Here is a 116439-nt window from a genome sequence, read left to right on the forward strand (position 1 = left end):
CTCCATGGCTTAAGGTAATTAACTGGTAAGCACAGATCATGAATTCAAATCCCCATGCAGCCTTGGCACTAAAGCAATCCTGAAGAATCCAGAAGATGTTCAACAACTTAGAAAGCACAAAGGGCAGTTATGAGGTCCTGAGCATAACCCCATGTACGTTGCACTCACCAAGATGGTTTGGGCTTCTTGTCAGAGGAAGAAAAATAAGGGGGACATGAAAGATGCCCTTTTATTCCCACATGACTTCACTGTGTCCTGCCAGGCCTTCCACGGGCCTCCCAGGAAGTATGCTGTTTTGATAAGAGCTTTGAGAAAGTAAAAGAATGGAAAAGTCACTGTTGTATATTCCAATGGTTGGAATCTACCAAAATGTGTGTGGGCTCTGTGGCAGGTGGTGGGGGGAGGGGCGTGCGGAAGGGCCTGTAGGTAAGATAGAGAAGGGACCAGTATGACAACAATAGTTGGAAGTGATCACACTGGATAAGAACTGAACATTAAAAGTAGGCAAAGGGATATATATATGATAACTTTTAAATATCTGTATTGCAAACCACAATGACCAAAAGGTGAGGGAGATGTCACGGGGGGGTGGGGGAAGTACTAGCCGTAAAGGCAGCTGTGGTTGAGGGGGAAGTTGAGGGGGAGAAAAACTGGGAATTTTTGTGGTGAGAAATGTACACTGGTGGAGATGTGGGTGTAGGAACATTATATGACTGAAACCCAATCATAAACAACTTTGTAATCACCTATCTTATGGTGATTCAATTAAAAAATTAATAAAATATTGCATAAACAAGAAAGAAAGAAAGAAAGAAAGAAAGAAAGAAAGAAAGAAAGAAAGAAAGAGGGAGGGAGGGAGGGAGGGAGGGAGGGAGGGAGAAAGGAAGGGAGGGAAGGAGGAAGAAAGAGAGGGAGGAAGGAAGGAGGGAAGGAAGGAAGTAAGGGAGGGAGGGAGGGAGGAAGGAAGGAAGGGAGAGAGGAAGGAAGGAAGGGAGAGAGGAAGGAAGGAAGGGAGAGAGGAAGGAAGGAAAGAAGGAAGGAAGGAAGGAAGGAAGGAAGGAAGGAAGGAAGGAAGGAAGGAAGGAAGGAAAGAAAGAGGGAGGGAGGGAGGGAGGGAGGGAGGGAGGGAGGGAGGGAGGGAGGGAGGGAAGAGCGAGGAAGGGACGGAGGGAGGGAGGAAGGAAGGAAGGGAGGAAGGAAGGAAGGAAGGAAGGAAGGAAGGAAGGAAAGAAGGAGGGAGGGAGGGAGGGAGGAAGGGAGGGAGGGAGGGAGGGAGGAAGGAAGGGAAGGGAGGGAGGGAGGGAGGGAGGGAGGGAGGGAGGGAGGAAGGAAGGGAGAGAGGAAGGAAGGAAGGAAGGAAGGAAGGAAGGAAGGAAGGAAGGGAGGGAGGGAGGGAGGGAGGGAGGAAGGAAGAAGGGAGGGAGGGAGGGAGGGAGGGAGGGAGGGAGAAAGGAAGGGAGGGAAGGAAGGAAGGAAGGAAGGAAGGAAGGAAGGAAGGAAGGAAGGAAGGAAGGAAGGAAGGAAGATTTCACTGTCAGGGGACAGTTCAGGGCCAGAGCAGTAAACAATTCTCCTGAGTAGCCATTGTCTGAAGTGTTAAGATCTAGTGAGGTCAGCGACCATAAACTCCCAGGGTGTGGGTCAAGCACAAAGCCACCTGCCACCCAGGATTCACAGTGCACCTTCCCTTACAGCCAACAGAGCACTGGGTGCAGACTAGCCTGCATGAGAAGGAAAAGCAGCAGCCAACAGAACGACTGAGCTGCTTTTGCAAACCTATTTCCTTAAATGAGCTTTAAGCACTTTGTTTCTCTCTTGGAGTATACTAGAAATATACTGGAAATACATATTTCTAGTATTCTACCCTATACTAGGTCTAATGTGGGGGATCACCCCAATAAATCCAGTCAAATTGGCACCTTCAACTCTGCCCAGGAGGGTCAGTGACAAAGAAGGAGACAGACACTGTGGCTTGTCCAGAGAGCAAACTAGCCTCCACAGCCCTGAACAAAGGGCACCATGGCCTTTCATTAGGTATAATCTCCATTTTCCTCCTCCCTCTCATCACGCATACTATGCGTAATGCATTAGGACATAGACCATAACATAAACTGTTAACTTGAGGCATAGGGGGCACGAGGGTGGACAAGCCTTGAGACAAAGGGAATTTTCTGCTCTTCTGGGTAGGACTCTCCTGCCCCATTGAGTGTGTTGTGGCCCCCATCAGTCTATATAAGCTTCTACTCTCCCTGCCTTTAAGACATTTTAAGACATTTAAGACACCAAAGAAGACACTTCCCGGGGCCTGGAGCAATAGCACAGCAGGTAGGGTGTTTGCCTTGCACGCGGCCAACCTGGTTTCGATTCCCAGCATCCCCCAAGCACCACCAAGAATAATTCCTGAGTGTAGAGCCAGGAGTAACTCCTGTGCAACGCTCGGTGTGACCCAAAAAGAAAAAAAAAAGACATTTCCTGCTTATACTTGAACTTTCTCTATAACTACCTACACCTAAACTTTTCCTAGCAGGACTGAGATGAACATTGCAAGGTCCCCTGAGCACCACTAGGTGTCACCCTGGTGACTTCTGCAACACTGGGCCTGGGAACTACAGCACCAGGCTGGAGCACAGAACCATTAGGCCCACATCATGGGGACACAATCACTGGGACTTGTCCCTATAAATAACAATTATTATCATTAGAGAAGCTAACTCTTAGACTCATCAGTGAAAACTCCGGTGGTTACTAATGGGCTGGTTGGGGGCTGAGTGGGAGATAGAGGGTCTCTCTGGTGACAGCATGGCACTGACTTTAATGGCAAGTGCAGTGACCCCTATAACAAATAGAGGTGGTAAACTGTAACCCCAAATTCCAAAATGTTGTAACTGATGATAAATTAATAAACAAGATCAAAATTAAGCAAGCTTTTTAATCTAATAAATACTTGGGGGAAAAATAAAAGCTCACTAATCAAAACAAATTGAAATGCCTTTTACCTTTATGGTTGGAAGACCATGTTTACTTTAGTCAGCTCCATATGGAGATGAAGTTTAGTTTCCATGAAAAGGCAGCATGATAAGGAAGTATGTGACTGGGAAAACTTTCTTTGAGAAAAGACATAAAAATCTGGAATTTGGTGATGCCGTACTCACAGCCACTTACAAACGGGCAAAAGCCAGTTGCTTTGAAGGGCAAATGAGAAGATAACATAGAAGTTGAAATCTGCAATAAAGCTGGATTTAGGAGGCTTACTCTAACTTAAGTGAAGGGTTCTTTGGATGCCATAGTATAATAATACAGTTACTGAAAATATGAAGTTTCAAAGAATCTATTTAAACATGTGTATAGTTTTATGCATATTTACTTTTATATGATTTGGTGGACTTATGATTTTTTAAGAACAAGTACAGATCAACTGTTAAATCCAAAATAAACCGCAGAATTATTTTTTCCCCATTCTGTTAAGGAATATTCAACAGGTAGGTTTAGGTCAGAAGAATATTTGAGTCCAATTAATGCTATAAGATTTTTGCTTGTGAACTTATTTTCCTCTTAGGTTTTGTTTCCTTCCTAAATACACATTTCCCTAATTTTTTATACAACTTTTATACAATACTGTATAAACATAAGAACATATTTATTAAATATGTTCTTGTGAATAAAATCCACAAACAATACTCACTGATACATTTTTAGTAAAAAGAGGTGTTATGTTGAGTCATGTAAGCTACAGGTTTCAAAACTAAATATATTATGGTCACATCCATATAAAAATACTCACAGGAAAAAATCTAGAATGGATATACATCTGTTATCAGGGGTCAAGAAGGAGGTGAAATTTAAGCTGACATTTTTCTTCTTTATGTTTTTAACTTCAATATTTTAATTATATTAAGATAACTTTTTTTAATTTACATATGAGGAAATGATGAACCAAGGTAAGTTGGTACATGTGTGGTACATGTAACATAACCCTAAAATTCTCACTGATTAACATTAGTTTTAGTGACTTGCATAGTAAATTTTTTCTTGTTCACACACTGTCCAAAATGAGTGTCCCTGTTGAGTCAGACCCCTCCTAGCATTCCCAAGTGTCCTGGATCCATGGGTCTGTATTTACATGGTGGGCCCATAATTAAGGGACCCAAGGATCAGTCCCCTAAAGACTGAAGGGTTCTCAGGTTATGCTGCATCAAACCTTGAACGGGAGGGGGCTTTCCAGCAGGTCAGACACAGGATTTTGCTGGGCATCAGATCTGAATCAGAAGGAAAGTTTCTGCCAAAATTCTCTGGGTTCTTTGAGGGTTTTTCCAAATCTTTATCTGCACCTCCCTTTATTCCACTACTTGGATGGGAAGGTTTTGTGAAGATCCCAGAGAATTGCCTTCAGTAAGTCATGTACCTAAGAGGTTTTTCAGAAGGTGATTCTTTGCTGAAGAAAGGGAAAATGATCATGAAGCCAGTTCAGCAAGAAAATGCCTCATTCTGGCAGACACCTGGGGCAGGAAGCCCAGCTTTCTCTCTGCCATGATACACAGAAAGATTACCAACAACTCACAGAATAATATTCACATGAAACCTCCAGGGAGCTCCCAAAATCCTACTGATAGATGCTATAACAGCCCTGCAATGTCACCATACCTCGGTGACACCCTGGGCTCCTACAAAGCCCAGAACAACCAGACTGTTTACCAGAACAGAACCAAAGGGAGAGAGCAGGAAGTGACCCAGCAATATCTAGCAACGGCCTGTCCAACAGCCTTGCATGGCTAGTGGGGTCTGGGTCCAGGGAGGACATGGAAAGTGTCCTATTTTAATGTCCCAATATCCCTGAGGAGAAATAAACTAACTGACGGAAATGTAACAAAACAGTCAAAAGCAGATGAAACAGCTATGGAGATTGTGAAACAGGTCCCAATTTATTTGTTCAACTACCCCAACTTTTCTTTAAAATTGAAAATAAAAGTAGGCTTGCCCCCATTACTCTTATTCCCCGCCCCCCACTTCTTCCAAATGTTCTTTCCAATTCCACCCTCTGGGAGGGGGAAAAATGGTTTTTGTTGCAGATAGAACTTTTAAAGGCTAAAAGGCACTCCAAAACAAATGCACCAGAAAAGTGTGCAAAACATGAATGTACAGTGTGCCAAAGCATTATAATGCAAGTACTATAATTTATGTCAATAAACAGAGCATGGAGTATGGTACCCCATTTGTCAAGGGCGTGTGTGTGAAAGAGAGACAGAGAGAGAGAGAGAGAGAGAGAGAGAGAGAGAGAGAGAGAGAGAGACCTGGCTGTACTCAAGGCTTATTCTTGGCTCTGTGCCCAGAGGTCACTTCTGATGGTGCTCAGGAGACCATACAGGGCTCCAGGGGTCCATCATGTGCAAGGCAAGTGCCCTACCCACTGCCCTATCTCACCAGAACAACTCCCCCTCCACCATTTTTCTCTTTCTGGCCATAAGGCTTTCTCTGCCCTCCTAGCCCAATAACTACTTGTTCTTGTGACTTTTGTGAGAACAGCATTCTTGCTGTTCTCATAGTTTCACCACCTAGTTATAAGTATTTCTATCCGATATAAGGGTGTTCCCCCAACTCTGCTCCCTTCCCTTGGTGGTTGCTGTGGGCGTATCCAGAGCTCACACATTTGATTGCTGCAGTGCTCACACACTCGGTTGTGGCATTTGAGAACAACATCAATACCAGGCCTCATGCCTGTAAGGCACACATGGCCACTGAACCACAGCCCCTTATCCAGTAGTTGCATTTGGCTTTAAACTGCATGTAAGAGAATTAAGCTGAATGCAGTCTTCTTGAGTTCCTTGCTTCAACATTTTGTTTGTAAGATCCATTTGTATAGAGGCATGTGACTCCTTCATGCATTTTCAGTGATATACAATGTTTCATTAAGGAGTGTAACCTAATTGATTGTTTCTGCTGGTGATGAGAAGCCCTCCAAATTTTCCTAGTCTGGAGAAGTTTGAATGAGGTTTTAATGACCTTCCTGGGCATGCACTTGGTGAACATTTACATGTATTTTGCTAAACCCTCATGTGGAGAAGGGCCAAGTTGGTGGTTACAACAAGAATCTCACGTTATTTGGGAGTTCTCTTGTAGCCAGGGAGAGCAGCACCTTTTCACACATTATTGGCCACTTGGATTTCCTCTTCCGAGTTGATGCTGTTCATCTTTGACCATTACTCCATGGAGCTGACTATCTTTTTCATAGAAATTTATAGTTCTTTATATAATTTGAATCTAACTTCTTCACTGTATGCATTACAAGTATCTTCGCTCCCTCTATAAATTGCCTTTTATTTCTCTCACATATCAAATTCATCAATCCTTTGCAATTGGTGGCTTTTATACAAAGTATTTATATGTTATCACTTGTGAAGATATTGTCACATTATTTTTAAATTTTAATCTGTACTTGGATCCAAAAATCTGTTTATGGTGTGAGTTAGAGGGAAAGTCTTTTTGTCACTAAAATACGTCATTTTAGGACTCCATAAAGTCACCTGTGGTCCTAACACTACCAGAGGGAGTCTTTCCCTAGATTCTGGCATACAGCTGCTCTCATAAGTCGTGCTGTATGCATTAGTGTTCATCTGTGTGTGGAATCTCTGTAGTCCATCCCTTTGTCTGTGAGTCTGGGCTCTCTCACTTCAGTATATGGCTTTATCTGCTACAGCCAGACCTCCCCTCCTATTCTTTCTCTTTAAGAGTATTCTAGTTATTGTTGACATTTATTTTTCACTTGGATTCAGAATAGAATGCTATAATCTTAATAGAGTTAAATTCTGTATAGTATTTCTTAAAAGCCAGGGAGAGGACCCAACTGGTAAAGCAAATGCTGAGCAGGTGCAAAGCTCTGAGTTAGTGTTCTAGCACCCCAATCCCCCCAACACTGTGAGGTATGACTCTGGTGGCCTCCTAGAACCAAACAGACAAGAATTCTATAAATTTTATATAATACATAAAATAATATTTGGTATTTGTTCATTTATTTTTTCCAAACCATAAACTTGTAACATTTCTATTCTTCGTCATCTAAAGTATTTCTTAATATAATTTTATAATTTTCACCAAAGAGGCTCCATGCATCTTTTTTATATTTAGTTATTTGATCATTTTATGCCATTTAAATATTACATTTTCCAAAGTTTTTTCTCAGTATTTCCAAATATTAGAAATAAGATTAAAAGATGGACTCGAGGTGACCTAGGGATAGGGACCTAGGGACAGGGTATTGGGTACTTTGGTGATGGTGAGGCAAAGTTACTTGTACATCAAAGTCATAAACATTAACATTATTGTAACCGTGTTACCTAAACTACAATAAAAACTTTTAAGGAAATATAATTGATTTTTAATTGTTCTCATGTCTAGTTGTTTGTGTGTCTAGTAAGTCTGTTAAAATTCTATTATAGATATATATGCACACCCATTACCTAGATTCTTTCTAATTCCTATATACCATCATCTTTCAATAATGACAGTCTTGTTTCCTCCTTTCCTGTCCTTCTTCCACTCGCCTTACTCCTTCCTGATTGCAGTTGCCCAAATCTCTGGTGCAGTATTGAATACAAAAGTGATCATTATAGGTATCCAGATATGCTTTTCTTAATCTTTCTTGAGGTATTGTGATTTGCAGTATTGTTAATGATAGTTCATGCAGGCATCATTTAATACTACACTCATTACCAAGGTCCCAAATTCTCCTCCCATTCCACCCCCTCAACACCCACCCTTCATAAGATAAGTTTTGTTGGCCATTTGTTTCTCCTTACTTTGCACTTTTAAATCCCACATATGAGAGAGATCATTCTGTGTCTCCCCTTCCCTTCTGATTGACTTCACTCAGCATGATACCCTCTAGTTCCATTAATGTCGTGGAAAATTTCAAGATTTCATCCTTTCTTAGAGCTTGAAGTTTATTTTTTAAACTCTAACTACATGTTCTTCATCATTTGGGGGGTGGGAGTTAACCACTGTATTTTCTCCTTTTCTCTTTCTCTCTCTCTTCTAGAACTCCAACAAAACATATGTTCACCTACTGTTCCCCACATTTTGTCTTTATGCCTCTCTAAACTCCAACCTGTCCTGAGCTTTTTCAGGTAAGAAGTTATCTTTTCAAGTAGATAAAGGATCAAACATGATAGCCACTCAGTATCTGTATTGCAAACCATAATGCCCAAAAGTAGAAAGACTATGGGGGAAATTGTCTAACATAGAGGCAGGGGGAGAATTGGGATGGGGGGTGATACTGAGGACATTGGTGGTGGAAAATGTACACCCGTGAAGGGATGGGTATTTGATCTTTGTATGACTGAAACTCAAACATGAAAGATTTATAACTTTATCTCACGATGATTCAATTAAAAAATTAATTTTAAAAATTTTTAATTTTTAAAAATTCTCTTTTCAGTCTTGCCAAATCTGTTCTTAACTTTGTCCACTGTGACTTTAACTCCAGTTATTTTCCTTTTCACTTTGGGAAGTTACTTATAGTCCTTATTCAAATTCTTTGTCACTTTTTCAAATTTAGGCACCATGGTTTATTGTCCTAATATTAATGTTTCAAGAAGACTGCTACACCACACCCAGAACCGGAATATGTAGTCCCACCATTCCTCTACCAGACTCCGGGAAACTTCTCATCTCTCCAACTGACCCCTCTTAGCAAATTCAGCTCTCTAAACAGACTATCATTTAAAATTTAAAAAATCATTGACCATCTTTATTCTTTTACATTCCATATGTGAAACAAATTATTTCCTTATATTCCACACATGGGACAATCGTCTCATATTTGTTCTCCCTTTAACTAATTCCGTTTGACATGAAACCAGCCCCCACTCTTCACCCCCATTCCCCATTCCAGGTTGTGCAAACTGAAGGATTTCACCCTTTCTTCTTCCCTGCAGCTTTTTAAAGCTGGAATTTCAAAACCACAAAAGATGGAAGGTTCTGCCAGCCTCAGGACTTCAGGCATTATGAAATGTGATTGAAGTTGGTGGTTTTAGGGTTAGGGTTAGAACCCAGAGTACCTCCTATTTCCCTGTATCTGGACTCCTGCAGTCAGCACTGACTCAGCAGTTGTGTGGGGCACCGCGGCGTTGGCTAGACTCTCTTCCTCCTGATCAATGGCAGTTGTTGGGCAAGTCTCCTGGAAGCCTTGAGTGATGAAATTCATCACCCCAGTAGGAGAAAGGGTCTGTGAATTCTCAGGTCCTCACTCCATCCCACTTCCTTCCTCTCTTGAAAAGCTAAAAGGTCTGGCAGGAGGAAGCAGCAGCTCAATGGGCAGCCTCCCCGAGAAGATGCAGACCCTCCTGCTCCTGGTGGCCTTTCTCCTACCCGCTGGAGCTGGAGCAGGTGAGTGACCAGCCCCCTTGCTGAGACACCCAACCGCACCCACAGACTCTGCAGCCAGACTCCTAGGCACATCTTAACTAGAGCACTGGACAATGTTTCCTCCAGTTCTTTATATAATGAGAGACTCTTAATGCCTAAGTCATAGATTTACTATGGGAGCTGTACTGATATACACAAAACCTTCAGAGTAGGCCCTGGCACACAGTACCTGCTATATAAACACATTGTCTCAATTTACCCTGCAGGGCCAGAGCAATAGTTCAGCGGATAGGGTGTTTGCCTTGCACATGACCTACCCAGATTCAATCCCTAGCATTTCACTTGGCCCCCCAAATATTGCCAAGAGTAGTTCCTGGGTGCAGAGCCAAGAATAACTCCTGAACATCACCGGTGTGACCCCAAAAAGGAAAGTATCAATGCACCCCAAAGCTCTTGTGTCAGACCCAGAAGATAAGGATAAATCATCAACTGTGCTATCAGCTTATCTGTAGATTCTTAGAAGCAACTCCTTGTCAGTCACAAGCCATCTGGGCTGCTCCCTGGGGAAGTATCAGGGAACTTCCAGGCACTTCAGAGGGCTCTGAATTTGCCCTCTGAGGGCAGAGCTCCTCTTCTCAGTATGGGACACTGGCACTGCCTGGCCTAAGCAGGGATTACTCCTTTGGGGAGACAGGCAGGAGCTGAGGTCTGGGATGGAGAGTGGATTTCCCTGCAAGCCGGCCACGCTTCCTGCAGATCCTCCTCCCCAAGGACAGTGCCCTGCAGATTCCAGTTCTCACCCTGCCCCCTCCTCCCCTTCTTCCCTCTCCTTTTGCCCTATCCTCTGGTCCTCCTGAAGCCCCACAGGGCCCAGGGAGTGGGTGCGGAGAGCACAGAGGTTACAACTGCTTCCTTCCAGGGGAGATCATCGGAGGACAGGAGGCCAGGCCCCACTCCCACCCCTACATGGCATATCTCCATATCGACACCCCTGCGGGGGGAATCACTTGTGGAGGGTTCCTGGTGCGGGAAGACTTTGTGATGACGGCAGCTCACTGCAGGGGAAGGTGAGGATGAAGGCGCCTCCTGTAAAAGGTCCCGAGTTGCTCCAGAGAAGATCCATGGGAAAACAGGGTTCTATCATGAATACGAGGGAATAAGAGACCCAGAGGGGTTGAGGGACAAGGAAGGATCGAGAGCAAGAGGAGAAAAGGAGGCTGTGGCCAACAGAGCAAAAAGAGTGATGGAGGCACACAGTGGGGCTGAAAAGACAAATTCAACCATAGTTTCTCATGATTCGAGGGCAAACAGGACTTACAGTCACTGTGTCCACCTGGACCCCTCTCAGGACTGTGACGAATCAGACCGCACGGACCGCTCGGCCCCAGAGCTCTCTGGCCCCAGGGGTGGGTGGGCTATGCTCTTGCCCTGTTACCTGGATGTTTCTTCTACAGCTCCATCCTCGTTACCCTGGGAGCCCACAACATCGGGAGGCAGGAAAGTTCCCAGCAGCAGATCCCCGCGCGCAGAATCATCCCCCACCCTGGTTATGATACTCAGGACAATCGCAACGACATCATGTTACTGCAGGTACCACCTGCCACAGCCTCTGTTCTGCCGCTTACCCCACCTCTCCTCAGTCCCAATCCCCACCCAGCGAGGGGGCTTCTCAGAAGATAGTGGGGCGGACTGGGGGGACCCTGGGGGGAGTGAGAGGTGTGCCAGCCCCTGAGTGGACCCACTTCCTTCCAGCTGGAGAGCAGAGCCAGTCTAAACCGCTTCGTCCAGCCTCTACGCCTGCCACACTCCAGAAGCAGGCTGCCTCCGGGCACCACATGCACCGCCGCGGGCTGGGGTCTGATCGGCCTGAACCGGAGAACCCAGAACCTCCAGGAGGTGCGGCTGAGAGTGCAGAGGGATGAGCCGTGCAACCGGCGCTTCCGCTTCTTCAATGGCCTGACGCAGATTTGCGTGGGGGACCCAAGGGAGAGGAAGTCCGCGTTCAAAGTAAGGATGCAGGCGCACCGTCCGACTGCGCAGGGGCCTGGGCACGCTTTGGGTTTGAGCCAGACAGCTGCCCCGCGGTCACAGTTGAGGTTTCCCATTTCTGCCCCAGTGAATGCATCTCACTTCACCCCTGTGATGTGAGAGCAGGGAACAGCAAGTACAGATGTGCTTCCTGGGGAAGGTGAGGTACCTTGATGGCTGGGTTATGCTGGAGAGAGTGAGCATAGTGAAACCCAGAGACAGAATGGAATGGCAGTTTGACTCTGAAACCTAGTCTCCTATCACACAAACATCATACACACACACACACACACACACACACACACACACACACACACACAGAGGAAAGGGCCCACCCACCTCTGCCTTTTCTGGAGATTAGGCCTTAGGGGCAGAAAGAGCCTGCTGGAGGTCTGACTCAGTGTCCCCTTCTTGATCATTCACAGGGAGACTCCGGGGGTCCCTTGGTGTGCAACAATGTGGCCCAGGGAATCGTGTCCTATGGAGACAACGTGGGAACACCGCCGGCCGTCTTCACCAGAATCAAAAGCTTCATGCCCTGGGTCAGGGAAACAATGGGATACTTGGATCAGTCTGAGGCCCTACCATGACTTCTAGGGCCGGGGGAATTTGCCAACCTTAGCCAATGTCCATATCTAGAATGGAAACCATCGAGTATATTAAACACCTGCTCATTAAACATTCAGTACATAACAGGTTTGTCAGCAGTGAGTCTGAGTTCTCTGATGCAGAGTACCAAGATGAGCATCTTCCCACCTCCAAGTTTTTACCATGCTGATCCCCCCAACTGCCTGAGGACGGCGACATGGGCTGTACCCAGGCAAGGCACTACCAGACTCCCCTCCAAAGAGCAGGAATACCTCAAGAACCATATGCCACAGACTCAAGAAACAGAATCCTGCTTTCCTGCAAGGCCTAATGTGATATAAGTTAGGGGGTGGGGGAGGGCACCTCAAGTCACTGGGAAAAAATTAACTTCCAATGCATAATATCAGAAGAACTAGACAAACTTTTGTATTACTAATCCTGTATTGAAAGTAGTAAGAGTTTCCATGGCACCAAATGAACCATTTCTGAGGTTTTCCCCAAAATAAAGTTTAACAGCTCCAGCTTCTTGCGTGTTTATCAAAATACAAAAGAAAAAAGTAGAGGTCATTGTTCTTGATGGCAAATCTGACCCTTGTAGGCTGAGGGCGGGAAAGCTCCTTAACGTGTGCTCCAAGGGGTGTGACTCTAAGGTAATCAGCGCTGCCTGCCCACTCACACTCCTGCTGGTGAGACCCAGACAGCCCAGATTGAGCATGGGGATGACAGCATTTTCCAGCTACACTGACCTGAGGTACATAACAGGTTTGCCACCACTAAGTCTGGGTCCCTGTGACAGGTCCAAGAGCAGCTAGCTGCATAACCACAGTCCATCTATCTCCCGGATAGTGATTTAAACACAAATACAAACACAAATGCTATGGATATGGGACCAGCAGCAAATCTGAGGGATCCTATTGTGACCACGTAGGATGTTCGCAACATGTTCGCAACAGGAAACAGAACCAAAGAAAACAGGCCTTTACTGTAGAATCTACACTAGATGCATTCTCCTTTCTGTGTTTATGTGTTCTCCTTATCTCGTATTTTAATTATTTACAACTAAACAGATATTTGAAGACAAAAGATAAAATTGAATCCATTCCTCTCAATAAAATTAAAAATTGACCTCAAGTGGGTCAGAGAACAGAAAGTTAACAAATTAAGTGCTGGGTAAATAATACCTCGGATAGGGCAAGAGGATGACCTGGGTTCAATCTTGGTACCACAGAGGGTTCCTCAAGCCTTACCAGGAATGATCCTTGAGTACCAAGAGCAAGCCCTGAACACTGCCAAATGTGGCCTCCCAAAAGAAGAAACCAAAAAAATGTCAAAAATTAAGCAATAAAGAAACTTGAAGAGAGCTATTTAAGTTAGGGATTTAGGTGCATGCTTTGTTTATAGCAGTCAACCAGGCTGCCATGTGAAAGGGACCGTTGGTGCCCTGTTGGCCTTTTCCAGCAGCCCATCGGATAGGAGCTGATCACCACAGAGAGATCTGGGTGAAAGATGCACAGAACTATCCGTTGCTGGCCTGGCCACAGCTGATTGCTGATAGAGACACTGGCTGCATCACGAGATTAATGAAAAAAACATCCCAGATTTAAGGAACTTAATCAAAGGCATAGGAAAGGGGGCTTGACAAGTGTCCCTCATGACTACTAATCAAACTCAGGCTGCTGGGGAGAATGAGAGAGCAGAGAAGAAAACAAAGCCAGCTGTTCTTGGGGCTACAATAAGCTACACCAAAAATCGGAGCCGAAACCCCCAACTCTTTTTCTGCAATTCCCCACAGAAAGAGTTCTGCCCTAAGATCTCAAAATCCACTTCTTCTCAAACCTACAGTTCCCTGACTTTTTGGCTCCCTCACACATCAAGCACGAGCACAATTAAAACATACTAAGAAGGAACCAGAGAGATAGTACAACAGGAGACTGAACCTGGTGGCTGACAGGGGGACATGAGAGTAACAAAGCCATGCTCTGAGGGAGGTGAAGCTGTGACTCATGAAGGCCAAGAGTGAACGCTTTCTGTTTTACAACTACAGTTTCCACACAGTGGGGATGATCCAAGGAGGAGAAGAGCATCACCCACAACAACCACACCTCCCTCCCCTCCATGCAGTCCTGCTTCCTCCTGCAGGGGGAAGTCAGGGAGCTGCAAGCAGTCTCCAGGGTCTGAGTCTGGTATCTGGTATGGTAGGAACTGGAATCCTTCTTCTGGGCTCCCTCCTACCATCCCCAAGACATGTCTTTTCATCCAAGTAGCACGGTACTGTAGCACTGTGCTCCTATTGTTCATCAATTTGCTCGAATGGGCACCAAGTATAAAATAAAATTAAATGTAATATACTTTAGATTCCAGACTTGAAAACTTATATACATAAATGAGAATACACATTTTATTATATAGTATTAAATGGTTTTGTTTTCTTATTTACATAGGTCAAAATCATATAGTAATCACCAATTGGCTCTTACTGATTTATTTTTTTTCTGTAGGAGTACTGCTATTTATTCAGCCACTGATTAGCTGATTGAATTGGGCATGAACTCCACCTTACTTTTTTTTCCTTTCATAATTTAATTTTGTTCTTATATTTATTTATTGAATCACTGTGGGAAAAGTTGAAAAGCTTTCAGATTTAAGTCTCAGTCATACAATGATCAAACATCTTTCCCTTCACCAGTTCTCATTTTCCACCACCAAGAACCCCAATATACCCCCATCCTACCCATCCCAATGCCTGTGAGGCAGATGATTTCTACTTAACTCTTCTCTACATTGATTACATTCATTATTTTGACAAAAGATGCGCCATTATTGTTTAGAATTTCCCCCCCAACAATCAGAATTGCTGAAAAGTCATTGTAAAATACTTTGTTTTCTATAGTTGGTTATGAGAATCATATAATGTCACGGGGCCGCAATAGCGGTCGCACGATTTTGGATTTCTGCAAAGAGCCAGATAATTACGAGATTGGTTTCTGTGCATCTGGTGTTATGGCTGTGCCAGAGAGCCGCTCATAGGGGACAATTTGTGACCTCAGTAGGGTGTGAAGGATGAGCCAGTACTGCCCCCCTTCCCATGAGACTGCAGTTGCCCCATCACCGCCGGCTCATACCTGGCTTTCCAATAAGCTCTGAGGCAGCAGCCACCTTGCTTCCGGGGGGGGGGGGGGGGGGGGGGGAGAAGGGAGCAACACCCTTTCCCTCCCAGGGAGGCATGACACCATAGTTTAACACATGGTCCATTCACTTTTCTACCTCAAGCTGCCAGGCTCTGGATTAAGTTCTTTTGCCTCTAGAGTCATGGCCATGCCGGAGAGCCACTCGCAGGGGGCAACTCGTGACCTCGGTAGGGCATGAAGGATGAGCCGCTACCGCCCCCACTTCCCATGAGACTGCAGTTGCCCCTTCACCACCGGCTCATACCTGGCTTTCCAATAAGCTCTGAGGCAGCATCCACCTTGTATGCAGTCCAGATGCATTTCTGCCAAAAGCCGCTGGGCTTCGAGATTTGTTTCTGAGTCTCTGGGATCATGGCCATTAAGCAGCTTTATCAGGAGCCAGAGAGGCCGTTTGTAGGCAGCGACTCAGGGTCTCGTGGGGATGGGGAGGAAAGGGCCGGTTCCATCCCCATTCCATGAGGCCCTGCGTGTTTCATCACTGCAGGCCCAAACCTGACTGGCAAGTGGCCTCTGGAGGATGGTGGTCACCAGGCCGCCAGGGGGAACAAGCCAAGGCATGAAACCTATTCCCACCTGGAGTGGCCCAGAGCCAGTAACCTACTGCAGCAACAGGACACATTTCTGCCAAAAGCCTTTGGGTTCCAAGATTCGTTTCTGAGTCTCTGGGATCATGGCCGTTAAGCAATTCAATCAGAAATCAAAGAGGCCATGCCTCCAATTATATAGCTGAGCCTGAGGTGGTTTGTGGGTGTGTCTCCCACATACCTAACTTTTGGCCGTTTACTTTCTTGGTAAACTTTGTCCCTAGTTTTTGGGGTCTGCCCGAAGGCACAGCAGCAATTTTGGGGTATCTGAAAGTCTGACGGTGCCATCAGGCTGCTGATGCACTTGCCTCACAGGTACAGATAGACCTGCTGGTGGCACCATACCCCCACTTACTGATTTATTTTCTGATCATTCTACCTGCCATTTCTTTCAGTGTGTTGGAATAAACAATATAAAGTAAGTTTGTTATGTGCGTACAAGGGCAGTTTGGGGTAAGAGGAAAACTGGGGATATTGGTGGAGGGAAGGTCACACTGGTGGTGTTGAAACACTAAATACTTGAAATAACTGTATAATGAACAATTTTGTAAATCACAGTGCTTACAATTAAAAATTAATTTTTAAAAATATGTGTCTCTACCCAAGGATAGCTGAGATAAGTACCAGGAGGTTCACTCCATGGTCTGGAGGCCAGCCGCACATGCTAGGGGGAAAGGTAGCTCAGATAGAGAAGGGAGCACCAAATAAAGGGTGTTGGGAGGATCCTCCCAGGATGAGAGATGCATGCTGAAAGTAGACTATAGACTGAACATGATAGCCACTCAATGTCTCTTTTGCAAACCACAGCACCCAAAAGGAGAGAGAGAACAAAAGGGAGTGCCCTGCCACAGAGGCAGGGTGGGATGGGGGGGATGGGGGTGGGAGGGATACTGGGATTGGTGGGGGTGGAGAATGGGCACTGGTAGTGGGATGGGTATTTGATCATTGTATAACTGAAACTCAAGCACAAAAACTTGTAAGTCTACAACTGTACCTCATGGTGTTTCACTAATAAAAAAAAAAGAATTTAAAAAAATATCGCTCCAAGGGGCTGGAGTGATAGCACAGCGGGTAGGGCGTTTGCCTTGCATGCAGCCAATATGGCCGACCCAAGTTCAATTCCTCCGCCCCTCTCGGAGAGCCTGGCAAGCTACCAAGAGTACCTCACCTGCATAGCAAAGCCTGGCAAGCTACCCGTGGCGTATTCGATATGCCAAACACAGTAACAAGTCTCACAATGTTACTGGGCCCACTCGAGCAAATCGATGAATGATGGGAGGACAGAGATAGTGACAGTGATGTGTCTCTAGAAGAACTGCACTCATTTGTGGAGTATAAAAAAACATAACATGAGGCTGACACCCAAGGACAGTAGATACACGGGACAGATAGATTGCTCCACAGCTGGAAGCCTGCCTCATGAGCAAAGGGGAGAAGGTAGCTGGAATAGAGAAGGGATCACTAAGAAAAAGGTGACTGGAGGAATCAGTCGGGATGGGAGATGTGTGCAGAAAGTAGATAAAGGACCAAACATGATAACCTCTCAGGGTCTGTATTGCAAACCATAGTGCTCAAAAGTAGAGAGAGATTATGGGGAATCATGTCTGCCATGGAGGCAGAGGGAGGGTGGGAAAGGGGGGTTATACCGGGGATATTGGTGGTGGGGAATGTGTACTGGTGGAGGGATGGGTGTTTGATCATTGTGTGATTGTAACGCAAACATGAAAGCTTATAACTAAAAATAATAATAATAAATAAATAAATAAAATATGTATCTCTTTGGGCTGGAGTGATAGCACAGCGGATAGGGCATTTGCCTTGCATGTGGCCGACCAGGGTTCAGTTCCTCCTCCCCTCTCAGAGAGCCCAGCAAGCCTCCTAGAGTATCCCACCAACACAGTAGAGCCTGGCAAGCTCCTCATGGTGTATATGATAAGCAAAAACAGTAACAATAAGTCTCACAATGGAGACGCTACTGGTGCCCGCTTTAGCAAATCTATGAACAATGGAAGGACAGTGCTACAGTGCTATTTGTCTCTTCATACTCCCATCTGGTCTGTCCTGCCTGGCTCCAGGAGAGAAGGAAAAAAAACACAGGGGCTCTGGATCTCAAGTTCTGAGTTCTGTGCCAGAGAGCAAAGAAAGCACCATATCCCTAACTCAGGACTTCCTGAGGAACCAGATTTCCTGGCCTGATTCTAGATTGCTTGGGCCTAGCTAGGTGCTGGCAGAATTGAGATGGGCTATGGAAGGGAGAGAAAGGGAATTCCTGCTCATGATCAGCTTTCTCTAACCCACAGGGAGATTGGGGTGGGGGCCTTTCTGTGTGCTAGGATGACCCACGGCACTCTATCTTACACACACAGAATACGAAGCCTTCTGCTTAGTTCACTTAAATCATCCCTCATACACTCGGATTTACATGTGCTAAAGGGGGACCAGAACTACAATACAGCAGGTAGGGTATTACCCTTGCATGCAGCTGATTAGGGTTTGATACCTGGCATCCTATATGGTCCTCTGAGCACCACCAGGAGTAATTCCTGAATGCAGATCCAGGAGTAATCCCTGAGTATCGCTGGTTGTGGCCCAAAAAGCAGAAGGAAGGAAGGAAGGAAGGAAGGAAGGAAGGAAGGAAGGAAGGAAGGAAGGAAGGAGGGAGGGAAGGAGGGAGGGAGGGAGGGAGGGAAGGAACGAAGGAAGGAAGGAAGGAAGGAAGGAAGGAAGGAAGGAAGGAAGGAAAAATAAAAAGTGCTAAAGGGTCAGTAGTCTCAAAAGTCTGGTGAGCCGTCAGCTGACTCCCAGAGTGCCACCTGAAGAGCACCTGGCTCCCGGGGAGCCTGGACCCAACATGAGTCTTTGAAGGCTCTTAAGGTATATACAAACTTTATTGGTTGTATACCAAATAAACCCCAATGAAAAGGATGTGTGTGTGCCTGTGTCTGTGTGTGTGTCTGTGGCTGTGTCTGTGTGTGTGTTTTCTCTCTGAACTCCATTCCCCTGAGTTGGTCTGCCATGCAGGGAGTCCAGAGCACCCTCCCCCCACTCTCCCTGAATGAAGAAGGGCCCTGCTACTCTGTTCTGCAGGATGAGACACCCACCTTTCCATTTCCCTAGGCAGAGAGCAGCATTAGAGATTGGTTAAAAAAAAAAAACCTACAGGGCTGGGCATAACAGGTTTTAATATCCACAGTAATGCTAGCACTCACTCTTCTTCTTTGTCCTCTGGCCCCTCCTTCCTTTGCTGCTTTTTCCCCTCACACTCCACAAATCCCAGGCTGCAGCCCATATGATTCAGAACATAGACACACCTCATCAAGCTCCCCATCAGAGATGGCCTCGGGCCTGGGCTGCCGCTAACTTTGTCCTCACACCCGTCCTTGTCTGTCATCTCTGTCCCTCTCAGTGCTGTGCCTGTAGCCAGAAAAGTGTTGGCCAGGTGAGAAGTTCCCCAGCACAAGACCTCAAATGGAGAATGAGACACCCCTGAAAGTCCTCAGGAAGGATCTGAGAACTTCTGGTTTCTGAGCTACGTGACAGGAACCCAAATTCAACTGTCATGTTTTGTTGGTTTTGCCACACCCAGCTTTGCTCAGGACTAACTCCTGAGCCTCTACATTCAGGAATTATTCCTGGTGGTGCTCAGGGAACCCTATGGGGTGTCAAGGATCAAACTTTGGTCAACCACATGAAAATGCCCTGCCCACTATACTATCTCTCTGTCAACTGTTATCTTGCTTAAAATAACAGAATCTCCTGATCTCGCAGAAAGGAAGTGCCTGAGTTCCACCAAGTTCTCCAGGATGTCCCCCTCCTCATCTGTGCACAACAGCATCTGAGCTGGATGAATGTGCTCACAGCCATACACCGACACCCACACCCCAGTACAGAAACAGAAACGCAGGTGCCTCTCAGAAGTCTGAGATTCAAGTAGGTCATGCTTTATGCAAGGAAAAGGGACCCAACAGGGGCTGGAGCAATAGCACAGTGGGTAGAGCGTTTGCCTCGCACGCAGCCGACGCAGGTTTGATTTCCAGCATCCCATATGGTCCCCTGGCACTGCCAGGAGTAATTCCTGAGTGCAGAGCCAGGAGTAATCCCGGTGCATCACTGGGTGTGACTCAAAAAAAGGGGGGGACCCAGAAACCTCACTCTGTACTACTGTCACCCACAGAAGTGGGTCTCTGGCCTTGCCTTTAGTGGGTATAAGGTAAAAAATTTCAAAAACATAATATACAAGACATGTAAGAAACTCCAATTTTTCATTAAAAATTAAAATACTCTTATGTGGAAAAAGCAAGAAACATGGGAGGTCCTCAAAAACAATAAAGCTCAAAAAAATAATAATAAAGCTCTGCTAGAATATACAAAAATAATGAGCATGGGTGGGGGGCAGGGGGTTGCCTAACTCTTGCTTTTTCTTGGCATAATGAAATCATTGCATTAAGATGAGCCATGCAGAAATTCTCTGAAATGCTGACTTAAGAGAGCCACACATAGAGTTGCAGAAAACATTCCATCCATTCACAATCCCCCAGAACCTAGGGATAACACTCCCCCCACACCCTTCTTCCCAGAAACTGAGCAACTGGAAATGTGAGGAGAGTGGTGGGATGGGGGGGGGGGGTCTTCCCTCATGCCTGGTCCCCAGGAAAGAGCAGGTGGGTGGTGATTAGCGGGAGCAGGGCTGAGCTCCTGGTTAAACTGCCCTCTGTGGTTTGACAGGCACTGACTCCACATGGCCCCTCAGCAAGCATCACATGGTTTCCTTGTGGAAACTGTTGGTGGCCCAGTCACTTCCAGAAGATAAGCATGTCATCATTGTTCCAGTGTTCATTCTGTAGTGCAGGGGTTAGGCCTCAAGAGGGGGTCTGCTAATGCCTCAACATCACAAGGTCAACAAAAGAAACTGCCCCGATAAAATGGCTTTATCTGCAGAGACTATCCAGATAACTTTGTCCAAACTCACCCAAAGAGGCCTCTGGAGAGCCAAAGGAGGCACAGAGGGAAATACTAAAACACCTGTTCCTCCTGGGGTCAATAGCTTTGGGGTCCAAGTTTTTCAAAAAATTCCAATAGGTAAATATCTGTTTCTACCACCATAAACCATTGTTAGAATCTCTCCTAGTGGGGAGACAACTTAGAGGTTGTCTCTCCTGCACCCACAATTCCTCTGGCAGCTTTTGCCCTCACATAGTCATGCACTGAGTAGTGGCTTGATAAGTGGATACACAGAAGGAGTTATTATGGGTTGCACAGTGTCTCTCAAAAAAATCTATCTATCTAAAATTTCTATCTCCCAGTGACTCAGACTGTATAATTGTTTTTAAATAAGGTGATTGCAGATGCAATTAATTAAGAGGATATGATACTGTAGTATAGCTGAGCACTTATCCAATACGTTGGGTCAACGTCGCTATAAGAAGAGAAGAGGGGACTGGAGAGATAGCAGGGTTAGGGGTGCATACTTTGCATGCATCTGAATCCAGTTCAGTCTCTGGCACTGCATAATCCTCCAAGCACTGCCAGATATCCCTGTTGGTTCCCTGCACCACAGGACCTGAACTCACACTAGATTGCCAGCCTAGTTAGATAAGTATGACTGGAAGAGGTTCCTGGGCCCCAAAGAAATTTTTGGGAAGTTCTTTCAATACCTCCCACCCCACCTCCAACCAAAAAAAGAGAAGAACCAGAGAGATAGTCACACTGGGTAGGATACTGGCCTTGCACACAGCCAACCCCGTTCGATTCCCAGCACCCTATATGGTGCCTTGAGTCCTGCCAGAAGTGATACTTGAACACAGAGCCAGGAGTATCCCTGAATATAGCCAGGTGTGACCCAAAAACCAAATAAAAGAAAAAAGAAAAACAGAAGAGGAGAGATACATATAGGGCATGGTCATGTGAAGACACAGCAAAGATTAATGCAGTTATTAGCTAAGCTGGCACGAAAGCTAGAAGCTAGGGGAGAGGACATAGGCTAGAGTAGAGGATGTGCGTGAGGTTCTTCCACTAGCTATCAGAAGGAGCACTCCCTACCCAGGCACCCACCCCACCCCCCAGACTTCTAGTCTCCAGAACTGTGAGGAATCAGTGGCCTTCCTGTAAGCACTTAGCTTTTTGTTGTTGTCGTTTTGTCTTTGTTGGGGGGGTCATACTCAGCTGTGCTCAGGGCTTATGCCTGACTCTGTGATCAAGAGTCACTCCTGGAGGGCTCAGAGAACTTCATGATGGTGAGGAAACTGCAGCCCTGCAGGAAACTCACCTCAGAGGAGTTTCCTGAAGCAACATTTCAGGGGACCTGCAGAGAGACTCTTACTTAAGGCTGCTCAGAATGAGCAGCTGTGCATCACCTTACCCTAGCCCCACCCCAGCACATCTGTGAGTAGTTGTGGATTATATCTGGCCTCAGGAAATTATGCAGTCTAGGGATCAAACCAGAGTCAGGCAGCATGTAAGCAACAGCCGCAGGCCTGTACTATCTCTGGCCTTGGTGTAATCTCATTTGTTGACATTTGTTTTCCTTTGTTTTTGTTATTGTTAGGCATTTTATACTACTTTGCTTTTATTCTCATGCCATTTTTAAAAAACCCAGATTATAAATTTAATTTTAAGACTATAAAATGCTTAATTTAAAATCTAGAGGAGCAAGAGAAATACTATAGGGAGTTAAGGCACTTTCCTCACAAAAGGCTGATCCTGGTTTTAACCCTGGCACCACATATAGTCCCCTGAGCACCTCCAGAAGTGATCCTGAGCACAGAATCAAGAGTTAACCGTGAGTACATCAGGTATGGTCTAACATCTACCCCTTCCAAGTAAAACAAAATCTTCAGAACCTGGAGTTAGGTAAGAAGTTCTTAAATATTACACTAAACGCATAATTTATTTTTTAAAAGTTTGGTTAAGTTGAACTTATCAAAATTTAATTCTAGTTAAGAGAATGAAAGGACAAGCCACAATGAGACTCGGGGTCTCATTGGGGTGGGGAGGAAAGGGCTGGCTCCCCACCTATCCTGTGAGGCCCTGCGTGTCTCATCACTGCAGGCCCAAACCTGACTGTCCAATGGCCTCTGGTGGATGGTGGCCACTGAGCTGCCAATGGGGAGCAGGTGGAGAGACAGCACCCTTTCCCCCCTGGTGTGGCCCGGCAATAGTAACCTACTGCATGGTCTGGAGGCATTTCTGCCAAAAGCTGCTGGGTTTCGAGATTTGTTTCTGAGTCTCTGGGATCATGGCTGTTAAGTAGTTTGATCAGGAGCCAGAGAGGCCGTTCGTGGGCAGTGACTCGGGGTCTCATTGGGGTGGGGAGGAAAGGGCTGGCTCCACCCCCATCCCGTGAGGCCCCGCGTGTCTTGTCACTGTGGGCCCAAACCTGATTGTCCTGGCCTCTGAAGGATGGCTGCCACCGGGCTGCCAGGGAAACGGCCAAGGCACAAAACCTATTCCCACTTGGGGTGGCCCAGCGCCTGTAACTTACTGCAGGGACTAGACGCATTTCTGCCAAAAGCCCTTGGGTTTTGAAATTTGTTTCTGAGTGTCTGGAATTATGGCCATTAAACAGCTTGATCAGGAGCCGGGGGGGGGGGGGGGGGGAAAGGGTGCTGTCCCTCTGCCTGCTCCCCCTTGGTGGCTCAGTGGCCACCATCTGCCAGAGGCCATTGGACAGTCAGGTTTGGGCCCACAGTGACAGACACGTGGGGCCTCACGGGATCGGGGTGGAGCCGGCCCTTTCCTCCCCACCCCAATGAGACCCCGAGTCGCCACCCACGAACGGCCTCTCTGGCTCCTGATCAAGCTGCTTAATGGCCATGCTCCCAGACACTCAGAAACAAATCAGGCTGCTAATGCACTCGTCTCACAGGTACAGATTGACCTGCTGGTGGCACCATAACCCCAATTTTGCCAATTTAAAGTACAAGTAGCTACCACTATACACTTACTAGAGGGGCTAAAATTAAAATACTGAAAATAAAGAATGTTCTGAAGAGATGGCTCAAAGAGCATAAGCACATGTTTTGCATACAGTATATTTAATTCCTTGGTCCCCTGAGCAATGTCAAGAATAGCCCCTAAGCATCACCAAACGTGGCTCAAAAACAAATACATATAAACCAATGACCTGAAAGGGTACGAACAAACTATGATTCTCATATATTTCTGGAGGTACTAAATGGTACAATTAGTTTTAGAAAACAGTGTAACCGTTTCTTATTAAATCAAATATGCAGCTATTATATTACCCATAATCCTCTTCAAAGTTAGCCTTACAAAAATGAAAACTTAAGTTCATGTAAAAACCTATACATAACATTTATAATAGTTCTTTCATAATTACCAAATATTGAAAATAACCTAAAGGTCTTCCAACAGGTGAGTTTTTAAAGTCAGCCTGAAGGATTATTGGATGTATTCAATTACATCCTTATATGTGTGAGACATGGGTTCAATTCTTGGCACAATAAAAAAAAAAAAAATTAGGGGTATGGTGCCGCCAGCAGGCCAATCTGTACCTGTGAGGCAAGTGCATCAGCAGCCTGATGGCGCCTTCAGACTTCCAGATACCCCAAAATTGCTGCTGTGCCTTTGGCCAGACCCCAAAAACTTGGGGCAAAGTTTACCACGAAAGTAAACAGCCAAAAGTTAGATATGTGGGACACACACCCACGAACCACCTCCGGCTCAGCTATATAATTGGAGTCATGACCTCTCTGGTTCCTGATCAAACTGCTTACTGGCCATGATCCCAGAGACTCAGAAACGAATCTCAGAACCCAAAGGCTTTTGGCAGAAATGTGTCCGGTCCCTGCAGTAGGTTACTGGCGCTAGGCCACCCCAGGTGGGAATAAGTTTCATGCCTTGGCCTGTTCCCTCTGGTGACCCGGTGACCGCCATCCTCCAGAGGCCACTGGACAGTCAGGTTTGGGCCTGCAGTGACAAGACACGCAGGGCCTCACAGGATGGGGGTGGAGCCGGCCCTTTCCTCCCCACCCCAATGAGACCCCGAGTCTCATTGATCCACAAATGACCTCTCTGGCTCCTGATCAAGCTGCTTAACGGCCATGATCCCAGAGACTCAGAAACAAATCTCGAAATCCAGTCATCTTTGGCAGAAATGCATCCGGTCTCTGCAGTAGGTTATCAGCGCTGGGCCAACCCAGGTGGAAATAGGTTTCGTGCCTTGGCCTGTTTCCCCTGGCAGCCTGGTGGCCACCATCCTCCAGAGGCCACTGGACAGTCTGGGTCCACAGTGATGAGACACGCGGGGCCTCACGGGATGGGAGTAGAGCTGGCCCTTTCCTCCCCACCCCAATGAGACTCTACATCACTGCTCACAAACGGCTTCTATGGCTCCTGATCAAGCTGCTTAACGGCCATGATCCCAAAGACTCAGAAACAAATCTCGAAACCCAGCGGTTTTTGGCAGAAATACATCTGGACCCCACAGGAGGTTACCATTGCCGGGCAACCCCAGGGGGGAAAGGGTGTTGTCCCTCTGCCTGCTCCCTCTTGGCAGATGAGTGGCTGCCATCCTCCAGAGGCCATTGGACAGTCAGATTTGGGCCCGCAGTGACGAGACATATTGGGCCTCACGGGATAGGGTTGGATCTGGTCCTTTCTTCCCCACCCCAACGAGACCCCCAAACAGCCTCTGGCTCCTGATCAAGCTGCTTAACGGCCATGATCCAAGAGACTCAGAAACAAATCTCGGAAGCCAGCAGCTTTTGGCAGAAATGCGTCCGGACCCCACAGTACATTACCATTGCCAGGCCACCCCGTGGGGGAAAAGGTGTTGTCCCTCCGCCTGCTCCCCCTAGGCCACTGGAAAGTCAGGATTGAACCCTCAGTGACGAGACATGCAGGGCCTCATGGGACGGGGTGGAGCCGGCCTTTTCCTCCCCACCCCAACGAGACCCCGAGTCACCGCCCATGAACAGCCTTACTGACTCCTGTTCAAGCTGCTTAGCAGCCATGATCCCAGAGACTCCGGAACAAATCTTGGATCCCAGCAGGTTTGGACAGAAATTCCTCCAGATTTAAGTGTTAACGTTTCAGAATTTCAAAATTGCATGGCCACTACTGCAGCCACGTGACATCTTATGTTATTCATAACCAGCAGAAGAAAACAAATTGTCTACTATTGCCTTTTCAGCAGATCTGGGTGTTGGGGTAAAATCTCAAATAATAATGGTGGTCTGTTGTCAAAATATTGAATGTGATCAAAGTAGAGAGAGTAATGTGGAAATCATCTGCCCCACAGGTAGAGGGAGGGTGAGGAATGGGGGTACACTGGGGTTGTTGGGGGAGGAGAAGGTGAAGGTATGGGTGTTTCATTGTATGACCGAGACTTAGACCCAAAAGCTTTGTAACTGCTCTCATGGTGATTCAATAAATAAAATTATAAAAAATGAAAAAAAAGCAAGGTGGAGTTCATGCCCAATTCAATCAGCTAATCAGTGGCTGAATAAATAGCAGTACTCCTACATAAAAATAAGTCATTCTCAATAAGTCACACATTGTGTAATGGTGAACTCACCATTAACAAGGAGAGAATTATAATTCTCAAAAAGAGAATTATATAAACAAGTCTATCAATTTAGCTATAAGGAATAGTTTTCATGAGTTTTCAATTCTTTCTAATCAAATCCCATTTGTGCTATCTCTTTACCTTATTAATTTTTCAAATAAATGTTTCAAATACAAAAAGAGAATTATAATAATAACAGCATATCTTATCCTTATTGTGTAGGTTATTTATTTGAACACTCAAGGCATGTAGCAAATTAGAGTGGAAATAATTTGAAGTTCACAATAAGATTGGTCTACACTTGAATCTCAGCTCTCCAATTTGCTGAAGTTGTGCCTCAATGAGCCCATTTCATCATAATAAACATGTAGTGACTATTATATGAACATTTTATTTCTTAATCATTATGATCTTTGGTATATAAATTTAATACTTGTAAGGATTCATGTATCTGCCACTATTTGGGATACCCAAATAGTCTCATTGCATCCCCCAATTCCCTTGTACTATGCTTTCATATATTTTCACTTTCTAATCCCTGGGGTGGGGGAATTCAGGTTTGATGATGGAGGAAGGGAAAAGAGATCAGAAAAAGGGATGAGCTGAGGAGAAGTAGGGGTGGACAGAGGAGAGGAACAATAGAAAGGAAAGAGAGGAATCTAACAAATTTACATAGTTGAGATACGAGGGTTTTTATACACCTCTCTCTGACTTCTTGAAATGCACTTCCATCTCCATCCCTCCCCAGATACTAACCCATTTGTGCTCTCTGAACAAAGGGGTCTTTAGCCCCTAAAGGAAATGGAACCCCCTGGGAGCTATCCGTGGTTCTGATATTCTCCTCCGCTCCTCTCTCATCAGTAGTTGAACAGAATCCCCGTGGAATTCCCAAATGATACCCGGAGATTTCGTCTTCCTCTGAGAGTGTTTATATTGTGAATTTTCCATCTTATTTGTTTTATGACTTTCCCTTTCACAATATAACAAATGTATACATCTGAAAGCGTTTGCCATTCAAAATACAGAGGAACCTCCTTGCAACCTAGAATGTAAGGTATGAATAAAGGTTAAACTGAAAAACCCTGGTAAGACCTTAACAATTCATAATATAAGGTGATTATCAAGTCATCCTTGCACTATATAATAGACAAGTCACTCCCATTTCAGGAGCTATATGACAGTTTAATCTACATTAAGCAGAAGTGAAGACTGAGAAGCAGAACATAGTCTGCAAGCTGTGAACTCACCATTAACAACAATCACAACAACAACAAAGATTAAACAAGCATCATGTGGACTCCAGGAATGAAAACCACAGCAGTTGCTTCCCCAATCTCTCCTGCAGCCCATTTAAAGAAGTCAAGTTCATAAAAGTTCCATGTTAATTCTGGGGCACAAAAGATTATGTATCAAGGCATGGTTCTTCCGAAATGATGTTGAGAGTGATGGTGGCACTTGCAAGTGTCAAGTGCCTTCTATAACATCAAGTGTATAGAAGAACCTTCCTAGATAAAATAGAATTGTTTCAATTCATAAGAAACACCCTAGAACTTTTCCTCCTAAAATATGGTCTATTATTGCTCAAAGGCACAGTACTGAAAAATAAAACATCAGGAATAATCCTCAAAGAGCTAGAATTAGGTAGGGCGTCTTGCAAAAAACAGGAACAGAAACTAGGACTCATGACACATCTTCCCCCCAGTTCAAAATTTGAAGCCAGTTCCCAGGATTTATCCATTCATGGTTCTTGCAAAAACTACTGAAATATTGTGCAGTGTGCAGTCACTCAAAAAGGAACCAAAATATTAAGTAGTAAGGCAAGCAGTCCGTTGATATCCATAAAATCCATAAACTTTTGGACCATAAACTAATAAGACTTAGACTTGATGGATGGATCCATAGTATAGTGGGGAGGGCATTTGCCTTGAATGTGGCCAACCCAGGTTCAATCCCCAGCACCTATATGGTCCCCTAAGCACCACCAGGAGTAATTCCTGAGTTCAGAACCATGAACAACCCCTGATCATTGCCGAGTTTGGGCCCAAAACTAATATATATATATATATATATATATATATATATATATATATATTTGGAATAATCATCCATTATAGAATTATGTAGTTTATTATAAAGGAAAGCACAAAATGAATTCCAATCTGCATTGGGAAAATGTAGTCATATGAGAACAAAGCTAATAGTTTTAAGGACAAGCCATATTGCATCTTACATTCAGCATTATACTTAATTCTCAAAGACCCTGTTCCAGTGTCCAGGAAATAGCTCAAAGGCACAAGCCTACATGCCATAATATATTCTAGGCTCTGAATCCAATCCCTAGATGTCCCCCTTGAAAATTCTAGGTGCCCTGGTGACCGTTAAGTCCCTCTAGGATGGCCCTGGTGACTTCCCAGATCCACTGGGCCCAAGCAGCACCAAGCACTGTGTCACTAGTAACAAGAGTTTTCCTAGGGTGTCCCCAAGCCCCTTAATCCCTGCTAAGGAGACCTCCAAAAATTAAAGCCAAAGCAATTTAAAACCCAATCCAAGACTTTCTTCCTACTTTACAGGTGCAGTGACCAAGGCTGAGGACTTAAAGAACTTTCCTTAGTGTCAGAAGTAGAATTAAACTTCATCTAACTTCAAAACCAACCCTCTACCTTAAATGTCAAAGTGAATAGTAACTCCCACAGATAATATATGATAATACATGATCCCTCTGCCTTAAAATGGCTAAAGAGTCACTGCCATCCTTAAAATACCATGTTATTTTTTTTCCATTTTCCACAATTACTACGTCATATCTGATGGGGTTCGGAAAGAGGGCAACAAATCATAGTGAAAAATATATAAATATATGCCTCTTGGAGAGCCCAACAAGCTACCAATTGCGCCCACACGGGCAGAGCCTGGCAAGCTCCCCGTGGTGTATTCAATATGCCAAATACAGTAATAACAACAGATCTCATTCTCCCTGACCCCAAAAGAGCCTCCAATCGTTGGGGAAAGACGAGTAAGGAAAGGCTGCTAAAATCTCAGGGCTGGGAGGAATAGAGACGTTACTGGCACCTGTTCGAGTAATTCAACAATAGATGGGATGACAGTGATTACAGTGATTTCTTTTTGATGGCAAAGCAGTCAGGGCCTTTGATTTGAAACAGGAACATCCATTTGTGAATAAGCCCTGATAGTCAAACCATAAGACCAAAATAGTAACTCCTATTTCAAAGTTCTATGGGGCAAGAGGGCACAAACACAGAGTTGTTCAGTGCTTACTCCTTGCTCTGTGCTCAGGGATCACTCCCAGTAAGACTCAGTGGACTATATGAGGTGCTGGGGATCAAATCGGCATAGGCCGCTGGCAAGGCAAGCAACCTACCTGCAGTACTATCACTCCAATCTTACTACCTCACAGTTTTATGAGAATAGTAATGTATCTGAAAGTTGTGGCCCAAAAAATGATATAAGAGAGGATTTCCAAAAATACTAATTTGAATCCCTCTTGTTCTTGGTATAAAATGGGTGTAAAATTGTGTCATAGAATACGTTCCTGTCCCCATCTTCTCTCCTTGGATCACTTCCAAACAGAGATCCAGATCAACTCTTAGCAAAAAGCAGGTGATCAACTTTAAGTGTTCACATGCAATGGGGGAAATGGAATGAAGCTTATTGGTAAGCATTGCACATGAGGATAAATATGCATCCCTGAAACTTTTGTTTCATTTGTTTATATTGGGCTCATGTACACTGTATCATTTGCAAAATGCATTTCCTGCTGCGACCATAACCATAAAAATGCAGTTGGGAGCCAGAGCAATAGTATAGGGGTCAAGGCACTGGCTTTTTATATTGCCAACTCTGATTCAATCCTCAGCAGTACATAAGGACCCCCTAGCACCACCAAGGTTACTCCTGAAAACAAAACCCATGAGTAGCCCCTGAGCTCCGTTGGGTGTGACCCAAATGCAGGGAGAGAGAGAGAGAGAGAGAGAGAGAGAGAGAGAGAGAGAGAGAGAGAGAGAGAGAGAGAGAAATTCATTTGCTCTGAGTACTCAGGCTTAGGACCCTCCCTCACCCACAGACCTTACAGATGACTCTTTGGAGAAATCCCTGATTAGGAAAGGCATGATCCTTCTACCTTCTGACCAGGTAATCCCCAGGGCTGGCTGAGCTCACCCTGGAAGTAACATCTTGGGTATTCAGACTCCAATTTACCTCTAGTAAAACAGAGGCCAACTCTGGGAGAGTATGATTCAAAAGAAAACCAGCTAAGAAGAGATAATGGTCTGACCACACAGTTCCTGTGGTCACCAGCCCTGCCCTGCCCTCACTGGCCGGCAGCTATAAAACCCCCAATGGAAAAGAGAAGTAGAACCTGCCAGGGGAAGCCTCGCTGGGAAGATGCAGCCTCACCCTCTCTCCCTGCTCTTCTTTCTCCTATGCACCCGAGTTGAAGCTGGTGAGTCTCTGGGCATCCCCTCTAGAGAAAGAAGGCTCTTCTCCAAAACAATGCATAGTCAGAATATAGTTGATGCTCAAACCAGGTTCTGGGGTGCCTTTTTTGGAGCCAGGGTAAAGTGTTCACTCAGATGTGCCCACCTTTTCTCTGCAACCTTGGTAGTTCCTGGGAACATGGAATCCCATGACCCAGGCAGAGTGCCAAGCAGGCAGAAGAGGAATTCGTATCTTCTCAGACATAATAGACATGATGTAGGATGATGTCTGTAGAGCCCTGTAAGCTCCCACATCCTGAGCCTCGGGTATTCTCTAGTCATTGGACCCTCTATGACCCTGCTCATGGGCTGTGAGAAGGGAGAGTCCTGCTCGGGAGGAGAGTGGAGGCAGACCCAGGGATGGGGCAATGAGTCCCAGGGGATGCAATGTTTATAAAGCATCTGAGGCCGATTGGTTATTGTGCCTGGAAAGAGAAATGAAAAATTATGGGGAGCAAATATCAGGGACAACTGAGGGACAGAGCCCAGTAAGGAGGAATCTTAAAAGAAGCCTCTCCCTTGGGCTGAAGCAATAGTACAGCAAACAGGGTGCTTGCCTTGCATGCAACCTATCAGCTTCCATCCATGGCACCACATACGGCCTTCTGAGACCCACCAGGAGTGCTCCTTTAGGGAAGATCCAGGAGTAAGCCCTAAATATCTCTGGGCCAGCCCCAAAACAAATGGAAGAAGATGTCGGGGCCAGAGAGATGGCACAGCAGGTAGTGCACTTGCCTTGCAAGTGAGTGACCCAGGTTCAATCCTTGGCACCACATATATTCCCCCAAGCCCAGCTTGGAGTGATCCCTGAGCACAGGGCTAGGAATAAGTCCAGAGCACTGCCATGTGTGCCCTCACACAGCTTTCCCCAGCACAATGCTTCAGGCCCTGGACCCTCTCTTCCAGGGGAGATCATCGGGGGCACAGAGAGCAGGCCACACTCCCGCCCCTACATGGCCTTCCTGGATATTCTCACCAAAGAGGGCTTCAGGGCATTTTGTGGTGGCTTCCTGATAAGACGGAGCTTCGTACTGACGGCTGCACACTGCTCTGGGAGGTATGACAGAGGGTTTGTCCCTCTCCACATGGAGATAAACAGCCAGGCGAGCAACCAGGGACACCCTCTTTATGGAGTCTGAAGGAGGACCTGAACCCCTTGCAGGGGGTGGGGGAGGAGATGTAAATCTTGGGGTAAGATGGCTGGTCTTGCATTGAGTAGGTGCCCCCCCATCCTGTCACTGGCAGCCCTGCTCCCCTCGAAGAAAAAGTATCCCATCCCAGTGTCCCTCTTAAAGGAACCTCTGTTTCTGACGCCCACCATAAGACGAGGGACTCATTTTTCAGGGTTCTACCCAGTTGTCTGGGCCCTTTGCAAGGACACTGGCCTAAGTTTAATTCTCAGGAACTTGAGCCTTCCTTCCAAAAGGGTCAAAAGACAGGGTCCACCAGTGACCTCAACACTTACCCCTTGCTTCTGCTCTCTCTTACTGGAAATGGGCTCCGGGGATCAGGATCTAAGGAGGCCTATCCTTGGGTCCTCCCTGACTTATGCTCAATCCCCAAAAATTGCCTAATTAGGCCTGCCCCTGGGTCCTCCCTGATTTATGCTCAATCCCCAAAAATTGCTACATGCACTCTTTTCTGAGAAAGTCCTTCCCTGAGCAAAACCTGAGCCCCTATCACCACCAAGTGCCTCAAATAACCTGAGAAGGAGAAGGAAAGCATACAGTGACTCTGAGAAAAGGGGCATGTCTAAGGAAAAATTGGCTCTTTCACCTTCTTTATCCCTCACAACAGCTCCATTACCGTCATCCTGGGAGCCCATAATTTACAAAAGGAAGAAGACACACAGCAGAAAATTGAGGTTGAAAAGCAATTCGTCCACCCCAAATATAGCAACATTACTACTCCCAATGACATCATGCTACTAAAGGTGACAACTCTCCCTCCACTTTCCCCACTTCCGGTTCCCTTGGGCTGCTTCTGCAAGTTCATTTTGCCCTGAAACTTTCCCAGCCCACTACCCAGTGTCTTCCCGATGTCCTCCCACTTCTCCCCATTCGTTTCTAATGTAAACAGCCTCTCATTCCCTTCACAGCTGAAGGAAAAAGCCAACCTGACTCTGGCTGTGGGGACACTTCCCCTTCCATCCCAGCCCAACTTCGTCCCTCCAGGGAAGACATGCCGTGTGGCTGGCTGGGGAAGAACAGCAATAAACTCGCCTGGCTCCAACACTCTGCAAGAGGTGAAGCAGAGGCTCATGGAGCCCCAGGCCTGTAAACACTACCATCATTTCAACCACAAATCCCAGCTGTGCGTGGGCAACCCCCACAAAACCAAGTCGGCATATAAGGTGATCTTCAGTTTGGGCTCCTCTACACACATCACTTGGGGTACCCCACATCTCCTCTTGGGAGGAGACGGAATAGGAAGAAGGGACATAGGTGACAGGTATGAGCCCATAGGACTGAGGACACTAGCCTGGTCCCTCTGTGGCTCCTTCTCCCATGGCCTCATGGTGCCATCCCTGACCACTACACAGGGCACAGGGGGTGACAGTAAGCAAAGGGAATAAGGAGCATTAGACAATGGACACAGAGCTCTTATAGCCGATGGACAACTCTGAAAGTCTTCCGTGACACTCCTCTTTCTCTCTCTCTCTCTCTCTCTCTCTCTCTCTCTCTCTCTCTCTCTCTCTCCCCCCCATATACAGGGAGATTCGGGGGGGCCTCTTCTGTGTGCTGGTGTGGCCCAAGGCATTGTGTCCTATGGACAGTTTAACGCCAAGCCTCCTGCAGTCTTCACCCGGATCTCCCATTTCCGGCCCTGGATTGATAAAATCCTGAAGGAGAATTGAGCGTGGTGCCTGGGCCTGCCAGAGAGGAAATCCGGAACCAGACCTGGGAAGGCTCTCTGTGTTGGCAGTATTCAAGTTGTATCCAGTTCCTGACGAACTTATAGCCCATCCCAATGCCTCAGAGAGTCGGATCACAGACTCTCCATAAACCTCAATAAAGACCAAACTTCCATATTTGAGTGGTTGTCTCCTCTCTAATCCCTCCCAGCCCAGGCACAACCTATCAGCCTTGAAATAATGAAGAAAATTGATTGGAATAAGGAGAGAAAAATATTCAGAAATTAGTTTTTGTGGTTGATGATTTTATTTGGGGGTTTTAGGCAACATCTGGGTAGTTGGATATTGAACTCAGATCTTCCACATGTGCAGCATATACTCCAACTCTTTGAGCCTCTGTCCTGGCTCTAGAGAGTTCTACAATGAGCCCCTTCACTGCACAGACCAGGAGTCCTACCAGCCCCACTAGATAGCCATCAATACACATCTGATATCTACTTGTCCTTCTTGGCACAGGAGTTATTATCCACCACCCTATTTCTGGGTAGCCATGAATTCAAGCTGGAGTGAGGACTTGCAGGAAAAGAAAAGTCTTACCCGGGCCTGTTTTGTCCCTGTATTTCTCACAGAAAAGAATTTCAGGAGTAGAAAAGCAGTGAATTAAAAACAGATTTTGGGGAGGCTTTTTGAGGAATGGAAGGGGAGGAGAGAAAGAAAGAATTGAAGTGCTCAAGAGAGAACATGAGCTTCTCCAAAGATGGAGCTAGCCCAAATACATATCTCAAGAGGGAAGATTCGGGCGGCAAATGTGCTCTGGAGCCACATGTGCTTAGCCAAGTGTTCACAAGCAGCACATAGGCTCGGGCAGCATATGCACACATTTCCTTTGTTCAAGTTGGCTTTTATATGTTTTTTTCCCAAGCTGCTTCACATAGGGATTTCTAGCTAGGTAAAAGTCTATTGCTAACAGGATAGAGTTGAGAGTTATTGATGGTCTTCTTTGACATTCCTTTTCTTGGCCTTTGTTCCTGCTGGAGTTTCTCTCAGAGTGGGGGATCCAGCATTTTCTGGGTCTGTAGATGCCAGGTAAGAATTTTATCAAGCCTTAGTTCCTGAGCTCACAAGGTGGGATTTTGCAGCCTTAGGGCTATTGGTTTTATTACTTCCTAGAGATTCCACTGCCATGGGGGCCTTTCATATCTACATCAACTGCACTTCCACGTTCACCAAATCCAGAAGGTATTTGGGAAGGCAGAGCCTCCAGGGTGTTCCTGGGACCAGTGCACAGTCTTGGTGGTAGATACCACTTTTTAATTAGTGCCCTGTATGGGAGAATTTGGAGCTATAGCAAAGATAATGGTGACCAGGGATTTATAACCATGGGAATAGTGAGAGCTAGGAAATATAAATGTGATTGAGCTAGAGCAGTTTAGTTGAAATGTTACTTAAAATATGGAGTTGACTTCCTCTCTTCCTTCCTTCATTCTGTTATATACTTTGTGCCCTCCACAGTTAAGCATGATATAAAGAATCAGTCGTTTGGGGAAATTAAGTTTCCCTATATGTTGTGCATTATTTTTAAGTGATTTTATAATAAATTATTACCAGTAAAAATGTTTTTTAATGGGAAAAAAATGTTTACTCTAAAACAAGATTATATAGCAGGCATAGCTCCAGCTGCTCAGGAAAATCTGTTTCTTTGAAGTATTATACTCTGATTGCTCCATTATACTAAATTCAGTTCTCCTAGCAGTACTCATACTCTGACGGTTCCATGGTACTCCTCTCTCACTACCCTCCACATTTTAATCCACCTCAGCAGTTACCCCTTTCCTAAGAAATGATAAAAAAAATTCTTTATGGAATAAAGAAAATTTTTCACATTTGAAAGCAAGATTTTTAAGGAGAGAATATTTAGGTATTCCTGGGGCTGGAGCAATAGCACAGTGGGTAGGGTGTTTGCCTTGCCAATGCCGGGTTCAATTCCCAGCATCCCATATGGTCCCCTAAGCACCTCCAGGAGTAATTCCTGAGTGCATGAGCCAGGAATAACCCCTGTGCAATGCCGGGTGTGACCCAAAAAGCAAAAAAAAAAAAGAATATTTAAGTATTCCAAGTAGATCTTGGAAGACTGAGTACAGAAATTAGAGTAGAAAAGAATAAAAGTAGAAAAGAAAAAAATCAGAGTAGAAAGAGAAGTCTGATATTTTATCAGAGCAGCTTGAGCTGTGGGAGGAAGGAGATCTGAAGAGAACAAAAGGAAATTATAAATGCTTCAAAGGTTTTCTGAGAAAGTACCAGTTAGGGAGGTAGGAAGATTCCCAACCTGTGCTAGTAGCACAAGTGTGCCAGGCATGGTCCAGAGACTCTCACAGAGGCTCTCATCACAACATAAAACTTGTGTTGCTTTTAAAATATGTTCACAGGGACTGGAGTGGGTAGGGAGTTTGCCTTGCACGAGGCCGACCCAGGTTCAATTCCCAGCAGCCCATATGGTCCCCTGAGCACCGTCAGGAGTAATTCCTGAGTGCAGAGCCAGAAGTAACCTCTAAACATCACTGGGGTGACCCAAAAAGCCAAAACAATTGTCCACAATCTTTTGACATTCCTCTCTTCAAAAGTTGAAGAAAGAAATAGATGAATCTGAAAATGATTTAACAAACACAATCAACGGGGTTTCAAATAACCAAGAAGAAGTGTCTAGCTTTTTTACATGAGCCAGGAGCAGGCGGGGGGGGGGGGGGGGGGGCATGGGGAGGAGCCTCAAAGTTCAGGGACACTGGATAAATTTTGTTTTTAATAAAAACAAAAGCAAACAAGGGGTAACTGTATTCACCCAGAGATGCTGGGAGGAAAAATATAGCATGGCAAGAGATGGTAGTTCTAGGGCCCAAATTTGAGAAATACCAACATTTCAGGACCTTAAGTGAAAAGGAAACACCGACAAAGAAAAAAAAAAACAGAAAAAAGACCCCCAAGAGGGAGGGAGTCAGCAAGGATCCAATGATACAGAGGTAAGAAGAATGAAAACTGGACATTATATTAGTGATGGTCAGACTTCTTCCATCAAGATCATGAACGATCGGTTTGAGGCTCTTCATGTTCCCAGAGCGAACAGATGCCATTGGGCTACACTAGCACGCGACAGGGACAAATGGAGACGTTACTGGCACCCGCACGAGCAAATCGACGACTAACGGGAAGTTAAGTGATAAGTGATATTAATGACACAAGGAAATCAGTGCTCTGGGTAACTAATACAAGGAGATTAAGACAAAAGACCAGGAGAAGCAAATGCCAGCACTCTCTTGGGTCATTCAGTTGTGGAAGAGAAGAGGAAATCCTCAGCAAAAGAAGACTAAAACAAGACTAAAATGGGGTGATTTAAGACAGGAGGAATTTTAGAATGTTTTCATGCTAGTTAGCATGAAACCAGAACAAGCAGCATTTGGGATATTGTTTGAGTAGCTTGGGTTTGGAATGTTGTTTGAATAGCCTGGGTTTTGAATGTTTGAGTAGCTTGGGTTTGAGATGTCATTTCTTGTGTCTGGGAGTCAGACATTCTAAGGCTGGGGGGGGGGGGGCGGGGGGGAGTCAGACATTCTAAGGCTGGGGGGCGGGGGGGGGGGGCGATGTCCATGCTGTGCCAAAACTTGCTCCAACCCTTTTTTTATAACTTGGGTTTTTTTTTAATTGAATATCCATGAGATAGACCATTACAAAGCTGTTCATAACTGGGTTTCAGTCATCCAGCTCCCATCCCTCCACTAGTGTGCATTTCCTACCACCAATGTCCCGTTTCCCCCCGTCCCTCCCCCAACAGCTCCCCCCACCCCTAGACCCCCTCTGTGGGATACACTTTCCTTCTTGCTCATGCTCTCCTTTTCTTTTTGTGCATCATTGTTTGCAATACAGGTACTTAGAGGTCATGGTGCTTGTTCAGGGCATTCAGTATTTTATCAGGAAGATAAAGCTGGAGTAGTTTTTTAACTGGGTGGCAGCTTTGGGGTGTGGATGTGACTGCTGAGGCTTCTCGTAGTCCAGGGAAGTGGGGGGAGGTAGCCCATCTCGACCCCCGAGATAGCCTGCGTACCAGAATTTTCAGCAGCGATAGCACAGTGGGTAAGGCGTTTGCCTTGCAAGCGGCCAATATGGTCGACCCGAGTTCGATTCCTCCGCCCCTCTCGGAGAGCCCGGCAAGCTACCGAGAGTATCTCGCCCGCACGGCAAAGCCTGGCAAGCTACCCGTGATGTATTGGATATGCCAAACACAGTAACAACAAGTCTCACGATGGAGATGTTACTGGGCCCCCTCAGCAAATCGATGAACGGGAGGACCGTGATGTCTCACTGAAAACGTTCTGAGACCGTTTTCGCTCTATTCCTTTGAGTCACGCCTGCACTACAGGCCCCCACCACCACAGTTTCAAACTTCAGAGCTTTATATTTCCGCAGCTAAACCCATACTTCCTTCATCTCCTTCCTCTCTTCCCCGCCTGCCTAGAACCCGCAGTTCCACCCACCAACCCGCTTCACTCCACCCACAGTCAGAACCGGAAGCAGGTGGCCTCCTCTAGGAATTCTTCCGGGTCTCGAGGCAGGGCCACGCCCAGTTCCAGTTCGCCCCGCCCCACCGCTGGAGCCCTTGGCCAGAAGGACGCATGCGCGGGACGGTGGGCGTGTCTGCTAAAAGTGGAGGGCGGGGCTGGTGGCGGCAGCGGTCGGGAAACCCTCGCGCAGGCGCGTCAGGTTCTGGTCGCTATGCGGGTGCTTGTGGGTGAGGGAGGCTGGAGCGGAGGGCGGAGGGCGGGTTCTTGGGAAGCTTGAGGCTGAGAACTGGGAAGTGGTTCGGACGCGAGGCTCTATCTCGTGCACAGGCCGCCTGCTCTCGCCCTCCTGGCTGTAGGAGCCGAATGCCCTCCATCCCTGTGACCCGGGTCACCTCTGCGCGCGACGAGTGTGCAGTCGCATGGGATGGCACCGGAGCAGAAGAGCCCGGAGGATAAACACCCCCTATTTTCCCACCAGGTGGCGGCACCGGTTTCGTGGGGACAGCCCTCACGCAGCTCCTGAAAGCCCGGGGCCACGAAGTGACGCTGGTCTCCCGAAAACCGGGGCCGGGACGCGTCACTTGGGTAAGTGGGACACCCTCCCGACCCACACACACACAAAGACACACACACATACACATACACACACATACACATACACACACATACACATACACACACATACACATACACACGCATACACACACACACACATCCCTGGGAGCTGAAGGTCGGAGGGAGCCTCCATCCGATGGGGCGTCGCGAGCACTGTGTTCTGTCCTGCAGAAAGAGCTCTCCGCGTCGGGACTGCCCCCCTGTGATGCCGCCGTCAACCTGGCCGGGGAGAACATCCTCAACCCCCTGCGGAGGTCAGCCGGGCTCCAGCGCCCGTGTCCCCGGGTGGCGGGCGACAGGGGGAGTCCACGGAGAAGCTGCTGCGAGCCAGTCCCTGGATCATGTCCTACCAGTGACCCCAACTCCTTCCACGCGGCCCGCCCCACTGCTGACCTCGAGAGGCCCCAGAAGGCCCAGCCCTTGTCCTTGGGCCGGAGCAATGCCACAAAGCAGTTTTATATACTTGCATGGGGAAAGGGGGGGGGGGGGGGAGAGGACTGGAGAGATAGCACAGCGGGTAGGGTGTTTGCCGACCGGGGTTCGATTCCCAGCATCCCATATGGTCCCCTGAGCACCGCCAGGAGTAACTCCTGAGTGTAGAGCCAAGTATGACCCAAAAAGAAAAAAAAAAGAGAGAGAGAGAGGAGTGGGAAGTGCTCGATAATGTGATCAGTGAGTGAGCGTTATGCCCCCATTTCTCCGGCAGGTGGAATGAAGCCTTCCAAAAAGAGGTGCTCAACAGCCGCCTGGAGACCACCCAGATTCTGGCTGGGGCCATTGCCAAGGCCCCACAACCACCCAAGGCCTGGGTCTTGGTGACAGGTGTAGGTATGCCTTATATCACAGAAGCCCCAGTAATGCTCAGGGGTAGGGCAGTGCCTGCTGAGGGGTAATTCAGGCTTTTTTTTTTGCCCCCTCTACGACACCTCTGGGGGTCTCCAAGTATAGGGGCATCTTGGGGTTGCCCACACTGGTTTCTACTGGGTTTTGTGGACTTTCACCCAGAAAGGGAGGCCCATGGAGAAGAGGATGAGGTTGGAAGGGCACTGCCCAGCAAAATTTACCCATCCCAAGTATCCGGCTTTCCACAGCACAGCTCTGTAGCAAACAGGATTCCTGGTTCTCCTGTTTCACTCTGAGAGCCAAATAATTACCAACCACCTATAGTCCATACACCTGCTGCAATTGTAAGCCTTCCTCATTGCTCATTATTAAATCCAATGAGGTGGATACCACTATTGTTCCCATCCTAATGAGGTGGAGATTTTTACAGAAAGGTTTCATAGTCTGCCAAAATCCAAATCTGAATGAATGAATGAATGACAGAACTGAGGTAGCCTGGCACCCAAGTCTTTGAACTAAACCATGATTCTCCTAGCCTAGGCCCCCACCTAAGTGCTCCCCCAGGACAGGAAGATCAGCTCACCAGGAACCATCACTGGCACAGTTTTCCCATGGGGAGGGGGAGGCCGGACCCAGGACAGCTGGACAAGGCTGTCCCTCTCCCACCCCCCCCACACCCCCAGCTTTCTACAAGCCCAGCCTGACTGCGGAGTATGATGAAGACAGCCCGGGAGGGGATTTTGACTTTTTCTCCAACCTCGTTACCAAATGGGAAGCTGCAGCCAGGCTTCCTGGAGATTCTACACGGCAGGTCGTGGTGCGCTCTGGTGAGAACCAGTGATCTGGGAGTTAAACCAGCAGGGGGTGGTAAACCGTCTTCTCTGGCTAGGGGCTGAAGGATCAGAGCAGCTGAGCTTACAGGAAGTAGGAGGTGCCACTACATCTGGCCAGATGGGAGATGGGACTTGGCCTGAGAGCACCCCTGAGCTGTGCTCCAGTTCACATTGCTTGGGGGAAGGGTGAGGAAGGAAAGGGATCTTAGCAGGGCTGGCTGCAGGCTGAAGGACTGCCCCCTTCCATCTCTCTTCCCCACCCTAGGGGTTGTACTGGGCCGCGGAGGTGGTGCTATTGGTCACATGCTGCTACCCTTCCGCCTGGGCCTGGGAGGCCCTCTCGGCTCTGGCCAGCAGTTCTTCCCCTGGATTCACATCGGAGACTTGGCCGGAATCCTGACCCTGGCCGTGGAAGCAAACCATGTGCAAGGCGTCCTGAACGGGGTGTCCCCAGCCGCCACCACAACCAATGCTCAGTTTGCCCGGGCCTTGGGAGACGCGCTAGGACGCCCAGCCTTCATCCCTGTCCCCAGCCCCATAGTCCAGGCCTTCTTTGGGAGAGAGAGGGCCATCATGCTGCTGGAGGGCCAGAAGGTGGTCCCGAGGCGAACACTGGCTGCAGGCTATAAGTATTCCTTCCCAGAGCTCAGAGCTGCCTTGCAGGAAATTGTAACCTAAGCGGGAAACTCTGCACGAGTCCCAAGGCCCATCCATCAGCAGAGGCCTCCCAGTTAGAGCCAGAATAGGCTCTGGTACTCTCACACTAAGAGACCCGAAAGCCTCAGTTTCTTAGGAACTTCTTTACTCTATACCCCTTTCTCATGGTCCTGTTGCTCCCCATACCACCGCCTCCAGGTCACACTGATGAGTGGAAGCCTTAACCTCTTCCACTCATAAAAGCATGTCTGGGTTTGGTTTCCCACCATGTCCACTCCTGCCCCCTTCCCCTCGGTGCGCTGTGGAGAATGCCCTGCCCTTCGGTTGGGGAAATAAAAGTCAGTTCCTCGCCGGCTTCTGGCTCATCTCTTTGGCTGAGATCCTCCAGGATTTATCTCGAGGAATGTCGCCTGCCATAACTTTTCCCTACATGGGGTTTGGAAAGTTACGCTGGGCAACATCTCTCTTCTTCTGTTCATCCTCCATCACCTTAAAAGTTGGTAACAAATGGGGGGTGGAGGGTGTGAAGTTCTGATGGAAGCAAAGACTGGGAGATGAGGGAGTGATGTCCTGTGGCCACCCTGCATCCTTGCTCACCCGGGGCCATCAAGAGGAAGACAGACAGGTGGCAGGTCCTGGTGACTCTGTCTACCAGGGTCCTACATCCCAGGGCAGAACTTCTGACCTACTGTGTAGCTACCAGCCTTGAGAGCAAAAGCAGCAAGGAATGGGCCAGAAACTACAAACCTCCCCATCGGGGTAAAAACATCCCAAGTGTTCTTCCAGGACCTTCTTCCTATTTGTCTATCCTGCTGTGTGCCCCCAAAGTGACCAGAAGTAGTTTCCTTAGCGCACCCCTGCCCCCATCCTCAATTTGGGCTGTATTATGTATTTCCTTCAGGAGGTGGGTTGAGTCTGAATCCATCCTTCCCTTGACTGGCCTGTCCCCAGCCCGAGCTCAGTTTGGCAAACTGCTCGAAGCCACAAAAGAGAAGGCCCCTCTGCTCCTGCTTGCCGTGCCAGCGGCTGGACCTAGGAGTTGGAGCAACCATGTCTGACCGCCCGTGCTGCCAAGGGCACAGCCGCCAGAGCCTGCAGAGGGTGAAGTGCCCCCGCACCTAGCTCTCTCCATCAGGGCTCAGTGCCTGAAAGTGAGCTGGCGCTGGGCTTACCATTAGAGAGTGACAGCCCCCAAAGACAGAAGTCAAAGCACATTTGGAGCTGCCTCAAACAAAGGCCTTCTAATACTGCCTGTGGGTGGGGTATGCATTAGGAGCTAACAAACTCCCCGACACAGCTCTCCATGCAGATGAGGGGCCTGCAGGAGTCAGGGCACTGGCAGTGTCCTGATGTGACAGTCTGGTGGTCAGCCGACCAATGACTTGTACGCCTGAGTTTTTATTTTTCCAGATAACTGGCTCATTATGGTACAACCTTTCTCAACCCTCCCATCCCCACTCACACACATACACACAGCAGAAGAGGGTCTCACTTTATGCGTCAGCAGAGTTCAGTGGAGGAAACACAAAAGTTAGGTCACATTGGCATTGTCACCACAGACAGAGCACGGCCTTGAAGGTTTGGCGAGGGCTCAGCACGCACTCCAGCAAGCACATCTAAGTGGGGACTTTCGGACCCTTAATCTGTAAACACGCATGAGTGCAAGAGGAAAGCTGCCGTTTGTAAGAACCCTGAGAGTATTTTGGTAATGCAAACAGTCACCCCTAACTGACTATTTCATAAATGTGGATCTGGTAGGAGGGGCGGGGGGCCCAAAGGGCCGCAGCCATGACAGGGCACACATTAAACTGAGGATTATACTGAGGATATACGCAGCCATGACAGGGCATGTTAGACTGAGGATGCAGCGTTAAGATCTCAGCACAGGCCCTGGAGACTGAGTCCCCTTGGCTCTCTGGAAGTGAGGACTGGGTTCAGGAGCCTGTGCAGTGACAGAGAGACACACCTGAGACTGGTCCAAGTGCCTTTCCTCCAAGGATCTTGGTCTTGTTTCTCCTCCAGATGGGTGAATATACCCCTGATCCTAATGCAGAAGTAAAGGCCAAGTTGTTCAGTCAAGGTCTCAGACAGGGAGGTAGAGCAAATACCAGAAGCCAAGTACTCTGTCTTCTCCACCAGCACCAGCAACCCCAGGCCCAGGATACCAGCCTTCCAGCACCCAAGCCTTCCCATCCTAGAACCCTGGCTAAGCCTGAGAAGCAGCCGAGGAAAGGGTCAACTCACCCTCACCTGTCCATTCTCCACTGCCCACCTCGCCTCCATCCCGCTCAGCAGGGGGAACACCCAGTCCCAATCCCCAGCGCCACCCGCCCCCACCCCCAACCCCCGAAAATCCTGTGCAGAGAGGCCAGGTGGGGAATTAAGGCTGAACAGCCTTAATTCCTTGAGAGCCAGGAGAGATCCTGCATAAAGAGGACTTCAGGACGCCAGGGCCCAGTCTTGAGCACCACACACATGTGCATGCTCCTGTGTAGTGGGGGGGGGGGGGGGGGGGCTTCAGGACCAGGCAAGGCGCTTAGCGAGGACTGGAGCGCCTCCCTCGGGCAAAGCACCAAGTCAGGACCAGTGTGGGTCTGAGCAGCACGAGGGAGGCCAGGCGCGGCAGCACTCAGAAGTTCAGGCTGAGCAGTGCCTCTGAGAGCTGGTTGATGTCCCGGCAGTATGGCTCCCGCTGGAGGACAAAGTCCACCTTGTGGTCTTGGCCCAAAAACACCTCGAGCAGTTGCCTCCGAAGCCGCTCCGTCTCCCGGTTCTTCCGGATGCCACTGACTTTTTCCTCTTCTTTCCCCGGCCGTGGAGGGCCATGTTCTGGGAGGCCCCTGGCCGGATTTTGAGCTTTAGCAGACCCCTGTGTCCTGGGAAGAAGCAAGGAGAATGAGAGAAGCCGATGAGCACCTGGAGAGAGGCTAGAAGGGAAGGCAGCCATCGTGCCATCCCCCACAATGACCTCTGGGTGGCAGTGTCGACCCATTGTTGAAGGGTAAAGGCCAAGGTTCCCAAGGAAGAAAGAGGGTCCCTGTCAATCTGCATCTGGCTCTAGTTGAATAAATGAATCAGGTGCAGCAGAGGGTGTCCTGCCAACAACAGGCTGTAGGTAAAAGTAACAACCCTCCCTGTGATTCCATCCAGCAGTTGGATGAGGGGAAACAGGAGGCGCTCCCCTAGCCACCAGCAGGCCCTATCAGGACTTGCTGGGCAGCAGTTAAAGATCAAGCCCAAGGCAACTGCACGTAGGGAATGAAGCTGACCTGGTCTGGTCACCCTTTCCGCAAGCCTCCAGGTCCGCAGGGCTCCTGGGGAGAGAGAGCCAGGACGAGGTGCTGCCTAAGTGCTGGAACTATAGTACCGTAGGTAGGTGTTTGCTTTACACACAGCCAACCCGGGTTCAACCCCCGACATCCCATATGGTCTCCCGAGCACCACCCAGAGTAATTTCTGAGAGCAGACCTAGGAGTAACCCCTGAATATCGCTGGATGAGCTCCCCAAGGAAAGGTCTGGGTCATTACCTGACTGGTTTCTTCAGAAAATCCTCCAGTGTGGGGCCGTTTCGCCCTAACGGGTCATCCGGGACCATGAAGAGATTGCCCACAAAGGTGAAGGGAAGCAGACTAGAGGGCACAGAGAATGTGGGGTCACGGATGGGGCCACCGCCCTCCTCCCAGGCCACTGACGACACCACCACCACCAGTTGCCATGGCTACCATCCCTCAGGGTCATGTCAACTCCCTTCCCAGGGTCCTGGAGCCCAGAGCAAGGCAGAGCCGGGCTTGGATAAGGACGGGCAAGGACGCCCTCACCGCTCTCTGATGATGGCCATCCACTTGTCAGACTCCTCTGCCAGGTCCCGGAACTGGTCATTGGAGACAATGATGCCGTCCGTTTCTTCAGCCAGCTTCACCATGAACCTGTCTCAAACCCATGGCAGCCATACTAGGATGTGCGAGACCCCACCCCCAGGGGGTGCTGATGAAGATTGGGAGTTGAGGAGGAGGAGGGTGGGGGGAAGGTGGGAAACTCCTGGATGCCACCAGGTGAGTGACTGGATTCAGATGTCACCAATGAGAGAACAAAGATGAAATCCACATGGTCTCCCACATCATCCCCTGATCCACCGCCCTGCTCCACCTAATGCTTCACAATTTATCTACAAAAGAGGAAGATCTAGCTCTGGCTCTGTCCTCTTCCACACTGTCCCACCAGTCACAAATCTACTACATTCTTCCTTCAGGGGCTGGAGCAACAGTACAGCAGATAGGGCGTTTGCCTTGCATGCGGCTGACCAAGTTTGATTCCCAGCATCCCATATGGTCGCCAGAGCACCGCCAGGAGTAATTCCTGAGTGCAAACCAGAAGTAACCCCTGAGCATCGCTGGGTGTGACCCAAAAAGAAAAAAAAAGCCTTCCATGTGGCCCCCTTTCTTTCCACTCCATGCATTGCTACCTTAATTATTCGGATACTGCAACTGCACTGCCTCCTACTAAGGAAGTGCCCTGGCCCCAGCCATCTACCACTCTTCTGCAAGAGAACTGCTCTCCCCTACACTCTTCCACTCTTGCCCTATATCTACTGAATAAAGTCCACGTGCCCCACCCTGGCAGCGGAGACCTTCCAGCACCCAGCTTAAGCCATCCTAATAACCTTATTTCTCCCCAAAATCCCTAATGAACTCTCCTCAGCTCCCGCCAAAATCAACAATCTGCTGACATCATTGTCTAAACAGGCCCTGCACTTCCTGGCTGCCACATTCCTCAAACTGTCCCTTGAGCTGGACGTGGCTGCCACACCCCCAGTGGACAAAGTCACCAGGAAAACTTATGAAAGGAATGTCTGGGTCCCGTTTTGGTCATTCTGTTTCCACAAGACAGGGCAAGGGCTCATGAGCAGTTGAGCATTTTTTTAAAAAGAGATTTAGAAACTAAAAGATCCACCCTGGCCTATGTCCCACTCAGTCACCAAGAATCTGATGAATATCTCCCTTCCTACGACACCCCAATCAGAAGTGGAGGCTCCCTTCCTCTGAGTTCCTGAAGTGTTTTGTTTGATTTATAGGTTCTTTTGCTCATTTAAGTAAATAATCAGGTACTCCCTGATTTCCAGCATTCCTGCATCTGCTCAGACATACTAAGAAGGCAGCCAGCATGTGCAAGCCAGCAAGGTATCTGGTGTCAGAGGGAACAGGTATTCAGCATTAGGTGTGCCAGATTCTGTGGGAAACAAATTGAGGTAGTGTGTGTGTGTGTGTGTGTGTGTGTGTGTGTGTGTGTCTGTGTGTGTGTGTATGCAAAAGGTATTTTTAGGTAGAGCATGTTTTACTGCTATCACATTCCATCACATGCTATTCTGCAGTGTTCACTAGACCTATGCTTACTCATTAAGTGAAACTATGTGAAAGTTAAAATGCTGGGCTGTCTGCTTATCAGGACCTACATAACCACACAGACACATGCTTTGAATATTCACTACAGGAGCCAGAGATAGAATTCAAAGGGTTGAGGACAGGGTTTGCTTGTGGGAGACATCTCTTACGCAGAACCAGGGTTCAATCCCAAGCACAAAGCCAGGAGTTGGCCCCAAGCACCAATGGGTGGGGCTCCAAAAATTAATTAATAAACAAAATAAATTCACTACGAATAACTTGATCTTTAGTTCCAATCACGTTAGTGCTGTTGTGGAAACAAGGTTCCATCATAACCTGAAATCTAGATAGAAAGAAAAATACTATGTAGGGTTGGGGAAGAGGATGAATTGCCTTTACTTCTTGAAGAATAAAGTATTTGAAAAATCAAAATATATCATCACTGAGGTTTGGAAACTCATCTTTTTATTTAGGAGTAAAATCCTAGTGAAGAATCAAGAGTTGTAAAATTGGTGGGGTGGCGCAGGGTCAGAGGAAAATAAACCTTGAAAAGCTGCTGATTGGGGCTGGGGTGATAACACAGTGGGTAGGGCATTTGCTTTGCATGCGGCTGACCTGGGTTCGATTCCCAGCATCCCATATGGTCCCCTGAACACCACCAGGGGTAATTCCTGAGTGCAGAGCCAGGAGTAACCCCTGTGCATCACTAGGTGTGACCAAAAAAGCCGAAAAAAGGGGGAAAGAAAAGCTGCTCATTTCCACTCCATGTGTGCACCCCTTCGAGGGGATGGGCCTTCACTGAAACCATCTGGCAACTCTAAGTTCTCATTTTCCCCCTCTGCCATTTAGCCACCTTCGCCAAGAGAATTCATCACTCTGCCTTTCAGTCTCAGTATCTGTCTTCTGCAGTATCTAATGGGATCCAGGAAAGTTAAGCCATGCCACCACCGTCCTGCCTGGCACCCCTGTGAGGCAGGCACATCCCTCACCTCCTTTTGATATTCACCAGGAGGGTGAATGAAAGGAAGAGAAACCTGGATCTGAGACATCACTAAGAGAAGATCCAGGGACAGAGCCAATAAGGCTCAGAGACCATCTTTAAATTCTGAATCCAGGGACCTTTCTACAGTATCACATGGTGTGCAGTCCCATTGTGCATGAATTATGTCACTTCATCTGGCTTTTATTCGCCACATCCAGTGGTGTTCAGAGCTTACTCCTGGCTCTGTGCTCAAGGATCACTCTGGAAGGGCTCAGGGAATCATATGGGATGAATCTGACCTGATGAAATTCAGGTCAGCCTCATGTAAGGTAAGTGCGCGCTCGCGCTCTCTCTCTCTCTCTCTCTCTCTCTCTCTCTCTCTCTCTCTCTCTCTCTCTCCCTCCCTTCCTTTCTCTCTCCCTCTCCCTCTCCCTCCCCACCTCCCTCTCTTTCTCTCTCTTGCCCCATCTGACTTATTTTGAACTTTTACTGTGGTTTCCCCAGAATGTAGGAGCAATTTCTCTACATATTTGGACACAGATTTTACGGAGGCACTTGTCAGCTCTTTCTGTCATCGGCTCTCCCATCTTTCCATTAAACCAGTATTGTCTAGACAGTAAGGCCCTACATAAATACAAGGCATCATTTTATTTGATGAATGATTAATGAACAAGCAGTTGTCCAGTCTGTATTATCGGCCCACAGGGCAAGTTTACCTACTCCATCACAGAGGCCTCTGAATGAGGGAAGGGAAGGGAGGGGACACTGGCTCTCCCCTCAGCCCTGCCAGGTGGAGGAGAATGCCAAGGAGGGAGGCAGGTAGGTACCTGTCGTCATAGGAGGAGATCCTCTTGCCTTCCACAACCCGGGAGGGAGTGAGAGAGAGCAAGCTGAGGGAGTACAGCTTTTGCAGAAAGTGTCCCTCTGGAGAAAGGAAAAAACAAGGGTATACATAACTTCAGAAGTAAGCAGAACCTGTCCCAGTGCCGGGGAGGGGGAGGGGGGGAGGGGGAGGGGGAGGGAGAGGAGGGGGAGGAGGAGGAGGAGGAGGAAGAGGGGGAGGGGAGGGGGAGGGGAGGGGAGGGGAGGGGGAGGGGGAGGGGGAGGGGGAGGAGGCCTGTCTCACCTCTGACTTTGGAGTCCTTACTGAAGCGCCACTGAGGCACAAACACGGTAATGTCCCGATGGCCCCGGTCCCAGAAGTACTGCACAGCAATGGCGATGCCCCGGCTGGAGAAGTAGTGCTGGAGGCCATGGCTGCAGCGGGGAAGAAGTAGGGGGATGGGGAGGAGGGCATGTCAGCTGTCAGCCGCACCCCTGACATCGACTGCACAGGGGAGCCTGGCAGCCTCCTGTCCCAGCAAGTACCCCAGGGTGAACAAAAACACCCCTCTCTCCCCTCCCTTCTCCCCAAGGACAGCCCCGCACTCACACCATGGCCACGTTGCTGCCATCAATGACAATATGGCGGAGGTCTGGCTGGCCGGGCACATTGGCAAGGCACAGGGTGAAGGGGTTCTGCAGAGCCTCTTGGAAACGCTGAGTGCCGGTCACCAAGTTGCCCCCTCGCGTACCTTTCCAGGCAGATCCCCGACCTCGAGACCCGCCCTGCTGCCTGTCTCCCCGGTCCCCTTGGTCCCCTCGGTCCGCAGTGTGCCACAGAGGCTCAGGGGTTGGCAGGGGGCTGGGCACTCTGGGCGGTGCGGCTTTCCCGTTGTGCAGACGCTGGTGGAGGGAGGCTCCCCGGGACTGAGCTGTCCGCAGACCGGGCCCTGGGACACCAGGGGGCTCAGCCTGGACACACACCACACCCCCCTCCGGAAGAGCCCCCTTCTTCCCCAGGGCCTTCCCTTTCGGGGGCTGTGCCGACTGGGGCCTCAAGGCCGTTTGCTTCCACTGGACCTCATCCCAATGCAGCTCCGTCCAGCCTTCCCCGGGGCCACTCTGCTTCCCCTGGTCCCCCACAGCCCATCCTTCTGCGCACGCATCTCGCTGCCCTGGAGGCCCAGTGTCTCGGGGCTCCCCAGCTGCTTCCCAGGGAGCTCTGACTCCCAGAGACTGAGCATCCAGCACTTCTGGGCTCCCCAGCTCCCAGGAGGGAGAGCCCTGTGGTCCCCGCCCCCGGGATGCCTCGTGAGCCAGGCTCAGCAGTTCCTCCTGGACAGCCAGAGGCAGCTGCAACAAAGCCTCTCTATGGACATCAGCCCGTGACTGGATCAGTGCAGAGAAGTCCCTCAGCACTGCAGCACACTGAGGCGTGCCAGGGGGTGGCCCCGGCCAAAGGTCCCAGCTCAGCCGCTCCACCAGGCCCTCCACTCGGCTCTGAGCCATGACGAAGGCCTCGGTCAGGCCGCTGACCCTCAGTGTTCCAGGCACACCAGGCACCAGATGGGCAGCTGTGCTCCAGGCGAGGCACTCAAGGAAGAAGCCCTGGGCTCCCACGAAGATACAGTGCAGTTCTGGGGGATAGTGGAGTTCGTTCTGCAGCTCTGGACTGCAGAGACCCTTGAGAAATTCCTGGAAAGGGGCAGGAAGAAAGGAAACCACTGGGATCCTACGTGGCTTGGGACCGTCTCCCTACTCACTGCTCTTCCTGGGGCAAAGCCATCAGGGCCCCTCACCCCCATCCCCCTGCCTGGGAAAGAAAGTAAGAAACTCACTTTCCCTTCCCAACTGCAGCAGGGGACTGGAGTCTCCATGTACTACTTGGTTCTGTTTAAGATACTATTCTAAGCAACTGGTTACAAACCTGACTCTAAGTATACAATCAATCCTTGAGCAACAGGGGTATGGGTGTGGCTGGCACCTGATGGTTCATTTCCCAGCATAGGTTGCAAGTTCCTGAATTCAACCACCAGTGAAAGAGTCTGGTTGAATTCCTGGATATAAAAGGCCAACTCTAAGGGACTTGCATATGCTCAGGGTCCTTGGGTCCATTTCCCCTCAAATAGCAAGGGACACTATATTTAAATTTAAGGTGGGATGGTGTCAACATTAGATGTAGACTCCCCATGCTGTGAGGACTGATGCCCTAACCCCCCCCACTTTGTTCAGGGGGCTGTGCGTGCACTGAGTTGTCACTTTCCATCCTGTATCACTGTCACTGTATCACTTTCATCCCACTGAACATTGAACGTCAAATTACTCGAGCGGGCACCAGTAATGTCTCTATTCCTCCCAGCCCTGAGATTTTAGCAGTCTCTTCTTACTGGTCTTTTTCCAACATCTGGAGGCCCTTTCAGGGTCAGGGGAATGAGACCTACTGTCAATACTGCATTTGGCATATGACCCTGATCACCCTCATTTACTGAATGCGGCTCCACATTCCTTATCTCATCTATATAAACCCAAGGCAGTGGACATTGTTACTGTTGGCTCTGTACAGATCGGGAAATTGAAACCCAGGTCATAATGAGCACAGGAAGTGGCACTGTCCCAGACTTAAGCCAGAGGAAATGATGTGGTTCCACTGCCCACACCCAAATAGTCTCCGCACAGCCCCCCAAAGAGCACGAGGGGTGCTGGTGATATGGAATCAGTCTCAGAGCCCTGACAGATCTGTGTGTGTATGTGTGTCTGTGTGTGTGTGTGTCTGTGTGTCTGTCTGTCTGTGTGTCTGTGTTCCTTCCGGGTCCTTACACGGGAAATGAAACCAAAACTCCAAATACAAAGTCAAGAAGATCGTCAAAGTTGGGAGGACCACCCTCTCTCCCCACTCCTCTGCCCCCGGCCCTTCTCCACCGCAGATTCCAGGAAGGGTCTGAGAGGGGAGGGGCGGGAAGGCGCGTTCACCTTGGCCCTGCAGACGTTCTCCTTGGGCCCCTCGAGCTGCAGCCAGATATGAGGGTTCTCGAGACAGTCCTTCGGGAGGACGCTCACGCTCACGCGGAAGATGCGCTGCACGTGGGGCTGCTGCTCCCACACCGTCGCCTCGGCTTCCGCAGACACGGCAAAGCGGTCGGGGGCCTCAGGAGCCGCCCCGCAGGTCGGCATGGCTGCGGGGCCGCCAGGGCCTGCAAGGAGGAAAGGTAGCTCGGGCCCGGCCATGCGCCCCTACTCACGACAGCGGCGCGGGGCCGACGCCGGCGATCCAGAGGTCCCGGCCCCCCCAGTCGCGGGTGCGGTCAGCAAGCCCGCCGGCCACCCGCATCTCGGCCCGTGTGGGAGAACTGGCCGGACAGGGCGGGGACCTCCGGGCCTCGCCTCCGGAGTCGTCTCTCCGGAACGGCCATCGGGCCTTTAGAAAACGAAGACCCAGCGCAGAAAGTTGGGGTGGAGCGGGAGGCCCCCTCCCAGCCCGGAGGGACGGCCCGGGCGCACGCGCACGCGCGTCTCCTCGGCGGACTCTGCCTCCTCCGGGGACAGGACGGCGCCTGGGGTAATCCCCACCGGGGCTGGCCCTGGGCCGTGGTTCCACGTCCCGGGACTGCCATTTCCCGGCTCGGGTCCCTCCCCGTGGGCACCTCCTATCCTCCCCACCCCCGCGCTCTAGCCGCGCGCCCCACCCACCCCGGGACCCCCGCGCGCGCGCGCACAGGGGTGCCTACCCGGCCTCGGTGCAGCCCGCGGGACGCCCAGCTCGGCTCGGGGCCAGGCGGGTGCACGATCCGGGCGGGGCTGTCGGGTTCCTAGCCCAACAGGACTCCACAAGCCCAACTACGTGATAGAGCGTGCGCGTCTGTGTATGTTTTGTTGGTTTTTTTTTTTTTTAGTCACTTCCTGGCCCGGGACGGGGCGGAGTCGACCGGGCCCCTCCCCAGACTGCGGGTCCTAGGAGGCCTCGATATCTCCTCGACGGGGCTTTTGGCAAGGGAATAGTGAAAGGGCTCTCAAAGGCCGAATGCAGCCCCTTCGTGGAAGAAATGGAAGACCCAGTAAGGACAGAAGGTGACATTGTTGGCCCAAACACTTTTTAACCCCCAAAACGATGGCGAGGAAAAGAGCAGGGTACCCCCTTTCTTGCAGCACTACAGAGATACCCCTTTCCTTTAGAAGCGGGGAGGCCGGGGCAGTAGTGGTATCTCACAAGCACATAGCCAGTTCTTTCTCTGTGCTCCCCAGTTCTAGCTTTCCCCACCCCACCCATCCCCCGCCAGAGGAACTGCACTGGGGTTCTGGCTGGAACCCTCCTAGCTGGCTGTCTCATCCCTCCTCTCTCTCTCTCTCTCCCAGAATCCACCTGCTGTCACTGCCCTGCCAAGGAGGCGGGGGCTGTGGTGACCGCAGGTGGCAAGAGGTAGGACAGCCACAGGGCACAGAGCCGTATGGAGAAGGAGACCAGGAGCGAGTGTCAGTGAGCTGCAGAAAGAGGGCTGAGGAGCGGGCAGAGGGGTCTTAAAGTTTGGGGAGAGGAGCTGGAAGAGGGGACCAGACCCCACAGCCGCTCAGCCATGCTGGGACCAAAGCAGCCCCAGGTAGTGCCCACGGCGCTGATGCTCCTGGCCCTGGGGGCTGGGTGGGCCCAGGAGGGCACAGAGCCCGTCCTTCTGGAGGGTGAGTGCCTGGTGGTCTGTGAGCCTGGACGAGCTGTGGCGGGGGGGCCAGGAGGGGCAGCCCTGGGAGAGGCACCCCCCGGAAGAGTAGCATTTGCCGCGGTCCGAAGCCACCACCATGAGCCGGCAGGGGATGCTGGCAACGGCACCATCGGGGCCATCTACTTCGACCAGGTAACGCCAGCCCTGCAGGACCTGCAGCCGGCCACTTGAGTCCCCTGACCTGAAGGACGTGTCTCCCCAAGGCAGTCTGCTGGCCTTCAACCCCACTGCCTGACCCCCTCCCACACTCGGCCTACACCCCTCCCTTCTGTCCTCCAGTCCCTGCTTGCACCTCTTCCTCCCCCTCCCTCTCAGCCCCCTTCCTGAGCCCCCATCAGCAGGCTCTGCTCCCCCAGGTCCTGGTGAATGAGGGCGGCGCCTTTGACCGGACCTCAGGCTCCTTCGTGGCCCCTGTCCGGGGCGTCTACAGCTTCCGTTTCCACGTGGTGAAGGTGTACAACCGCCAGACTGTCCAGGTGACTACGCCCCATCCCCCTCTCAGTCCAGAAAGGAGGGCTTGTGGTTCAGTGGGGAGCGCCTGCCTTCTGTGTGAGCACCTAGGCTCAAAAACCAGCACCATCACTGTATCACTGTATCACTGTCATGTTGTTCGTCAATTTACTCCCGAGGGCAACAGTAACATCTCTATTCCTCTCAGCCCTGAGATTTTAGCAGCCTCTTCTTACTAGTCTTTTCCCAATGATTGGAGGCTCTTTCAGGGTCAGGGGAATGAGACTTGTTGTCGTTACTGGTTTTGGCATATCGAATACGCCACGGGGAGCTTGCCAGGCTCTGCCCATGAGGGCGGGATACTCTCGGTAGCTTGCCGAGAGGCATATATTTATATATTTCTCTCTATGATTTGTTGCCTACTGTCTGAAGCTCATCAAATATGGTGTGGCAATTATGGACAATAGGTAGAAAGTGTCCTATAATGTGTCCAGAAAGCAGCCTGGAGCATGGCGGTGGTTGCGTAATGCAGGTCGGCTGCCAGGGCTGGGTCCCTTGGGACGGGGAAGGCTCTCACCTGCCCTACTCTGGGGCACCCCAAGTAAAAACAGACTGGCACGGAGTCTGGTGGCATGGTTATGGGGGCCTCATTTTATACTCCTGTCTGGAAGGAGCAGAGTTCTGGAGGGTGGCCCATGAGGAGATTATCTGGTGCTGACAGGGTGTGGCTTATGGGTGTGATCCCTGAGTCACCAGAGACTGCCTTATTCCAAGAAGGAAACTGGAGGAAAAGGAAGGTGAGCTAGCAGAGGGCGGGTGATACAATGTATGCTCGGCTTGTGCCAGACCCAGACTAAATTCTCGAAGTTTGATCCAGAACACCCCCGCACACTGCCCGGTGTACCCTGAGCACTGCTGGGTGTGGCCCTGGAGGTCCCCAGCGTTACTGGGGTCGCCTAGGTAACCCTGAGAGTGAAGGGCCCGATCAGCATTGCATCCTTGGGTCCTTACATTGAATTGCCAACCTAGTTGGTCAAGAATTTTGGGGAGGGGACCCCAGATCTCAGCACCATATAGAAGGAAAAGAGGAAGGGATCAGGGCTGGAGCAATAGCCCAGCATGTAGGGCGTTTGCCGCACATGCAGCTGACCCAGGTTCGATTCCCAGCATCCCATATGGTCCCCTGAGCACCGCTCAGGGGTAATTTCTGGCTGCAGAGCCAGGAGTGGCCCCTAGGGCATCGCTAGGTGTGACCCAAAAAGGAAAAAAAGAGGAAGGGATCTAAGACTTGCCCAGCAGACCTGGTTCCTGTGGAGACAGTGTCTCTCTTGGTCTACGTTTTGGGTAACTAGGAGGAAAAGGGCTCACCTAGCGAGTCTGGGGTGTGTCACACCAGCTACCCCAACCCTCCCAGCAGAGTCCCTTGCACGCCTGAATCCCTGAGTGTCCATCTAGGGCTAGAAGGAAAAGGGAAGCCTTGGGGAAAGTGGCAGTCCTCAGGCACAGCCTGGGAAGGTGCTAACTGGGCTCCCCTCCCCAGGTGAGCCTGATGCTGAACACCTGGCCCGTCATCTCAGCCTTCGCCAACGACCCCGATGTGACCCGGGAGGCAGCTACCAGCTCTGTCCTCCTGCCCTTGGACCCCGGGGATCGAGTGTCCCTGCGCCTTCGGCGGGGAAATCTTCTGGGGGGCTGGAAATACTCCAGCTTCTCTGGCTTCCTCATCTTCCCCCTCTGAAGGCTCTGGCCAATCGAGGACAGAACTCAAGGCCCTAACCTTCACTTTCTGCCTGCCCTCTCCTGCCCCAGAAGCAGGATCTTTGCGACAGGAGAGAGCCTCCCCCACTGCCTGTGTTCCACCGCCTTGCATGGGACCCTGTGCCAAGTGCCCAAGATGAAGAGGAGAGTTGTAGCAGGATCTGGTTCTGCTTCACCCAACCCTACCCTTCACCCCACCCCTACACAACACACACACACACACACACACGCACGCACATGCACACACACACACACACACACACACACACACACACACACACACACCACTTCCCTCCCAGCTTCCATTTCTTTGTACCTGCAGCCCCAGGGTGGGGCAGGGTGGGATGTATGGCTTTGCAGGGTCTGCTTCTCCAGCTCCCTCCCCACCCCCCAGCTTTCTGTGCAGTGCTATTTGGGGACAGATGGCACAGGTGAGCCTGATGGGGCCCCCCCACCGTTGCCCAGATGGATCAGCCTCAGCGGACCCGGCAGGCCCCTTCCAGTGAGGAGTGCCAGCGTCAGGATCTCTGCCAGCAGATCCCTGAGCTGGAACAGCACCACAGGGGTGTGGCAGGAGGCCCAACCACCAGCAGACAGCCCACAGAGCCCCGAGAAGATGCTGGCTTGCTGGGAGGGGTTGGGGAAGGAAGGGGGTAAGGAGGCTGGCACCCAGCCTGAGCAGGAGCTACAGTTTTCAGGTGTTTGGAGCACCTGGCTGGCAGGAAGCTCGGGTGTTCATCTGTGCCAGGTCCCAGATGGATGCTAGCATTCACCTGCTTGCCCGTGAAATGAGGTGTGCGCTCTAGCCAAGAACAGGTGAACTGAACTTAGTTCAGAAGATGGAAGGTCCCACATGGGCAAGTATAACTCTCCACTCATGCAACACGGCCACCTAACACTGCTCTGCTTCCTAAGCTTTAACCTTCACGCCCCAATGTCCACTTTCTCCCCACTCTCTTGTCTTCACTGTTCCTCTTCCAGACCATCCCTCAACCTCTCTTCTCTTTCCTGATTTGTACCATCTTATTTGCTCTTAAACTCCCTATTCCTTTGAATTCCCTCCATCATCCCTCAGCCAGTATTGTAAAGTTTTTTCTCTCTCTCCCCACCTTCTTGACCCCCCCCCATCTGTCTGTCTCAACTCCCTCACTGTTCCCATAAACCAGCATGGATAAATCTATTAATAAAGTAACTAGAGAATGATGGTCGCTGAGGCACTAGATCATTGGAGAAAAATGCCATTACAGCTGGATCAGAGGTTACAATACAAGCAGGTAGGTTGTAGAGAAGACTAATGTGAAATATATATTAGAGTGAAAGTTTCAAACATAGGTTTGGAACAGGAGAGATAGTGTAGAATTAAGGTGATTTCCTTATATGCAGCTGACCCTGGTTTGATGTCCCTGCATCATATATGGTCCCCCAAGCACCACCAGGGGTCACTCTTGAGCACAGAGCCAGGAATAACCCCTGAGCTCAGCCAGTTGTAGACGCAGTACAAGAAAAAAACAAAACAGATTTGAGTTCAGTAGGAAATACCTATGTTAAATTTGTGGTTTTCAAAAGAATTTAACTTTTTCAAACATTATTAAATATTAAATAAGGTAAAATAAATAACACACACACTGTCCTCCCATTGTTCATCAATTCGCTCAATACCTCACCGGTAGCTGGCCAGGCTTTGCCGTGCAGGCGAGATACAGGTAGCTTGCCGGGCTCTCCAGAGAGACGGAGGAATCTAACCCAGGTCCGCCGTGTGCAGGGCAAGTGTCCTACTTAATCTCCTCAATTTAAGGCCCACCACCTGAATCATATATTTATTAAAAAACACTCCACATAGGGGCTGGAGCGACATTATAGTGGGTAAAGTGCTTGTCTTTTATGAAGCTAACCCGGGTTTGATCCCATATGGTCCTCTGAGGCTGCCAGGAGCGATTCCTGAATGCAGACCAGAAAGTACCCCTGAGCACTGCCAGGTGTACCCACCATTCTCCGCAATAAATAAATAAATAATTCATTTTAAAAAATTTTAAAGGTAACCAATCACACACTGGACCAGATATATGGAAAATGTGTGAGTTCAAAAAGTTCCTCAATAGACCAGCTAAGCACTGACTCCAATTTTAACCACCTTAGTAGATAAACCAGTTCCCAGATCCCAACCAAGAACTCATAATTCACAACTTGTCTAAGTCAAGATAATGCTCTTCGAGATCTCCAAGTGCAGAAATCTGAACCCAAACAGGGCCCACCTCAAATGGAAAAACTCTGTGGGGGCCAGGGCTGTAGCTGAGCAGCAGAGCCCTTGCCTTCCACATATAGGTTTGATCCCTGGCACCAAAAATAAATTGGTTTGATCCTTGGCATCCAAAATAAAATTTAAAATTTTTTTTCAAATAAGAATTAAACCCCATTATTGGGGCTGGAGCAATAGCACAGCGGCTAGAGCGTTTGCCTTGCATGCAACTGACCTGGGTTCAATTCCCAGCATCCCATATGGTCCCTAGAGCACCGCCAGGAGTAATTCCTGAGTGCATGAGCCAGGAGAAACCCCTATCCATCACCAAGTGTGACCCAAAAAGAAAAAAAAAATAAGCCCCATTATTAATAATTGGTTTAAGTGCGGACATAATACATCTCATCATCCTTGTGTGTGTGCCTTACTAAAATGTAAGATGCTTTCAGAAAAGCTGACATAGTAGCAACTCTCTTGAAGTATACATAAGAGAACTTAAGTTTGGAATGAATGCTTTTCTCCATCGATGTTCATGAGCTACTCCTTGTTCTGTGCTGGTGGTGGGTAGTGGGTTGGGGGTCTGCTCCCAACAGTGCTGGGGGACCATGTGGTGCCAGGATTTAACAGGGTCTCCTGTGTGCAATGCATGTGATCAGCCTTTGAAACTATCTACCTAGCCTTGAGCAGTTCTGTAGTTTCATTCACCAACATCTTCCCTCATCTTCTGGAACTCACTGAAACCTTCCCTTCCCTTCTCTCCTCTACCACCTGTGTGAGCACAGTCAGCCTGGCCTTCTGCCTCACTAAAAAGCAGAGGCCCTAGCGGGATCTCTTCCCACCCCCAGAGCTACAAACTCACCTTTCTTCTCATGTCCACTTCCTCTCATCTCATTCAGTAGAACGCTCACACCTTCCTCTGCAAAAGCGGCTATCTTCGCCCACAAACCAGGGACCCCACTTCCTCCCAGCATCCTCTTCTCTCTTCCTTGCTCAGGTCTGTACATCCAGCTTCTCCCTCTGCCTTTCACCGTCCCTTCCACAGTTAAATAGACTCCAGATTCTTAAATCTAAAAACCAAAGAGGACAGGTGTCCTCAGCTCTCCATCCCCCCACTGAAAGTCTGAGTCAACTCCAAATATCTGCGGAACTAAATCTCTGTGCTCCCCAGAACCCGCCTCTTAAGTCTACCATGACCTCCACCTAAGGTGCCCTTGGCTAGTGGCTCACCACTGCTGTATCCCTAAATCAACAGCACTGCCTAGATAAGGATTCGTCAGTTTCTTGGCTCTCCCTCTCATATAGTTTTGTGGCCACAGAGAAGCACTCTCTGGATTTTACCTCCACTTTTTTTTTTCTGCTTTGATTAGATTCATTGTTTCAATAAAAGATTCACCACTATTATTTAGAGTTTACCCCCCCCCCCAAATCAGACATGCTGAAAAAGCATTGTGAAGTGATTTGCTTTCTACAGCTGGGTTCAAGAATTAAATGTTGGTTTTGGATTTCTGCTATTTTACCTATTGACCCTGGAAGTATTTCTACTGAAAGTCAGATAGTTAAGAACTTGGTTTCTGTGTTCTGGAGTCGTGGCCATGCTGGGGAGCCGCTCGCGGGGGGCAACCGGTGGCCTCGGTAGGGCGTGAAGGGCGGAGCGAAACGCCCCCCTTCCCATGAGGTTTTAGTCGCCCCCACACTCCCGGCTCATACCTGCTGTCCACAAGGCTCCCATGTGGCCGCCATCTTTCTTTCCAGAGAGGAGAGGGCAAATGGGGCAACACCCTTTCCCCTCCGGCAGACTTGATGGGCTGGATCAACGCATAGTCCATTCACTTTTCTGCTCCAAGCTGCTGGGTTCTGCATTAAGTCCTTGTGCTTCTGGGGCCATGGCCGTGCTGGAGAGCCGCTCGCGGGGTTACCTCCACTTCTTGATCAGCTTTTTTTTTAGGTTCCTCGACCTTTGTCCCACTGTAAAATATTGGCTTTCCTCGAGATTCCACCCAGGCTGCCTCAGAGGCCTGATTTCCATTCTTGTGCCAATTATGTCCATATTCGCCTGTATTCCTTCTCGCTCCTACCTTCCAAAAATTCAGACACAGTATAATACCATCTGAAACCAAGCCTGATGGAGCTAGTCTTCCCTCTCTAAGTGTATTCTCTAGTCCCATACTCCATGCTGTAATCAGGCCCTCCCTTCTGCCCCAGACATGCACCAGTCATTGTATTTGTCTCTTCTCCTCAACCTCATTTTTCAATGTGAGTGATACTTACTCTCACATCCATGGACCTGAGGACAAAGGTGGGTTTGTTGCTTTGGCAGTGGGAAGGGTTCCTGCTGGGGCTTTTGCCTTTCAGTGAGACAGATTCGAGTAGCAATTTTCAGTGAGTGATGCGAGTGGTATTCACTCACATCCCTGGATTCCATACATAGTTCTCCATACATCCTGAATGACCCCTTTGGCACCCTCTTCTTTCTCATACTCACCCATATTTATTAATTTAGTGTGTGAGGTTCCAATTCAATGGGGTTTTACAATCCAGCTGCAACTGATGCACTTTTTACCATCTACTTTGAATATGGAAACTCAAATGAAATTGTACCATTTATTAGCTGAGGGAGAATGACACCCTTCAAGGAAGAAAAGGGCATAACATTTATGTCAAAACTTAGATTGAGGACTGGAGCTTTAGTATAGTGGGTAGGGCATTTGCCTTGCACTTGACTGACCTGGCTTCCATCCCTGGCATCCCATATGGTCCCCTGAGCACTGCCAGGAGTGATTCTTGAGTGCAGAGCCAGGAGTAACCCTTGAGCGTAACCAGGTGTGACTCAAAAAGAAAAAAATAGATAAGATAGTTTTTTTAAAAAAAAAAAAAACTTATATTGAGGGGGCCACAGTGTTAGTACAGCAATTAAGGCACTTGCCTTGCATGAAGCAGACCTGGGTTGTGAACCCTGGCATCCCATATGTTCCTCTAAGTTCCTTCAGGAGTGATCCTGGGGAATAGAGCCAGGAACAAGTCCCAAGCATCCCCAGGTGTGACAAAACAACAACAACAACAACAACAACAACAACAACACAACCTTATAAAGAGTTCAGGGAAAAACAACATGTTGCTGAACAACATGAGGGGAGAGCCCAGGCATTTTAGCCCCTTAGGCTGTGTTTGCTTGTTGAATTGTCACCTGCTTCAACCATCCACCCCAAAGCTAGGCAAGGATGGCAACTCAGAGGCTTCCTGCCATACCCCAGATGAGGCATTGTACCCGCAGGGTGGTGGGCTGGTGGGTTCTCTGTGCACTGTCTGGCATTCCTACGTGCCCTCAGGTATTGCAAATTCCGTCCAGATCCCAATCACCATGGAAACTTTAAAGTTTTTTTTCTTGCCCCATTGCTTCCACCTTTCCCTTGAATTAATAAATGTTTCTATAAACTGTGTTCCATGATAAACGGGGAGCCAGTCAGGAAAAGAACAAACAACAGACATCTGATTCACCAAAGGTTGACGTCACCCTGATTGCAGAGTTATCTTCAGTTTTATAAGCAACAGGTCAGCCTGCCCCACAGACTTCACCAAGCCACTGATATGGGCTCCCTCACCAGCCCCTGCCTGTTTGCTCTGCCAGCCTGAGAACAAGGTTTCCAGAGGGGAGACACCAGACCCATCAACTTTGCAGGTAGTAGCACTGTAACACTGTAGCACTGTCCAACTTTGCAGGTGGTAGCACTGTAATACTGTAGCACTGTCCTCCCTGTTGGGGGCCCAGTAACATCTCCATCTGGAGACTTGTTGTTACTGTTTGGCATATTGAATATGTCCTGGGTAGCTTGCCAGGCTCTGCCATGTGGGCGGGATATTCTCGGTAGCTTACTGGGCTCTCCTAGAGGGGCAGAGGAATCAAACCCGGGTCAGCCGCGTGCAAAGCAAACGCCCTACCCACTGTGCTATCGCTCCGCCTGTTTCTCTCATCCCAGTTCTTGTCTTGCTAGTGTTGGCCTTGGTGTGGAAGCAAACATACCTTGGCTTGTCTGATACTACTGCTCCCACAATCCTGCCCCTTGGCACCTGTTCGGGTGAGAAAGGCCGCGCGAGAAGCAGAGGCACCATGTTGGGAAGTTGCCAGCACGCAGGTTTCTGGACCCACGGGGCGTTGATGGCAAGAGGATCAGAGGTGGCCAGAATGATAGTACAGTGGGTAGGGAGTTAGGCATGCACGCAGTGATCCCAGGTTCAATCCCTGGCATCCCATATAGTCCCCGGAATATCACCAGGAGTAATTCCTGAGCTCAGAGTCAGAAGTAAGCCTTGAGTATTTCCAAGAGTGGCCCAAAAACAAAGGGGGGGGGGGCAGAGGTACAAGGAGCAGCTCACAGTCTTCTAGGGTAATTTAGGCTGCTCCAAGAAAAACAAAAACACCCCTGACAGAAAGACTTCAACACAGATTCATTTCCCTACATTCAGGAGGTGGATATTCAAGATCAAGGTGCCAGAGGTCCAGACCCAGCGGCAGACAGCTGTCTCCTCACTCCTGACATGGTGGAGAGAGCAGACTTCGCTTCTTTCTCCTGCAAGGGGGCTCTACCTCAACTCACCTCCTGTAGCCCTCATCACCTCATCACCTCCCAAAGGTCTCATTCCCTAATGCCATACCACAAGGGGTAAGGATTTGAAGGTCACACGAGCAAGTGCTTAATAGAGATGAATGTCAACTCCACATGGCAGCAGGGACCTCTTCCACGAGACTTCATGTAACACCTGCACCATTGCATTATCTGGGAATTTTTATCCCACCAGAGTTTCAGGAGACCAGATGAACAGGTAGCAGGTAGAAAGTCAGTATCCAAATCTCCTTATTTTTCACTCTTTCGTGTGTCTGGTGCCGGGGAGGGAGCCTCAGGCCTCAGTCACTCCCAGCATGTTCTTTCTCTGAGCCACATCCCCAGGCAGAGATTTCTCTGAGGTAGCCAGCGCAACTAACTAGGCTGGACCACACTGAACTGCTCTCTCCTGCCAGTCCTTACCGATCTACTGATCTTCACTACCACCCTGTCTGCTTACAAACAAGACATAAACTATGTTTGTTCTTTTTTTTTTTTTTTTTTTAGCTTTTTGGGTCACACCCGGCAATGCTCAGGGATTACTCCTGGCTCTGTACTCAGGAATCACTCCTGGCGGTGCTGGGTAACCATATGGGACGCTGGGAATCGAATCCAGGTCAGCCGCATGCAAGGCAAATGCCCTACCCACTGTGCTATCTCTCCATTCCCAAACTGTGTTTGTTCTTAAAAAATAATAAAATTAAATAACAAGGGGAGAGGAGAAAAGAAGGGGAAGAAAAGGAGGAGAAATTTTTTTTTTCTCTCAGCTGAAGGCTTGGGATAGAGTCCAGTGGCAGAACACCTGCCTTGCATATGTGACAAACTGGATTCAATCCCCAGCCTGGCAAATAATAACCATCTCCTAGGTTGAGTTTTGCTTTTTCCACAACCAAGAAGAGCACTAGCATAGGAGCCTGTGTAACTGGCTCTCTCCCAGACTGACAAAAACCCTGCCTGGAACCTTATAGCACATCAGTGGCCTGGAGACTGGCCACCTCTATATCACCAGAGCTTGGATCAGCTCAACTTGGAAGGCTCTTCACATCTTCCTGGAGTCCTGGGGGACACCCGGCAGCCCTGACCCCACCCTTCCCACCCTCATAACCGAGCAGTAACTAAAAAATGAACAGGCCACTTGTTCTGTTTGGATCCATTTATTGACAAATCAAATGGGGTAAAAAGGTCACACAAAAGAGGTATCTGAGTATAAATGTGACTAATGGGAATGAGTGTGTCAGGAAGAGAACTTGAGGCTGAACGCTGTATTCAAGGCAGGAGCAGGAGAAGGGAAAGAAGCGAAGGAGGAAAGCGTGTCTCCTCTATACGACCACCTTTCTTTCCTCAGCTGTCACCCAATCACTTTCCTGGACAGAGTTGATAGCTGGAAATAATAATAATTAAAAAAAAGGGCAACATCTAAGTAGTTTATGTACAAGATTCAGGAAATGAGGTGCTGTTGGAATGTATATATGGCTGGTTTGAGGGATTTTAGTTTTTCTTTGGGGTCACAATGGTGATGCTCAGGGGTTATCCTGACTCTACACTCAGGAATCACACCTGGCGGTGCTCAGGAGACCATATGGGATGCAGGAGACTGAACCCAGATTGGCCATGTGCAAGGCAAACGCCCTATCTGTTGTACTATCGCTCCAGCCCATTGAAGGGTTTCTTGAACAACCTGTCCTCAGACTATATCATGGGACCAAATCAGAAACTTAATCCTAGTCCCAGGTCTGCCACAGATTAGCCAGGTGCCTTTCAGCAATCACTCCCCCTCTGGTCTCTTCCCTCAACTGTAGCATGCACACAGGCACATGTGCATGCGTGTGCACACACACACATACACACACACACAACACTAGCCATCTAAGTTCCACTCTGGCTCTAGCAATGCCAAGTTCTTTGGCAGCCTGAGTGTGCTAGGCCAGGAGATGGGCTCAGCCTGGGAGAACACAAATGACTCCAAGGCCCAGCCAGAGTGTCGTGGTGTCGGCTGTCTCCTGAGTCCACCCTGAGGGGCAGGAGCGATGCAGGGGTAAGCAGAAGTACACACCCCAGTCTGACTCACACTCCGTGACAGAGGGGCTCAGGATTTCATGCCACATTAGGTGGGGAAGGGGCAAGCCATTCAAAGCAGTCACACATGGTACGGTTTGGGGGTGTAAGTCATGTGGGGGTGAAAGGAGAGGACTTTGGGCAAGTTGGGAGGTAGAGCCTCATTTCAGAACCACCCCCCAAAAAAAATCAAAAACAGAGGCCTAGGCCCCTCCATCTAGTTGAAGCAGCTCTTCAGGTAGAGATGCCGTATGTGGCATCAAGACTCTTGTTTCCCGTGGGCTTGACCCCAGGAAGCAGGGGTGGGGGTCAGGGTTTCAGGGCTGTCTCCATCTGCTGGAGTCAGATGAGGTAGACTGACTCAGTCTTCTATACCCTTCCCAGCTGACAAACAGGGCAGGGGACATGATGGTCCCATTTAGCATGACCAGCTGGGGACGGCTGCAAGCTGTCTCTATGGTCTGCATGAGTGGGTCAGCGGTGACACCATCAAGGGCAAAGGGGTCCCAAGAGAGCGGAACAGGGCGGGAGCCCACATTCACGGTTTCTCTTTGAGAGGGGAATGTGGCTCGGAGTCATGGGTCCAGGACTATCATTTTCCATGGTTCTGACAGGAGAGTGTGTTCTGTGTGTATGTGTGTGTGCTGTTGTTAGGGCATTTGGGGTGTGTATGCAGTGTGTGCGTGTGACAGAGTATGTACTGTGTAGGAGGTGCTGTCTCGGGGTGTGTTTGTGACAAGCTGTGTGGTGTGTGTGCTTGTTGCTGGGACGTGTTGTGTAGGTGTAGCATGTGTCGGGTGTATAGGTGTGTGGTATGTGTGTAGAGTTGCACACACTTGTGTCAGAACAAAGAAGATATTTGAGAAAGCCATTGAGCCTGGCCTGGCTTAGTAAGAGGACGTTAGTCCCCGGGGTAAAACTGCTGGGGGGGGGGGGGCACACCTGACAGCTTTGGGAAGTTTCCCAAAGCCCCAAATGGGGAGGACAGCATCTCTTTGGAGTTCAAGGCAACTCAGCAAAGCTTAAGTGCTCTACAAAAGGCACAACTGAGGACCCCCCCGCGCCCACTCGGCCCAGGGTCCGGGAGGCTGGGGTGTGGGCAGTGTGCAGAGAAGTCTAGCAGCAGACCCCTGGACCCAGGGGCAGACCCCTGCTCACTGCTCTAGGACGTTGAGGGGCAACAGGGTGGCACAATTGGCAAAGGCCTTCATCAGACTGCTGGGGTAGATGCAGCCCAGCTTCTCGGGGGTGGGGAAGCCCCAAACCCTGTAGAGGGACAGACTCAGCCGGTCCCCAATGTAGAAGGGCCCCACCCACTTGGCCCCACTGCCATTCCTGGGGAGGGACAGCAGCAACACCTGGTCGCCCACCTTCCACTCCCTCTCCTGGCTCTCCCGCAGGAAGCGCCGGTTCTCGGCCTTCTCACTGGCCTTGTCGGCCTCCCTCCAGTGCAGCTCCAGCAGCTCGGGGGTCAGCTGCCGCAGGAAATTGTCCATGTGCAGGCCCTGGATGTTAGCCCCGCTCATCTCCCACCACAGGGGCCCGGACAGCCTGCCCTCGGCCCCCATGAGGATCTGCACGGGCGTGTCCTGCAGGGAGGAGGCCCTGAAGGCCAGGTGCAGCAGGGGCAGGCAGGAGGCCCAGTGGCGGCCGTACAGGAGGATGAACTCCCTGAGGGCCCGCTTGAACTCCCAGTAGGCGCCTGAGCTGCTTAGGCTGGGCAGCTGGAGGTCTCGGCTGGCGGAGGCCACCTGGGCGCCCAGGGCCAGCCCGCAGCTCACCAAGACGTGGCGGGCAAACTGGGTGCCCTGGGCCGCCTCCAGGCGGACGGGCACACCCCAGCGGGCAAACACGTGCTGCAGCAGCAGCTGCGCCACGGCCGCATGCGAGTAGGGCTTCAGGGGGAACGCCTCCACCCAGCGGGTGTTGGGGTCGGCCACGATCAGCACGTGTTTGTGGCCCTCCTCACTGGCCGTCACCGGGCCCACCACCTCGATCTGCAGGTTGGCCCAGGGCGCGGTGGATCTGAGTGGCCACAGGGACTCGATGACCTTCAGCTCCCCGCCCCCGGGGCTCTGGGGGGTGCAGAAGAGGCAGCTCCGGCAGTAAGTGCGCACGTACTCCTGCATCCCCGGCCACCAGCCCAGCAACCGCACCTTCTTGTAGGTCTCCTCGGGCTTCTGGTGGGCCCCCACGGGCAGGTCATGCACGGAGAAAATCAGATCCCGCCGCAACTGCCTCGGGACCACCCAGACCCGGGGCCTCTTCTCCCCCTTGAACATGAGCAGGCCGCTCTCGCGGTCGAGGCTGAGCGAGCTGTAGACGGAGCCGAAAGGGGACGAGCCCGGCGGCCGCTGGCCGCTCTGCAGCTTGGCGATGGTGTCGGCCAGGGTGCTGTCCCGCAGCTGCAAGGCCAGCAAGTCGGGCCGCTTGCCTGCCGCCCGGGGAGACACCACGGGGCTGGGCACGTCCTTTGGTAAGTCCCACCGCGGCCCCTCGCCCTGTGCACCCCGCTTGGCCAGAGTGTCCACCGTCACAGCAAACAGGGAGCCCCGGTAGGAGGTTCGGTAGATGAACGGGAGGGCCGAGAGGCCGGAAGTGAGGGCGATGATGTAGGAGAGCAGGTCAGGGTGAGGTAGCGGCGCCCCGTCGGAGGAGAGGAAGCCCCGGGCCTGCCAGAGGGGCAGCAGCTCCCACAAGATGCTGAAGATCCAGCTGCAGTGGGTGAGGAAGACCACAGGGTGCTGGGACTGGCCAAAGCGCTCCAGGCCACAGGCCACAGCGGCCAGGTGGGCGTAGGTGGGTGTGGAAGGGGCACAGGAGAAGGAAAGGGACACCGGGGGGCTGGAGGGCGACAAGACGTAGAGCCCGAAGCCCGAGCACCACTCGTCGTCATCCTGGGAGAAGCAATAGCCGGACATGTGGATGCAGACGAAGGTGGACAGGTCCGAGAGGGGAGGCAGCGCCTGGAAACAGCGCGGGAGGGCGGCCGCGGGCATCAACCGCCGGTTCTCTCCCAGGAGGCCTTGCAGCAGGGTCAGCTCCAGAGTCCGCTTGCCTTTGTCCTGGACCAAGAGCTTCCACCGGATCAGCCATGCGTTGTCGGGGCTCTGGCAGGCCTCCAGCCCCCCGGCGCCCCCCGAAGGCCGGGCCGCATAGGAGAGGTCCAGGATCACAGGGCTGTCCCCGATGCAACGGGAAAAATGCTTGAGGGCCCAGGCCACTGCATAGGGGCTGTCCCCCCCAGACTGGGGACCCTGGCCCTGCTCGTCGGGGAGCAGGGGTTTCGAGGTATAGGCGACCGGATGCCTCCTCCCCGAGTGCTCCTGGTAGACGACGGCAGTCAGCGCCACCTGGCTCACCAGCACCTCCAGGCGGAAGGGCAGCTGGGCATCGGGGGCCGAGAGGCAGAGGGCGGACACCAGGCTGCGCTTCAGGGCCAGGAAGGCGAGCTCGTGCTCACGCTCCCACCGCCAGTCGGGCTTCAACCGGAGGAGACTGTGCAGGGGGCCCACCAAAGCTTCATAGTCCGGGATGACGTCCCGGTGCGAGTCCATGAACCCCAGGAAGAAGGAGAGGGCAGTGAAGTTGCTGGGGAGGGTCAGCCGGGCCAGGTGGGCGAGAACCTGCTGACAGGGGGGCTTCCCGTCCCAGGGGACCCCCAGGGAGGGAGAAGGTAGCCCCGGCAGGAGATCGATGTCCAGGACCCCGTGGGGGGCCTCCGGGAGACTGAGACACCGGAGGAGTTCCTCTGAGAGCACAGGGCACTCGAGTCTGAACACGGACGCCAGCAGAGAGCCCTCGTCGTCATCTTCCTCGGCCAGTTCCTGCACTTCTGGCTCCTTCTCCCCTGGCTCCTGCACCTCCAGCCCCTCTCCCTGCACCCCCGGCTCCTGCCCCCCTGGCTCTTGTACCTCCAGCCCCTCCTCCTGGTGCTCCTGCCGCCTCTCCTCCTCCCTGATTTCCTTCACCAACTCCTGTGGGTTCTCCTGGGGCTCCAGGGTATCCTCCTCACTGAGCTCAGTGAGACGGGCCGGGCGGGGAGGAAGAGTCTTCCACACCTTCAGGAAGTTGCCGACATCAGTGTCCAACCTACATCAAAACAGGGGCCAGAGAGAGATAGGACAGTGGGTCAGAGGCTGCCTTGCATGTGGCCAACCTGGGCTCCATCTACGGCATCCCATACGGTCCCCTGAGTACCACCAGGAGTGATTTCCTGAGCACAGAGCCAGGCATTAGCCCTGAGCACCACCAGGCATGGCCCCAAATAAAAACCACCACCTACATCCAAATGGCAGAGCAGCTTGAGGGTGTTGATGGAAGTGGTAAGAGATATCCCACCCCTAAGTGTCCCCCTATCAGCCAGGGCCAGACCCCAAGCTGAGACTCAACTGAGCTCTGAGGCTCAACCAGTCAAAACCTCAGTGGCCAAGCAGGCTCAGCCATCAGTTTGATAATAATTTGGTAAGTGGCACCTTCAACCTGACCCCAGGCAGAGCAAGTCACCAGAAGGGGAACTTGGGGTGGCCACAGCAGACAAATCGCACCTTCATTATTTCTTCCCCAACCCCAAGAGAGCCAGTCCAGAAAGAAGTATTCTTTCCAGGGACTAGAGAGCTAGTACAGCAGGTAGGGTGTTGGCCTTGCACACGGCCAACCCGAGTTAGATTCCCAGCATCCCATATGGTCCCTGAAGCACTGCCAGGAATAATTCCTGAGTGCATGAGCCAAGAGTAATCCCTGTGCAACGCCGGGTGTGACCAAAAAAAAAGCAAAAAAAAAAAAAAAGAAGTGTCCTGTCCAGCAGGTGCTGACCACAGTCCCCTACTGGGTCTGGGGAGGGAGGAGGTGAGCAGCAAGGAGGCTGGGGCAGGAGTAGGGGTTGGTGGAAGCCAGAGCACCTGAAGACTACAAGCCAGTTCTGCCAGCACACAGCATCCCTGGAAAAGTTATTAGTACCCCAGATACCTCAACTATAAGAAGAGCACCAGGGCATAGGGTGCCTTTTTGCAAGCATATGGTCTCAAGTTCAATCCCCGGTGCAGCTCCGTGCACTGAGCATGATCCTGGCCTCTTGTGGTCTGCAACCCCCAGCACCACAGCTGATTTCCAGCCACACCCCCTCCAGGTACACTCTCACAAGCACCACCACAAAGCAAAGCAACCCCAGCAAGCACCCCCCCCAAAAAAATGCACTAGCACAGAGTCCAGGAAGTGAGTGTCTATGAGAACCCATGTGAGCACCTGGGACCAAGCCCCGGCCTGCATGCATGCAATCCGTGGCTCTCACTCGGCTCCCTGGGGTGAGACACATAGTGAGCACAGCTGAGTGTGTGCATAGCCCCATAGCCACCACAACAGTGAGGGAAGGGAAAGGGTGATAAAAATTTGTTAGGGGGTTTCCTACGTGGTGCTCAGGATGCTTGGGGGCCCCTTCTGGAGATGCTCAGCCTACTGAGCTGGCAGCTCACTGCAAGGGCCCCAGGATGCCGTCCTGCTCTGGTCCTGTGGTGCTGAGGATGCCCCAGGCCACCCAGGCAGTGCTAGAGGCTGGAGCACGTGATGCAGGGGATCAAACCAAGGTTGGTCACAGCCAAGGCAAGTGCCTTAGATCCTTTGATACCTCTCAGGCTCCTTCTTTTAAAAAAACAAAAATGACAAGACAGGTTTTGTTTATCCAGCTCAAATCACAGAGATCGAAGAGGACACAAAATGTGGACCAAACTCCCCTTGGTACTTATCTTGCACAGGTCCCATTGCCTAGGGAAAAGGACAGACTGTGTGCAATCACACAGGTGCCAGCAGGGTGACTGAGACCTGTCCTGAGACCCTCCACGGGAGGGCCAAAAAATACAGTCACAGAGCAGCACCTACAAGGAAGGAATTCTGGCATGAAGCACCCAGGAAGAAACAAGTTTGAGCACAGATGCCTGCTGTGGAAGGATGCAGGGTGTGTGTGTGTGTGTGTGTGTGTGTGTGTGTGTGTGTATCTGTGTCTGTGTCTGTGTGTGCCTGTGTCTGCATATGTCTTTGTGTGTCTGTGTGTGTATGTGTCTGATGTGTGTGTCTGTGTCTGTGTGTGTGTTAAGTGTATCTGTGTCTGTGTGTGTCAGTGTCTGTATGTGTGTGTGTGTCTCTGTGTGTGTGTCTCTGTGTGTGTGTGTAAGACTTTAGATCCACTGGGGGAGCCGAAGTGATAGTACAGAGGGCAGGGCATTGGCCTTGCAGGCAACCAACCTGGGTTTGATCCCTGGCATCTCATAACGTCCCCTGAGCACTGCCAGGAGTAATTCCTGAATGCAGAGCCAAGAGTAACCCCTGAGCATCACTAGGTGTGACACCTCCCCCCACCCCATCCCACCCCCCAGAATCAGACTAGAGATCCACAACCATACTCAGAAGTGGTGCACAGCAGATTAAACATGCACTAAAGGTAGAAACACCTGAGAAGATCCAATCCCCACCCCTCACTGAGCACGAGACAAACACTGACTTGCACAAAGCAGAGGTTTCTGGGGAGTCCCGTAAGGGGTGCCTGGACCTGGACCCATTACCTGTTCGGCTTCTTCAGAAACTCATCCAGTGTGGGGCCATCACGGCCCAGGGGATCATCCGGCACCATGAAGAGATTTCCCGCAAAGGTGAAGGGCAGCAGGCTGAGGGAGAGAGGGGCCCCGGTGACATAGCCGACCCCAACCCACCCCGTCCCGCCTGGTCGCCAGTGACTGAGCCCCACTTCTCCTCCAGCAGAGGCCCCTCTTCCTGCCCCGATGGTCAAGAGGAAGGAGCAGTGTAAGTTCCAGGTGTCTCCTCACCGGTCCTTGACCATGTGTTTCTTGGAATTATTCATCAGGACGTGGAGCGGCTCATTGGTGACGAGGACACCATCCGTCTCCTCAGCCAGCTTCACCATGAACCTGCGCGGAGGGACAAGCTTTGAGAACAGGGATGGGGACTGGTGGCTTCCTGTGGAGGGAGTGCTAGACCCTGGCAGTGAGGGAGCTGCTCCTCAGCTCTGTGGGGAGTGGCTTCCTGCCCCCTGCCCGCTGCCTCAGTGGCTTCTGCTGGCCTGGTGTGGCAGCCGGAGCAGAGCTTCAGCCCTGGGGAGAGTTTGCAGGAGGCCTGGACCTCTGAGTGCTTTGGAACCTGTCGGGGAGGGCGGCATGAGGGAGACGCAACCTTCTCAAATTGCTTGGGAGCATGAGCTGGGGTGGGGCGGGGAGAGCCCTGCAGAAACACAAACTCCGTTTTCCACACAGGTACCGGAATCCAAGCTCAGATATCACTAAGACACCCACAGGCTTGTCATTCTCGCACTCGCTGCCTTGCAGTCCCTCATCTGACACGTGGACACCAAGCGCCTGCTCTCTGGGGCTGAGGACTGGACTGGCTCAGCACCTGCCCCAGAGAACCGTATCTATCCAAGGGCCAGGACACACACGCGCACATGTCAACAAGGAAAGCAAGAATCATTTTCAACATGGAAAGCATCACACTGACTCAGCAATCCATTTCTCCAAAATTGTGCTCCTCAGAAAGAGACTGGGACCAGAAAAAGTAAACAAAGGATCCCAAGTGCCAGGAATCTACTAAAGTCCCCCACTGCACCCCCAACACCAGACCACCCCGCGCAGGCGGCATACTGTCTCACAGGTACCCAGGAGTGGGTGTCCCGCAGAAAAGCCAGGAGGAACTCAGCGGAGGCACTTCAGGACCTAGCCAGGAGACCAGCTCTTGAAGTGAGGGTGATCAACTGCCCAGCCCAGGCCCCCTGTAGGCCTGCGTGCTGGGTCCCACGTCAGGACCAGATCCCGGGAAACATGGGGGAAGCAGAAGTTCCCCGGACTGGGCATGGGAGGCCCCTCACAAAGCAAAGACCTCTGACGGCCTGGAGCCCATGAGGACAGCAGGGATGCCCAAATTCCCAGGGTCCCTAGAGCAGTCATGGAGGGTGGGTAGGGGGTGTAGTAGCCAAGCCAGTGGTGATGCCCAGAAGCAGATGGAGGCCCCAACCAGGTGGTCCCCTCAAAGCCCTTGGGCCTCTTTTTGCCGTGACCCTCTGCCCTCAGAAGGCCTGTGTGCCACCATCCTCTGATATGACCCCTGCCATGTCCTCTCTCTCACTGGTCTCCTGCCACATCCTCACTGACCCCACCATGGCCTCTGACTGTCCCCTGCTACGTCCTTACTGACCCCCTCCATGTCCTCTCAGTGACCGCTGCCACACCCTCACTGACCCCTGCCACGTTCTCCGACATGACCCCATCAAGTCCTCTCACTGACCCCCTTCATCTCTGCCCCCCGCAGAGATGGCGCAGGACTCCGTGGGGCCCACCTGTAGTCATAGGTGGTGACCTTCTTGCCGTTCTCCAGCTGCGAGGGAGTGATGGAGAGCATCTTGAGGGAGTGCAGCTTCGTCAGGAAGTGGCTCTCTGCAGGGGACAGGCGGAGGCAGGTGCTCAGGAGAAAAGGCTGAGGGGGTGGGGAGCAGAGAGCCAAGAGCGAGGAGCAGAAAAGCGAGGGCTTCCTCCGGGGGACCGCTCACCTCGCACCTGCCGGTTCTTCTTCAACTGCCACGTGGGGACAAACACGGTGACCTCTCGGTGGCCACGGTTCCAGAAGTACTGCACTGCCATGGCAATACCCCGGCAGGAGAAGAAGTGCTGGAGGCCATGCCTGGGGGTGCAGAGGATGGGAGTGAGGGGCCACCTCCCTGCCTGAGGCGTGGTCCTGCCTCCCCCTCCCGAGTCAACCTGGCATGTGGGGCACGACCAGCACCTGTCGCCCACCCTGCCTTCCTCCCCTCCCCCAGTTCTGTGGGCATCTCTGGGGCGCACTCAACCGACTGAGTGTATGTGTGTGTGTGTGTGTGTGTGTGTGTGTGTGTGTGTGTATGAAGGGAAGCCACACTTTTCCCTGTGTGTCTGTGTGAGTGCTCAGGGAAGATCTCCACCCGGAAGACTCAGAGAGCAGCAGGGAGCGTTGGGCAGGGAGGGCCTGCTGGAGGTGGGATAGTCAAGAAGATCTTCCTAGACGACGTCTTACAGCTTGCTGCTCGTCCCCTACCTGCATACACACACACACACACACACACACACACACACACACACACACACACACACACGCCCAGGAAGGAGGACAGCACATCTAGCACTGCTCAGGGGTTACTCCCCATTCAGTGTTTGCGGATCATTCCGAGCCGTGCCAGGGAAACCACGCAGTGCTAGGGATCAAAGTAGGCTCGGCCGCGTGCATGGCAAGTGGTTCAACCCCTGTACTATCTCTCTGACCCCGAATCTTAGGATTTGGGCCTAGCATGTGCAAGTGGCCTGGGGCTGCCAGATGCCACATTGTGAGAGGCAGGCTGAAGTGGGGCCATGTGCGCCTTGGCAGTGGGGCTGGTGGGGCCCCTTCCTGCCTCTGGACTCTTGGGAAAGATTCCTCACCTCTCTGAGTCCACTTCTACTTCCGGGCCTTTGGGAGGACAGGAAGCAGAAAGCAGCCTTGCAGGGCCCAGCTGCCGACTCAGACACTCTAGATGTGCCTCTTCCACCCACCCTGGTCCCTCTGTAAGCTCCCAGTCCCCCACACCCCACGCCCACCGGAGGTCACCTGCAGCACCCGGGACACCCCCGCAGCCCTGGCTACTCACACCATGGCCACACTGCTGCCATCGATGACCACCCGCCGCAGGCCCTGGTCTCCCGGCTCCTCGGACAGGGCCAGTTCGAAGGGCGTGTTCAGGGCCTCGTGGAACCTCTGGAAGCTGGTCACTGTGCTGCTAGGCTGCAGGTGTCGGGGCGACTGCCGGGGGGTCCCCTCCCAGGCCCCCAGGAGCCCCTCCATGTGAGGTCGGACGCTGAGCGGAGGGCCCTGTGGGCAGGAGGCAGAGCCCTTTGGGGAAGGCGGGGCGTTGCTCAGGAGCTTGGTGGCGTCCGAGGTGGACCTCGCACCTGGGGATCCCTTCTGAGCCACGGGTGTTTGAGGGGCTCTGGACGCTCTGGGGGCAGCTGGTCCTTTGGGAGTCACTGCTCCGGTCTGAGCTACAGGCCCTGTGGGGGGCTTGGGTCCTCTGCGGCCCGTGGGGGCTGCTTCGGCCACTGGCCCCTTCTGAGTGGGCAGGGTCTGGGCAGTAGCAGGCACCGTCGCAGCCGCTGTGGACACCAGCGGGTCCCCAGCAGCCTTGTGAGATGCAGACACTCCTTGAGCCGCCGCGGGCTTCGCCGGGGCCGAAGGCGCTCTGGGGTCAGCAAGCTCAGCGGGGGCCACAGGCAGCATCATCGGGGCTGCAGGCACTTGGGCGGCTGCAGGGAGCACTGGCACTGAGGGCAGGGCTGGGGTCATAGGCATGGCAGCGGCCCCAGGCACTTTGAGAGTTTCAGGCACTGTCTGAGCTTCCAGGACTGCTGGAGCTTTGAGAGTTCCAGGCACTGTCCGAGCTTCCAGGATCGCCGGAGCTTTGAAAGTTTTAGGCACTGTCTGAGCTTCCAGGACCGCCGGAGCTTTGAGAGTTTCAGGGACCGTATGAGCTTCCAGGACCGCCGGAGCTTTGAAAGTTTCAGGGACCGTATGAGCTTCCAGGACCGCCGGAGCTTTGAGAGTTTCAGGCACTGTCTGAGCTTCCAGGACCGCCGGAGCTTTGAGAGTTTCAGGCATTATTACCTGAGCTTCCAGGACCGCCGGGGTTGGAAGTGCCCCCTGAGCCCCCGGCCTCTCCGCGGTGGGCGGCACCTCTGGCCCGGTGGGCAGCGCTGGAACAGGAATCCCCTCCAGCCCCTCACAATCCTGCCTCCCACTGCCCGGAGCCCCCAGCTCGCTTCCAGCGGGTGCCTGGGGAGTGGAGGGCAAAGGTGGCTCAATTTGGAGGAGTCCTGGGCTAGCTTGGTCCTTCGCCTCGGGGCCGCCTGAAACCACCAACAAGCTCACGACTTTGTGGGGGGTCTCAGGGCTTGGGCAGTTCTGCAGGGCTGCCTCTCCTCCTGGCCCCCCATCCAGTCTCTCCACACTGGGAAGAGGGACCAGCTCCTTTGGCTTCCACTCCAGATTTAAGGGCACAGGCGTCTGCCCCGGCAGCTTGAGCTGAATAGGGCCCAGGGGCCTCTGCCAGAAGGGGAAAGTGAGGTAGGCCTGAGACAGGAGCCAGGCCAGGTGGAGAGACTGCAGTTCATTGATTCTCCAGAAGGTGGCAGCCACAGCCCCCGGCCACAGGGGCCCAAAGGCCACAGGCGCTGGGGTCCAGGCTTTCCAGGGAGGACACAGGCCCAGGATAGACACTGGAGGCGGCGGGAAGGGGAGTTTGTCTTCCACCCTCTGCACCTGCCGCTGGGGGGACCAGGCCTGTGTGTGGTTTGCCGAGTCCTGGCTGCTGCCATTGCCTTGGGAGGCCCCTTCCTTGCCAGCACTGTCCTCTGAGTCACCTTGGTTGCGGGAGCTGACCCTGGGGGGAGACGGGCCTGTTAGGAAGGCGGGAATCCCCAGCACGCCTGGGGCCCTGGGTAGGGGAAGCCCAGCGCATCCTCTACAACTTACCAGACCAGCTGCTTCGCTGCCTCCTGCGGTGGGCTCTGGCCGGGTGTGCTGGAGGGTGGCGGGTGGGTGTTCCCCGGGCTGGACAATCTCTTGGAGTTCTCCGAGGCGCCTTTTCGGGGGGCCCCTGCTTGGACTGAGGGCCCAGCGCTGTCCCCGGCGGGCACCAGGGCCAGGCTCTGCTTGGGCAGGAGGAAGGGGCGCGGGGAGGGGCCCACGCTGCCCAGCCACTCGACGATATCCTCCTTGCCCGCGGTGTCCCGCACCAGGCTCAGCAGCAGCTCCTGGACAGCTGGGGGCAGCTGCAGCAGGCAGCCTGCGTACTGGTCAGCACGGAGCCAGACCAGGGCGCCAAAGGCCCGGCTCACCTCCACCTCCCGGGCTCCGCGGGGGGTGAACAGGGGCACAGAGCCCCAGCGCAGCCGGCCCACCAGCTCCTCCAGCCAATTCTGGGTGAGGACGAAGGAGTCGGTGAGCCCACCCACCATCAGGGAGCCGGGCGCCCCGGGCACCAGGTAGGCCTGGGAGCTCCAGCAGAGGCAGTCCAGGAAGAGGCCCTGGGCGCCCAGGAACACGCAGTGCAGGACCGGCGGGTAGCGCACCTCCTTCCACAGCTCTGGGCTGCACAGGCCCTTCAGGTACTCCTGGCGGCACAAAGGGAAATCGGACCTGAATGGGCCTGCCAGGGTTCAGGTTCTCCCCCCCCCCCTCCACCCACCCCCAACCCATCACAAACCAGAACCCCCCACAATCAGCCTCTCGCCCTGCTGCCGCCCCCACCAGCATCTTTGCAGGAAAGGCTGACAGCCCCTGGAACCTGAGCATGGAATCACGTTCCCACTCCGACCTCAACAGGAGAGCTCAGTGGCGTGTGTTGTGTGTGTGGGTAGGGGGGAGGTGGGGGGATGAAATATCATAATTTCAGAACCGGGGCCTCTCACACAGCAAGGGACAGGCCCAGCCCTGTGAAGACAAGGAGGAGGAAGGGGTGGAGGTGGAGAGAAGGAGAGGAGTGGGATGAGGAGGGGAAGGAGAGGGAGAGCAGGAGGAGGCTGGGGGAGGAGGAGGGGAGGAGGGGGGAAGTAGGAGGAGAGAGAATAGGGGAGGAGGATGGTCAGTGCCCAGTGGCCCCTCCCTATGTGCCAAGCACATTCCCCACCCTCCCCCTGCCTGGGTTTCCTCCTCTTGCAAAAGGGGAGAGCCCTTCCCACCTCATTAGGGAGGAGAAAATCTGGGTGACTTCGCTCCAGGAGGGGCTTGGCACAGGCTCAGAAGGCCTATGCCGCTGGCCCAAGGACACACAGCCAGAAGGCGACTGAGCCCGGCTCATGTCCACATCTGTGTGACTCTGAAACCAGAGCCCTGTGCTCCTCCTCAGGCCCACTGCACCGTGACTACGGGGTAATCCTCCCGGCTTCTGCTTAATCCCACTCCAGAAAGCCTCCCGTACAACCTGCGCCCGTAACCATGGAAACAGCGGCCCAGCGGAGACCAGGAGATAAGTGACTGGGCTGGTGTCCAACAAGCCTCTCAGATAAGCAGTAAGGCCATGGCAGCAGGAAGACCTCTGGGTCTGCAGCCCCCACAGTAAGTCTCTCTTGGGGGCTGGGATGGTGAAGAGGGGTTCTTCCCCTCCATGACTTGAGTTCTACCATCACCACCCAATAAGCCCCACAGGGCACAAGCAGTCAACACCCCGTCTTGATGTGCCTGTCTCACGGCCCCCCACCCCACCCCCCAATTAGATCCCATCTCCCACAGCCATCCTAAAAACCACTAATGTCCCCCCCATAATCCCCAAACCAGCCTTTTCTACTCACCCCGTGTCCTCTTCACCCAATGTCCCCCCATAGGCCCCAAACCAGCCTTTTCTGCCCACCCCAATGTGTCCTCCTCACCCAGGTCATGGAACTCCAAATCCTTCCCCAAAGGGCCTTGGTAAACACCCAGGTACCTAGGCTCAGTTTTGACCACTTCCCATAAGCTCAAAACCAGCTTAGAACCTTGATGGACTGGGCTAGGGAGATGGCTCAAAGCACCAGAGAGCATGCTTTGCATATGGGAGGCCTGGGTTCGACCCTGGCACCAAGACCTGGTCCCCCATGCACCCTGCTGGGAGCAGCCACTGAACATCACCAAAACAAAACCAACACAATCCAGATGGAAACCCCAAGTCAGTCTCTCCCACTTCAACTGGTCTCACCCCATCCCCAGCAAGAGAGAATCTTATCAGATGCAGAATGACTTTCAGAGACTAGCCCGCACGCCCATGCACCCCCAACTTCAACTGTACAAAAATATAAAAATGAAAAGATGTCGTGCTAAGGAAGCCCAGATTCAATCCTTGCCACCAATGGTCTGGGCATAAAGTGAGGAGGGAGGGGCCAGATAATCAAGATCCCAGATTAGTCCCTCATTTATATACATGAGCCAATTGGTGTCATCACACAAACTCATTTGCATAGGGAACAAACAATCTTATTGGTCAATTCCACAAACCCTCCTTTACATAGGGCATAACCACTCACAGAGTAGAAACAGTGAAGGGCAGGGATGCAGAACAGACATAAGCCTAGGTCTCTACAGCATGCTGGGGCTGCTGTCCCAGACACAGAAGTTGATGTTGGACTTCCACTGCACCCCTTACTACTGCTGATGGCTCTAGGAGAGTCGTCTTCAGAGGTGTACCCGGGTGAGCAGTAAATAAAGATTTGTAATTCTGAACACACCTCATAGCCCGTGCTACTTACTCGCCATCCCCAAGAACCCGAAGTTAAGTCAGGTCCACTGTAACACCCCAAGTGTGACCCAAAAAACTCCCCCCAAATAAAAATATGTGGTGGGAATGAAGGTTATGGGGGCTTCCTTGCCATTATGCAAAGAGCATTAAACATTTATTGTTCCAGAAGCTGACTTTTTAGTTTAAAAGCTATGTAAGAATATATTTGATAGTTTCAAAATAAAATTCCAAACTAAGTTTTGACTGCTCACTATGTGCATGGCTCTCTGAGGGGGCAGTAAAGGGGGCACATCCAGCAATGCACCATATGGGGTGCGGGGCAGTTGAACAAGGGCTGCAGCCTCCACAGCCGCATGGGAAGGCAGGTGCTCACCTGCTGAACTATCTCTCCAGCCCATGTGTGTGGCTCCTGATACACATGATCTCATTCCTTCCTCTCTAGACTCTCTACGGAAATGATGATCGCACCCCTCGGAGGAGCAAGAAAGGCACACATTCAGCCCCAGGGACAGGACATGGGAAACTCTGAAATTTGTTTTTTTTTTCTTGGCCACCTGTGCCAGCAGTAATGCATCCCATACAGCAGCCCACACCTCCTACATCCCTGATTCTTCAACCCACTGTGCATGATCCCTTCTGAGCCACAATAAGAGAAGGAAGAGGAGAGAGTTCAGTATCATCACGCCCCTCAGAGAGATTTCAGAGAGCAGGAGCACGTAGGGCAGGATCAGAAGACTGGTTCTTTAAACTGGGTCTGCTCAGGGCCAGAGCAATAATCCAGTGAGCAGGGTGCTTGCCTTGCGCAGGGCAGACCGAGGTTCTATCTCAGCATCCCATATGGCCCCCCGAGCATTGCCAGGAGTAATTTCTGAGTGCCGAGCCAGGAGTGAGCCCTGAGCATCACTGGGTGTGGCCCAGAAACCAAAATAAGCAGGAGTCACTCTAGGTTAAACCAGACAGCCACCTCGGCCACCCCAGCAGCACTCAGGGGCCACCAGGCATTACACCTGACAGAGCTCAGTGAACTAAACTAGCACATGCTAGCCATGTGCTCTACCACCTGGATTTTCTCCTTAGCCAGCAACAGAATTTTTTTTTCCCAGTTTCCCTACAGACTTCAAAAATTGCAAGTGCCAACTGTGTTTCAAATCTTCATAGTGGGGTAATGGGAAAAGTTTTCAATTAACAACAATCATGAGTTTGGCAAGCTTCATTGACTACCGTATAGCTATTCCACAAAGCTTAGGGTACTCTTTTTTTGGGGGGAGCCACATCCGGTTATGCTCAAGACTTACTCCTTGACTTGCTCTCAGGGATCACTCCTGGCAGGGCTCAGAGGATCATATAGGATTCCAGGAGTCAAACCCAGCTTGGCCATGTGCAAGGCAGGCACCCTCACCACCATCGATACCATTTTTGGTTTTTTGTTTTGATCTGTTTGGGGGCGACACCTGGCAGTGTTCAGGGCTTACTCCTGAGGGTTGTCAGGGAACTATGCGTGGTGCTGGGAATTGAACCCGGGTCAGTCACATGCAAGACAAGAAACCTACCAGCTGTACTATCGCTCTAGCCTTCCGGGATACTATTTTTAAGAAGAAAATTTAGAGAGAACAGAAATAACTGTCAGATGTTAAAAATTAGGGTGACAGAAATGAAAGATCCCCCAAAAGGATTAGAGTATAAAGCTGAGGAAAACTCTCCAGAAAGAAGAGCCCATATATATATATATATGCTCTTGGGAATATATATATATACATATATATATTACTTGGAAATAGAAGGAAAAATAAGAAGAGTGTAAGACTGCCCTTGGGGACAATGCCTGAATAGGAAATTCTAAAGAAGAGACATAGAACACATGGGGAAGAAATTATTCCAATGTATTGATAGAGCACACAGGTAGAAGGAATTCCCCCAATGCAAGACCACTGACAGCCAACAAAGATATACAAAGAGGCCCTCCAAAAGACCCGAGTCACTGGAGGAAACTACCACTTTTCAGAGAGAGAATGTTTTGCACATGAAGACCTGGGACCAGAACAGCTTCAGGATTTTCCAAAAGAAGAAGCCAAAGTTGCCTTTTCACTTGTAAAGAAATATAATTAAGCATTTATCAATGGAATTCCATTCAGTACTAGGCAACTTATGGATCAAGGGGTTTTCGGTATCCAAAGCTGATGTACAAATGTGTAGCCCAACATTTCACCTCCCCTAAAATCCTTCTCAGGAAGCCACCAGCGGGCATTTTCCAGCAAATCACCAGGGGATTCCCAGAAAGGAGACCCCCAGAGGAAAAAAGCAGTGAAGATTTTCAGAATGTTAGAACAGAGGAATCTCAGAATGTATTCACCCACTCAGAAGTCATTGCTGAGCACCCAGACATGCCAGGTACTATTCTTAGACCACCACTATCACCAGACACAGAGAACACCTATGACCAATAGGAGAATGTGGTTCAACTGTGTGGATGGGAACTCGTCTTTTTACAGTGAACGATTTTTACAGGCATCAAATTATAGTACTACGTACTGAAACATGGAATTGTGATTTCTAGTATAATGTCTTCACTTTTGGGGTGGGGGGAGAGGAATATTCATGAACTCTACAGAGATTTTCCTTGAAAACCAAGCCACAGCTAATGTAGAAATACAGCCAGACAGTTTTCTAGACACACAACCAGCTTACATCCCCTCTGACCATTTCTCGCCTCACAAAAAAGCCAGCCTAGGGAGTGTTAGGAAGACAGTTCAGAGGACCGGAGTGCAAGCCTGATATGCATAAGAACATTCAATCCCTGGCACTAAATGCACACCCATACACACGTGCATATACACACAAACTGGGAGTAGCACTAAATGAGTGCACACACACACGTGCGTATATACACAAACTGGAGTAGTACTAAATGCACACAAACACACACACACACACACACTAAAGTAGACTTGGTGGTCCCCACACCACTGGCCCCCAGGCAGCATCAAGCCTGAGCACTGAACCAACCATTCCACATGGCCAGACTGAGTGTGAATGTCACCAAGAGTGAAGCCTCTAGACCTGCCCCCTAGCAGTCACTGCTTGGGAGCTTTCCCAAGAAAATCCAGCACCATCCTGCTACTTCCTTTTGCCCATGCTACAACCTCCAGTCTTCTGGAGTCCTCTGTTAGCCTGTCTGGAGAGCTGGTCACTGTCCAAGGGCACAATTTGACACCAGTGGGTGCCTATGCTGAGAGGGGTCAGCACAGCACCTGGGAACTTTCCAAGGATCATATCTCAGGACCTCAGAAGACATTTCATGCAAGTTCCTTATTTTACCAACACATGAGGGAGACTGGAACTCAGACAGGGAACGGGACTTGCTAGGAATCACACAACTAGTTAAGAAGCTGGAGCCTCTGACCTCCGCAGCACTCCCATCTGGCACATGTTCCTCCATGTGCACTGCTCCAGGTGACCCCCACCAGCCTGCCATGGAGCCAGGCTATCAGATTGTCTTATTATTGTCACTGTCACTGTCATCCTGTTATTAATCGATTTGCTCGAACGGGTGCCAGTACTGTCTCCATTCGTCCCAGCCCTGAGATTTTAGCAGCCTCTCCTGACTAGTCCTTCCCAATGGTGCTGTACTGGAGACTCTTTCAGGGTACGGGGAATGAGACCCATTACTGTTTTTGGCATATCGAATACGTCACGGGAGCTTGCCAGGCTCTGTCATGCAGGTGGGATACTTTCAGTAGCTTGCCGGGCTCTCCGAGAGGAACAGAGAATGTATATAAGAGAATACAAGCAAGTATGTTAAAACCAAACACATGTGTGCTGCTTTAGGTACATCAGTGGGCTAGACTACAGCCCACTTATAAGCCCACTTATAGACTATAGACCTCTTATAAGAGGTCGCACAGCCAGGAATGCGGCCACACACTTCTGGAAGCTTTGTTTTATAGTCTCTGGACCTTGGCCATTGATGGGATTACACGGCAGTTTGTGGGTGTGACTGCCTAGCTATTGTAAAATGGGGGATCTGGGTGGAGGAGGCCCAGTCCAGATCCGAGCAGGCTTGGAGATCTCAGCCCCAGGTCCCGCACACCTGGTATGGCGGACCAGATTGTCTTGTAGAGAAGGAAAAAGACCAGAGGAAGAGGGTGAGTAGTGGGAGCAGAGCCCAGGTGCAAGCTCTTCCCCCCCACCCTCTATCCTGCTGGAACTTAACAACAGAAATGGGGGCCCAGATCTCCTAACTTCTGGGAGAAGCCCAATGGTCCCCACCTTCCCGATCCTCCAGGTCCAGACATCATCTGGACATCCAGACATACATCATGTCTTTTATTCCGCTTGTCCTGTGCAACCGGAAGTCATCAGAAGCCCCACACCCCTGCCCCAGCACTTCATGCTCTGTGTTCCATCAGTGTCTTTCCACGGGTTAGGGAGAATCTAGGCGGCCCAACTGGGGGTGAAAGAGGGACTGGTACCTCCTCCCAAACCCTGGGGCAGCTGTGGAGCTGGAAGTGAGGTGCCTGGGGAAGGATTCCTGCAGAGATCTGGGAGCAGAGCACTTGAGAAAACTGTTGCATTCCAAGTTAACAACAACAAAAAAAGATGAAGAGCCCAACACAAAGGTGCCTCCTGTCACAGCCCACCCCCTCCCCAATCTCAGCTGCTGCTGACAGAGTTTTCCCCTGGACAGGGTGGGGTGCTCCTAAGCTTCTGTCTCCAGGCAGGCACCTCTCCCCTCCCCCAGCACCTCTGTCAGAACCACGGGAAAAACCCGCTGACACAGCAGCTCTGCGGAGGGGCCGAGCTAAAAACTCCGCAGTCCTGCCCTCCCACCAGCCAGCCAGCCGCCAGGGCCAGCGGTTTGGGGCCTCCTCAGCCCGGGTCAGTGAGGAGTCTGGGAAAGAAGTATATACGCAGGGGGGTGGTGGGGAACAGGCAGAGGTGCCACCAGGAGGTCACAGAGCACCCAGGGACCCCTGGGGCTACAGCCTGCCCACCACTACCAGGAAAAGAGAGAAAGAGGATGTTGAGGAGACAGAGAAAGGACCTTTGCCTTGATGTGGAATCTGAGAGATCCAAGAAGAGGGGAAGCCAGGGAGGAGGCAAGAGAGGGGGTGCTCTGCCACCTGGCCTCCACTGCAGGCCCTGCCCTCAGAAACGCACACAGCCTCCTCCCGTGATAAGGCCCATGCCCAGGCTAGCCAGTGCAGCTGGACCCCAGCCTGGACCCTGCCAGAGGCAACCTGGGGGGGGGGGGGGGTTCAGATCTGGGTCTGGAGGTCCCAGCCTCTGTCCCTCCCCAACTGCCTGGCCCTGGCCCACCCGCCCACGGCCCCAGGAAAGTTCTGGAAGCATCTGGAAGGGCCACTCCAGAGCCAGCGTCTGGTGGGCTCTCTGGGTCAGTCCAGGACCGAGTCAGCAGGCCTGGGCGCAGCCTCCAGGAGAACAAAGCGAGTGGCAGAGCCCGAGGCATGCGGGCTCTGGGGGCCTCGAGGCTCTGAGGGGCAGGAGAGACATACACAGTGGGGAGGGGTTTAAGAAGGAATTAGCGGGTGCAGGGGCTGGGACGCGCGAGGAGGAGTTGATACCTGCAAGCCACACGGCCAGTCCAGATGGGGTTAGGGTGGGGGGCGGGGAGGAAGCCCCTGTGTCCCCGAGCCAGGGCGGAGACAGAGGGCCCAGGCTGGAAGGCTCAGCGGGGAGGAGAAGCAGCTTACCTTGGCTTTGCTCAGGTTCTCCTTGGGCCCCTCGAGCCGAAGCCAGAAGTAGGAGGTGTCCGGGCGGCCCTGGAAGGCGCTGAGCTTGACCCTGAAGATGCGCTGCAGCGGCAGCCGCTGGCGCTGGACGCGGGGCTTAGATTTATTCTGCACCCGGAGCCACTCCTGCGCCGGAGGCTCGCCCCCCGACAGGAGCATGGCTGCCCCACAGCCCCCCGGATCCAGGGAGCCCACTGTGTCGCCGGGCCCCGCTAGGGGAGCCCAGCCCCGCTCGCCTCGCCGGGCTAGACCACGCCCCCGGACCCGCGGCGCGCCCCCCAAGCCCCCCAGGCCCCGGGCGCTCCGGGCCGCGTCCCTCTCGGCCGCAGCTCCTGCGACTGTCGCTTCCCGCCGGGGGTGACCGCTGAGGGTGGGCGCGACCGGGCTCCAGCAGACCCCCGGGAGCCACCCTACCAGTGTCCCCCCCCAGCAGCAGCAGCAGCAGCAGCAGCAGCAGCAGCAGCAGCAACAACAGCAACAGCAGCAACAGCGGCACCCCGGAAAAACTCCCGCTCCGGACGTGGGGAAGCTGGAAGGGGCGCGGAGGGCGGGGGCGGGCCGGGGAGGGTCCTGGAAACCTCCGCTTCCACCCCGAGCTGCTGGCCCCGAGCCAGGATCCGGGGGGTCAAAGTTAATTTCCTTCCACGTTCCCTTTTCCCTGGTGGGGGGAAGAGGAAGGACGAGGAGGAGCGGGGTGGGCAGAGCGAGCCGCGTTTCTGGGGCCCCTCCCCGACCACGCGCCCCGCCCCTCCAGCACCCCCTCCCCTCCTCACTCCCTCGGAGGAAAGGGTTAAGGGGCTGAGAGCTGGGTGGGGAGCCGGGAAGGCCGGGCCCGAGGAAACTCCGGGCTGGAGACCGAGCGGGAAGGAGAGGGGAACTCGCCGCCTCCCCGCGTCTGGGCACCGCGGGGAGCTGGCAGGACGCCCGGACACCCCCCGCCCCCCTCGCCCAGCCCCGGGGGCCGGAGCGGCTGGGACCGGCGCCGAGCTGCAGCCGGGCTTTGAAGCCTAGTTCCTGAAAGCCCCTTTTAGCAAGTTCGAGGGGAGGCTTAAGGATCCGAGGAGTCAACCTCCCGGGTTCCCTCCTCCTCCCCCCTCCCCCCGCCGCCGCCCCCCGCTCCCGATCTGCCGGTGCGGGGGGTGGGGGTGGGGGGCGGGAAGGCGGCCCCTGGCACAAAGCGTACTTTATGCACCCGGGCCTCCCACCCCCACCCCCGACTACCTGGCGCAACGTCCGGCGCAGGGGCCTTTATTTCCAAACGCGAGCGAGGGTCTCAGCCCGCAGGCCCGGGAGTGCCCGCCTACAGGGCGAGGGGCAGCGGATAGGAAACCAGGCCCGGGGGCAGTGTGCGCTAGCCGACCTGGGGCCACTGGAGGAGGGGGGCAGGTGTTGGGGGGGTTCCCCCTCGCCTAGTCGGGACAGGCTCAGCCCCTCCCACTTTACCCCTCTGATGCTTCTGCTCTGGAATCCTGGAGAATAGAAGGTGACCTGGCTCTGGAGCCCAGGCCTCTGCCTACGCTCCTGGCACCCTGCTTTCCAGTGCCTCGGAGACGCTCGGGGTGCGCTCTGCCCACCTCTGGCCTCTCTCCTGTTTTGGGTGTTTTGTTTTGTTTGTTTTGCTTTGGAAAAGGGTCCTGGCTTCTCAGGCTTCATTGCACCACCCCCCGCCCCCCCCCCCACTCTCTCGATGCCCTGCTACAACCGACCGCGCCCAGCCCAGTGCTCTGTAAAGGAAGGCACGCGCGCGCGCGCGGCCCTGTGTTCCCAGAAGCTGCGCGGGGCGTGGGAAGAGGTCAAGTTTAGGAGTCCGGCACCAGCGGGTCGAAGAGACAACTGGTTTAAACTCCTGCATCCGTTTCCTGCGCCCATGAGAATGAGGGAAATATTACCTACTGCACAGGTTGCAGATCAGACCGCGCAAGGACAGGGACCACCCCTGGCTCAGAGCCAGGCAGAGTAGACACCCAAGACGCTGCCAGCTTGCCTTCCGTGCCCCTGCTTCTTCTCTCCCAACTCACCCAGGTCAGCGTGTCCCTAGAACTCCCCAGAGATCCTTCCCTTCTCGAATCTTCTAACACCAGTCTTCTTATTTATTTTTAATTGGGAGGGGCCACACCCAGCAGTACTCAAGGGTTATTCCTGACTAGGTGCTCAGGAGTGACTCCTGGCCGTGCTGAGGGAACCATATGTGGTGCCAGGGACCAACGCCTGTTGGCTGCACCATGGGACAGATGACTTTACTCTGGTACCATCTCTGCCAGCCTTCTTCTTGGATCAGGCTGGCATTTCCAATCTCTTGCCCTTCCCTCTGGGTGTAGCACATTGGGTTAGATAGCCTGGCCCAGTCCCCCTTTGGCCAGTAAGGAGGCATGCATGGACTTTCAAGCTCCTTGACCTCTCTGGGCTACCTCGTCTAAGTTCATGCATTGGACAAAATCTGTTTGTTCATTCCACAAATTTTATATGAGAGAGAGGGGGACAGGGGGAAACTGTCTACAGTGAGACTTGGCGGATAAAACTCTACAGAACACACAGCTAGGTATGGCGATGGAAGGATTTTTTTTTTTTTGTACATTGCAAGTTTACTTTTAATTTGAACACATACAAATAGTCTCTAGTTTTTCTTGACTCTAAATCTTGTTACATTTTTAATCTGGTCTACAACTATAGACTGAACATGATGACCACTTAATACCTCTATTGCAAACCACAACACCCAAAAGAAGAGAGAGAGCAAAAGGGAATGCCCTGCCACAGAGGCGGAGTGGGGTGGGGGGACGGGGTGGGGGTGGTGGAAGGGATACTGGGACCATTGGTGGCGGAAAATGGGCACTGGTGGAGGGATGGGTACTCCATCATTGTATGACTGAAACGCAAGCACGAAAGTTTGTAAGTCTGTAACTGTACCTCATGGTGATTCACTAATTGGGAAAAAAAAATCCAGTCTACTGTCATGGATTTCTTCCAGTTGTAATTGACAGTAGTTTCTTCCCTACTGGTCCATATAACAGTGGTGTGTATTTCCAGATCGTGTGGGTTTGGACTCTGTAAGAAGTCAATTGTGCAGCAATGGAGCCCTTGCTTTGTCATTTGTTATTTCACAGATTAGTTAAGGGGCTTCTGGGATAACTCCCGTAAGAAAGCGGGCTCTCATGGTCATTGAAGGAACCTTGTACCTTGTCACAGTCTTTTTGTTGCTGTGTTGCCAATCTCCCTCTGGAGAAAGGACCCTTCTTTCAAGAGAAAGGCACAAACATGGGCACTAAGATGTAATGTCATAAGCTCTGAGCAATTTTCTTTCCTCCGGCCCCCTACTTTATTTAAACACCATACTTTGCAAAGTTGTTCATCATGATTTATTACAGCATTCAGTATTCCAACACCAAATCCACCACCACTATCACCTTCCCTTCACCATCGTCTGCATTCCCCCAACCACCCCTCAAGCCTGCTCTCCCCCAACAGGCCCACCATTATTTATTTTATATTGCTTGTTACCACTTAAATGGCTTAATGGAATGATCCAAAAATTTTTCAGTAAGGGAAAATTTGTGAAAATTATTGTATCTCGCCATGGGAACATTAAGTCCTTGTCTGAGGTTTTACCAAGCTGTTATTGCAAGCTAAGCCTTCTGTGTGAATGTTTTTGTTAGTCGAGATTAGTTGGCCTCTATGTTACATTCTCACCCAGTCTGATGTGTTCCAACTGGGATGTTAGTATTGTAGAGTTTGGAGATGTTGTGTGACTGCCAATGGGCCACGTGCACCAGAAAATCCAGAATATTTAATTGGGCAGTCCGGCTGGAGGCATGACGGCTACTATTAAGGTGATTGCAGCAGCTGGGGTTTACATAGGAAGGGAACTTGGCCTGCCCCTGAGATCACTGAGCAATTTTTCTAAGCTTACATACACTGAGCAATTCCTTGCCTTGGACACTAGGTGACAATTTGTGGGACTGTATGGGAGGCCTTACTCCACCTGGCCCAACCCCACCTTCCCAAGTGAGGAGAAAAGGACCCCAGCTCCAAGTCCAAGGAGCAATAGATTTGTCTTGGCTTCTGTGGCCATAGAATAGCACAGACTTTCAGGAGGCATTTTTTTTTTAAGGACTCAGGTTCCTTCAAGGAAAAAGTTCTCCCTTCCGGGCAGGACCCTCACTTAGGGTTAGCTTCATCCAGCAGTGTGGGAGAAGATTCTTAATCCTCCCAGGGTCCGAGGCCCCACAGAAAAAGGATGGTCTCTCCCTGCCTCACTAGTTCCACACCTGATTTCTCAGGGGCAGGAGGAGTCCTGGGACCCTGCACAGAGTAAGGCCTTTATGTCGGAGTTACACAGACCAGGAGACACACTTGCTCCTGGCTATGACAGAGGCTCTCCTGGCAGTTCTCATTCCTGGAGGGCCCCCATGGGTGAGGTCAAGAGCTGGGAAATTGAGTGTCTGCTCTGGTGTACGACCCCCATATTGAGCAGGACCCAGATAGGAACCAGGATGTTAAAAGAAAGGATTGTTTGTGGAGCTGTGGATGGTGGTTAAGGAAATCCTGAAAGATAAAATATTTTAATATTAATAACAAAAGTACTACAGCAAACTGTGAGTGGATTTTGTTGTTATTATTATTCATTGGAAGAGTTCGGTTTTCTTAAATGATATGCCAGAAATTATCCAGAAGTATTTAGTGCAAATACGAAGTGTTTTTCATGCAAAAATACATACTCTAAACAGAGCCAACGGACACATGAAAAGCTGGGAAAGCACCTTTGTAGCTTTATCACAGACCAAGAACTAGTTTTCTTAATGTTTTAATTTCTCTTCTAAGTCAGTAAGATTGTCTCAATAGAAAAATAGACAAACATCTATAGCTTACAAAAGAAAAAAAATGTAAGAGTGTGTGTGTGTGTGTGTGTGTGTGTGTGTGTGTGTGTGTGTGTGTTGCCAGGGATTCCACCCAGAGACTCACCTATGCTAGCTGTGCCTGCTACCCTAAGCCACTTTCCTAGGTTACATCTCCAGGCTGACTCCCCAGGTCTATTATCATTGGTCATTGTTTATCATTATTATCTTACCGTATTTCTTCATACTCTACATATGAGTGAAAGCATTCTGGATTTGTCCCTCTCTCTTTGACTCACTTCACTCAATATAATACCTTCTTCTCCTGTCCCTGTAGCAACAAACTGCAATATTTCATTTTCCCTATGGCTGAGTAGTAGTCTATGTGTATATATAGTACAATTTCTTGAGTCCCTCATTAAATACTGAGACTATTTCCAGGAATTGGCGATTGTAAATAGCACTGCAATGAACATAAAAGTACAAATGATAAGAAGTAAAATCTCTAGGGACCTTACTAGGGTAAGGTATAACGTATCTGCCTTAAGGTGAGCTATTCCATATGAAATCACGCCCCCGCCATGTCCCATGTAACCCCCTCCCTCTTTCCTTGACAGGATTTAAGTCCCCAGTCTGTTCCATTTACTTTAGAATTTACACCCATGCTTGCAAATTCTTCATATCTCTGTTATTAGCTTTGCTCTTTTTTTCTCCTACAAATCTGATGTTAATTTGCTTGTGTGTCCAGACAGAGAAAAAAGTGAGAAGTGAAAATTTTCCCTGGTACCCAATAGGGGACTTGGGGGTGGGGATGTCCCTAGCCAGGTTCTAACTAATGAAAGCCATTTCTAAACCGTCCCCTTTCCTTTGTTCACCTCTCCCAGCCATCATCAACCATCAAACCTTGCAGACTGCCGCAGAGTGAGTGCCAACATGCCAATGCTGCTGTTGGCACTGCTGCTCCTCCGTGATCATAGTCCCTGCCTTCATGGATCAACGTATAGAGATGAACAAATCATCACATATTTATTTCATGGTGCTTGCATTTTGTGTTATAAAGGAAAATTCCTGAAGTTTAATTTTTTTCTGTTACTTTATTTACTTGTCTTCCTTAAACTTACCTCAGAAAATACCACCACCATAAACCCATTTGTTTATTTGCTTACAGTGTCAAGGATCAAACACAGGACTTCACACAGGCCATGCATGTGATTGACTCCTGAACCCAGTAGTACGTCACAGTCACACCACCACTCTTCTTATTTTTTTTTTCTTTTCAGGTCACACCTGGCAATGCTCAGGGGTTACTCCTGGCTGTGCACTCAGGAATCACTTCTGGCGGTGCTCAGGGAACCATATGGGATGCTGGGAATCGAACCTGGGTTGACCGCTAGCAAGGCAAATGCCATACCCACTGTGCTATCCCTCCAGCCCCACACTCTTTTTTATGTAGGCTTTTGGTGGGGACACATGAGAGGGCCACCGGCCACAAATCAGTGCTCAGGTGACCTGAGGGTATGCTTGGACAACAGGACCAGATGGTTCAATGGTATAGGCTGGCTGAACCCAGGCCCTCCAGGGCTACATGTGCCACGGAGGATCCAACTCTGTCCCTGTGCATGGGAGGCATATACCGCTGACCACTTAGCTGTCTCCCAAGCTTTTGTATGTGTTCTGTTTGTTTGTTTGTTTTATTTTGTTTTGTTTTTTGAGAGGATTTTGAGATTCCTAGCAAAGTTGAATGGGAAGCAGTCCTCCCACTAGCCGGAGGTCCTTTTGTAACAATAGATGAACTAACATTGCAACATCATTAAGGAACAAAACCCACATTGAATTGTTTAAAAAAGAGACTAATGGATCAGCCCTGAGACCCACAGGAAGAGGCAGAAGGAAGCCCACACACTTACTAAGAGGAAAGTGACATACTTCGATTTGTCTTCTGCAGAATCATGCCGCTTGGCCCTCCTCCTTCTCTTACCCATGACCGCATCCTTATCAATTCCAGTTCTCTGTGGTTCTGATGCCAGGCTTGCCCAGGCTGCTGGACCAACCCCACCCTGACTACATCCAGGATCCCCTCCTGACCCTCTGTGTGCAGCTCACTCTGAGACTGGCGCTGGCTTGGGCATTTTCAGTAACTGTCGGTCAGCATGTTTCCAGTATTATCTATGCACTCATTTGACTTCAGACAAAATTGTTTCTTTCCTTTTTTTCAGGAATATTTATTGGGACACCGTGATTTACAAAGTCATTCATAATGGAGTTGTTGCAGGCATACAACACTCCAACACCAATCCCACGGCCAATGTTCCCTTTCCTCCCTCAGTATCCCCAGGTTTCCTCAAATCCCCCAGCATGCCCCCCCTCAAGCATATAACAAATTTATTTCATATTATTTAATCCAATAAAATATAAGGAAAGGCAAATAGAATTATCAGAAAATAACTCAAAAGTTTATTTGTGGTGCTGAATTGCTATGTTTTTAACCTTTCTTAATCTAGTAGAGGATAGCCATTTGCACCGTGAGTGCCATACTCAATGTCACATGATGGGAGGTTTCTCCTGTCTTATAAAGGAGTTATTTTAATGCTTCTTGTAAAACTGGTTTTAAGTTATGAATTCCTAAGCTGTTGCCAGTCCATGAAGTTCTGTATAGTTTCTTTAAATCTGAATGATAATCTAACGGGATAGAGTATTCTCCGTGAGATGTTCATTTCATTGAGGTTTTATACTATATTCTTCCATATTCTTTTGGTTTGTAGAGAGCCCGGCAAGTATTCGATATGCCAAACACAGTAACAACAAAGTCTCCAATGGAGACGTTACTGGGCCTGCTCGAGCAAATCGACGATCAACAGGAGGGCCTTTACCTTTTACCTTTACCTTGTAGAGTCTTGTTTGATAGATCCGCTGTACATCTTATGGGCTTTCCTTTGTATATAAATTCCTTTTTTGATCATGCTGCATTTAAATTTTTTTTTTTTACAACAGCCTCCACATTGAGATGGTTTGTTACACAGCAAGAAATAGCAGGCAGAAACTGTTCCAGCAACAGATTGCCAAACTCTCACTACAGCCATCAGTGATGACTTACAGGTGATGAGGAATCCCACGGGGCAGGACTTTGCCATGATCTTGGCACCCCACCCCACCCCCACTCCCTACGCGCGAACGTGCAAAGCACATAGTCACACACACATACACACTCACCGGGGACTGCCCACTAGTTACTCTTCCATACATTCTCTGTAAACACAAGATCATAGATGTCTGGCGCCCCATTACTGCCTCAGCCATGAAGTAGGGCCTTGATCCCAGCTGACTTTCTTTCTTGTTCCAAGAGTCCAACTTTTTTCCTTGCTGTTCTACTTCCGTTACTAGAAAGAATGCCTGTTCAGTTAGGAAAGCGAAGGGACTAGTATGACAATAATAGTTAGAAATTATTAATGATCACTCTGGACAAGAACTGAGTGCTGAACGTAGGTAAAGGAATATACATGATAACCTTTCAGTATCTGTACTGCAAACCATCGTGCCCAAAAGGAGAGGGGGAGAGAGAGAGAGAGAAAGAGAGAGAGGGAGGGAGAGAGAGAAAGAGAGAGAGAGAGGGAGGGAGGGAGAGAGAGAAGAAAAGCAGCTGCCACAGAGGCAGGTGGGAAGCGGGAGGGAAACTGAGAACAACGGTGATGGAAAATGTACACTGGTGAAGGGACGGGTGTTGGAACATTGTAGGACTGAAACAAACTCATGAACAACCTTGTATTGTATATCTCACTGTGATTCAATTAAAAAAAACTGATAAAGAAAGAATGCCTGTCAAATAATGAACATTAAGTGTAAACTACGGAACTGTAGAATTCTGGATTCTGCCAAACAATTGTGTCAAGGGGGAGAGGCGATTGGTGGCACTGTGGTCCATCTTCAAACAAAACAAAGAAGGTCACTCTGACCAGCTCCAAGCTCAAAAGAACAATGAGAGGCCCTGGCAGAGGTAAGAGATGCCAAAACCAGACCAGACTTAGTGCTAAGTGGGGTCGTGTCTGGGGTGGGGTACATAGTACAGTAACCACTCAGATGAAATTGGCACATTCTCTTCTGCACTGTTGTGGGAAACCCTGGCACTTTGCAGACATTGGGGTTAACAGACACAGTGTTTCAATATCAGATTCACTCAAAGTAAGAGCTTACAGTGCACAGTCAAGGGAAGGGGTGGGGGCTGGTCAAGCACCAGGGAAGCCCAAGGTATTGGCCGCCTGCCAGCCTCTGCCCTTTGTCCCTGGGGCAGGAATGAAGACCTCATGAAGCTGAAGACTATCTGCAAAGAATCTAGAGAACAGAGGGAAAAGTCAGAGAGTAGTATGGCAGGTAGAGCGCTTGCCTCTAATGCAGCTGAACCCACCACCACATAGGGTTCTCTGGGCATGGCCAGGACTAATTCCTCAACGCAGAGCCTGGAGTAAGCCCTGAGCACTGCTGGGAGTGATCGCGAAGCACAGAGTTGGGAGTAGCCACCTACCCTGTAACACCACTGGGTGTTGGCCAAATCTTCCCCCACCCCCAGGAATGCATTCCCCCTGCCCTGTGTAAAGGACTTGATGCGGTGTTTGGAGCTGACTGGACACTCCCTCCCTACATATTTTTGTATTTTCTATTGCAGTTGCTACTATTCTTCAGGAATCTCTGAAGTCCACTTGAGTTAGAACCCATAAAACTCAGTCCTAATATGCACCACCACGCGGGTTCAGTGACGACAAACTCCAGACCTCAAGGGATAGGGGATGGACTGGTCCCTCTCATTCCCGGGTTCCCATGGGACCCAGGAGGTCATGCCCACAAACTGCCTCCGGCTGCTACTTAAGCTCCTTAACAGCCAAGATCCAGAGACACACAAAAGAATCTCCAAACTGAGCAGCTCACTGCAGAGATTTCTTCAGATCGTAATCATCTAAAATTTTAGAATTCCAGGAGAGTGTGACCACACGACATCTTATGCTATTCATAACAAGCAATCATGATCACGACCATCCTGTTGTTCGTCGATTGCCTCGAGCAGGCCCCAGTAACGTCTCCTTCATCCTAGCCCTGAGATTTTTTTTTAAACAAGCAATACAAAAGAAAATATGGGGGGAGATTGTCTGCCATAGAGGTAGTGGGAGGGGTGGGATGAGTGGAGAATACTGGGGACATTTGTGGTGGAAGATGTGATCTGGTGGAGGGTTGGGTGATTGATCATTGTATGACTGAAACTCAAACAGGAAAGCTTTGTAACTATATCTCACAGTGATTTTTTAAAAATAAATAAATAAAAAAGAAATAAAATTAAATTAACATTCTGAATTTTAAAAAAGTAATGTGCGGGGCTGGAGTGATAGCACAGCGGATAGGGCATTTGTCTTAAACACAGCTGACCCAGGTTCGATTCCCAGCATCCCATATTGTCCCCCGGGCACCACCAGGAGTCATTCCTGAGTGCATGAACCAGGAGTAACTCCTGTGCGTTGCCGGGTGTGACTCAAAAAGCAAAATAATAATAATAATAATAATAATAATAAAATAAATTAAAAAATAAAAAAAAAGTAATGTGGAGCTCACATCCGATTCAATCAGCTTAATCAATGAATGGCTTAATAAATAGCAGTACTCCTAGATTTAAAAAATAATAATAATATGCACCACCAATAAAACTGGTTTTCATTCTTCAACACACAGAGAGGTACCTAGAGGTCAGTGTACATACCGTCTCTGCTCTTCAGGACATTTTAATCGAGTAGGGAAGAGAAAGAACACTTCCTAAATATTTCATTAGCAATGCAAATCAATGATTGCTAAGGACCAAAAGACTGACGAGTCATGGAACCAATCACACCGAGCCTTTAGGAAGGAGGCCCTGACTTTTTGTCTCTTCCCGCCTGCTTGCCACACCCTTCACCTTGTTGCTGCTGCCCCCTGGTGTCCATTACCTTCCTTGCACCCTTGGGTAATACTGTTCAGCCAAGGACACAGGGGAGGGGACACCATACACCAAACGAAAAATAAGTGCTTACTCCCAGAAGACCTAGTCCCTCCGTAAACAAGCTGCACCCCCTTGCAGAAAGCCCCTCGTGGATCTCCCAAAGCATGGGCCGATGAGCAAGAAACCCCACTGCCCGCCTGCTTCTTTACCAGGTAAGACTGCTCCCTGCCAGCAACATGGAGTCTCAGCTCCTTTAGCTGGTGACAGAATGTCTTCCATCTCATAGTAAACTTCCCTGATTCCCCAGACACCGCCCAGGTCTGGCGCTGGTGACTTGGACTACCCAGACCTGCTCAAATTAGAGTCACAGTTACCAGAGGCACTGGGAAAGTCGTACCTCTAGTACTTCTCAGGCAAGACTGTGAACCGCCACACTCAACCTTGGTGCTGCCGCTGGTGCCAGGCACCACAAGCTCCTGGTCGCCACCTTAAGACCTGCTTGAACTTGGACCCTTGGTTTCCACCTGACCCTCAGGGAGCACACGCACAGGCATAATGAGGAGATGGACCAGCTCATTTTCACCATGGGATCAAGACAGCAGCCCCCCTAAAGAACTAAGTCCACAGAGCTCTGCAGGCTACCGGAAGGAGCCCTCAAAGCAATAGCTGCCTCATGGAGGCTCACTGAAATGAGAAGGTCAGCGAAAGAGAAATTCAACAAAGACAGAAAATATGAGAAAAAAAATCAAGCAGAAATCAGAGAGCTGATAAACAAGTAGATAAACAAAATGCAATAGTTCAGCAGTGTAATGGAGAAGCCAAAAATCAAATCAACAAAAAGAAGAATTAAAAACAGGGCTGGAGCGATAGCACAGTAGGTAGGATGTTTGCCTTACACACTACCGACCGGGCCGACCTGGGTTCGATTCCTCCACCCCTCTCGGAGAGCCCCGCAAGCTACCGAGAGAATCTCGCCCGCACGGCAAAGTCTGGCAAGCTCTCCGTGACATATTGGATATGCCAAGCACAGTAACAAGTGTCACAATGGAGACGTTACTGCACCTGCTCGAGCAAAGATACTATATGAAGCAGCACCAGGAGAGACACCATTCATCACAGGAGATTCAGGAGAGAGAGGGACAGAGGCAAATTTCTTTTGTTGTTATTGTTGTTGTTCTCTCTTTGGGTCACACTCAGCCATGCTCAGAGTTAAGCTCTATACTTAAGAATTACTCCTGGTGGTGCTCAGGGGACCAAATGGGATGCCAGGAATTGAACCTGTGACCAACCACATACAAAGCAAGTGCCCTATCCGCTGTAGGATCTCTCCAGTTCCCAGAGGCAAAATTCTTATTTGCAGAAATAATAGCTGAGAACTTACCCCGACTGAGAAAAGGTTTGATACCAACAGAAAAAGGAGTCTCTGGGTTCCAAACTAACTAAACCCAAGACACATTATAACTAAATGTTAAATAAAATAAAAAGAGAATTCTAACAGAGGCTAGGAAAAAGCAACTAGTCATATATAAGGGAATTCCTGTAAGAATATCCTCAGGGGCTAGGGATGTGGCTCAGTGGTAGAGGGCTTGTCTGTGTGTGAAGCTCTGAGTTAGTTTTCCACTTCTCCCCTCATATCCCAAGAAAGAATCAGCAGATTTTTCCACAGAAACTCACAGTCTATATTAAAGTGCTCAGTGGAAAAGATTTCCAACCAAGAACACTGTATACCCAGCTCAGATTTGAAAGAGGAAAGAGTTTTTCAGGAAACAGTTAAAAGAATTTAATTGCCACTAAACTTGGCCTCCAATAAATATATAATGGACTTGTTTAAAAGGAAAAGATATCTAAAATGCATGAGAGGTAGGAGAAAAGACTATTGGCGAGAACTTTTTTTCTTTTTTCTTTTTGGGTTACACCTGGTGATGCACAGGGGTTATTCTTGGCTTTGCTCTCAGGAATTACTCCTGGAGCTGCTTGGGGGATATACGGGATGCTGGGAATCGAAATCAGGTTGGCCGCGTGCAATGCAAACACCCTACCCGGTGTGCTATCGCTCTAGCCCCTTGGTAAAAACTTTTTATTTTCAAGTTATTACTTCCTTATTGGGCTGGAGTTACACGCAGCCGACTTGGCCTACCTGGGTTCAATTCCTCCACCCCTCTTGGAGAACCTGGCAAGCTACCAAGAGGATCTCGCCCGCGTGGCAAAGCCTGGCAAGTTACCCGTGACGTATTCAATATGCCAAAACAGTAACAAGTCTCACAATGGAGACATTACTGGGCCCGCTTGAGCAAATCGATGAACAACGGAAGGACAGTGGACAGTGCTACAGTGCTACTTCCTTATTATCTCCAGTCTATAAGTTGAAAGAGCTTTAAATTTCTTAGGTAGGAATGATGACAAACCCTTGACCTTGGATTACAAAGTGGAGATTACCAAGCAGTGTTTGGACGGGGTGGAGAAAGGAAGATGAGACTAGAAATGACATACGGACAGTGGCAAGGGGTACTTGGGCACTTTAGTGATGGTGAAGGTGCAGTAACTGTACACCGAAACCATGTTCCCTAACTATGATTTTTTAAAATTTAATTAAAGAGGGTTGGAGAGATAATATAGATAATACAGGAGTTAAGTCACTTTCCTTGCATTGTGGCTGACCTCAGTTTAAATCCCTGGCACCGCATATGACCCTTGAGCACTTCTAGGAGTGATCCCTGAGCACAGAGCCAGGAGTAAGCCCTAAGCACAGTCACAGTTGCCCAAAAAATAGCACTGTAGCACTGTCCTCCCCATGTTCATCGATTTGCTCCAGCGGGCACCAGTAAAGTCTCCATTGTGAGACTTGTTACTGTTTTTGGCATATCATATACACCACGGAGAGCTTGCCAGGCTCTGCCGTGTGTGCGGGATACTCTCGGTAGCTCACTGGGCTCTCCAAGAGGAACGGAGGAAAATTGAATGCGTGTGTGTATGTGTGTGTATGGGGGTGGGAGGCTGACTGGAGAGAGAGCTGAAGTGGTTGAGCACGTGCTTAACCTGAGACCAACCCCAAGCACCATGGGTCTCCAAGCACAGCCAGGTGTGGCTCTCGTGGTCCCCCAGTCAGCAGTCCTGCATCCCCAAGCCCGAGCACCAACCTACCATTATAAGCCCGAGCCTTGCCAGGACTCACCCTGTGCCTCCCAAATATTGCTGGGTGGGGCCTATTTTAAAAATACATATCAGTATCAACATTTCTTTCTAAAAATGTCTGTCACAAATGTTTCAGGCCAGGGAGATAGCTCAATAGTAGAGTATATACCTCCCACGTGGGACACCCTGGGTTCATTCACACCACACATGTACACATATACAATTTGGTGAGGGGCGGAGGTGAAGCCATACTCCTGGCTCTGAATTCAAGAATCACTCCTTGGTGGTGCTCAGGGGAACCATATAGGAACCCAGAGATTAACCTGAGTCAGCTTCTGGTGACCACACTTTCTATTCCTCCAGGGCAAGACCCCTGTGATACCATGTTGTGTGGGAGTGGCAGGCTCTTGGATGGCCTTGTGGAGTGGGTTAAGTAAGCCTTCAGACACAGGGGCCACTGCAATCTGCACCCCACCTAGCACGTGGAAGTCTGGACGGGGCCCAGGAAGGACAAAACAGGCCACTGCTGTGTCCTTTGCTGCCTTTTTCAGAAAGTCCTATAGCCGCCCCAAGGCATCCGTGCCTCCCCTCCAAGCAGAGCCCCCAGACCCCAGGGAAGGTATCCCAGCATGGCCCAGCCAGCCCCAGAACCTAGGAGGGCAGAGGTGGGTGGCAGCTGCTCTAGCCTGGGTCTTCATGCTGTCCCCAGGGTTATCCTCAGGTTACCAAGGCAGGTCTGGAGGAGAGAGATGAGTGGCAATACCTGAAATATGTGGGTGCTCTTTCCTAAGCACCCTGCTCCAGGTGACCCACCCTCAGAGCAGCCAGACTGTGATAAGGGGGTTGGGAACAATTTCCAATGGTGGCTTGGAAGGAGTGACCCAAACATCAGAGTTTAAGAGTTAGGGGCTGGAGTGATAGCACAGGTAGGGCATTTGCCTCGCATGTGGCCGACCTGAGTTTGACTCTCAGCATCCCATATGGTCCCCTGAGCACCGCCAGGAGTAATTCCTGAGTGCAGAGCTGGGAGTAACCCCTGTGCATCACCGGGTATGACTCAAAAAGCAAAAAGGGAAAAAAAAAAGAAAAAGTTTGAGAGTTAACTGGATGCAAAGGACTCCCTTGGGGGCTCTTACAGATGCAGAAACCTGCGTGGGGGTGCTGAGGGGTGGCAGATAATACAGTCAAGTAGGTCAGGGGTTGCCTAGAAACCTACATTAAAAAATATAAACAAACAAACAAAACCGGTCAAGACCTCCCTCGTGATTCAAATGTAAGTAATCCTCAGACCATACTCTGAGAAACCCTGGCCAAGAAAGAGTTTTCTGGCACCAGCCAAGGAGCCAGTTTCCTGCTCTGCTCTTCCAGCTCCTGCCTCGGGGAGCTAGAAGGCCGTGAAGGGTCCTTGCAAAAGATTATGGCCACAGTTAGTCTAATGGGAAGCCGGGCCGGGCCTGTCTAGATGGGCTCAGCACACACAGCAGGCCCTGAGAAGACAATTGCAGGGAAGCAGCCACCAGCCCTAAGCGAGGCCAGACAGTGCCCCATGGCACAGCTATGGCCCCCAGAAGGCCTCCCTGGAGTGGGGAAGCAGCCTTCATCCTTGGATAACCCTGAATTCCCTGCCACGGCAGCAGGGTCCCTCTGAAGTCACCCCTGGGTGCCTCTTCCACAGTCTCTCACAGCCCCACAGCACAGTAAATGGGGCCTCTCTTGGGTCCCTTCCCCACCCCATGAGTTGTCCCTTTCTGCAGGCCTCCCTCTTCCGGAGGTCTCTGTCCCTGTCTGCCCTTCCCGTACTGGGCCTGCTCAGGTTCTGGGCTCCAACTAGAACCCACCCCATGGCCAGGAGATGGCTCAAAGGGCTGGAAGCAGGCTGGCATGCAGAGAGACCCGGGTTCCAACCCTGGCACTGCTGGGAAAGATACCCTTACTGAGCCAAGAGTATCCCCTGAGTTTAGATGTGTGACCTCCTTAGATGCGTGACCCCCCCAAAACAAATCAAAACAAACAAACAAACAAACATTTACCCATTGAAGTTTAGCCTCCACAGCTGGATAGAGTGCCCCACATTCTTCCACACCCAGATCCTCATTGTTTCCCTGTGACCTGACAGTATCCAATGAGCTATGCTTCCTGGGATGAATTAGTGAATTTTTATACAACAAGCTGTTTGCTTACCATGGCCCCAGGAGGCTAAAAGCTCCAGGCCCCTCTGGCTGGCACTTAGTATTGGTGCCACAAATGCCTGGCACTGAATGAATGACTAGAAAGGGCTCTGACTGCCTGGAGGTGAAGTTTGGGGTAGGGGGCAGGGAGGCTGGCCTACCCCTTACAGTGAGGGTGCCCAGGGCTTCTGACAGGGTCCTCTTGGCTGCTGGGGGGATAGTGAGGGGGATAAGGAGGTGACTTTGTCACTCCTCCAACAGCTGGAGGCAGCCCTGGCCCAGAGTGGGTCAGTGGGTCATTTGGATCTGTTAGAGTCTCTGTGATCTGCATTCAGGAAGATGAAAGAAATTCTTTCCTGGCACCAAGGGACCAGAGTGGGGAGGAGGGCATCACTCGGATTCTCGTCTGGCCATCCAGAGCTGGTCTCTGTGGTACTTGCCCTGAACACACGCCTGCTTGCCAAGCCGGTCTGGGCCACTGGGCAGGGAGAAGTGAGGCAAGAGTGGCAGACACAGGCCCGCTGGGAGTCGGTTGGGCACAGCTTCCTTGGGCTGCTGGCACCGGGGCATCCTGGGCACTGGGTATCAGATGCAGGGTCTCCACACAGGGCTGACTGTCCCCAGCCTACTGGGCACTTGGCCCCATGGCTCACCGGGCTGGCTCGGCGTTGATAGGTGGGTGCACTTGTAGCTCTTACAGTGCCTTGGCACCCTGTAAGGTGCCTGTAAGTGCCAGGGCAGGTGGTGGTCAGGGCTCCCAGGCAGACTGCCTGGCTTTCTACAGTCTTCTCCGGAAGCACAGATCTTTCCAGAAGGTCTGCACAGTTCCCAGGATGAGAACATACAGAGAGCCATGGACCCATGCCAGCTCTCCCTCACCCCCCCAACTCCAGTCCAGAAGGAGAAGCCTCAGGGACCCGAGCCCAGTGGGTGCAGGAGTCTGAGGGTGGGCTGGCAGCAGGGGCCAGGATCAGTGCCCAGCCTGCCATTGATGAGCTGAGTGGCCGCTATTGATGAGCTAGCTGCATGCCTCTGTCCTGCTCTGAGCCTTAGAGACGTCTCTGTGAAGGAGGGGGCAGGATGTGCCTGGGGCTTCCCATCCTTGGCTATGAATCAGAACCATCTGTGTGGCAGTGAGAGAAAAGAACTTAAAAATTCATTAAGGGGCCGGAGCAATAGTACAGCAAGTAGGGCACTTGCCTTGTAAGCAGCCAATCTGGGTCTGATCCCCGGCCTCCCGTATGGTCCCCAGAGCCCTGCCAGGAGTGATCCCTGAATGCAGATCCAGGAGGAAGCTTTGAGCAGAGCCAGGTGTGGACCCAAAACCAAAATTAAATAGCACTGTAGCACTGTAGCACTATCCTCCCGTTGTTCATCGATTTGCTCGAGCAGACCCAGTAACATCTCCATTGTGAGACTTGTTGTTACTGTGTTTGGCATATCGAATACACCATGGGGAGCTTGCCAGGCTCTGCCGTGAGTGAGATACTCTCGGTAGCTTGCCGAGCTCTCCAAGAGGGATAGAGGAATTGAACCTGGGTCGGCCGCTGTGCTATCACTCCAGCCCTAGTCCAAAAGTAGTGAGTAGTCACAAGGTCAACCTAAAGTCAACCTGCAGCAAACTATAAAACATAACTAAATAAATAAGAATAAATCATGGATTCCTGGATCCAGACCCTAAGTGCCTAATGGAATCAAAATTCTGAGGGTTGGGGGAAAGGAAGGGGGAAGGGCATGGGGAAATCAAGGAGAGCCCCCCCACCCAAGCTCTACCCTCACCCATCACCACTCTTAGAGAAGAACCTCCAGGGCACCCTTCAAAACCCTCTCCAGGCCCCCCGTCCCTGATGAGCTCTCCCCACCTCTATCTTTGAGGTCTCCTTCCTCTCTCTCCCTCTCTCCGAAGACTCTGGAGCCCGCAGCACTTGTCAGTGAGTATTTATTACTCATCCACGTGTCCTCAGCCTCCCAGCACCATTCAGGGCACGCACAATCCAGGCCCAGCTTCCAGACACCCACCTGTCCCTCTGCAGCCAGCACCCGCCCCGCCTCCAGGTTCTCTCTCCCCCAGGCCTCCAGGGCAGCACCAGGCCGGGCTTACACGGCAGCTTGAGGAGGGGAGGAGAGGCAGGAGGGTGGAGGCCAAAGCTGGAGAAGGAGGAGGAAGGGAACCAGATCGGACCCCCGTGGCTGGAGCCAGCAACCAGGCTGGAGGTTCAGTGGGCGGGGCCGGGCAGATGATTCAGCCAGGCTCAGGCTGGAGGCTCTTCTCCAGGAGGTGAAGGGAACCCGCTCAGGTCTCGGCCGATGATCTCGCTCACTGTAAAGGAAAAACCATCAAGAGATCGGGCCTCCCCTCCTTCTCCAGAGACCCCCAATTCCAGGCCGGTGGGCCTTAGCAGTGCTAGCTCCTCAACCACTGGTTTCTTTCCCACAGGCCTCATGTGTTTCAACACCTGCTTCCCAGTCCTGATGGTCCACTCCATCAGAAAGGGCCCCAGCCCATGCTTCCCTTCTCCCTGGCCTGTGGTCTGCGATGTCAGGGCCCTTGCTGTGAGCCCTGATATGCACACTCTCGCACTCACTCTCGCACTCACATACTCACACATTCACACAAACTCTCACTCTCTAACACACGCATTCACACTCACATTCTCATACACTCTCACAAATTCATTCGCACACAGTCCCATACACACACTGACACGCACACTCTCATACTCACATACTCACACAAACTCTCACTCTCTCTAACACACGCATTCACACTCATACTCTTATACACTCTCACAAGCTCATTCACACACACCCTGATACGCATACTCTCGCACACACATACTCACACATTCACACAAACTCACTTTCTAACACTCACATTCACACTGTCATACACTCTCACAAATTCGTTCACACATCCCCATACACACACTAACACCCACACTCTCATACTCACATATTCACACACTAATACTAGAACACATTCACATACACTCTCACATACTCAGAGGTCACACACATTCACACAATCACACACTCACACACTCACATAGACACATACACACTCACTCCCTCACATATGCTCTCCCCACACTCTCTCTCACGCATAATCTCTCTCTCTCTCTCTCTCTCTCTCTCTCTCTCTCTCTCTCTCTCTCTCTCTCTCATAGCCCGGTTGGCACCCACCTTCCTCCAGCGTGATCCCCTGGATGGGCACGCTGTCCCGGAAGCCGCTGCTGTAGCCGCCTCTGGATTTCTCCTGCTCCGGAGCCCCTTCCCCTGGGCAGTAGCTTGGCCCTACCTCACTGTAGCCCTCAGGAGGTGGGGGGTGGACACCACTCTGGGGAGGGAAGGGGCCTTCAAGTGGCGGGGATGATGGCAGCGGGGGCCGAAAGGGGGCTGGAGGAGGGAACGGCAGCCCCAGGGGAAACGGGGAGCCCCGTCCTCCATAGGGGTCACTAGGGTAGGGCCGGGGTAGGAAGGGGACTGGAGATGGACGGGCGCAGCCTGCAGTAGCCCCAGTCTCCGGGAACATCCGCAGGCCAGGTCTGTAGGACGGTGGGGGGCCTGTCTGGGGGTACAGAGGCGGCGTGCCATAGTTGAAGCCTTCTGACATGTAAGGAGTTTCGTAAGTGGGGTCTTCGGGGGGATAAGAGGGGTAGGGAGGCCTGGGAGGGGAGAAGTCCATGTCAGTGCCAAAGGGGGGGCCTGGCGCTGAGGGAAAGCCCCGGAGAGATGAATCCGGCAGCGGCTCCTCCTTGAAGATCACTGGGAGGGGAGGAAGGAGAGGAAGCCTGCTGAGACCCGCCCCTTCCTGGCTCCTGCTTGCAGCCCCCTGACTGCTCAGGTGCCCCTGCTCTCCATGCCCCACCCTGGGCTCTCCCGGAACACACCAGGCAGAAACTTGAAGCTCTGGGTCGGGCTGCGCTTCCTCCGTCCGTTGGAGACATAAAAGTAAACCTGGACTGGCCGGGACACCCGCTTGTTGCTGTACTCAGGGATGGTCAGGGTCAATGTCACCTGGGGAGCAGAAGAGGGGCAGAGAGCCTTTGGGACTGGCCCAACTCCTCCTCCTCCCCCCTTCCTCCATCTGCCTCAAGCCCCTGTGGCTAGACTGTCTCCTCCACAAGAGAACAGGGGGCACCTGATGGCCACACCCACACACCGAGGACCCAGCTGAGACATTCCAGACTGCTTCCCCAGCCCCACCCCAGCCTCCGGCCCCAGGACGGGCACCCTCGGGGCCAGGTACCTCATTGCTCTGCACTCGGTTCACTGTGGCCTCCTCTTCCCACTGTAGCTTTCCATCTGTGCGGGAGAAGCAGGGGGCTCAGCATCCCTCGAGGGCCCAGCCCCCCAACCTCCTGCCCAGCCCACAGAGAAGCCCACTGTGTGTTTACTCAAAGCCATGGAAGAGGTGGGTTTGGAAACTGTCCCCCAAGTACAGAGCAGGCAATAGAGACCAAGAGAACTGGCACATCAGCCCAGGTTGTAAGGGGAGTGACAGGTGCCTTGTGTGTGTGTGTGGGGGGGGTCCCCCTACTCTCCAAAGATCCTTCCCAGTGAGAGGCAGGGAGGACAGCCAAGAGCAGAGAGGGTCCCAGCTTGAAAGAAAGCAACGAGATCCAAAGCCCAGAACTTCTGAATCAGCTCAGACAAGACCCCAGGGTACGTTGCTGGGGGTGTTGGTGGGCTGGACTACAGGTGGGGGGCAGAGGATGTGGGTTAATGAGCGCCCTGGACCCTCAGTCTTCCCACTCCAACCTTAATAGGTCCATCCTGGGGGGGGGGGGTGTGCCTCACAGGTATGGTCATCAGAACTAAACTCCCCTGTCCTGCACTCTGGAGAGGCTGGCGGGGTGTGGGGGGGATACAGCGGGGGGGGGGGGGGCACAGTGAGGTTCCGCTTCTCTTCAGAGACCCGACTACACAATGCAGACTCCTCTCGCGGGAAGAATGCCTGTTTCAGACACTTGCTCACCTTCCTAAGCTCTGGGCTACTCACCAGGGCCCCGCTCGATGAACACCACCTTGGAGTCTGGCAAGAAGTTGGAGCCAGTCAGCACCAGCTCATCCCCTCCGCGCACCGAGCAGGCGCTGGGGCTATAGGCCTCCACCTGGGGCAGCTCCTGGGCCGAGCGCTGGGCTGTGGAACAGAGCAGGGAAGGCCTGGCGGGGCAGCAGGTAGAGAAAGGCCCCTTCTGCCTCCCTCCATCTCCATGCGATAATAAGTGCTTTAGACCCTAGGGAGCAGACACATCCGCAAACCAGCAGCACCCTGGGGTCCTCCGAACCCAGGAGCTTCTTCTGGGGCTGAGACAGTCACAAGGGAAGCAGGAAGGTTAGCCATCCAGGGGCCAACAGAAAGCGTGGGCCCTTGGGCCTTACTCTGGGACTGGCATTGCATCCATAATGGAAGTCAGGACAGGGCCTTTTTCTTTTTTTTCTTTTTTGGGTTAGAGCGATAGCAGAGCGGTAGGGCATTTGCCTTGCAAGTGGCCAACATGGCCGACCCGAGTTCGATTCCTCTGCCCCTCTCAGAGAGCCCAGCAAGCTACCGAGAGTATCTCGCCCGCACGGCAGAGCTTGGTAAGCTACCTGTGACATATTCAATATGCCAAACACAGTAACAAATCTCATGATGGAGATGTTACTGGGCCCGCTAGAGCAAATCGATGAACAACAGGAGGACCGTGACCGATCTTTTTTGGGTCACACCCGGCGATGCACAGGGGTTACTCCTGACTCATGCACTCAGGAATGACTACTCCTGGCAGTGCTCGGGGGACCATATGGGATGCTGAGAATCAAACCTGGGTCTGCCATGTGCAAAGCAAATGACCTATCCGCTGTGCTATTGCTCCAGCCCCAGGGCAGGGCCTTGGCAGACTTCACAGCAGAGACAGAACCCAGAGAAGTATGGGGGGTGGTGAACACACACACACACACACACACACACACACAGTGGTGAAGGACCGAGCGGGGGCACAGGGCCTCTTTGCTCACAGCATTCAATGGGCACCGATGCCGTCTGCACGGAGATGACCTTCCCGCTGCCCTGTGGCACGTGCACACGGAACACCAGCCGCACCCGCGTATTCTTGCGCCCGATGTCTGTCTCGCCCTTGCGCAGCTCGATGTCTGAGTTCCGAAGCTTCAATATTCCCGCACAGTCGATGCTGAGGGCAAGGAACCAAACGCAAGCGCCCAGCTGAAGCCTGAGGGCACCGCCCCACTCTGCCAAAGAGGAAGGTCTCCCTTCTCCTGCCCACCTGAGCCCTGAATGATCTTTGGGAGTCTGGGTGGGGGTGATTTTAATCCAGATGAGACCTCTCTCCAGAGGCACCAAGAGCCCAGTTCTGGATGGTGAGAAACCAGCTCCCTAGGATGAAATCTAGCTCTTTTTCTTACTGTTATTTGCCTTTAGATTTTGGTTTGGGGGACACACCCTGTGGTGACCAGGGCTTATTCCTTCCTGGCTCTAAGCTCAGGGATCACTCCTGGTGGGGTTAGGAAAAGGGGAACAAATGGAGTGCCAGGGATCAAAGCAGATCAGCGGGGAGCAAGGCAAGCACCCCTGCTTGTACTATCAATAGCTGCCGTCCCTAAAACCTAGCTCCGAAGGGGAGAGGAACAAACTAGTTTAGGTCCAAGGGAGAAGACTGAGAGGCAGTGAGAACCTACTTGGCTGCCATGTTGTTTTCAGGAAGCAGGGTCATCTCCAGCACCTTGGTGCCACTGACCACAGCCTCGTAGCTGGCCGTGGCCACCATCTTGCCCGTGATCCGGTGCACCTGGTAGAAGGCGTGAGGCCTCAGGTTCCTCTCATCCGCCGTGCCAATGAACATCTGCAGGGTCAGGGGCTTCTCGCTGTAGCCCAGGAGCTGGCCGAGGGAGAGAGAGGGCACCCCACTGAAATCCCCCACACTCTCCAGGTCCCTGTTTTCATCCATCCCTGGGTTTTCATCCCACCAGGGGGTGAGGATGGGTGAGGATGGTGAAAGATAAAGGACATCCTGGAAGGGGTTTCCAGGGGGAATTGGGCACCAGTTGTGGAGAAAACACGGCCTGGAATTTGCTGTGTTTTTCTTGGACCAAAGCCCCAAATGGGCTGGGCAGAGGGGGGGGAAAGCTTCCAAAAGAGACAGGCCCAACTCAACAGAGGACAACCTCACTCCCAGTGAACTCTGGCCTCAGCCTAAGCCCTCCCCCACATCTGGCAGGCCACCATTTTCCAGAGTCAAAGGGAGACTGCTGTCCCATGGGATGCTGAGGGGGGTGGAGGCATGGAGGAGAGAGAAAGTGCATCCGGGTCCTCAGCAGCCAAGCATCCTCCCCACCCCCCAACACCGCCAGCCCCTCCCCAGTCTGGCAGGGTCATTGCGGACTGGGAGTGTGGGAAAGGACAGAGCCAGGGACATGCCCAGCAGGACACCAGCACCAGGATCTGGGACCAGAGAGGAGGAAGGCTGACCCTCTGCCTCTTACCTTGACCACGGGGTGACCACCAGGGGCAGCCTTGACAGCTCCCCGACTGCCCTCCGTCTCATAGTGGGCCCGGTGGTGGGCTCTGGGCTGCACCTCGATCCTCAGCTCCAGCTGCTCATACTGGCTGGGCAGGGGCCAGTCCAGAGGGGGGAGGGCAGAGGTCCTGTGGGAACAAGAGAGCACTGAATGAAGTCAGTGTGGAGGAGGAGTCACAGTAGTAAGGGAGGACCAGCATGCAACCCCCTCCCCACCCCTGGGGAGGAGGGGGAGGAAGAGGGTGCCAGGCTTGAGATGCCCTCCTCCTCATAGTAGCCCCTAGCGCAGGGTTTGGGGGTGGCAAAAACTCCCCTGAATACAGAGGAACCCCAAGCACATCCTCATCCTCCAGATCTGGGTAGGAAGAATGACGTAAAGAAAGAGCCTAGAACTGTCTTCAGAGGTGAACCCCTTTTACAGACTAAGGAATTGAGGTGCAGCAAGTAGAGTGCAGGGGGCAAATAAGCCAGTGGGTGACAGAGCAAGACTGAGCCTAACCCAGCCAGCACCACCACCTCTCCTCCTTGTGGGGGTCACGTAAGTCAGCTCTAGGGAGCTGGGAACCACAGCAGGGACACCTGTCAGGGGCTGAGCTCAGTGACTCCCACCCAATTGCTCATGGCTCCCAGGTGATAATTGATAATGCCAGACACATTTTTCATGCCACAGCTGACATCTTGCATGGCTCTAGGGGCTGGGATATGGGTAAACCATCCTCCAAGGGAGCACTGTTTTGGAGTGCTGAGACCCAGTCGTACCAGAATCTAGGGGAGCAGGGGAGAGGGGAGAAGTGGGTGTGTCTTCCCTGGGGGAAGTTTTTCTGCATGCTGCAAGTTTTTTGTTTTTTTTAAATCAGCTCTGTCAAGATCCAGGACAATTGAAATGAGAGTGGGCAAAGTTGGATGAATTGGGTAAAAGAAAGTTAATAATTGCTTTGTTAAATTGAATTCTTTGACTTGCAAATATAAACCATTTTATTCAAAGTATCTCTACTGGTAAACCAGGCTTGAGGAGCTGAGTTGGAGGAGGGAATGAAATCCAGCAGTGCCCCTCTCCACCCCTGGGCTAGATGTGGGGAACCTCCTAGAGGAGACCCTTCCTTACCTAAGTGATCTTCTGGGGATGAGGGGGATTCCAATAGGGCCCACAGGCAATGGCTATCCTTTTGTAAATTGTTGGGAAAGGATGCTTTTTATTTATTTTTAATTTGGAGCGATAGCACAGCGGGTAGGGCGTTCGCCTTACAAGCGGCCAACATGGCCGACCCGAGTTCGATTCCTCCGCCCCTCCCGGAGAGCCCGGCAAGCTACCGAGAGTATTCGATATGCCAGACACAGTAACAACAGTCTCCAATGGAGACGTTACTGGGCCCGCTCGAGCAAATCGACGATCAACGGGAGGGCCTTTACCTTTACCTTTACCTTTAATTTTTGTTTGTTTGCTTGTTTGTGGGCTATACTTGCCGATGCCTAGGGCTTACTCCTGGTTCTATGCTCAGGGATCACTCTTAGTGGGGCTCAAGGGACCATATGGGGTGCCAGGGATCAATCCTGGGTCAGCCACGGACAAGGCCAGCACCTGCCCCACTGTATTCTCTCTCTCTGTCTCTCTGTCTCTGTCTCAGTCTCTGTCTCTCTCTTTCTCTTTCTCTGCTCTCACTCGTGGGCTGCCTTTTAAACTCCTCTGGAGAACTGGGTAAATGGCCAGGCCTGATTCTCCTTTGACAATGCCAAAGGCAGAGAGAGACAACTAGGACCTGTCTTCCCACCCGCCCTCTTACTTTCCTCTCGAAGTGGAAGGGAGCTGGCTGAGGACAGCAGGAGGGCACCCCTCACCTGAAGATGGGGCTGTGTCCCCCAATCCGGGCTTTGGACCAAGCCAGTGGGGAGGGCACGGCCAGGTAGTCCATGCCAGCCACCTCCTTCCGAGGGCCCCCAGGAGGGGCAGCGGCCTCCTCGGGCCCTGCGGGCAGCTTCCCGTTGCACGGGGCGGGCTCCTCGGGCCGGGGCAGGGCCACCGCCTGCTCGCTGGAAGTCCGCCGCGTCTTCTGCGGGATGCTCTCGGCGGGGGCCGCCCCCACATAGTCAAAGGGACCGGGGGAGCCGGGATCCCGGGCCAGAGGCAACGGAGGGGGTGGCGGGGGCTCAGGCCCCTCCTCCCCCAGGCTGCCCCGCCGGGACAGAGCCGGGGAGGCGGACGACGGGGTCCCCGAGCTGGAATAGCGCCGCTTGCCGCAGGGAGAGGCGGGCCGCGGGGAGGCCGGGCTGGGCCCAGGGGCGCTGAGGAGCAGCCAGCTGTCCTCGGGCCCCCGGGCCCCCGGGCTGGGGCCGTACAGGCTCCAGGGGTCGTCGGGGGTCCAGGGCCGCGGGGACGCCCGGGGCGAGGGCAGAGGCGAGCCCAGGCCGAAGCGCGAGGCCGCCTCGTTCAGCTCCGACTCCACCTCGTCGCAGGCGGCGTACAGCGCGGCCTCGTCCGAGGCGTCGGAGAAGAAACTCCACGAGGACAGGCTACTGCTGCCCGGGCTGGGGCTGAAGAAGGGGCCCCCGGCCGGGCCCCCCGCCTCCCGGTAGCCCGCGAAGCCTTCGGGCGCGGGGTACTCCCGGGGAGAGCCGTCGGCCCAGGCGTCGGGGTGGTCGTCGAGGGCGGCGGGCGGGTCGTGCGTGGGGGAGATGGACGTGATGCGGATGCTGGGGCACTCGAGCACACGGCCGCCCCCGGCGGCCCCCGCGCCCGCGCCCGCGCCCCCCAGCCTCACGGAGCGCGCCGGCTGGCTCTCCCAGGTGCCCGGGGACGGTGCGGGCCGGGGCGGCGGCGAGTGCATGCCCGGCCGCGGCGGCGGGGGCCGGGGGATGCCGATGGGGGCGGCCCCGTAGGGAGGGGGCTCCCCCAGGGTCAGGCGGCAGCATGGCGGGGCGTCCTCGGAGTCCAGTTCTGTCAAAACGGGCGGGGGCACGGGGGTGGGGGGGAGAAGCATGTGAGACGGGCCCCGCTCCTCGCCCGTGTCTGCTGCCTTGCTCGCTCGCCCCTTCCCCGGGTCAGAATGGGTCTGGGGGGGATGCCCGTCCAGCCGCACAGACAAAGGCCAAGCTGGGCCTGGGGCGTGCCAGGCCCTCCCCCTCGGGGACCCGCTCGCTCCGAGTGCCGGCCTGGGACCCGGGGTACCGGCCGGGGCGGGTCCGAAGGTGCGGGAGGCGGGTCGGGACGGGCCTGGCTGGGCCTGGAGGCGGGTCCAGCGAGGCGCGGGGCTGGGCCGGGGGCGACGACTCACACATGAACCCAATTAGCAGCGGTTCCCAAACCCCCAAACGGCGCTGGCAGGAGCCCCAGTTGCCATCGCAACGGTGGCCCAGGGAGAGGGGGGCGCCAGGGCTGCGGTGACGAGCGGGGCTGGCTCCGCCCTCCTCTCCCCCGCCGCCGAGGGGGCGCTCCGTGAGGGGCCCCGGGCCGGGGCGGGGGCCAGGGGGGCCGGGCCGCGCTGATGCCGTGCGAGCAGCGGCCGCCGCCCCCGGCTCAGTCCCCGCCATCTGCGACTCATTGCGGCCAGACGGGGGAGGGGGAGGGTCGCGCCGGCGGGGCCCCAGAGCGCCCCCGGTCCCCCGCCGCAGCCTCCCCGGCCTGCCTCGGTTTCCCCCCGGCGGCGCCAGGCGCCCGCGGGACCCGCTCCACCCGCCGACCCCCATCCCAGTGACAGTCGGCCCGGCCTGGAGGCGGCGCGCGGCCAAGGGCACCCCCACCCCCACCCCAGTCACAGCCTAAAAAGGAGAAAGTGGTGCCGGGCCCCCCGGCCTCACCTCCGCACACCCCCCTCCCCGGAGCCCCCCCGACTCCCGGCAACCACTGACCCCCTCATCCCTCACCCCGGGCTCGCTGCCCCAGGAGCTCCAGACTCGGGGTGCCCAGGCCCTGCCTGCGCTGACCCCGAGACCCCAGCCCCGCACTAACCTTCCCCCGACCCCCCCGCGCCCAGCGGGGGGGCCTCCTTTTCCTCCCCGAACACCAGCTTAAACTCCAGCTCCTCATCCTCGCAGCTCGCTGCCCCCATGGGTCCGGCCAGAGCCCCCGGTCCCGGTCTGGGTGGGAGGGGGAGCGCAGGAGGCTGCCGAAGCTGCACCCGCGGCTCCCGCCCTCCCCTTCTCCGGGACGCCCCCTCCTCCGCCGCTGCCGCCTCCCTCCGGACGCCCCCTCGTTATTATAGAAACTTTTCCAAACTTTTTTCCCCAAACTTCTTCAAAGCGCCCCCCCCAGCCTGTCGCTGATTGGCTGCCCGGGATGCTCCAGCCCCTCCTCCAGGGATGAGATGGGAAAACCACGCGCCCCTCTTCCTCCCGCACCCTCCCTCTCTCCCTCCCTCCCTCCCTGTGTCCTCCCTCCAGTCCCTCCCCCAATAAAAAAAAATAATAAGAGAGAGAGAGAGAGGAAAGCTGAATTGGAAAGCGGTCCCTCAAGTGCGGTAGACCATCATGAAGCCTATTGGCCCACTGTCGTGACAATCACTTCCCCAGATCACCACAACGCACCCTCGCCCCCCCACCCCGCGGCCCCACTACCACCACCAAGTCTAAGTTCTGGGGCTCCAGGTCCGAGCTCTTTAAAGGGGCCACATAGTGGATCCACCGTGTCCAAGTTCCACTAAAGATCTTAACTGGAAGAATTGGTGCAGACTGCTGTGAGCAGGAGGTGGGGGGGAACACTCGACTCCTTTGGTCTAAGCGAGGCCAGTCGGGCTTTGGGGTACAGAGGGATTCCAGGCTGATCTGAAAAGGGAAAGGTCAATTCTTCCAAATCCCTAGCCTGGGCTCCCGGTGCCCGGGCCTTCTGGAAGTGTTCACAAGGCCGAGTCAAGTCCCCCAGCGATGGTCCCAGCAGTGGAGAGATCGGTCCAGTTAGGGACTGGCTCCAAGGTCCCCGGGCCTGCTGGGCGGCGATCCAGGCCGGGCTTTGGCGCCTCCCTTGTCTCCGCCACCCGAGGGGCCATTAATTAGCCGCCGCGGGAAGTCGGCTCCCTCCTCCCGACTGCTCTAGTCTGGAATGAAATCTCCGAGGCGAAGGCATCTAGCTCCGGCTCTTCTGAAAAGTCCTGGCCGGGTTTACCGGGGGCCCGGAGCCCCGGGCCCGGGAGGGCCCCCAGGCCTGGACACCTGTCACCTGGGCGGGAGGAGGAAGGAAGACTCGGACTGGAGCTTGCAGGAAGGGCAGGCAGGGCGGGGCGCTGCAGCGCGATACGGATCTGAACTCAGCGACTCGGTCGGCGGACTGTGCACGGTGCATGGTGTGTGTGTGTGGTGTGTGGTGTGTGGTGTGTGTGTGTGTGTGTGTGTGTGTGACCCTGCCCCCACCCGGCACCTGGCTGGCTGATCAGAGACTTGAACCTTCCGTCCCGCCAGCAGCAGCAGCAGCCGTCGGACCGACCCCCGGCTCCCCAGCCCCCACCCCAGCCCCGCTCCCGAAGGGTTAAGCGGCGGCCCGCGGGTCAGACGTTTACAAACACACGGGAGCCGGGCGGGGACCGCGCCCGTTACTCTAATGAGAAACAGGCTCGGCGGGGCCGGGGAGAGGGGAGGGCTGGGCCGGCAGGGTGTGCTCGGCCGCGGCTCTCCTCCCTCCGCTCGAGTCCTCCCTCTGCCCGCCCTGGGTACCCCCACCCCAGCCCCCGGGGACCCCAGTGACGTGCGGAGCTGCCCCGGCTGCGAGCCCAGGGCCGCGACGCTCAGGGGGGCGGGGAGAAGAGGCCGGGCCGGCGGGGAGAGAAGAATGTTCCGAGGCCAAGCGAAGAAGCGGCCTGGTTTGATTTTTCTTTTTTCAAAAAAATTTTTTTAAATTTCTCCCCCGCCAGCCCCCACCCGGCTTGGGTCGGTCTCCTCCGGTTACATTTCCCTCCCCTTTTCATCGAGGGGGACGAAAGAAAGGGCAGAGGTGCGGGGGGGAGGGTGGAGAGAGAGGAGAGAGAGAGGAGCACCCCAGCCCCGCCCGCAGCCTGCACCTAAGAGTGGGTGCAGAGGGGGGAGTTGGGGAGCCGAGGCGGAAAGGGCCCCCGGCAGCCCGGCCCTCCATGCCCGCGCGCCCCACCCCCTCCGCAGCTCCGGCAGACGCGCACATTCTTTTCAAATGTCATATTTCCTTTGATCCTGGGCAGCGTTTCTCCATGTGTCTGGCCCGGCTCCTGGCCAGCCACCCCCGTCACCCCCCGGTGTCTATTTTCCTGGAGATCCCGCCCCTCCCCTGAGCATCTGGAAGGCCCCGAGGGCTGGCGTCGGCGCACATTCCCCGGGTGGCTCTGGCCTCGCCTCCCAGTGACTCAATTTCCCCTCGGCGGGTGTTGGGGGGTGAGGGTGGGGGCGGAGCTGCGGAGCGGTACCCAGGAGCGGGAAGACCGGCTGCTTGTCGGGGTGGGAGGTGGGGGGTTGCAAGGGGGGCGTCCCCTCGACGCTGGAAATCCACTGTCGGCTCTGTCTGGGCTGCAGCAGAGGGACAGAATCAGGGGCTTTCACGGGGGCGTGGGGGTGTGGTGGGGGACCGTGCTAAGTTTGCTGGGGTCGCCCCACACTTATGCCCCCTGGCGACCGCAAAGCCCCAGCGGCCCCCACCGCCCGCGGTGGCAGGTTTCCCCCGCGCCAAGCCGGGCCGCTCGCTAGGCTGCCCCCTAGCGCGTGCACCTGGACACTGCTCAGTTTTGCTCTGCTTTTTGTTTTGTTTTGTTTTGGGTCACACCTAGCGGTGGTCCTGACTCTGTCCTCGGGAATCACTCCTGGAGACCTCTGGGACTATAATGGGATGCCGAGGAGCAAACCCGGATCGGCCATGTGCAAAGCAAATGTTTATCTCTCCAATCCCTGAACTTTTCTTACCTTGCAACTTGGTTCTGGGCTTTCCCAGTCTTGGAAGTGGAAGGTATTGTTTTTTTTTTTTTAACTACAAATAAGATACATTCTTCTTGTTAACGACTCCCGTTATTCAAAAGTATATAGCAAACCCGTGAGTTTTCCCTATTTAATGCAGTTATCAACATATATAAAAGTACGCACAACTTCAAACCATTCATATATAAAAGTACGCACAGCATTCAAACCAAAAATGCTACAAGCATTTTTCTGCCTCCACTTACTGTTTTTCCCTACGTGAGTGCTTGACTTGGAAATCTTTTGCTGTCAGTACACCATGTGCCCCTGAATATGGCGACGAAGGTGCTGTCAAAGGTGCCTGCAGTTTCATTTGACAGCACTGCACTTAGCATTGTCCTCCCATTGTTCATCGATTTGCTGGAGCGGGCACCAGTAACATCTTACAACAACTTGTGAAACTTGCTGTTACCGTTTTTGGCATACCAAATACGTCATAGGGAGCTTGCCAGGCTTTGCCGTGCGGGCGGGATACTCTGGGTAGCTTGCTGGGCTCTCGGAGAGGGGTGAAGGAATTGAACCTGGGTCGGCCAGGTGCAAAGCAAACGCCTTACCCACTGTGCTATCGCTCCAGCCCAGTTTCATTTCATAGAGTGACTTAAAGACTTTCACAAAACTGTGTTGGTGACAGAGCTGAATTTGGAACCCAGACCGCATGGATCCTTGTGCTAACTTCACCATGCGGGGTTCTAACAGAACTCTAACATGGGGGCCTCGCCCTGCACATGGCCAACCAGGGTTCAATCCCCAGCATCTCATACCAGGAGTGATTCCTAAGTGCAGAGCCAGGAGTAACCCCTGAGTATTGATGGGGTGTGACTCAAAAAGCAATATATATATATATATGTATATATATATATATATATAGAGAGAGAGAGAGAGAGCATTGTTGCACTGTCCTCCATTGTGACACACACACACTTCTTATTACTGTTTTTGGCATATCGAATATGCCATGGGGAGCTTGCCAGGCTCTGCTGTGTGGGCGGGATAGTCTTGGTAGTCACTGTAGTCACTTTCCTCCCATTGTTCATCGATTTGCTCGAGCGGGCCCAGTAACGTCTCCATTGGAGACTTTGTTGTTACTGTGTTTGGCATATCGAGGACATCACGGGTAGCTTGCCAGGCTCTGCCGTGCGGGTGAGATACTCTCGGTAGCTTGCCGGGGTCTCCGAGAGGGGCGGAGGAATCGAACTCGGGTTGGCCATGTTGGCTGGGTGCAAGGCAAACGCCCTACCGCTGTGCTATCGCTCTAGCCCCTATATTAAACATATATATATGTATATATACATACATATTTTAAAAGGTGGGGATTCTGAGGAAGCTGAGTAATTCCTGAGTGTAGAGCCAGGAGTAACCCCTGAATATCTATGGGTGTGACCCAAAAAGCAATATATATATATATTTTTTTTAAAGGTGGGACTTCTGAGGAAGCTGAGACTGAGACAAAAGGGAAAAATGCAGGAGACTGCCTTATACATAATTGACCTGGGTTCCATCCAGGCACCTCATGTGGTCCCCTGAACACCACCAGACTGATCCCTAAGCTCAAAGCCAATAGTAAACCCTGAGAAACAAGAATGAAAGAAAGAAAGAGAGAGAGAGAGAGAAAGAAAGAAAGAAAGAAAGAAAGAAAGAAAGAAAGAAAGAGAAAATAATATAGGGTCAGAGCTATAGTACAGCATGTGGGGCATTTGCCTTGCACGTGGCCAGCCCTAAGTTCGATCCCTGGCATCCCATATGTCCTCCGAGTACTGCCAGAAGTAGTCCCTGAGTGCAGAACCAGAGCCCTGAGGAGTAGCCCCTGAGCA

The 116439-nt window shown here is 51.9% G+C and overlaps 7 protein-coding genes across 8 annotated transcripts; 4 read left to right on the forward strand and 3 right to left on the reverse strand.

Moving 5' to 3' along the window:
* Positions 1-9296: 9296 nt before the first annotated feature.
* On the forward strand, positions 9297-11975 carry LOC130041646 (cathepsin G). The gene is made up of 5 exons (XM_056133908.1): positions 9297-9378; positions 10277-10424; positions 10812-10947; positions 11110-11364; positions 11811-11975. The coding sequence occupies exons 1-5, from the start codon at positions 9303-9305 to the stop codon at positions 11973-11975; spliced, it is 780 nt and encodes a 259-aa protein (XP_055989883.1). The 5' UTR covers positions 9297-9302.
* An 18654-nt stretch (positions 11976-30629) lies between these two features.
* On the forward strand, positions 30630-33623 carry CMA1 (chymase 1). The gene is made up of 5 exons (XM_056134169.1): positions 30630-30732; positions 31673-31823; positions 32564-32699; positions 32865-33119; positions 33480-33623. Exons 1-5 carry the CDS (start codon positions 30675-30677, stop codon positions 33621-33623), a joined length of 744 nt encoding a protein of 247 aa, XP_055990144.1. The 5' UTR covers positions 30630-30674.
* A 4716-nt stretch (positions 33624-38339) lies between these two features.
* SDR39U1 (short chain dehydrogenase/reductase family 39U member 1) lies at positions 38340-41441 on the forward strand. The gene is made up of 6 exons (XM_056133760.1): positions 38340-38397; positions 38649-38755; positions 38957-39039; positions 39492-39613; positions 40312-40455; positions 40727-41441. The coding sequence occupies exons 1-6, from the start codon at positions 38382-38384 to the stop codon at positions 41137-41139; spliced, it is 885 nt and encodes a 294-aa protein (XP_055989735.1). The 5' UTR covers positions 38340-38381; the 3' UTR covers positions 41140-41441.
* Positions 41442-43647: 2206 nt separating this feature from the next.
* Positions 43648-52150, reverse strand: KHNYN (KH and NYN domain containing). 2 transcript variants are annotated; one of them, XM_056133891.1, is made up of 8 exons: positions 52027-52150; positions 51272-51492; positions 48912-49996; positions 48606-48736; positions 48307-48403; positions 44938-45045; positions 44647-44748; positions 43648-43994 (listed from the first exon to the last, which is right to left on the reverse strand). In XM_056133891.1, exons 2-8 carry the CDS (start codon positions 51470-51472, stop codon positions 43748-43750), a joined length of 1971 nt encoding a protein of 656 aa, XP_055989866.1. In that variant the 5' UTR covers positions 51473-51492; positions 52027-52150; the 3' UTR covers positions 43648-43747. The 2 variants fall into 2 exon arrangements, with proteins under 2 accessions (XP_055989866.1, XP_055989865.1); XM_056133890.1 differs by lacking the exon at positions 52027-52150 and having other exon boundaries at positions 51272-51876.
* Positions 52151-52858: 708 nt separating this feature from the next.
* CBLN3 (cerebellin 3 precursor) lies at positions 52859-55231 on the forward strand. Its single transcript, XM_056133892.1, has 3 exons — positions 52859-53145; positions 53370-53489; positions 55004-55231. The coding sequence occupies exons 1-3, from the start codon at positions 52870-52872 to the stop codon at positions 55199-55201; spliced, it is 594 nt and encodes a 197-aa protein (XP_055989867.1). The 5' UTR covers positions 52859-52869; the 3' UTR covers positions 55202-55231.
* A 9972-nt stretch (positions 55232-65203) lies between these two features.
* NYNRIN (NYN domain and retroviral integrase containing) lies at positions 65204-84349 on the reverse strand. Its single transcript, XM_056133893.1, has 10 exons — positions 84088-84349; positions 75640-76280; positions 74773-75547; positions 73763-74499; positions 72656-72786; positions 72446-72542; positions 70926-71027; positions 70665-70766; positions 67995-68202; positions 65204-67925 (listed from the first exon to the last, which is right to left on the reverse strand). The coding sequence occupies exons 1-10, from the start codon at positions 84283-84285 to the stop codon at positions 65265-65267; spliced, it is 5652 nt and encodes a 1883-aa protein (XP_055989868.1). The 5' UTR covers positions 84286-84349; the 3' UTR covers positions 65204-65264.
* An 18074-nt stretch (positions 84350-102423) lies between these two features.
* NFATC4 (nuclear factor of activated T cells 4) lies at positions 102424-111901 on the reverse strand. Its single transcript, XM_056133832.1, has 10 exons — positions 111675-111901; positions 109568-110663; positions 107697-107859; positions 106893-107092; positions 106215-106387; positions 105214-105354; positions 104461-104516; positions 104102-104228; positions 103395-103976; positions 102424-102531 (listed from the first exon to the last, which is right to left on the reverse strand). The coding sequence occupies exons 1-10, from the start codon at positions 111772-111774 to the stop codon at positions 102464-102466; spliced, it is 2706 nt and encodes a 901-aa protein (XP_055989807.1). The 5' UTR covers positions 111775-111901; the 3' UTR covers positions 102424-102463.
* Between the last annotated feature and the right edge of the window lie 4538 nt (positions 111902-116439).

Source organism: Sorex fumeus, unplaced genomic scaffold (genome assembly GCF_029834395.1).
Source record: "Sorex fumeus unplaced genomic scaffold, SorFum_2.1 ptg000098l, whole genome shotgun sequence".
Classification (NCBI taxonomy): Eukaryota; Metazoa; Chordata; class Mammalia; order Eulipotyphla; family Soricidae; genus Sorex; species Sorex fumeus.

Coding starts and splice junctions, on each gene's coding strand:
- CBLN3 (XM_056133892.1), top strand. CDS start 52,870: ATGCTGGGACCAAAGCAGCCCCAGGTAGTGCCCACGGCGCTGATGCTC. Junction 53,146..53,369: donor GGGCCATCTACTTCGACCAG/GTAACGCCAGCC, acceptor CTGCTCCCCCAG/GTCCTGGTGAATGAGGGCGG. Junction 53,490..55,003: donor ACAACCGCCAGACTGTCCAG/GTGACTACGCCC, acceptor TCCCCTCCCCAG/GTGAGCCTGATGCTGAACAC.
- LOC130041646 (XM_056133908.1), top strand. CDS start 9,303: ATGGGCAGCCTCCCCGAGAAGATGCAGACCCTCCTGCTCCTGGTGGCC. Junction 9,379..10,276: donor ACCCGCTGGAGCTGGAGCAG/GTGAGTGACCAG, acceptor GCTTCCTTCCAG/GGGAGATCATCGGAGGACAG. Junction 10,948..11,109: donor ACGACATCATGTTACTGCAG/GTACCACCTGCC, acceptor ACTTCCTTCCAG/CTGGAGAGCAGAGCCAGTCT.
- KHNYN (XM_056133890.1), bottom strand. CDS start 51,526: ATGGCCGGGCCCGAGCTACCTTTCCTCCTTGCAGGCCCTGGCGGCCCC. Junction 48,737..48,911: donor GGCAGCAACGTGGCCATGGT/GTGAGTGCGGGG, acceptor TCCCCGCTGCAG/CCATGGCCTCCAGCACTACT. Junction 45,046..48,306: donor ATCTCCTCCTATGACGACAG/GTACCTACCTGC, acceptor GGTTTGAGACAG/GTTCATGGTGAAGCTGGCTG.
- CMA1 (XM_056134169.1), top strand. CDS start 30,675: ATGCAGCCTCACCCTCTCTCCCTGCTCTTCTTTCTCCTATGCACCCGA. Junction 31,824..32,563: donor GCTGCACACTGCTCTGGGAG/GTATGACAGAGG, acceptor CCCTCACAACAG/CTCCATTACCGTCATCCTGG. Junction 33,120..33,479: donor AAACCAAGTCGGCATATAAG/GTGATCTTCAGT, acceptor CCCCATATACAG/GGAGATTCGGGGGGGCCTCT.
- SDR39U1 (XM_056133760.1), top strand. Junction 39,040..39,491: donor ATCCTCAACCCCCTGCGGAG/GTCAGCCGGGCT, acceptor TTTCTCCGGCAG/GTGGAATGAAGCCTTCCAAA. Junction 40,456..40,726: donor GCAGGTCGTGGTGCGCTCTG/GTGAGAACCAGT, acceptor TCCCCACCCTAG/GGGTTGTACTGGGCCGCGGA.
- NFATC4 (XM_056133832.1), bottom strand. CDS start 111,774: ATGGGGGCAGCGAGCTGCGAGGATGAGGAGCTGGAGTTTAAGCTGGTG. Junction 110,664..111,674: donor CGCGGGGGGGTCGGGGGAAG/GTTAGTGCGGGG, acceptor CCGTTTTGACAG/AACTGGACTCCGAGGACGCC. Junction 102,532..103,394: donor GGGGATCACGCTGGAGGAAG/GTGGGTGCCAAC, acceptor TTTCCTTTACAG/TGAGCGAGATCATCGGCCGA.
- NYNRIN (XM_056133893.1), bottom strand. CDS start 84,285: ATGCTCCTGTCGGGGGGCGAGCCTCCGGCGCAGGAGTGGCTCCGGGTG. Junction 76,281..84,087: donor AGAACCTGAGCAAAGCCAAG/GTAAGCTGCTTC, acceptor TTGTGCCGCCAG/GAGTACCTGAAGGGCCTGTG. Junction 68,203..70,664: donor TTTCTGAAGAAGCCGAACAG/GTAATGGGTCCA, acceptor GTTTTGATGTAG/GTTGGACACTGATGTCGGCA.